This window comes from Lycium barbarum, chromosome 11 (assembly GCF_019175385.1).
Source record: "Lycium barbarum isolate Lr01 chromosome 11, ASM1917538v2, whole genome shotgun sequence".
NCBI classification, from domain to species: Eukaryota; Viridiplantae; Streptophyta; class Magnoliopsida; order Solanales; family Solanaceae; genus Lycium; species Lycium barbarum.
The window spans coordinates 7937213-8081391 of NC_083347.1; the positions used below are offsets into that span (position 1 = coordinate 7937213).

The 144179-nt window shown below is 33.9% G+C and overlaps 11 protein-coding genes and 1 long non-coding RNA gene across 18 annotated transcripts in view; 5 read left to right on the top strand and 7 right to left on the bottom strand.

Moving 5' to 3' along the window:
- The first annotated feature begins 284 nt into the window (after positions 1–284).
- Positions 285–3111, top strand: LOC132617822 (receptor-like serine/threonine-protein kinase At1g78530). The gene is made up of 7 exons (XM_060332896.1): positions 285–671; positions 1130–1162; positions 1247–1388; positions 1467–1805; positions 2290–2544; positions 2624–2757; positions 2918–3111. Exons 3-7 carry the CDS (start codon positions 1253–1255, stop codon positions 3107–3109), a joined length of 1056 nt encoding a protein of 351 aa, XP_060188879.1. The 5' UTR covers positions 285–671; positions 1130–1162; positions 1247–1252; the 3' UTR covers positions 3110–3111.
- Positions 3112–3616: 505 nt separating this feature from the next.
- Positions 3617–6628, bottom strand: LOC132617823 (fatty-acid-binding protein 3, chloroplastic). Of its 2 annotated transcripts, none has more exons than XM_060332897.1 (5): positions 6362–6628; positions 4650–4751; positions 4356–4511; positions 4067–4281; positions 3617–3929 (listed from the first exon to the last, which is right to left on the bottom strand). In XM_060332897.1, the coding sequence occupies exons 1-5, from the start codon at positions 6558–6560 to the stop codon at positions 3744–3746; spliced, it is 858 nt and encodes a 285-aa protein (XP_060188880.1). In that variant the 5' UTR covers positions 6561–6628; the 3' UTR covers positions 3617–3743. The 2 variants fall into 2 exon arrangements, with proteins under 2 accessions (XP_060188880.1, XP_060188881.1); XM_060332898.1 differs by having other exon boundaries at positions 6322–6455.
- A 2907-nt stretch (positions 6629–9535) lies between these two features.
- Positions 9536–11049, top strand: LOC132617295 (glucan endo-1,3-beta-D-glucosidase-like). The gene is made up of 4 exons (XM_060332270.1): positions 9536–9836; positions 9959–9987; positions 10075–10309; positions 10536–11049. The coding sequence occupies exons 1-4, from the start codon at positions 9785–9787 to the stop codon at positions 10559–10561; spliced, it is 342 nt and encodes a 113-aa protein (XP_060188253.1). The 5' UTR covers positions 9536–9784; the 3' UTR covers positions 10562–11049.
- Positions 11050–25378: 14329 nt separating this feature from the next.
- Positions 25379–30608, top strand: LOC132617245 (solanesyl diphosphate synthase 1, chloroplastic-like). The gene is made up of 6 exons (XM_060332216.1): positions 25379–26060; positions 26637–26746; positions 27948–28075; positions 28160–28263; positions 29522–29649; positions 29757–30608. Exons 1-6 carry the CDS (start codon positions 25868–25870, stop codon positions 30303–30305), a joined length of 1212 nt encoding a protein of 403 aa, XP_060188199.1. The 5' UTR covers positions 25379–25867; the 3' UTR covers positions 30306–30608.
- A 1379-nt stretch (positions 30609–31987) lies between these two features.
- LOC132618378 (mitochondrial ATP-independent inner membrane protease subunit 1a) lies at positions 31988–36201 on the top strand. The gene is made up of 4 exons (XM_060333436.1): positions 31988–32286; positions 32369–32593; positions 35081–35191; positions 35929–36201. The coding sequence occupies exons 1-4, from the start codon at positions 32158–32160 to the stop codon at positions 35959–35961; spliced, it is 498 nt and encodes a 165-aa protein (XP_060189419.1). The 5' UTR covers positions 31988–32157; the 3' UTR covers positions 35962–36201.
- Positions 36202–41034: 4833 nt separating this feature from the next.
- On the top strand, positions 41035–42871 carry LOC132619078 (small ribosomal subunit protein uS12m). Its single transcript, XM_060334048.1, is given in 1 exon segment — positions 41035–42871. A coding segment is annotated over 1 exon segment (381 nt). The 3' UTR covers positions 41416–42871.
- Positions 42872–58989: 16118 nt separating this feature from the next.
- Positions 58990–65198, bottom strand: LOC132618116 (cytochrome P450 72A397-like). The gene is made up of 5 exons (XM_060333177.1): positions 64875–65198; positions 62507–62724; positions 61532–61776; positions 60469–60856; positions 58990–59654 (listed from the first exon to the last, which is right to left on the bottom strand). The coding sequence occupies exons 1-5, from the start codon at positions 65140–65142 to the stop codon at positions 59229–59231; spliced, it is 1545 nt and encodes a 514-aa protein (XP_060189160.1). The 5' UTR covers positions 65143–65198; the 3' UTR covers positions 58990–59228.
- An 8127-nt stretch (positions 65199–73325) lies between these two features.
- LOC132616962 (large ribosomal subunit protein eL20z-like) lies at positions 73326–81246 on the bottom strand. Of its 4 annotated transcripts, none has more exons than XM_060331765.1 (6): positions 80851–81246; positions 77959–78054; positions 77506–77829; positions 76250–76322; positions 75494–75611; positions 73326–73658 (listed from the first exon to the last, which is right to left on the bottom strand). In XM_060331765.1, the coding sequence occupies exons 3-6, from the start codon at positions 77717–77719 to the stop codon at positions 73611–73613; spliced, it is 453 nt and encodes a 150-aa protein (XP_060187748.1). In that variant the 5' UTR covers positions 77720–77829; positions 77959–78054; positions 80851–81246; the 3' UTR covers positions 73326–73610. The 4 variants fall into 4 exon arrangements, with proteins under 4 accessions (XP_060187748.1, XP_060187750.1, XP_060187749.1 ...); XM_060331767.1 differs by having other exon boundaries at positions 77959–78165; XM_060331766.1 differs by having other exon boundaries at positions 77506–78165.
- Positions 81247–96015: 14769 nt separating this feature from the next.
- On the bottom strand, positions 96016–102165 carry LOC132618347 (uncharacterized). Of its 2 annotated transcripts, none has more exons than XR_009574066.1 (2): positions 102071–102165; positions 96016–98200 (listed from the first exon to the last, which is right to left on the bottom strand). It is a non-coding gene; the product is annotated as an uncharacterized LOC132618347 (long non-coding RNA). The 2 variants fall into 2 exon arrangements; XR_009574067.1 differs by lacking the exon at positions 102071–102165 and adding an exon at positions 99813–102064.
- A 9813-nt stretch (positions 102166–111978) lies between these two features.
- LOC132617432 (cytochrome P450 72A397-like) lies at positions 111979–124064 on the bottom strand. Of its 2 annotated transcripts, XM_060332433.1 has the most exons (6): positions 123967–124064; positions 120157–120393; positions 115635–115852; positions 114662–114906; positions 113607–113994; positions 111979–112693 (listed from the first exon to the last, which is right to left on the bottom strand). In XM_060332433.1, the coding sequence occupies exons 2-6, from the start codon at positions 120362–120364 to the stop codon at positions 112268–112270; spliced, it is 1485 nt and encodes a 494-aa protein (XP_060188416.1). In that variant the 5' UTR covers positions 120365–120393; positions 123967–124064; the 3' UTR covers positions 111979–112267. The 2 variants fall into 2 exon arrangements, with proteins under 2 accessions (XP_060188416.1, XP_060188414.1); XM_060332431.1 differs by lacking the exon at positions 123967–124064 and having other exon boundaries at positions 120157–120802.
- An 11114-nt stretch (positions 124065–135178) lies between these two features.
- LOC132616668 (large ribosomal subunit protein eL20z-like) lies at positions 135179–139615 on the bottom strand. The gene is made up of 4 exons (XM_060331237.1): positions 139296–139615; positions 138061–138133; positions 137296–137413; positions 135179–135476 (listed from the first exon to the last, which is right to left on the bottom strand). The coding sequence occupies exons 1-4, from the start codon at positions 139507–139509 to the stop codon at positions 135429–135431; spliced, it is 453 nt and encodes a 150-aa protein (XP_060187220.1). The 5' UTR covers positions 139510–139615; the 3' UTR covers positions 135179–135428.
- A 524-nt stretch (positions 139616–140139) lies between these two features.
- Positions 140140–144179, bottom strand: part of LOC132616667 (persulfide dioxygenase ETHE1 homolog, mitochondrial) — a 4735-nt gene continuing 695 nt past the window's right edge. Inside the window, exons 2-9 of the mRNA XM_060331236.1 lie at positions 143203–143331; positions 142970–143077; positions 141776–141910; positions 141392–141433; positions 141215–141274; positions 141079–141132; positions 140666–140690; positions 140140–140556 (exon numbers count right to left, since the gene is read on the bottom strand). Coding sequence (XP_060187219.1) covers positions 140465–140556; positions 140666–140690; positions 141079–141132; positions 141215–141274; positions 141392–141433; positions 141776–141910; positions 142970–143077; positions 143203–143331 — 645 coding nt within the window. The 3' untranslated portion in view covers positions 140140–140464. The remainder of the gene's footprint in view (positions 140557–140665; positions 140691–141078; positions 141133–141214; positions 141275–141391; positions 141434–141775; positions 141911–142969; positions 143078–143202; positions 143332–144179) is intronic.

Genomic DNA, 144179 nt, shown 5'->3' on the forward strand with positions numbered 1-144179 from the left:
AGAAATAAAAAGATAGACATTATTAAATAGTTCTTCCAAAAAGGGACAAGCAGTGAAAATTTCACGTGGAGGAGGTAGAGACTAGCACATTATCCCAAAGTTGAATAACTATAGAAGTCAATTATCCAAAATTGAGTGATCATATAAGCTTTTAACTCCCATTATCCTTTATTCCTCGTAATTTATCACTTTTCACCTTCTTCTTACAAGTGTAAACGGTAATATTTTCAGCATATTTTGGGTATGTATACGTTTGGAGATTACGTTTACGTATCCGTTTCAAGTGTGCTGGCATCCTAACGCATGGAGGGGACAAAAAGTAGATACATAACATGAAAGGTTGGCTGGTCTTTCCATGAATAGTACACTAGGACTAATGTTTTCGTCAACATATCAATGATTAAAATCAGCCTTATCAGCTAGGAAAAAAGCACAAATCATGTTCACATGAGACTTGTTCATATTGATAATGAGTTCTTCCTCTGGAAAGTGAGCTAACTAGGACCCCACTATTAGATGCTCCTAAAATTTATCAACCCTATATACTCATGCTGATAGTTCTAAAATTGAAGGAATTTTTTAGTAACTTCAATGGATGCTTTTGGTTTGAGAGCTCTGCATAATTTTGGTTTGCTTCAGGAAATGAGCACTTCCTGCCACAGGTTATCAAGGTGAAGTCCCATTCTAAGTTCTTAAAGCTTGTGTATTTGTACTCTTCTTCATTCTAATTTCTAAACTGACACCCAAACAGCTCCTAAGGCGTTTATATATAATTGCATATAGAATTAGTCAGATCAGTTGAAGCATGAACAATATTGCCTTTGTTCCGAAGGCCTAGCGAGTTCCTTCTTTTTTTTTTTTTTTTTTTCTCTACCAAATGCGGTTCTTTTCTTTTCTTGGACCAATGACTTCCCTGTTCAATACTGCTAACTATTATCGGAAGATACCGCCTCGTTTGGACTATCAGCTGTAGCTTCGATTGTTGAATCACGTGCAAGTTGGGTTGTGATTGTATTTTTCACAAGTGGAAAGTAGGCTCTTTAGGCTGTGTCTTAAACAGCTCCTATCCACTAACAATCCTTTGTTCTTCTGGTACACCTCATTAACAACCATTTATGTAATTCCACAGTTGAAGCTGGGAGGCCAAAAGTCGAGAATTCAGGTACCTGTTTTCTTACTCTATATTTTTTGCTCAGCTGAACACAATGATATGATTTGGTTTCTAACTTGGCCTCACTACTTGCAGCACTAAATGGGAAACTCTAAAGTTATTGCACTCTATATCACAATATGCGTGGTTTTGTTTATTGTCTCGAAAATTATTATGACAATCCTCTGTTACCGTAGATGGAAGAGAAAGCAAATGGTTGTTCAAGACAGTTTATCTGGTAGGATATGATCATGTTCTTTAAAATACTATATGATGGATGAGGAATATCTTATGTTTTCATTATGTTCATATTCAGGTGGAAAGCTAGTGATGTTTAAGTCACAAAAAATGAACACATTGGAGTCCAACATGTTGTTGAAGAGGACCATGAAGCTCACCAACAAAGATATTATAGGATCGGGAGGCTATGGAACAGTCTATAAACTGACAATTAACGAATCAACTTCGTTCGCTGTAAAGAGGTTAAACAGAATAAGCGCGGAGCAAGACGGAGGTTTTGAAAGAGAATTGGCGGCAATGGGGGACATAAAGCATCGAAATATTGTGACACTTCATGGATACTACAGTACATCTCAGTATAACCTTCTCATCTATGAGCTTATGCCTAATGGAAGTTTGGATGTAGTACTTCATGGTATATTTCTATGTCTGTTTCTTATTCTCTAAGGGGTTGTTTGGTAGGGCGTATTAGGTAGAATAATGCTGGTGCAAAATTTTTGTACAATATTTGGTTGCACATTTAAGTCTAGTACAACTAATACTATAATTACTTATACACCCTATTCAATACTGTTTTTATACATAGTAGACCATGGCATTAACATTACCGGTACTATTCTTATACTTATACACCCTATTCAGCCCTATTTACAAATTATGCAATGTATGTTATTTTTAATACAACAAAACAAGCCGTCGATAAGAAATAACGCTAGCATTACTAATCCCAATTCCCAGCACAACTTATTTTCGAACCTAACGACCCCTAAGTCTAATGATTGGTCAATCATTTTAGCTTATTTCAGCCTCTGCTAATGCTAGAATCATAGATGCATTATAAAGACCTTTCAAGTTTTTCATATGCGGATAAACTATAAGATGGAAACATTGTATTGCAGGAAAATTTGCTGCCCAGAAGGTTTTGGATTGGCCTTCAAGATACAAAATAGCAGTAGGAGCTGCAAGAGGATTATCATATCTGCATCACGATTGCATCCCTCACGTTATCCACCGAGATATTAAGTCGAGCAATATCTTGTTGGATCATAACATGGAGGCTCGAGTATCTGATTTTGGACTAGCCACTCTGATGGAACCAGATAAGACGCACGTTTCAACTTTGGTAGCCGGAACTTTCGGATATTTGGCTCCTGGTATGTTTTTATTAGAACCATTAGAAGACTCAAATCTTTGCGTTTGTAGAACTGTCAATTATATTATGGTTTTCTGCAGAATATTTTGATAGCGGAAAAGCAACAGTAAAAGGAGATGTTTACAGCTTCGGAGTCGTCTTACTGGAGCTTCTAACTGGGAAAAAACCAACAGATGAATCATTTTTGGAGGAAGGAACCAGACTTGTAACTTGGGTAAACTTTTAGTCCAACTTTTTCAGGAATATTTCAAGTCTCAACAATATTAGAATCACAATGCACAATGTGCGCATCAGTGAAAAAATTTAATCATCAAATTTTAGCTGTTTCCGAGCTGTCATTAATTTGGTCACGTAATCTCGTTTCTGTTTTACAGGTGAAAGCAGTTGTTCAAGAGAAAAGGGAAGAGTATGTACTTGACAGAAACTTAAAGGAGTTTCCTATAGATGAAATTAACCATGTATTTAACATTGCATTGATGTGCCTTGAGGCAGATCCATGTATAAGGCCAACCATGGCTGAAGTTGCAATAATGCTTGAGCAAATAAAGATAAATGCTTTGGCTTGAGATTCTTGGTTTTCTGTTTCAACGCTAATTTCTCTCAAATTTTTTATTTTATTTTTTTATAATTGTCTTGTGTAATGCTTGTTCTTGGTCCCCATACAAGGAAGCTAACAAAACTTTGAGCAATTTGTTCTAATGGAGCTATGCTACTGAATCACTGATTAATAGACTATGCTAAGCTTATAAGCTGGTCAAACTGGCTTGAAAGCACTTTTTAGCTTATTTACGCATTTGGTAAACACCAAAGTGTCAAAAGTCATAATCTGTCATTCCAACTTATAGATTTTTAGCTTATAAGCACTTTTGATTTGACCAAATATTTTACTATTTTATCCTTAATATTTTTTCTGATCTCGAAATATCTTCCCTAAAACAAAACTCTAAACTTCCTCTTCACTCTGTATGCATCATTCCTCTTTTTAATTACAGGAATACTTTTAAATTTATAACTTTTTTCTAAAAATTTGAGGGTATTTTAGTCATTCTAACAAAAGAGAAACTTATCAACACTTTTTTACTGACATCAACTGTTTATTAGTAGTGAGAAGACTTATCCAAACATGTTATAAAATCAGATTCAACAATTAAAAATGTTTTTTCAGCATTTCAAGTTTATAGCTATTTACAATCAGCTAATTCAGACTGGTTCACTCATTACGGACTTTACTTTGAGTGCATCTTCCAATCCTTTGGCAATTGATGCTTTCAGTGTAGGAGAAACTGGATCACCACCAAGAAATACGTCGAAGAGAGCTGATGCAACATTTGTAGACTTAATTGTCGCATCAACTGACGAAGGCATCCCATCAAAAGAGAGTGAAACCTTTAAAATTTCCATACAATAGAGCAACAAATTAGAATTTAAAAAGCTAAGAAGAAAACAAAGGCAACATTTGATGACTAGAATTGATATAATCTAGGCCTTAAGAGAATATTAATGTAAATAAACTGCATACTCACGAGCATTTTGGTTGGGTCAATCCAAGTCAAGAATATGGAAGTTTCTTTCTTAAGAGGTTTTCCTTGAAAGACACCACGGAACGTGGAAAGAGCAGATTTATCATCAGTAGTGGGTGATTTGATTCTCGGAGAAATGGCTTCATCTAAGGCATCCCAGAAAGTTTTACCGTCAATATCTCTGACCAGCACAATACGTAGTGATTTCTCCAGATTGGCTGCAATTCATAGAATCAATTTCAGCACCCCCTATATGATATCATCTCCAAAAAATTAAACATCGCGCATTTACCTTCAAAGATATTGTTGAACAAGGAAGTATCTGGCTGAATTTCTGCAGCAGAACATCCTCGCCAGACATCTAATCTACTAAAGACTGAGTCATTGACATAGAGTCCTGCAGCATAGACTTTGACACCAATAATTGCAAATACCTTTTCCCTGTATCCTAAATTTGTAGGAAAAGCAGCAAAGCATGAGCATAGAGCATAGCAATTATCATGATTTAGAAGAACTTGAGGCAGATAAATCAGTAATTGAAATTTGTTCTCAAATTATTTGGAAAATTGATTGTGTTGCAGCTGACCAGTTCCAAGCAATGACAATGAAGTGGAGCAACCAGGTAGGCTCAATGATCTTTGAAATTTCACCTTAGTTGCTGGTTCTTCTGTGTATTCTGTACTTCCAACTGAATCGACAACAAATGACAAGTCGTCAGCTCTTACAAACAAACATAAAGATATGATCGAGTGTCCTTTATATTTCGTGAACGCGTAAAATGGAAACATTAGTCCACTTGATTTGTCTCAAAACTAAGGATTAAAAATAGCAAGTGCGAGTCAAAGAGTATTTGCAGGTCGACTCCTGTCTTTTCTGAGCTGCAACAATGAAAAATATGATGGTGCAGTACTTACGTTTTAGCTATGACGAAAAATGTGCCTATGATCAGATTAAAATATTTTACACAAATAGCCGGTCGGTTCACTGTTTACTTTCCCTAGCTTGTATACATATACGATACATCCACCAACTATTTTTAATTTAAGCGGTTGGGTGAACGGCTTTTTAGGTTAATTCTTATTAAAAGATTCTATAAGCTACCTTTTGATGGTTATTGCCACTCAGCATTCTGGTGTCTAATCTTATTCCCATAGCCTGAGGGTCCTTCCTAGCCTCTAATCAGAACTAATCTACAGTCTCCAAATAATTCACGTAGGTGAAAAACTCTGATCAAACCAGCAATTCAACAACATTTTTGCCAACATCAGATCTTTTCTTCTGTACCATCTTTTTTTATCGGTAATTAGTAACTTTCATTAGTAAACCAGCAAAAAGAGAATGCTGGAAGCAGTCACAACCAAAAAAGCTTGCCATTACAACAAAAAAAAAAAAAAGAAAAAAAAAAGGGAAGAAGATATATGTAGGTAAAAAACTCTGAACAAACAGCAATTCAACTGCATATGTGCCAAGATCAAATCTTTTCTTTAATGCAACAACAACATACCCAGTGTAATCCCACAAGTGGGTCTGGGAGGGTAAAGTGTACGCAAACCTTACCTCTACCTCATGAAGGTAGAGAGGCTGTTTCCAAAAGATCTCAAGAAAACCATATCAAAACAGATTAATACCATCTTTTATTCAGTAAACATATTTTAGACTTGAATATAATAATATTACAAATTATGTCTCATGGATACCATTACAAAGCTAAGACTTTTATGGATAGTCAATTTCATATGTTAATCGGACTCTTCAAAAATGTTGTCGGGTGTGCCGGATCCTCCAAAAGTAGTGCATTGTTGGAGAATTTGACACAGGTGGGGCAGTATTTTTGGAGGACAGGTGACACAGGTAGGCCAATACAGTGCATAATGTTTATTTACTACCTGGAGAACATAATTGAGTTTAGATACATAAAATTAGCTTAAATTCAGTAATGCCACATAGTATTCTCTCCACCAACTTCAGGAATCATGCATTTTCTTGTTCCACTCCTCTTATTTTAGTTGTTCTTCAAGAAGCAAATTTGGCATTGATCAGGAAATTTGCATTTATAGCATTTAGGGTTTTCTCATCCAATTTTGGCTAATGTTGGAGTTGTATGAATATTTTAGTAAAAATTTAAGAAATCAAGATTACCCACAATCTGAAAATTAGGAAGAATTCAGTTTTGAGGGGTTTTCCCTCTTTTGCACAAAAGATGTAAATTCAGCTTAAAAATCTACTAATAGTAAGTTAAAAGACATAAAGATAATAACCTTTTCCAAGAATAACCAAATCACTTGTATGTATTATTACCCGAAGAGGAAGAAGCAGATTTAATTGTGAAATGTTGTTCATGTTTGCCATTTCTGTCAAATGTGGATAAGGGATAAAGACCATTTCTTGAAAGTTTAGGAGGATAAGAAATTCTGGGGTTGGAATTATAAACAGTGATCTTTGTGGATGTTGATGTTGAAATCCAAAGTGGTACTGAAATGGCTCCAGATGCAGCCATCTTCTTGAAAATGTTATATTAATTTTGTATAATTCTAGTTTATTCTAAGTGTTTATATTCTTGTAGTTATGCCATAGATATTGCTCCAAATAATGGATAAAAAAATGATGGCCCACGAACAACAACTTCTGATACATTTATGTTGCTGTTTGAATTATTGTTCGAACTTCAATCCGAACTGAGTCACTTCTGAACAGGATAGAGCCAACTGGTTTTGAACTTGTAAAATCACCTTAATCAATGTAATAATAAGTTCTCTTTGAAAATCCAATCAATTCATTCTACGGAATGTTTCTTTAGAACCTTTGCTCATAGGAACAATTAAGCATGTTATTGTGAATATAATGTTACATTTTTCTTTTTAGTGTGTTTGGTACGATATAAGTTACTTTTCCTGAAAAAAATTATGACTATTTTTTGGTATTTGATTGGTGTGAGAAATATCTATTTTTCTTTGAAAGATAAATGAAATTAATAATAATGTTAGTGAATCAGATACAAGTATTCTAATAATTTTTTATTAGTATTAAAGATTGATCATAATGCAAAGAGCAGGTAATATGAAATTAAAGTTACTAACAGAAAATGATACTTCATCCATAAGCAAAGTAAATTATTTTCTCTTTGATGAAAAATGTTTTTCTTTGCGAAATATTTTCTGATAAATTAACAACAGATATGACTTTCTAGAATTTTTTATTTTAAATAATGAATTCCGTCATAGTAAACAAATAACTTTCACACGAAAGGGAAAAGGTAACTTTATTTAGATTTGCCGGTGGAGAGTTTTATTTTCAAGCCTTTTGTAGTCTAGATCAAAGCACATGGGCTTTTTCACTTGCTTCGTTTTCCTTAAATCAACTTTTAAGCTCTATTAGTTTGGGTACAAAATTCACATGGTGCAAATGATCATCCACCATTACTACTTTTGGATTAAATAGAGTTTGTTGGATCTATATTTGTTAGGAAATACTCTTGCTTTACTTTGATCTAGAAGATGGAGTAGAGAATAAAGTTATTGACAAAACAAAAAAAAAGTGAAAGTAGATCTCATGACTTAGCTTTCTCATGTGATGTTACAAATATGCATTAGAACTACTTTTCGTTTAGCATAGTGCATAACTGCATATACAAACTGTCGGAGCTCTATATAACAGCATCCGCGTATAGCAACATATTTCTATAACAGCTAAGATTTTTCGGAATCGATTTTTTATGTTATATTTTATTTTTCTATAATAGCATTTTACCAATAGCAACAACAACCAACTCCATAACAGTACGCTCTTTGTAAAATCACCGCCCATATAACAACTATCTGCTTTTTTAGTCATATAATTATTAACCATCTTTATAAAAATAGAATATCTATGATTACCAATAATAAGCAGTATAGGTTCTGACCAAATATCTAATTTGATACCTTACTATACTATATTTATGACAGAATATTACATATGTGGAGTTTGATGCAACACTTCCTTTTATTGAAGCTTTCACTGATGAAGAGATTATTTCTCATGTCATTGGAGTGGAAGAACAAGAGAATATGGAAGCCGAAGACGACAATGAAAGTGCTGGCAAAGAACCTCAACCTATTGTTAGTTGATTAGATTAGAAGATCAACGGTTCAACTCTTAGATTTCCATCAAGGGAAAGCAATTGGATAACCGTTTGCTGAAAGTTTAGACGCAAATCTTCGTAAATTCGAGCATTATATCACCACTAACAAATTGGATTCTACGAAACAAGCTACAATAAAATTTCTCCCATCAATCTTGAAAGAATTTAATTTTTCAAGTACTGTAGATTTAAAATGTGTGCTTCAGAGCTTAAAACTTTATACATTCAGTTCTGAATTTATTGAAATTGTATTAAATTTCTTTAATGTTTAGTTAGTGAAGCATTCATATCTTTAAGATTTAAAATTTAAATAATTTGTTATTTTTTTACAACATTAAAAAATAAAAAAAATAGATTTTGTGCATTTTTTTTTTGCCTATAGCAGCCAACTATTATTTAAATGGAAAATGTTATTATAGGTGTATAACAACAATTCTTTATAACAGCCAAAATTTTTGTACAGTACTTTCAGAGAACCTTCTCTTACGTAAACAGGATTCAACTATACACGCACGCACACACATATTACTTTTGTCCCAATTTATGTGGCATGTCTGACGGACATGAAGTTTAAGAATGAAAGAGAGATTTTTGAAACTTATATGATCTATAACCGATTTTAAAAACGTTTATGTGATATTATCTTATTAACGGTAAAATGAAAATTTTAAGAAATTCAATATGATGAAATTAGTTGAAGCCCCTCCAAACCATGTAGCTTCGTCCCTAACACCCCCATGTGCTCCTATAAAAATGTTTCTTTTGCTTGTGGAAAGCAAAATTTACCAAAGTAGTTGAAGTACATATACAAAATCCCGTAAAAGTTGTTCTTTCTTTGTTTTTCCCCTTTGCTTGTCGACCTGGCTAAGTTAGTTAAATGGCATGAATTAGCACCACGCAAGCAAATGAGCAATGATAAGAAATAAGGATAACATAATGCGGTGACTCTTGATATCACTACTAGGTTGTAGTGGAGTACTAAGTATTCATTCTTAATCAAAGGGTTCGTGTTCAAGCGTTAGATATATAGTGGTCTTTGTTAGGGTGTGTTTTAACCCCAAAGGTAAAACTTCACAGCGCAAATCTGAATTTAATCAGACTCCAATACAGATACCGAAAAAACCAAAAAGAAATGCAGTGACTGTTGGTTACAGAACATGAAATGATGAAAAGGCAATTTATCTAAGAAAAATAGCACAAGAAGTCCAGTAAATAGAATAAAGTCGAGAATAATCAGAGCACGTATCGGTATGGGGTACTTTTTGTATGTCCTTTTTACTCCACAAGATTCAACGTAAGTTGTAACGGCTCACCATCTAGTGATTATTGCCCCCTTTTTTCTTTTTCTTTTTAATATTATTTTTATTACCTAAGGGGGTAGGGGAAGAGAAAAACAGATTATTGCCCCATTAAGCTACCACTTTTATCTGTTTTTCTCTTCTTAAATAAATTGCCAATTAAACAAAACAACATTTCCTCACTGAGACCATCAATAATCACTTCAAAAAACTGTTTCCTCTGCTATCTGAACATAGCCACACAATTCTGTTTTTCTCTCCTTAAAATAAATCTCTAGTGTTACTCTTCATATATTGTCACTTATGGCAAAAGCAATTCTCACCCTTTTCTTCCTGCTCTTGTCCTACTTCTCAGGTTAGTGACAATTTTTTGTGGCGTTACGATTAATTTGTTTTGTTAGGGCATGTTCAAATGTAGTCTAGTACCCTTGTTAGTTCGAATGACACTAACTAAATGTTTAAATCGTGTTGTTTCAGCGCCGTTTCTGACCTTAGCGGATGAGCCGGTAAGTTAAAGAGTTGAATTAGTTAATGGAGATTAAGTGAATATTAGATTTGTGATGTGTTTGTACTTAATTAATTTGGTTTTGCAGAAGACATGGTGTATGGCTAAACCTTCATCAGATAATACAATCCTTCAGCAAAACATAAATTTTGCATGTTCCAATGTGGATTGTAGTATCTTTCAAGAGGGCTGTCCTTGCTTTTCACCAAACAATTTGATGAACCATGCTTCTATTGCCATGAATCTTTACTACCAATCTAAAGGAAGGAACCATTGGAATTGCCACTTTGGTAATTCTGCCCTCGTTGTTTTGACTGATCCAAGTAAGTCCTTGTTCTGCTTGGAGACGAATTTATATTTTAATTAGGATGCGTTGTGTGAATTCAACTAGAAGAAAATCTGATACTATTACTTTCTGCTCGAACTATATGTAAATATATACGTATATGCCAAAAAAAACGCGTCCGGTTCTAGTTCTCATTTTCTTAATTTATCTTAATTACGCCCTCAATTATAAATCTATTAATAATTCAATCTTGACAATGGCAGGTTATGGCAGCTGCAACTACGAGTGAAGTCATGGTTAGGAAAAGCAACTCATGAGGAGACTTTTGTTGAATCATATCTATAGATATCTAAATCTTGTTTAATCATTAGATAGTTGCCGATTTCTCCTATTATGATTACCATTTTGTTGCAGTTTTAACTCCTTCCTTCATGTATGGCTTTTTAGTTCTTACTTTCTTCTTTGGGCCCTTGCAATTGAAATTGCAATAGGCTTTCTGTCCAGGCTGAATCATAGTGGCTGGTCCAATTGGTTAAGCAGACGTTTTAACTTTTTGCGCTGATTGTGCTTCAAACGCACTGGTCTTTAATTTTTGTCCTCCATATATGTGGTTTTGTTATAAATATTATTATAATATTGTGATGTCTATCTTTAGGAGGAATTTTAGGGTTTGTGACTTTGGCACCAAGTCAATTCTCTCCTATAAATAGAGAGATTCTCTTCATTGTATTTCATTCCTTATAAGAAATAAGAACCCTCTTCTCTCTTTCTCTACAATATTCTTATTCTTGTTTTATTATTTTATAACATGTTATCAGCACAAGTCTCTAATCTTCTTATTGGAGTTTAGTCTGCCTCAATACTGCCTTCTCTGGGAACTTAGAGAAATTAAACTAATGCTATGTTTGTCGTGGGTGGAGATTTGCCATATTAACATATTACTCCAGAAAGAAGAACGTATGTTTTCCAGTGTATGTGTTTAAGTGTGTTTACATGTCATGAGGTAAGTATCTTTAATAAATTATATTGTACAGTGACTCGAAGGAGTGGTACTCCATTCTAGCATAATGTTTCCTTTCCATGTTAATAAAGTATGATGATTCCATTATATAATTGACTGAAACTAAGCAGAGGATTAAAGGATCCTAATGTTTGCACTTTCATATATTTTCAACACTAATTATTTGGTTGAGTTGAGCAAATGAAAGTCTGTAGCTATAAACTAAATTGAATTGCCATCATTAAGAGTCTTACACGAAAGGTTAGTATTTCTTTTATATTGAATGTCTTTGTCTTTCGCTATTAATGATATCCACTTAGTTGGGATTCTTTGGATATGAGAAAACGTAATGGCTCTAGATCATTTATATCTCAAATTTGTTCCCGAAGAACAATATTATCAAGAGAGATTATGATGTTAATCTCATATTTCTTAATGGTTAAATGAGAATTTGGAAGAAATAAATAACCACCAGAAGTGGCAATATTTCTATAGGCTTATGATTATAATTGAAGATATGTTTGAGAAGGATTTTCTATATTATATGCTCCGATTTGTTCCAGAAGTAACAATATTTTAAAAGAGGTTATAAGAGATTATACTTTTATATGATTAAGACACGTTCACATAATTATATATGTTTCCTTCTCGAAGAATGAAAGCTTTTGATAAATGTACAAACACAGATCCATTCCCTGAAGTGAATGTGATGATATTTAGTAAAGATTGTAAATACATACGTGTTTTTGGCTGTGAAGATATCACGACTCACCTTTAGAAGAGGTAGAATAATTGAGGAGAAATATTCTGAATTTCCTTACTCGTAGTAAATCTGAAGTTTACTCCTGAAATAGTAAGACTCTAAAATTTACACCTGGAGTAGTAAATCTGAAGTCTACTCCCGAAATAGTAAGACTTTGAAATTTGTTCCTGAAGTAGCAACATCATATAACAAAAAAAAGGGCTATAAGTTGTTATAATTTGATGTCGTTACGACACGTTCAAATAATTATGTTGCATTCCTGAAGAATGAGAGCTTTCGAAAAATATCCGCGAAGTATTTAATTTGATTGCTTCGTATATAGCTTAATAATGATTACCTTCTCTTTCATGCAATAAATGAATGTCTTGATATTGTATTTGATATTTGATATATCATTCTTAGTTACCGTCTATCAATATACAGAATAATCCTATGGCAATTTTATAAATGTCTTATATTTGAACTGTAGTAGAGTTCATAAGAAATTGGCAACCACCAGAAGTGGTTATATATTTCACAATTTTATAAATGTCTTATTTTCGTATGTGAGATATGCTTTATGTGATGCTCATTATTTTCTCACGTTCAAATAAGGATGACAATTTTATGATTAATATATTATTGTACTAGTTACCGGATGACTTCTTTAAAATATTTTACCTGATGACTTTTACCAATCATAGATATATCACAAACTTTACATAGTTACTTGACTAATATGTTATTTACTTGTCATGTTCTTTTAATACTTGGCTCCCTGTCCAAGACAAAAAAAAAAAAAAAAAAAAAAAAAAAAAAAAAAAAAAGGTCAAAATCCAAGCATGCCAACTAGTTATAAGGCGTGATTGTTTGCCAATTCTCCTTCTGTATGGCCGGTTACTAAAATTATGTGTGCTGTAAAGTTTTTGCAAATATTCCAGTAACTTATTGATAGATAGTGATCAATCGATATTGTTATATCTATATTATGGGATTATGATCAATTAATAAAGTGTATATAGATCATTGTATTGAAACTATGTCAGTCTTGTTTCTTTACGCTATTATCCTAATATTTTCTAACTTGAATATTTTCTTTGGTAACTCTTCATTGTTCAAATTTATCAAAGTTTCAGTTTGTAGCTATTGAAAATTAGGTATAAGGTTCATCTAAATGATTAGATTTCATTTTCCAAAGTGAAAGAAGAAATATCACAACACACCTCCTGAAGAAATAAAATAATAAAGGATATAAATATTATTTTGTGGTATGAAAGTCATTACTGCACGTACCTATCATACATCAAGTCATCTTGGATGTTTTTATTATGTATCATTCTAAGGCAAAATGATACAAATTTTGTAAAATACTTTCTACTATGACCATATTAAGATATTATGTTTACTTACTGATTTTCCAGAAGGAAATAGCAATTCGCACAAAAACTTTCCTGAAGAAAGAAATAACTATGTGGTTGTCGCTTTGATATAAAATATTCGGATGTTAGTGGGTATCCTCCCCGAAGGAGATATTTACCATATAAGTTGTTGATAGAAGTATCAAAGACTGTATAACTTAACGTTTACTTTTTGTCATGTATGAATTTAAGAATGTCTTTAAATATTCATTTGGTTGCATTGTTTCTTTGTCATGACACTAGCGATGTCAATGTAATATTTGACAATACTAAATCAATTAAGGGCTCCAAAAGAGCTAATTATTCATCTAGAAGATCACGACACCTAGTAGTGTCCAAACAATATGTGATTATGGAGAATAAATTAAAGGCTTCTGAAGAGCTTATATACTGTTTTGTAATTCTTTTTAGATTGTACTACACAAAGTTGTTATGATCGAAACACAAGTTGTAGTAAACCCGAAGTTTACTAAAGTAAATCATGACTATCATATTGAAGCTATAAATGATGGGAGGATTAAATATCTTTAATATTATAATATGTGAAAGGTTACACGCCTTGTTCTCCAAAGTGTACTACAATATAAGCATGATGAAATCACATGTCACGGTAACCAGAAGTTTATCGATGCGAAAAATAATTCATGTCTTAGTAAATCAGAAGTTTACTAAAACAAATAGCACATGGCATGGTAAATCTGAAGTTTACTACTATAGATAATTTTATCAATTGGCATGAGCAATTTGGCCATCCCGATTCAAATATGATGTGCAGATTGAATATTCGACATATATTGAAGAACCAGAAGATTCTTCAATAATTTATTTTTGTTGCTTGTTCTCATGATAAGTGGATTATACTGGTTAATGTTGGGATTGAATTTCCTAACTCTGAAAAAAATATAAAAGGTGAATATGGGTCCGTTCACCTATTATGTGATGTCTCAAATAGATGCATCGATAAGACAGTCACATATGTGTTTATTGTCAACCTGCAGCTTGACATATGGAAAGTTACTTGCTCAAAATAATTGAGTTGAGAGCACAATTTTCAGAGTATGTAATCAAGATAATTCATCTTGTTAATGTTGGTTTATATTCAAGCTGGTTTGGCATTGAATGCCTCCGATAAATAGCTAAACCATTGCTTATGAGAACAATGCTTCATGTGCTGAATTATGATAAATTCTCACCTCATAATTGGTTCAGGGTTAGGAACCGTATATTTCCATTTAATAGTTTTTATGTGTGGTATATGATTAATTAATCTACCATGATGCACAAAGATGGATTCCCCCAAAGAAGATGGGTATATGTTAGTTTTTCTAACATAGGGGGGAGAGAATAAGCAGCTGAGGAATATGTTATGAATTATCATTAGTATGATCCTCACTCAAAAGATAATTCAACTCAAATGCTAGAAGCATTTGCTGACCCAAAATTAAATTTCTAATTTCAGCTGCAAAATGCTCCTATTAAATTCATGTCCCTGAAGGATAGAGTCTATAGCATGCATGAAGCATGGTAGAGTAATCGGTTCCAAACGCAATAACCATTGAAAAGAAAGAGGAGAAAATGATCAATGATTATTATAAGGAGGCAATGTGCTCTTGAAGAGCCTACGACATAACACTTTATGAAACCTTATGAGAGGTTAGGTACCTAAAAAATAATGAAAGTGATGAGATCTCAATAAGTTATGTCCTATTGCAAACCGATACAAGATAATATATCGTCGATGATATCTTTAGTACAATATAGCGCAATATTGTAAAAGATTGTGAGGATCTAAATTCTACGTCTATTAAAGCATGCTGACGTAGAAATTATTATCAAGTGAAATGACGCATCTTGGTAAGCGTAAAACTTATTTGACCTGCTGTCCAGACACCAGAAGATGTCATATCATTTAAATAGAAATAGATGTTGTCACATCCTATATGAATTACTTGACAAAATTATATGAAAATTTCTGAAGAATTTTAAATGCCTGAAGCATATACAAGTTGCAGAAATTTGTTCATATTCTTATATGAATTAAGTCAAGCAAGGTGAATGTGATTTAATCACCTTAATGAATGTTTAATGATTAAGGGTCTATTTATCCCTACGTTTTTGTGGAAATCAAAATCTGTCATATTGTTAGTGCAAGTTGATGACTTGCGAATTATTGAAACTCTTAAAGGATTTTGAAAAGAAATAGATTATCTGCTGAAAGAAGTTGAAATGAGAAACTTGCAGAATTTGTTGGTCCAGAAGTGTCATATCTTTGTGCAATTGATGCATTTATATATTTTGCTATGACTATGAGGGATTATGGTCATGCGATGTTGTTTTACATGACAATCAAATCATATAAAGATAATATCTGTTTATAAAGCAAGTTAGGAATGCACCTGGAGTGATTTCAACCATAGTATATGCTGATGCAACTCTATCCAAAGACTGAAGATGCAACAACATACATAGTCCGACTAAAGAGTGGATCCATAAAAGGACAGCTCATTTCACCAAAGTTGTTCTTCAAAAACGAGCTCCAAAAGAATGGTGATACCAAGGTGCAACAAATTGTTCGAGCGATAATATGACTGATTTATTTACCAAGTCTATACCAACTGCAACTCTTGAGTGAAGATGTGAAGATTCAAGTTTTTGGATTGAAGTTCTCATCAGGGGGAGTTAATACGCGTTGTACTCTTTTTTCCTTTCAAGGTTTTTGTCCCACTGGGTTTTTCCTTGTAAGGTTTTTAATGAGGTAACCAAATAGTGTATTATTAGAAATGTGTACTCCTTTTCCTTCACTAGATTTTTTTTCCCATTGGATTTTTTCTAGTAAGGTTTTAACGAGGCACATTATCTATCGAAATAGACATCAAGGGGGAGTGTTATAAATATTATTATAATATTGTGATGTCTATCTTTAGGAGGAATTTTAGGGTTTGTGACTTTGGCACCAAGTCAATTCTCTCCTATAAATAGAGAGATTCTCTTCATTGTATTTCATTCCTTATAAGAAATAAGAACCCTCTTCTCTCTTTCTCTACAATATTCTTATTCTTGTTTTATTATTTTATAACAGGTTTTAAATTTTTCCCCTGCTACTTATTTAATTAAAATACCCAGACCTACTTCCCAATGCATAATTTTTGTAACATTTTAATCTTCGGAAACCGAACTTTTGCCACGCTCGGCGTAAATTATGTTGGAATTAAGTTATGCGGTATAAGTTTTGTAATATATTTCAGATTATGTTGAGTGTTGAAAGTTTTGCCTCGTCCGACATAATTTATGTGGACGTTATGATACATATGCCGAAGTTAAATGTAAACTATGTTGAACAAAATCTAAAATTATGTCGTTTTTCAAATTATGTTGACTGTTGAAAGTTTTGCCTTGTCCGGTATAATTTGTGTGTATGTTATGATATATATGTCGAAGTTAAACATAAACTATGCCTTGCGAAGTCTAAATTATGCTGCACCAAAAAAATGTTGAAGGGAAAAAATTAAAGACCACAAATTTAAAGGGCAAAAACTAAAGACCAGCCTGAAATGGCTCATTTGCACGATTGTCCTTCAAAGGCACTGGTCTTTAATTTTTACCCTCAAATTTGTGGTCTTTAATTTTTTCCCTTCGCCTAATACCATGACTCCATGAGGTTTGGGTTCGAACTCTGGATCAATCAAAACAAAAAAAATCGCAAGGAAGAGTTCGTAACAAAGTTAGGCCTATTCGGCAAAAGTTAGGCCTTAAGGCAGAGTTTTGCAAAAATTCAAATGAATTAAAAAAAAAAAAAAAACATTGGCCTTAATGCAAACCTCTACCTTCCTTCAGGTTTAAGGCAAAGTTTTCCCATGCCTGAAGGCAAAACTCTACCTCACGGCAGAGTTTGCCTTCAAACTTTGCTTTAAAGCAGAGTTTCAAACTTTGCTTTAAAGTAGAGTTTGCCTTAAAATTTGTCTTGCGATTTTTTTCTTTAATTTTTGACTAAGCGAAAGTTCGAACCCAGAATCAAAAGGTTTTAGCGAATGACATAAATTAAAGACCAGTGCCTTTGAAGGAACGCACAAAAAACAATTTTTTGCGCGGAGTGCCCTTCTTTTGGGCTGGTCTTTATATTTTGCCCCTCATTTATGTCTTCTTTAAATTTTGCCCTTGCCGCCTGTTTAATGAAAGTTTTTTGATAAAATTACCCTTACCCCATTAAAATCCTTTTTATTTCGTCATTTGCCCTTTTTTTTTTTCTTTTTTTGCTTCTTCTTTCCTCCTCTGTTTTGTGTTTGTCTCATCTGTTCTAAAACTTAGGTACGAATTTGGATCTTTTGCTCATTTCAATATTTGCTTTTATGTTAAATTGTTATTTGTTGAATTGATATCCTTTTCTTCATCGTTTTTTATATTTAATTGATCCTTTTTTATTTAAAATTATAGTGTTTTGTTATAGTGTCTGTATGATTTTTTGAACTTTAGTTTCATTCCCCATGTATATATTTTGGTTTTTTGAATGTTGTATTATGAATGTCGTAATATGTTTTAGTTGATTTTGATATGCGTTTTGGTTTTCTCTTTGTTGAATCGTTGAAGTTTTGCCTGTGAACAGCTGTTTTATGTTGTTGCTGCTATTTTTATTTAATAATCTGATTTTTGTGAAGAATGTGTTTGTCTGAGGCAACATATGTCGGGTCCGGCAGAGTTCTTGGTTTTTGAAACTGAAGTTATGTCGGTTCCAGCATAAAGTTATGCTTGTTCCGGCATAACTTCATGAATTAAGTTAATTTATGTGTGCTTGGTTTTTTGGTGTTGTCTTGTTAATAATTTTGGTTTTTATGCAATCTTATGTGTTTTTGGTGTTTTGTTAATAATGTTTTGTTTTGGTTATGAAAAATGAAAGTTTGCCTCTCACGGCATACTTTGTAATTTTGTAAACTGAAGTTATGCCGATTCCGGCATAAAGTTATGCCGATTCCGGCATAAAGTTATGCTTGTTCCGGCATAACTTCATGAATTAAGTTAATTTATGTGTGCTTGGTTTTTTGGTGTTGTCTTGTTAATAATTTTGGTTTTTGTGCAATCTTATGTGTTTTTGGTGTTGTTTTGTTAATAATGTTTTTGTTTTGCTTATGAAAATGAAAGTTGCCTCTAACAACATACTTTATTCTTTTGTAAAGTGAACTTCTGCCTCCTCCGGCATACTTTTCTAGTTCTTAACACTTGCGTAAATTTTTGTTTTGCTCATGAAAATAAAAGCTTGCCACTAACAGCATACTTTGTTCTTTTGTAACGTGAACTTCTGCCCCCTCCGGCAGACTTATCTAATTCTTAACACTTGTGTACTTTTTTATTTTGCTTATGAAAATGAAAGTTGCCTCCAACAGCATACTTTGTCTTTTTGTAAAGTAAACTTCTGCCTCATCCGGCATACTTTTCTAGTTCTTAACACTTGTATACTTGATGTTTTGCTTATGAAAATGAAGGTTTGCCTCTAACAGCATAATTTGTTCTTTTGTAAAGTGAACTTCTGCCTCCTCCGGCAGACTTGTCTAATTCTTAACACTTGTGTACTTTTTTATTTTGCTTATGAAAATGAAAGTTGCCTCTAACAGCATACTTTGTTCTTTTGTAAAGTAAACTTCTGCCTCCTCCGGCATACTTTTCTAGTTCTTAACACTTTCGTAAATTTTTGTTTTGCTCATGAAAATAAAAGTTGCCTCTAACAGCATACTTTGTTCTTTTGTAAAGTAAACTTCTGCCTCCTCCGGCATACTTTTCTAGTTCTTAACACTTGTATACTTGATGTTTTGCTTATGAAAATGAAAGTTTGACTCTAGCGGCATACTTTGTTCTTTTGCAAGGTGAACTTCTGCCTCCTCCGGCATACTTGTTCAGAACTTTGCCTGATTATTTTTTGTCAACTGAAGTTACTATAATTTCAAGTCTAAGTCATTGAGCATTGTATACTAATCAAATGGAACGTATAAACTAATCAAAATCAGAACAAAGTAATGAATTTGATCAATTCTATGTTGTTGAGTAAAATTATGATTCGCAATGTTGAATCTCAACTGAATATCAGTTGTTTAGTTCATAGAAGATGATTTGTTGTTATTTTCAAATATTAACAAATCTAAACTTAATAAAGCATCAAATTGAGTTGAATTACGTTCAATTGAAACGCTATATATTATGTATTTATCTTTTCCAATGTTGTAGCAGCAAAATCAATGGATATTTCTCCGGTGAAATATTGGAACAATGGAACGATTGAAAGGTTTGTTGTTGGAATGATGGATAGGTTTAATTGGATGTTTGGGGTTCGTTACAAACTTTCAGGTTTTTATATGTGATGAGTAGGGGTAGTAACGTCTTTTCTTATTATTTTTCAGCTTAGAAGGACAAATAGTAAAGACCACGCATTACGGGGGCAAAAATTAAAGACCAACGCATTTAAAGGGCATTCGCGCGAATTGCCCCACAAAAAATGGCCCGAAATAGGTACATTTGTGCGAATGAAACTTAGTGGGCCGCGGCCCACGATGCTGAAGAGTGGAAGATAAATGGACCGACTGGTTAGGGAGGAGGTCCAATTACGTGCTAAATTGTTGAACCATTTGTTTAAAGATTGATTGTTGAATCTCCTTATTACAGAGAGATGTTTTAATGCATTAACAGAGGATAGTCGGAGCCAAGATTTTCATAAAGTCAAGGGGATTCAAGTATTCAACATCTATTATATATATATATATATATAGATAAAATAATTTTAACTTTTTATGTATAGTCTTCTATCCACTTGGCTCTGCCCCTGACAAAGGAAGTTCAAAAAATATTAGTAATAGGTCATGGATTTGTCTTCCTACTGTGACGGTTTTAACAATTTTTGAATCCCTTTATCTCCAGCTGTTCATAAGAGGCTACTAATTTAGAGTACTAAGTTCAATGACATTGAAAGAAAATACCTAGCACCCCGCTATGTCCCATCTGGGATCAGTCTAACACAAATAAGATGCCTCTCACATCCATCAAAACAAATATGAACTATTCACAATCACAAAAACATAAAAAATTGAACCTTCAAAATAAAATACAACGGAAGTTTCGTATCTAAGTTCGACAAGTGTCTAAGTTGCTAACGAATTATAAGTGAAAGAAAAAATACGACGAAGAGAGAAAGAACAAGTAAGCTGATTTCATCCGTTTTTGGACAATGCAAGATCCATAAAATGGGGAAATTCCCTTTGTACTCTCATCAACTGGAATAAAAGTATTGCAAATGTCAGTCTAAAGAAAATATCGAGTAAGAATCCCAACTCCAACCCAAAAAAAGTACTATAGTATATCAAAGTCTACTTTCCTCCAAAACTACACATATTGTGAAGTATTCAAACCTTAGCAACTTTCAAATATCATTTTTAATTTTAATTCAAATACGGGTTATTATTAAACTTTAATCATATATTTTGTTCAAATCACATATGTATCACCTGCTGAAAGCTATTATTGAAGATTGTAAGTATTTGTTGGAAGTCAACATCAAACATGTTGATATGTGTCGAGTGAAGGGCACAAATATATATATTTTTTAAAAAGGTTGATGATATGGAATAATGCGAGAATATAAAAGAATATAAAATTTCTTTCTTTTACACATTTAAGTCATATAGCTTACGAAAAGATAAGTCATATAGCTTACGAAAAGATATTAAGTCTTTTGTTAAATACTCTTCATTATACCAAAAGGAAAATTAAATGAGAGAAATATAGAGATGTTCCCTCCAATAATCAATAGGTCATAATCAAGATTGAAGAGTAAGCCAAAGTGATACTCCAGATAGACATGTGAAGAAACAGTTACGTGCTAATGAACGCAAAAGACAAAAAGAGAGGTGTACTTATTGACTAGTGGACTAATAAACACTATGAGACTTTGTTTTAAAATCTTAAAATCATCCAAACGTGTGGAGCTATTTTCTCCACACGAACTATCCTATAGTATGGACAACGCTCAACTGAATTGAAGAAAAGCATATTCTGCAATTTGCACCAAAGGGGAGACCTAAAGCATTCTTTTTCTCAATGTCATGTAATGATTTCTCGATTATTTGTTATGTCTGTTTTACTTCTGTATTTTATTTTATTTTAAAATTGTTTTGAGATGCGTTATTTGAACCGAGAATCTTTTGTAAACAGTATTTCTATCTCCACTGCGTAATACCCTTTCCCGGCCCTACCTACGAAATTATATTTGGTATGTTGTTGTTGGGGGAATTTTTTACCAAAGTAAGCCATTATTTCAGCCAATTCACCAAAATAATATATTCTTTTGAAAATTTACAGAATTAGAATAAACGTATTCCGCAGTAACGTATTATGCATTATTTTATTCAAAAAATTCAACGAGCAAAAAAGTTAAAGGTTAACGATGTTAAAGGATAATTCGTTACTGTGAGTAACGTTTTATGGTTAATTAATGGTTTCAATGTTCCACTGATTTTAGTTCTTTATTTTATCCTAGCTGATTTGAAGTGCTTTATTTTATGGAGTATATATGATTCACTAAGGTCTCTTAGTCTACAACTTGATGGAAACCATTCTTAGCTGCCGTTTGCTTTATACAAATTTAGTTCCAGCGAAGTGAATTGAGAGACCAAATTTAGCTGTTGTTTTGCTTTTAGAAGATGGAGTATTTTTCGTTAAACAATGGATATGAAAGATGGTTGTTTCTTAATTTTCATATATGAAAAGACTGTCATATATAAGCATTAATTACTAGTAGTTATTGTTGTAAAATTAAGACATTGTATCTTTAATTTCTTTTGGGTCTTAACCATCTTGCACTTTAAAATGTATAAGAAAATGTTGAAAGGGAGAATTAACGAACTTCTGCTCATATAATTTCCCATTGCTGGTGTTGTTTTGAAATTGAAAAACTGCTACTTTATTTAGCTAATCAATACTTTTTTTTATAAGGCTAATCAATATTTTTTTAATCCTAATCAATTTTTTTAAGGCTAATAGTATCTTTTTGTAAGGCTAATTGATACTTTTTTTTAAGGGTAATCAATATTGTCGGTAAAGTTTTATAATTACATAAATCAGAAGGGTTCATAATTTGAAGAATTCTTTGCAGGATTTAATTGCTCGTGCTTCGATTCTGTAGAAACGTTACTGTCAGTTACGACTTTAGGATCAATCAATGTCAGATTTTGTATTCTTTAGAATCGTTACTTACAGTAACGTATTAACCATAAAACGTTACTCACAGTAACGTATTAACCATAAAATGTTACTCACAGTAACAAATTACCCTTTAACACCGTTAACCTTTAACTTTTTTACTCGTTGAATTTTTTGAATAAAATAATGTCTAATACGTTACTGTGAAATGCGTTTATTCTAATTCTGTAATTTTTTTTTAAAATATATTATTTTGATGAATTGATTGAAATAATAGCTTATTTTGATCGAAGTGTCTTGTTTGGGAGAACCAAAGCAATACATAGTAAAAGCACATATCTCACTTTCAGTATTTTCTGTTACTCCTTCTCGAAGGGGTGGCGGCAGCTCATTCAATTCGTTAGGTCACCCAATTTTTTACTCTCAATTTTGGATATTGAATACCTATTTTTTTTAAATAGAATATAAATTCTTATAAATTATATAAAAAAATTATGAGTCATAATTTTAACAGTAAAAATTAGAATAGGTTAAATGTCTAAAGAGTCGGGTCGAAATAATCAGGCATCATGCGGAAGTTAATAATTGCAAATATCAGACAAAAATATACTAAAAATGCATTATATTTTAATATGATTTGGTCAATTGACCTATATATGAAAAACTAATATAGAATAAATCCATGTTCATTATCATTATTGTAGTCGTATAGCGTGTTATCTATCCACAAATCATGTGTTTATAAAAAAGGGAAATCTACATGACGTGGCAAGCTATTACTATTAATTATGTTTAGTAGCTATAATTTGAATTAATTACTTCCCATAGCTGATAGTTGTATGTTAATGATACTTACTAGCTATTAAGGTCAAATAACACATGTGTATACCCAACTCTTTAAGTGAGATACTCTCTCCTCCTCTCTCTCTAACGTCTACTTTCTCTCTCTAGTGTTTGGTTCTATTTTGTTCACATAAAAAAGTCACTGTAGCGTTTGGTTCTATTTTATTCACATAAAAAAGTCACTGTATTGGGTTTTAATTTCCTAATGACGTGACATTACAGGGTCGACATTTATAACCAAACATCATTGTTTACAGTGTCTTTGACCATATTTTTCATTTGTTTTGGGACAATCTAATTTGTTGCCAGATTAAGAGATTAATCAAAAACAAGAACAAAAGTGGTGGCTCAGATCTGCCCGACGAGATGGGTGGAAGTGGATGAAGGTTGTTGGCGGCAGTGGTTGGAGGGTTGTTGGTGGCGGTTAAATCGATACGAATGTAATCTTTATGTTATATGCATAATTCTATTTTAATGTGAAAAGAATATATTATTTAATGTGGGAAAAATATACTATTTAAAAAAACTTGAATTCGAAAAGAAAGATTAAATTACTTGAATTTTCATTTAAATTGAAAGATAATATATTTGAATCGAGATTACAAAAAAAATTAGATTTGAAAAGTGGCTTAATAGAAAGTATGGCTTGATTCCTCTGTCGGTTTTTAAGCAGGTCATATTTTATTGGGTATAAAATATGAATTTGATTAGATGAGTTAAATATGTCTATTACTAAAAAAGATGGGGCTTTAAGACATGTCAACTATGAGAGAAAGAGACTTTTGACGTGTTTAGGTACTTTTAGAGGAAAAGAGCGAACTTGAGTGACTTTATTGTCCTAAATAAAACAAAGACGATTTTTGTAGGAAATTTTCCTAAATTTGGGTGACTATCCATGAAATTAACTCCTTACTTATTCTTCCGTCACACGCTCCGTACAAAGATACCCCAACCGTTATTCAATAGTTCAAATATACCCTTCCTTCGTTAGAGATATTCACGGTGGACACCTAACCCCATGTGATCTTGAAATCATGGTGAGTTGGACACCACATGACATAGCATCATAGAAGAGCCCCTCCCCCCGGCCCACTCTTTTATTATAAAAAATTTGTATTCGAATCATGGCGAAATTACTGTAAAATTGCCACGGTTCCACCATATCTTTCGTAATAACCATATTAAAGATTCATAAGTGTTTTTTTCTTCTTAAAATAAGGATGGTGTTAGAGCTGAGCCGAAGGTCTTTCTGAAACAATTTCACTACCTCAACAAAGTAGGACTAAGATTTGCGTATATTCTGTTCTCTCAGTCCTTACTTATGAGATCACATTGGGTATGTTGTTGATGATGTTAGAGCTGTTGTTGGCACATATAATATTTTGGGATTCAATTTTCAAATGAACCCTAGGCTATGCCCAGATTTAGAAATTTTGTCACCCCATCGATATCAAAATAATTTGGTAACCATTGAATTTTGTCAAATTTTCATACTTGATTATTAAAAGATAAACTAAAAAGTAAAGTTACACTCAAACATTCTTATGAGTAATTAATATGATTCAAATTTAAATAAAAACACTTACACGCCATATAACTCGAAAATCATATACATTTTACAATGATAATATTCCTATTTTTCCTAAATACGTTTAACCCTTATATAAAGAACTAAAATGAAAAAATTATTAAGAGTTTCAGACTAATATTTATATAGAATATCACTTCTATAAGTATTTAATTTTATAATATATGGAGTATAAATTATATCTGAAATTGAGTCATATTATAAAGGTACTTAATATTAGCTAAGACAAAAAAAATATTTTATTGACCCATGAGATAAGATCGGCTCTCTACCCCTTCTGATAGTTCAAATATAATATGAAACATTATTTATTTAATTTTGTCCATCATACACTTATTATTATGATGACCCCTTTTCGTGGTAGATATGGGGACATCACATGGCAATTATACAACCTCAAAAATTTCAGAAAAAAGAGTTAGCATAACTTTTGCCTTAAAAGATATTTGAAAGTGCAGATAAGGTCCACTCCTTTTTTTTTTTTTTGGCTCGAAGCTCATCACTCCTGTATTGGTTGTAGTAATACTAATGGTATATTTGAGTGTTTGAGAATTTGAGAGTTAGAAAGTCCCTTTCTTGTATTTTCAGTCACTAATCAGATCAAAGACTTCGTTTTTATGTGGTTCTTTTTTATCCACTCAATTAATTGCTGCCTTATTCAACATACATAAACTCTTGCCACTAGATATAAAAAGCTCATCCAAGAGTTCAATTCTTGGTGTAAAGTTCAGTATTCTGTTCTTGGCTGTCAATTGGTTTATTGAAAGAAGCAAACTTGAGGTTCAGTTCTTGATTTAAAGGCAAAATCTTGTTAAGTGGGTATTAAAAGGATGATGTCTGTTACTTGCCATAATCTTGAAATTGGGAGAACTCCATTGGATTTTGTTGCTTGTGGGTGCTCTTCTAATGCTGCTTCAGTTAACAGGATTTCAAAGGGTATTTTAAGGAATGTAAATAGAGGAGGATTCAATGGTCGGAAAATGTTGTCTTGCAGACAGTTCTCAACTAAGGCTTCACTTACTGGTACTTGCTTCAATCACTATATGTTGGTTTTCCAAAATTTTTAGGCCTGTAGTTTCTAAGAGCATTCACTTTTATTTTATTTAGTATGATGAGGATATGGAGTGAGCTTAAATGAATGAGATTCATATAGCCTACCCGTGACTGTGTTTATCTTGCCACTTTGCTGCCGTTACTTTTTTGTTTATAGCCTGTTTTTGTAATGTGCACAATAGACCCTTGTGGTTTGGGCCTTCCCGGACCCCGCACATAGCGGGAGCTTAGTGCACCTGGCTGCCGGCTTTTCTTTTTAGCCCGGCTTTTCTTTTTAGCCTTTTTTGGTAATGCGTTGTTGTACCAAGGGTCTATTGGAAAAAGCCTGTCCACTTCACAAAGGTAGAGTTAAAGGTCTGCGTATGTCCTATCCTTTCCAGACCCCACTTGTGATATTATAATAGGTATGTTGTTGTTGTTGTTTGTCATATAGACTCACCCAACTTATTTGGGACTGAGTCGTAGCTGTTGTTGTTGAGTTTTTAAGAGCATCCTTGGCTTTAGTAATGTTGAAATAATTTCAATATTGTTGTGGCATTATTGCAGGGGTGGCGCCAGTATTGGATTTGAATAAGTCAGCAAAACCTATTTCACTGACTAATGTTTTTGAAGTGGTTGCTGATGACCTCCTAATACTAAACAAGAACTTGCAGAATGTGAGTAATCTGTTGACACTGTTTAATCAATCTTTCCTGGTTCAAAAGCTTTGCTTATGTGAATATTGTCAGCTAAATAGCTTAATGGAATATATGCAATAAAATCAGTTTCTTTGGTTATTTCTTGACCAAAGGCTGTCATGGTAGTTTCATACTGTCATTATCTGGTAATCTTGGGGACTTGAGAAAATCTATTGGAGGGATATTCACTTTCATTTCGGCTTATGCTCTTCTAGCATTGTCAAATGACTTATGATTGCACTTGTCATAATAACTTCACTGGCATTCAGTCAAGCATAGTTTTGTTCCCAAATGAACTGCTTTAGGTTAGGGGAGAGGTGAAATTTGTACTAGTGCATGGTCATGGTAGTGGTGATAAAGAACTGGAATTAATAAAGAGGTTTATTTGATGAAATTTGGCTTATTGGCCTTACATGAATTATATATAGAAGGAATAGGAGTTACAGCACCACTCTGCCAAATGATATCTTGATCTTGAGCTTCTGAATTCAATTCAAAAAGGTCACTCCTATTTTTAAGGACAGTTTTATCTGGTATCTGGTAGTGGTATTATTCAAATAGCAGCTTGCCAGTTGATGGTTGAACTGCTTTCGGTGTAGGATAAATGGAATTTGGAACTAATAAATGGTCAATCGTATTAAGGGTAGAGAACTGGACTAAATGAATATGTTTATTTGACAAAATCCAGGTTATTGGCCTTAAAGAAATTTAGCCATAGGGATAGGAGCTACACCATTACTCCCAAATGGTATCTTTTTTTTTTTTTTTTGGATAATAGTGGTGTCCGGGCCAGCTTGTACACTTCAACTTTTCTAGTGGGTGCCTGCTACCTCGCATCAGCACACATGCCTTGACCTTGAGCTTATGAAGTTCATTTTAAGAGGTCCTACTTTTCTTGACAATTTCATTTGGTATTGGTCACACTTAAGTTCAAAGACTTGATACAAGAAATAAGCGCAGCTGGGTGGGGAGTACCTCACATGTATATCCTGATGAATAAACACTGATATGTCTAATGGTGACAAATGTGATGTCAACTGTCAGGAGTAACTGAAATCATATCATATCAGTGACAAATCACTGCTATTATTAGGTTTATAAAACGATGTTGTTAATTCAGACGGCATATCAGCAACCTATCTTTCCTTCTATTCTGTATCTAAGAGAAATCATTTTGCAGATTGTTGGTGCAGACAATCCAGTTTTGATGTCTGCAGCTGAGCAGATTTTTAGTGCTGGTGGCAAAAGGGTGAGACCTGCTCTAGTGTTCCTAGTCTCAAGGGCCACAGCAGCAATTTCTGCCTTAAAGTGAGGAGCGCTATTTGATTTTCTCTCTTGTAGTACTCACAATAACATATCAGCTCAGTAATATTTCTAAAATGCTGTTGCCAGGGAACTCACCACAGAACACAGACGGTTAGCTGAAATCATTGAAATGATCCATACTGCAAGCTTAATACATGATGACGTGTTAGATGAAAGTGATATACGAAGAGGTAAAACACTCCGTCTTTTAATTATTTAAAAACTCAAAATGATAATTACTCTTGCCTCTAGTTTAAAACCTTATTCAGGTGGCTGAAAAGGTTATTGTACATACTCAATGGTTATTGCTTTGGATATTACTCCAGATCTTCAGCTCTACCGTATCCTGTAGGGATAGGGTTATTTTCCAGGCATCAACATGGATGCTATTGTTCTTAAAATTAAAATTTTAGTAATAATTTGTGAGGCATGTATCTGTAGAAGAAAACGTCTAAGAAGATGTTGTCATCTTTCTGATTCTGTGATGATGCTGTGATGCATGCTCTTATATTTTCAAAACAATATTCGATCCTTCAAAGAGTCTCACCTTTGACAATTTCAGTTGATGAAGAATTTCACTAAGGTATATCTAGAAACAAAGATTTCCTAGAGTCATTGTGGCCACTGGGCAATCTGGACAAATGACATTAATAGAATAACCAGACTTACGCTGATGGCAACACCTTTTTGTTGGTTAAAAGCCTCTCAGAAAACTTTATTTGACACTTACTGTCATCCCTATGAGCTTTGGGCTTATCATTGGAACTTCCTAGGACTGTCTACTTGTTTCTTGAGATTTTTTCTAATTACTATCGATGCTGTCCTGATTGATCTGCATAAGGTGCTTACTATCAAACATGATGTGGATGGCTTACTTCCACGAAAGACAACCTCTTAATAACTTCAAGGGTTAGTTCAGGCAGTATGCTCGAGTAGCAAGACCTCATGTGATGTTTAAATGTTCTTCCTATTGTTCATGTTCGGGTGTCTGAGACCTCAGCATTTGTCAGATTTGTATCTTTCTAAAAGAGTAATTGGACTCTGTACAACTATTTTGTTTTAATGGTATACTTGATACACACACACACACACACAAAAGAGGGAAAATTTGACAAGACTGGACTAGGTAAAATTAAGAAAAAGAACTGCAAGACTGGATTGGGTCTTTGCTTTCTCAAGCTGTAGAGGCAAAAATACTGATTGCTTTTTCTACCGCCAATTCTCCTTATGTTTGATGCTTCCTTTTCTTGTATAGTTGAGCTTAGATAACTGATGAATGATTCCATTATAGCACTTCCAAATATGAATTCTCTTTGAGTAAATCAGGTGGTCAAATTCCGTCATCTAATCATTTACCTTGTGCTTCTTCTAACATGGTTCTCTTCATCGCAATTTCTATTATACCTTCTCCTTTGCTTCCTTGTATTAACCACTTAGAAACTAATGCAGGAAAAGAGACTGTTCACCAATTATATGGTACTAGAGTAGCAGTACTGGCTGGTGATTTTATGTTTGCACAGTCGTCCTGGTACCTAGCTAACCTTGAAAACCTTGAAGTCATAAAGCTCATCAGTCAGGTATCTTAAAAATCTTCTTGGTTTGTACATATTGTATAATTGGCAACTTTTATATCATGTAAGTTCGTTGCACCTCACCCCATTGTGGTTATTGGTTTTTGTGTCAGGTTATTAAAGACTTTGCAAGCGGTGAAATAAAACAGGCCTCTAATTTGTTTGACTGTGATGTTGGACTGGAGGAATATTTGCTGAAGAGTTACTATAAAACGGCATCCTTGATTGCTGCAAGCACTAAAGGAGCTGCCATTTTCAGCAGTGTTGGCAGTGATACAAGTGAACAGATGTTCCAATATGGGAAGAATCTTGGTTTATCATTCCAGATTGTCGATGACATATTGGATTTCACTCAATCAGCAGAACAATTGGGAAAGCCAGCTGGAAGTGACTTGGTCAAGGGAAACCTTACTGCACCAGTACTCTTTGCATTAGAGGAAGAGCCAAAACTTAGGAATATAATCGAATCAGAATTTCACGATGCTGGTTCTCTTGAGGAGGCTATTAAACTGGTCAAGACCAGCGGGGGAATTCAGCGGGCACAAGATTTGGCAAAGGAGAAAGCTGATTTAGCACTGCAGAGCTTAAAATGCCTTCCATCTAGTCCTTTCCGAGCAGCACTTGAGGAAATTGTGAAGTATAATCTGGAGAGAATTGAATAGACGAAAACACAGTATACACCTTTGCATTGTTATTCTCTAGAAGCTCTTATATCTAACAATATCTGAGGCATAGAGTTGAAGCCAGTACTACAGTTTCAATAGGACAGCGATCAGGACTAAAGTGCTTCCCTATGCTCATATCATATACTCATACAGGTTGTAATTTTTAGCTCCGAATACAGCAATATGGAGTTCCAGCATTCTTTAGAATTTGGCTGATGAACTGTCAAATTCAAACTGTTGTTGTACACTAGATAAATTCCACATTACTAATAATGTCATGTACTACTATTTACTCTTGGCTTTCTTGGGTTGATATTTGTATCCTAATTCTGTGTTATCATTCCCCAATTATCCCCAACTACCTAAACAAGGATTGAACTTTGGTTTGTTTTTCAACTCAAATGACATATAAAAGACTTTGTCACATGCTCATCTATAGCAGAAGCCAGCTCTTCTGTGCTTTATAACTGTCATACTCTACAATCTGCATATCTGAAAGTGAGACAGTTTGTTAGGAAAAAGTTGAAGAGGCTCCGGGAAAAAGATACTTTAAGGTAAAACTTTGATTTTAACCTCGAATCCTAGATTTAATGTACATTTAACTCTTTATTCGATGTTGCGCCGACTCTCCAAAAATGTTGTTGCATTCATACCTTAAAAAATGTACTATTTTAGGAGATCCCGACTATTAACCGAAGAGTCTGAGCAACATAATTCTTTACTGAGATTGATGTTATGTGTTGCAACTTCAAAATCACAAAGGACCTAACATTCTGTTGTTCCTTTCTTTTATTGAGAGGTGGAGGGTTGTTTTATTGAGAATATATTCGTTCTAATTAAAATTATAATTGTATACAAAATTAGTACTTTTCTCTCGTGTTATGTGACGATATTTGACTGAACACATAATTTTATGTTAATTTGGTGCAAGCATCCCATCAAAATTTTATGTTAATTTAGTGCAAGTATCCCATCAAACTTATCAACGAGGAGGCTATTATTGGAGATGCAAATATACATGATATATGGAAGGAGACAAATTAATGTGCGGACATTTTGACAAACGAAGGGCACAAACGCGAAAACGATTTGCTGATCTGGGAAGTTTCACTCAAGGCATATATGGTTTTAAGCCATGTAGTTTACAAAAGATTTTAAGTATTTGTGTAATACTTTCTATTGTATCCAAAATAAACAACACAACATACCCACCCAGTGTAATTTCGCAAGTGGAGTCGGGGGTTAGTAGAGTGTACACAGACCACCTCTATCATTAGGAGACAGAGAATTTATTTCCGATAGATCCATGACTAAAAGAAAAGCAATTCAAAGCATTCCCAAATAGAGAGGTTGAATCTAAAATAAACAACACAACATACCCAACCAGTGTAATTCTGCAAGTGGAGTCGTGGGTTAGTAGAGCGTACACAGACCACCTCTACCTTTAGGAGATAGAGAAGTTGTTTCCGATAAACCCACGTCTAAAGAAAAATCAATTCAAAGCAGTCTTAAATAGAGAGGTTGTATCCAAAATAAAATTAAAATAATAATTAAAAAATTACTTTATAGAAAAAAATATTTAACTATATCAGCCTCATAATAAGTTGAAGTCGCTACATAAATACTTACTAGTACTAAATTCTTGAAGTTTTGAACTAAAATGAAAAAAAAGAAAAGAATAGTAGTAATAAAATGTTCGTGTGACATGGCTAGAGTTGGGAATTTCTAATGGAGTGGACGGTAACTTTTGACTGAAGAAAAGAAAAATTACAGATATTGGCAGTTAATTTGTGCAACTCTACAAAGTCCAAAAATCGTAATTTTCATACCTTGAAGGTCCAAAAGGATAATGAGACTGCTTCACTACTTGAGTCAATGGAAATCCAAAGCCAAAGACGGATTTCAGCAATCACTTCTTATTGCCAAATTCCTCTGCTTATTACACGTCACCAACAATTACATTTGCTCTCCTGTCATGGTACGTATGTCTCCTATTTTATCTGCAATATTTTGGGTAAAAAAAAAAAAACACTTAATTGTTGTACATTGTGCTGATTTAGGTGTACGGTCCGAGTATGTTACCGACCTTAAATCTTACCGGTGATGTTTTGTTGGCTGAACACGTGTCACCGTTGTTGGATAAGGTGGGACCTGGAGATGTAGTTCTTGTTCGGTCACCTGATAACCCTAAAAAGACTGTAACTAAACGTATTGTTGGTATGGAAGGTGATACTGTTACTTTTTTAGCTGACCCTTCAAGAAGTGACCGCTGTGTTACCTTAAAGGTGTGTTCTTTTGAAGTGTAGTTTTACCCCTTTTCAATTCTTGAATTGATTATTGATGGTTGTTGAGCTGAGGGTTTATCGGAAACAGCCTCTCTACCTCACTGGGTAGGGGTAAGGTCTGCGTACATTCTACCCTCCCCAGATTTGGGACAACATTGGGTATGTTGTTGTTTTTTGTTGTTGGATTGATTATTTATGTTACATTAAAAGTATGTTCTTTTTTTGTGTCATTTTGCCCCTTTTTTAGTTCTTGGATTGATTATTGATGGTTGTAAATTGAGGAGCCATAGCTTAAACATTGTGTTTCTTTTCTTGGCTAATGTTATGACCATATGCCTACTGTACAATATAGCTTGTTTAATTGGCTATTGCTGCAATGAACAAGTCATACGTATGCTTAAACAATACTCCCTCCGGATCAAAAAGAGTGTCCACTTAGCCATTTGCACATCCCTTAAGAAAATACTAACTCCTAGACAAAAATAGGTAATTTGACTAAACTGCCCCTAATTAAATAGGTATTGGGACTTGATCACGTAGCACTTAATAGGGACAAATATGGAAAAATAAGTGGACTCTCTTTTTGACCCAAGAAAAAAAGGCTAAGCAGACACTCTTTTTGATCCGGAGGAGTAATGTCCTAGGATTTGACCAAGACAATTTTATTTTTTGATAACCATGGTGTCTGGATCAGCTTGCGTGCATGTCTGACTGATTACACCGGCCTCCTACTACCTCCCACTAGCACACACGTTACCATGTAACTCTGTCTACCAAGGCTTGGACAAATGGCTAACTCGGTTTGCATACATCTTACCCTCCCCAGACCCCACTTGTGGGATTATATTGGGTATGTTGTTGTTGTTGTTGGGGTTTGAACGTGTGACCTCATGGTTCTCAACCCACTAAGCCAATTTGTGGCATAAGATATTAAAGACTTGTGCCTGCTTAATTTCTATCGTTGATGATTTTCAATCAACTATAGTCCAGTGTTGTCATTGACGAGATTCACTGTTTTAATCGCCCTAATGTTCTCTGTCTTTACTCCTTCCTTACGAATGCAAAAGTTTTTGTTCTTCCTTAGATTTCAACTATGTTAGAGATAGCACAGAGTTGCTGCACCGTGAATGCTCCTAATTCGTGGGGTCAACTTAGTTATTTAAGCAAATGAGAGGGAAGGTTGTACCTTAACTCTTTTGCTTCATAGTTTTCCACCCTTTCAGAGACACCACATATAGGATAAAACGAGAGAATGGCACCTTAGATGGTTTGTGCAATATAGACCTCCAAATGTGTTTGCTCGTGGTTGGGACTCTACGATGGTTGAAGGTGTTAAAAGGTAACATTGTAGATTTAAAATCATGTAGAGTGAAGTTGTTTTAAAAGACCTACAGTCCATCTGAACCTAGTTAAGAAGATAACATATTGGAAGCAGTGGGTCCATAGGCGATACTAATTTGTTGGGATTAGGGTTAAGCCGTTATTAGTATACTTATTAAATAGGTTCAGTGTTTGCGAAAAGTCTTTTTAGAGATTTGTCTGTGAAAGCGAGGAACTTCTAGTTTTAGGAATCCGCAGTTGTTAACTAAAGGATGAAACAGGCCGAAGTAGAGCATAATGGATATAGATGATTCATATAGTTGCCCCTAACTAGTTTAGCATTGAGGCATAGTTGTTGTATAGAGAACCGCATAAGACCTAAAACATCGACTAATCCCTTGGGAATTCTAGTTAACATATGGTGTGCAAAAAGGTGCCTTGTCATGTGCTGAGTATTGGATCTTAGTGTCTTCTTCAGTGATTGTAATTGCCAAGACCTATGATAATGTGGCTTCAATGCACTCAAGAAACCTGAAGTTTGGGCTCTGAACACAACGTTAGGCATGCTGCCTGAGCGTCCTTATGCTTAGCCGCTTAGGTTTTCTCACTTATTGCTGTTTCCAGGAGCACCTTCAGTTTCTGATATGCAAGGTCCTTCCATTTTTGCAGAGTATGCGAATCTGATTATTCTTCCGCATTTCACCTCAAAGTTAATTCTTAAACGAGAATTTGATGTTATTTTTTTGATAACCGAGAAATCCCCGAGGGCCAGTAGTAAGCAGTTCGAAACTCGGTAGATAATGGGCCTCCCCCTCTACAGATAAAGGAGAATATTATTTGAAGCACTTCTTGAAAATGCTCAAATTTTTATTTTATTGAGATGCTGTATGCTTTTTAACAATTTCATGTTGATTTTTTGGAATGCCACCTGTTATAACAATTTGAAACTGGCTTGGAATTCTTGCTTGTGTTAATAAATATATTTAGATGGAAGACAAAAAATTTCTTCAACTTGAGGTGACATTCCAATGCTTACTATATGAATGAGGTGATATCTTGTTTTCTCATTCCATAATATCCTGTAGTTTGTATTTGTAATGCCTTATAGTCCGATAGTTTCTTTGGTTTTTTCCCCTCCTTTCATTTCTCTTGGTGTGTGTTATCTAGGTTCCGAAGGGACATGTTTGGATTCAGGGAGATAACATTTATGCTTCTAAGGATTCACGGCAACTGGGGCCAATACCTTGTGGCCTTATCCTGGGAAAAGTTTTATGTAGAGTAAGTGTCATTACCTTTACTTCTAAGAGAGACAGAACTTATCTACATTTTTCTATTTATAAAGGTTCTAAAGCTTGCATTTTTCTTGGATAAAGTAATGGTTTATTGATGTTGTGGGAAAAAACCACTAAAGCGAGAAGTATGCCAAAAAGTAGAGAATCTTACACAAACTAAAGCATACAAATGTTATTCCTATGGAGAATCATCAGTACCAATTACTTACCCTAAAAATTGATGATTGGTACTTTCTTCAAAAGGTTTGCATGATAAGTTTTTCCATTTGGTCAATTTCTAGGTCACACTATTAATAAAGTCATTTGGATAAATCATTGTTAGCTCCCTTAGTTTCTCACCATATTAATGAACCCTCAACTTCTTGAATGCACTCTTTACCTTACCTGTGGATGGATTGGGATCGAGGAATAATGTTTTCCCTTAAAATTCACTTTACGATGAAAAAGTCTAGCCAACAGCAAGTTTATCCAGAGACCACTGCTAACCCCAAGTTTCATATGCAATAACAGCTTATCTGTCTTGACATCATGAGCAAGATAAGAGCTTCCCTATTCTTAACATTACCATCGTCTACTTTGAAGACTTTAGATTTGATTATATCCTTTACTTGGGAAATTTCTTAATGCAAATTCATCGACAATATTCATATCAGTACATGGTTATTGATGCGCAAATCTGGTAGGTAGAACTAATGAGCTACCTCTTGTTTCTTGCACATGCAGGTGTGGCCGCCAGAGGGCTTTGGTTCGTTATGACAATAAAAACAATGCATTGTATTGAAGATATACAATTGAAATGTGATTCTTTATCAGTCCTCCTTTCATTATTGCCTTCTTTCTGTGAAGAATAAATTTTGAATAATGATTGCTAATTCATTTTCCTAAGGATGCTTCATTTCCTGTGGCTAAGTAGTTTTGAAGTGCTGAAGAGTGAAGAGTTTGTACATATTCTAAGGAATATTTGGTTGAAGCGAATCTGAATTTGAGTTTTATGTACATTTGTAGTTCTATGGTCCGAAGTATTTTGATTTAAGGGTTGAAATCAGGCAAAAGTAGAGGGAGAGTATTTTCATGAAAGTAATCAAGTAATAAAGATTACATCGAGGTTTACTGTGCTGGATGACTTAACCTTTGAAAATGTGAAACAGTGACAAACTGTAATATCTAGTCCACAATGTGTTAACTATTTCCCCCAGACCCCACATGGTGGGATTATACTGGGCTTCACGATTCTGGTTCTCTTGAGGAGGCAGTTAATCTGGTTAAGACCTGCGGGGGAATTCAGCGGGCACAAGATTTGGCAAAGGAGAAAGCTGATTGAGCACAGCAGAACTTAAAATGCCTTCCGTCTAGTCCTTCCCGAGTAGCACTTGAGGATATTGGTAAGTATAATCTGGAGAGAATTGAACAGATGAAAACACAGTAAACACCTTTGCTTTATTATATCTCTAGAAGCTCTTATATCTAACCATATCTGAGGCATAGAGTTGAAGTTATTACTATAGTTCCAATGGGACGGCGACCAGGACTAAAGTGCTTCCCTATGCTCATATACTCATACACGTTGTAATTTTCAGCTCCTGATACAGCAATATGGAGTTCCGGCATCCTTTAGAATTTGGCTAATAAACTGTCAGATTCCATTGTTGTTGTACACTGAATAAATTCCGCACTACTAATAATATCGTATACCATTTACTCCTCGCTCTTTTGGTTGATATTCTTATCATAATTCTAATTGATATTCTTTTCATAATTCTATTTTATACTTCCCCAGTTATCCCCAAGTTGTTGGCCTCTGGACTTTGTTGGCTAAACAAGGATTACATTTTCCTATGTTGTTCAACTCAGATGACATATAGAAGAGTTTGTCGCATGCTCATCTATTGCTGAAGCCAGCTCTTTTGTGCTTTAACCATCATACTCTACAATCTGCGTATCAGAAAGTGAGATAATTTGTTAGGAGAAAGATGAAGTTACTCCTGGAATAAGATAGTTGTGGTGAAATCATAGTTTGATTGTACATACAACTCTTTACTTAGTTATATGTTGCGTCTTTAAAATCACAAAGTACCTAACATTATGTTGTTCCCTCTTTTATTAGGAGGGTTGTTTTACTGAGAATATATTCATTCTAATTAAAATCATAATTGCATATATAACTAGTACTTTCTCATCTGGTATGACAACACTTGACTAAACACATAATTTAAAATGTTAATTTGGTGTACGTATCTACTAGTAGTAGTATACGCAAGTTTAACTAGCAAAAGATTGGGATACGAAAATTGTTAAGTGGAAATGAAGTGTCTACCGTTCAGCTTAAAATTCGTTTATTAGGAAAACCAATTAGATTTATTTGTTTGAGGTCTTTAGCAACGAGATTAATTCTGAAAATCAATGATACGAGGTTTGGAACAAGAACGATAACATACCTAGTGAAATCCCACAAAGTGGGTCTGGGGAGGGTAGAGTGTACGCAGACCTTATCCCTACCTTGGAAGTAGAGAGGTTGTTTCAGGTAGACCCTCGCCACAAGGTCAAGCAGTTCAAAACAATCTAATAGACATGGCAAACTATTGGCAAAAGCATGATAAAGCTGTTAGAAAAAGAAGCTGTAACTATGAGAGAATAATACGATAATCGAATTACAAGAAACAACAGATAGTAGCATAAATCGAATGACAAGAACATACGAACAATATTAAACGAGACAATTATAATTACAGAAATAACTAAGTAAAAGAGATAAGAAAACTTATTAGACCTCCAAATGGTATTTGAATGCCTCCGGAAACCAAAACAACGAGTATGAAAATAATGAATTGATGGTAATGAGAGCAAGAAAATAGTGGAATTGTATTGCTCTGTATAAATCATGGATTGAATGGGTAAATATAAGGTTAACCTCGCTAACTAACTCCCGAACCCTAAGCATGATATAACCATTGTGGACGTGAGGGTCACCCACTTTTTTCAGTCCCAAAAATTATATTTGCAAAACTTTTAAAAAATTAGGTCAAAATCTTAATAGTGATCTAAAAGGGGATAATTGTGTAAATCAGCTGGCTATTTCTGAAGTCATTCGCACAGATGCCCCTATTTCAGGGTGGTCTTTAAGTTTTGGCCCTCAAATTTGTGGTATTAAATTTTTGTCCTTCAGCATTTTTGGCCCGACGTAACTTAAATTTCGCACATGCTTAGCGAGACATATGTATTATAACACCCACACAAGTTATGCTGGGAAGGTAAAACTTTCAACACTAAACATAATCTGAAAGATACTACACAACTTATGCCGCATAACTTAATTCCTGCAGAACTTGTACCAAACGAGGCACAATTTTAGTTTTTCAAACATAAAAATATTACAGAAATTATGCTAAGTGAATTAAGTCTGGATTTTTTAATTAAATAAGCATCACGGGAGCACAGATATGAGGGCCAATAATTAAATATCAGTGCTTTTGAAGGACCAGTACAAAAAACTTCTTATTTATGGGCTGAAGTAGAAGGCCCAATCTGTAATAGCCCAACTCATAATACTAGGTCAGCCCAATACGAGTCTATAAGTATCCCACCTAGTAGCTAGGGTTTACAACATTGCCTTTGAGAGAACAGAGCGAACTTATTCAACAATGGCGCATTAGTTCCGTTGCGGGCATATACTAATCTCAAGTCCTTTCTTCATCACTGCAATTTGTATTTACATCTATTGCTATCCCATAGAAAGGTCTCACATTTGCTTTAATCTTATTATTTCTCTCATTTTCAATCAATCTAGTAATTGTGAGTGTTTTATTATACGGCCGATCCAATGGGTTCTCTCTTAAAATATTATGTGTGAGAGCTCAATTTCACCCGGCCTATATTTATATTGGGGCACCCAAGGTTTTTACACGTTTCTTCATCGTGTTTTAAAACTTTTTACTTCATGGATTTTGCCCTACATTTTTGTTCAGATTTTTTAAAAATTTGTCCTTTTAAATTATTCGCAATTTTTGAAATTGGTAATTTTTTCCCTTCTCCAAGATAGCCTTTTAAGTAATTTGTAGCTGGATTGATCAGTATTTAGATAATCTGATAGGTAATTTTTGTTTTGGGTACAAAAATATGCTTTTAACTATAATCCCAATTTGAAGGTAATTACTGTTCACGATAATTATATTCGTTGTGGAGAGACTCTTTTAGTCGAGTAACTGACCAGCTAAAAAGTATACTTAGAATACTTTTCTATAGGGTAATTTGTTTGAATGTGAAGAAAGAAATTAGGGTCGATTTCATAGATGATTACTAATTTATGTTATGAAATACAGTTTATGTCAATGTCCGCAATAGTAGTTAACTCTTCTGTGATTCTTATTGACTTTCATGGTTAATGCTACAAATAACCTTTTGTATGCCTATAAATAGTCATAAGACAATTTTATTGTACACACTTTGAAGAAATGTATGCTTTCTACATTCCTTTCTAGTGTGTACAATATGAGTCTCGTGTCTTTATTTTTATAGTTTTACATGGAGGCATATAAAAGTTAGCCATATTTACCCATGAAGGATAGTAGTGAGAGTTATTTTTCTGTGTACATGTGCAATGTATTTCATTAAAATTTATAAATGACTCAATTGTTGTTGTTATAAGTTATTTAAATATTCTAAAAGTCAAATAAGATATATAGACAGAGCAAATATAGTTAAAGCTATAAGCGGAGAGCAAACCAGAAATGTAGACAAAGTAAATAAACAGATCATATTAAATTATTGACTGTGTTTAAACTATTGTTGAAGCTAAACCTTCTTCATTACTATCTAAGCCAGTCGCATCAGGATCCGGAATGGGTGGAATATGTACATCAAGTACTATGAACCACCCCCACTGTGTCCGCGACGTATGAAGTAATGGTGCGAGACTTGCTTAATACGAAAATTTGCTTTTCCACTCGAGAGCAGATTTGCTCCATCTTTCAACTAATTTTCTATGGTCGAGATGCTTCTCAATTCTTGATTGATCCACTGGACCTTGAGGCCATAGTCAAAGGCCACCTCGAACCAATTGAATTTTCTCCTTTCGCTCTTAGGGAGGTTTTAAAAAGTCTGTACCGAGAGGCATAATTCTCTGTTCTATGAAAATGTTAAAACCGCTCAAGCAAATTATTTTCAGGGCTTTTTAAAACAAAAGCAGTAAGCTCGAGTGGAAATGCAAGAAAGACTTAACTTTTATACTGAATAGGAATTTCTCTCGAGAAGGATGAGCTCTCCAAAAAAAATAAGCATTCTCGCCAGAGGAGTCCCATAATATACATTTTTTTTTTGTTTTGCTATCAAGTCAGTTCCGTTCTCCGTTTCGTCGTTCCTATTTCTTGTTTTTTTTTTCGATATGTTGCTCCGCTAGCAAGGAGCGAAAGAACCAAATTTTTTGTGGTGATATCAGAATTTGCACATATTTGTATCTATTTAGTGATTAGTCTGCTAGTTTCTTTGATCCCACTCGGTCTTCCTTTTCTAGTTTCTTCTAATAGTTTGACCTGTCTAGAAAAATTGTCGGCCTACGAATGTGGTTTCGATCTTTCTGGTAATGCCAGAAGTCGTTTTGATATAAAATCTTATCTTATTTTCATTTTATTTATTATTCCTGATCTGGAAGTAACCTTTTCCTTTGCTTGGGCAGTACCTCCTAACAAGATTGATCCATTTGGATCTTGGTCCATGATGACCTTTTTATTGATTTTGACGATTGGATCGCTCTATGAATGGAAAAAGGGTGCTTCAGATCAGGAGTAACCACTAGTGATAGGGCAAAAATAGGGGGGAAGGACAAAGGAAAGAGCGATGCCTACATTAAATCAATTGATTCGTCATGGTAGAGAAGAAAAACGGCGCACGGACCGTACTCGAGCTTTGGATCAATGTCCCTAGAAGTAAGGAGTATGCCTGCGTGTTTTAATGAGAACACCGAAAAAACCTAATTCAGCTCCATGTAAGATAGCTAAAGTACGGTTGAGCAATCGACATGATATATTTGCTCACATTCCAGGCGAAGGTCATAGTTTGCAGGAGGAACATTCTATGGTCTTAATAAGAGGAGGTAGAGTGAAAGATTCGCCAGGTGTGAAATTCCATTGTATTCGAGGAGTTAAGGATTTGCTGGGAATTTCGGATCGAAGAAGAGGCAGATCAAAATATGGTGTGGAAAAACCAAAATCAATATGAATGGAAGATGCCTCTGGAACTCCTTTTTCTCGGTAAGGATAGGTACGAAGTCCCTCGACTGAAAGGAGAGGGAACAACCACAACGTTACACCCCAAAACTATACGGAGCCCTTCCGAATGACCTAGAATATAGTCTACTAGACTAGCCAAAAAAGAGTGATGTAGACTATATTCGCCCGTGGAGGTGAGTGGAGGAAGCTGTGAAGCTTCTAACTCTAATTACCAACTCGGGACTATATTAGTATAAAGCGGCATTATCCCTTTACTAAATCCTCCCTCGCTTACCACCATGAACAAGACCTTTCCCGATCAATTGGTTTTTCATTATTGTTTAAGAAAGATGGCAAATCCTACCATTGTATTTCCTTTTTCACTTGGATCCTATCAATTTAGAGAGTGTCTAGATTAAGACACTTCTCGTATTTGGACTATCAAGATCGACTAAATGAGAGTGTGGCTGACATGGTAAAAGAACAAATCAGCCACACTTGTCTGGACCCCTTTTTTTACAAGCTTGAATTCTACTCCCAGCAGGACAAACTACACAACATGTAATAAAAAATTTTATAGGAGAAGAAAATGAAGCTAATTTATAGCTCTTGTCATATATCTATAATAGCTTCCAATAATGTTGAATATATAGTGAATTTTTTGCGCAAGCCGTACATATTGCGTTAACAATAATGGGGGGAGGTGGTTTTGGTTAGTTAAATAGTTGTTGTAGTTTGAGTCCTCTCGAGGACGGGCGGGCCCTTTTTTTTGGGGAAAGGATAGTGGGTAGGGCTTATCTTTCTCCCAGACTACTTTACTCACTGGAAATCATTCCACGTACAGGATCTGGGAAAAAAAAGGCTCGAACTATAGGGATCTGATACCTGGCTTTCTTGGTATGAGAAGTTGGTTATGAAGGCTGACAACCTTTCCTAGGTTGTTTCAATCAAGCCAAATAATCGATTTGGAGTATGCCTGAGATTGTCAGAAGAACTTCCCCCTCTTGAAAACTGACTAATCAAACAAAGGGGGTCCCTTTTTTTTATGAGGGTAGGGAGTTTGGGTTGGTGTGAAGTGTACCGCACTTTCGGTACAAGATCGCAAATTCCATTCTCTTTTTTACCATCTAAAATCGAAGAAAAGAAAGATGGGTGAGATAAACAAATAAAGAGTTAACTTTCTTTAAACTTTCTTTATTATTATGTAAGATTAGAAGGTGCAAAATGAATCGGCGCAGGAGCTGCTACAATTGCTTCAGCGAAAGCTGCTGTCGGTATTGGAAATGTTTTCAGTTTCAACATTCTGTTGCGAGAAATCATTCATTGGCAAAAGATTTTTTGGTTATGCTATTTTGGGACTTGCTTTAATCGAAGCTATTGCCTTGTTTTCCTTAATGATGGCCTTCTTAATCCTCCTTGTCTTTTAGAAAAAAAAAGAAAAGAGTGGAAGCGGGCTAGTCCCCGAAAATCCCCGGTACTTTAGCGTTGGGGACAAGTAAGATTATTATCTGGTTTATCCGCCATCGTTATCACAAATTGAATATTCTGTTAATGTGCCAGCCCTAGCCCGTCTTGCTATTCTAATTCCATTTCGAGAGTCATCATAGCTCTCTTGGACTTATACATGCAACACCGTTTTCTCTTACATAGAAAATGGTCACAAGAAAATTATGGAGGAAGTTAGAAGATGTGGAGTTGTAACTGTCACGCCCCGAACCATGGCCTGGGCGTAACACGACATTCGGTGCCTGACTGCATGTGACCGAGCAAACCATATGGTTTGCTGAATCATCATAAGGCATACATGAGCAGAAATATAACGTGAAGTGCATGATGAGCTTTTATAAAACATAGTAAGTCATAATATTAAACATAAGTACTTGATTAAGTCATGAATGCAGACAATATCATAAATGAGCTAAACCGGCTAGCCAACTCTGGAAGTCTAACATGACACTTATCTTGTTTATAAAACCTCTAACATGAGTCTGAAAAACACGTACCATATTTGCTAGGACAAGGCCCGCAGCATACATTTAGATGTAAAACTAATTAAAGAAAGACAATGTCTAAACCCCGAATGAGATGGGGCTCACCAATAAGCTGGTACGTGCAGATCCTAATAAGAAGAGGCATCATCCTGTAAATGCGTACCTGCATCCGGGCAATAAAAGGGGACGTCAGCACATTGAATGTACTGGTATGTAAAGCAACTGAAAGAAATAACACGGAACATGAAATAACATGATAAAAACTGAAACTGAAAACATGGACATGGACATGAGCATGAGCAGGAGCATGAGCATGAGCATGGATACACACACACACACACACACACACACACACACATATATATATATATATATATATATATATATATATAAGTAAAACATGATAAGATGGGAGAGCATTTCATAAACCGACCATGTGATATCACCACGTGGTTACGTGGAGTCTGGTACCTCGCCGGACCAGCAGAGCCCCCATAACTTGCCAGGGTATAAGGTGGTAACGTGCTTGATGGATCCATTCAGTGTAAAATTAAGGTATCATCCTAACTGAGCGGAGCGATCCTTGTACTACGGTGGCTACAGAGTTTCAGGCTATCTGAGCCTTCTCGGTAATTTGTGCAACTTCTAAAAACATGAACATAATATAGTTGGCTAAGAAGCCTATGATTTTCGTGAAATAACTTGTAAATAATTTGTAATCATGATTTCACGAAGTAACTTGTAACATAGCTTGTGTCATGGTTTCATGAGATAACTTGTAGCATGGTTTCATGAAATAACTTGTATTTAGCATGTATATTTCTTGTATCATGGCATGAAGTAATTATATGATTTAATTGCCTGAAAACTTGTAGACAAATAGGATATTCATGAAATAATCATTCTTAGTAAAAAACATGCATGCAAGAACCCATGGAATACAAAATATGGGTTTTCATGGATTACTGACAGATTCTCAATAATCATAATGAGTATCAAAAACACAATGATAGAATAATAACAATTCAAACATAATATAGTCATAGATATGGACCTAGGGTTATCATGAGTATAATATAGAATAGAAACTGTAGTTTTGTAAAGTTTCATACTTTATGGATTAGGAGGCGTGGGAAGAACAATGATGTTCCCACACGTAGATAGTAACACTACATACCTGGTAATGCTCCAACCTTGAATTAAAGATTTTAACTTTGAAGAAGATTTCTAAAATCTTGAATTCTTGAACCTTGAGATGTGTTTTCTTGAAAACCCTAGTTTATGAACAATGATTTCTTGCTTAGATTATTAGAATATATGTTAGAATTGAGTTGGAAGAGTTTGAATTGACTTACCTTGATGTTTTGGATTGTTGCTAGGGTTTGGAATTGTGAATAATGAAATAAAAGAACTTAAGGCTTAAATTTATACAAAAGTGAGGCGGAAGTTATATGGACATATTATACGGTCCGTATAATATGACCATATTTCATCATGGCACAAAATAGAACGTCGGGTTGAGGTTTCATGAAGTACGGACGACTTATACAGTCCGTATAAAATTAGTGAACGGACTGCTCTGTACTCTTTCAGTAAAATGACCATAACTTTTTTTACAACTGTCCCCTTGACCCCCATAATATATTGTTGGAAAGGTATTTCAAAGGGCTACAACTTTCATTCAAGAAGTTTTCCCAAATTCCAAATTAATAAAGGGATTATGGTCGTAGGAAGTAAGACCTTGTACAAACTCACTTGCAAACATGCCCCGTATAGTTGCTTCCAACTTTGCTTTGCCCAAAGACATTTCTTATGACTTGATCAGTTTTCAAAACACTTCCTACAACCCTCATATTGGTTCTATTATATTATCATTTTATGAGTCAAACCTTCGCCTCAAGCTACGAGGTGTTACAATATCTCCCCGTTGGGATCGTTCGTCCTCGAATGATGGGTCATGGTTAAGAATATGACTGGACATGGCTTGACTACATGAACGTGAAGGAAACATGACATGAAACATGGAGACTGAACTAACATGACATGGTTACATGGAAACGTGAATACTGAGACATGACACTGGATACATGACATGAGCGTGAAACATGAGACATAGCATGACATGGGATATGGAAAGTTACCTTGAGAGTTCTCTGCTTGCTCTTCAAACAAAAATGGGTACTTGGACTTCATATCCTCATCGGCTTCCCATGTAGCTTTCTCAACCTTCTGACTCCTCCACAGGACTTTCACTGAGGCTACTTCCTTAGTTCTCAACTTGCGAACCTGACGGTTAAGAATGGCTACGGGGATCTCCTCATAGGTCAAACCATCCTTAACTGTTATAGTATCAATAGGAATAACCAACGACGGGTCTCCTACACACTTCCTCAACATGGACACATGAAACACGGGATGTACAACAACCAAATCCTGTGGCAACTCAAGTTCATAGGCTACTAGACCGACCTTTCGCAGAATTTTAAAAGGTCCAATATATCTGGGACTGAGCTTCCCTTTCTTGCTAAATCTCATAACACCCTTCATGGGTGAGACTTTAAGGAACACCCAATCGTCAATTGAAAATTCTAAGTCCCTTCGCCTCACATCTGTGTAAGACTTCTGGCGACTCTGAGCCTTTTTCAAACGCTCTTGTATTAACATAACTTTCTCCATAGCCTGATAAACCAAATCTGGTCCTAACAACTCTGTTTCACCAACTTCGAACCAACCAATTGGTGATCTACACCTTCGCTCATACAGAGCTTCAAACGGTTACATCCTAATGCTAGCATGATAACTGTTATTATAGAGAAACCCGATGAGAGGTAAATGGTCATCCCAATTACCCTTGAAATCTAGGACACACGCTCTCAACATGTCCTCAAGGGTCTGAATAGTGCGCTTTGCTTGGCCATCTGTTTGTGGATAAAAAACTGTGCTGAGGTTCACCTTTGTACCCAATCCTTTCTGGAAGGATTTCCAGAAATTCGTTGTGAATTGAGCACCACGATCTGAAATAATGGACACTCGCGTCCCATGCAATCTGACAATCTCATTAACATACAGCTTGGCATAATCCTCAGTTGAATGTGTGGTCTTGACTGGCAAAAAGTGTGCCGACTTAGTAAGCCGGTCAACGAACACCCAAATAGAGTCATGTTTCCTAGCTGAACAAGGTAGACCTGATACAAAATCCATATTGATCATTTCTCATTTCTAGACAGGAATATCAATATTCTGAGCCAAGCCACTAGGCCTCTGGTGTTCGGCTTTCACTTGCTGACAATTTGGACACTTAGCTACAAAATCTGCCACATTCTTCTTCATATCGTTCCACCAATAAATCTCCTTAAGATCAGGATATGTCTTAGTGGAACCTGGGTGAATGGAATACCTGGAATTGTGAGCTTCTGACATGATTCGCTCTCTGAGCTCATCTACATCTGGAACACACAATCTACCTCGGTACCTCAAGGTACCATCATCTCCCCGTTGTTCGAAAGCCTTCGTCTTATGCTTGTGAATCCCCTCTTTCATCTGCAACAAGTAAGGATCATTAAACTGTTTCTCTTTGACTTCAACCACTAAAGAGGAAAGGGCTTTATTCTGAACAACTACACCACCATCCTCGGAGTCCAAAAGTCGAACTCCAAGACTAGCTAAACGGTGAACTTCCCTGGTCATAACTCTCTTATCTGCATCAATGTGGGCTAAACTCCCCATGGAACGCCGACTAAGAGCATCAGCTACAACATTCGCTTTCCCTGGATGATAAAGAATATCCAAGTCATAATCCTTAAGCAATTCGAGCCATCTCCTTTGCCTAAGATTCAGCTCCCTTTGCTTGAAGATATACTGCAGGCTTTTATGATCTGTGAAAATATCAACATGCACTCCATACAAATAATGACGCCGTATCTTAAGACACATCCGAGACCATTGCTGCATTAATACACATCCGAGACCAACTCCCGAAGCATCACAATAAACTACGAACCCTTCAGTTCCCTCTGGCAGCGTCAAAACTGGAGCAGAAGTCAATCTCTTCTTCAACTCTTCAAAGATTCGCTCACACGCATCTGACCATTGAAACTTAACTTTCTTCTGAGTCAACTTAGTCAATGGAGCAGAGATAGAAGAAAATCCTTCTACGAAGCGTCGATAATAGCCTGCCAGACCCAAGAAACTTCTTATATCAGAAACTGAGATGGGTCTGGGCCAACTCCTTACATCATCAATCTTCTGAGAATCAACTTTAACACCTTCACCTGAGATCACATGGCCTAAGAACGCCACTGACTTAAGCCAAAACTCACACTTTGAGAATTTTGCAAAAAGTTCACGATCTTTAAGAGTCTGCAACACTATTCTGAGATGTTCTGCATAATCATCCTCATTACGGAAATACACTAAAATATCATCAATGAAGACAATGACGAATAATTCGAGATAAGGCTTGAAGATCCTGTTCATAAGATCCATGTAAGTAGCTGGCGTATTTGTCAACCCAAACGACATAACAAGAAACTCAAAATGGCTATAACGATTCTGAAAGCGGTCTTCGGAATATCAACTTCTTTAACCTTTAACTGATGATAACCTGATCTGAGGTCAATCTTGGAATAATATTGGGCGTCCTGTAGTTGGTCAAATAAGTCATCTACTCTAGGAAGAGGGTATCTGTTCTTAATGTTGACCTTGTTCAACCGACGGTAGTCTATACACATACGTAAGGAACCATAATTCTTTCGGACAAATAAGACTGGCGCACCCTAAGGCGGAACACTGGGCCTAATAAACCCCTTATCAAGAAGATCTTTCAACTGGGCTTTTAACTGTTTTAACTCTGCTGGAGCCATTCTGTATGGCGGAATAGATATCGGCTGAGTATCGGGAAGTAGATCAATTCCAAATTAAATCTCCCTGTCAGGAAGGACTCCTAGAAAATCTTCGGGAAAGACGTTTGGAAATTTATTTACAACTGGGATGGACTAGAGAGTTGAAGTCTGGGCATTTGAATCCTTGATTCGAACTAGGTGGTAGATATAACCTTTGGAAATAATTTTTCTAGCTTTTAGGTAAGAAAGAAATCTACCCCTAGGTACTACTGAATTACCTTCCCATTCTATGATTGACTCATTAGGAAACTCGAATCTTACCACCTTAGTTCTACAATATACTGTGGCATAACATGAAGCTAACCAGTCCATACCCATGATCACATCAAAGTCTACCATTTCTAATTTTGCTAAATTAACTATAGTTCTGCGGTGATAGACTAAAACTGGGCAACCCCTATAAATACGTCTAGCTATGACTGATTCCCCAATTGGGGTGGACAACTCAAGGGGTTCATACAATTTTTCAGGTTCAATACCAAACTTTTTAGCAACAAAAGGGGTTACGTAAGATAAGATGGATCCTGGGTCAATAAGGGCATATACTTCAAAAGTGAAAACTGTGAGTGTACCTGTGACAACATCAGCTCTAGCCTCTGTATCCTGACGACCTGTAAATGCATACAAACGGTTCTGACCACTGCATGTATTGTCGGACCTTGCCGTGCCACGCTTCTGCTGGGCCTGATTGTGATGAGGAGCTGCTGAATTTATGGACTGCGTCACATTACCTCCAGCACCCTGTCTGGATGATGGACAGTCTTTCTGAAAATGGCCCTTCTGACCACATCTAAAGCAGGCATCAGTACCCACACGACACTTACTTGAGTGTCTCCTGTTACACTTGCCGCATATCGGATGAGTATAAGTCGACTGACCCACACTAGGCTGAGAGTAAGAACTTGATGGCCTGAAATTCTGCTTCTTATCATTACAGAACTTGGGGACTGAGGCATTTGCTGTGGACGGAGCAGGTTCTGCTGAACTATTCTTAAAGAATTTCCTGCTTCCGTTCCCGCTGAACTGTCCGGTAGACTTGACCCTCTTGTTGAATTCCTTGTCTTTCTCTTTCTGCAACGCTTCCTCCTCCTTTAGCCTTGTCTTATTACCCTGTACGAAAGCAACCATCTTGGAGATGGTCATTCCCCCATTCTGTGCAGCAATGTTGGCCCCATTATACAAATGGGAATCAAGTCCTCCAACAAACCTCCTCACTCTTGCCCTCACATCCGGTACCATATGTGGAGCATGCTTTGCCAGACTGACAAATTCTAAATAGTAGTCCTGAACTGACCTGCCATTCTTCTTAAGCTTCAGAAATTGCTCAACCTTAGCCTCTCTGACTTCTATTGGCATGAAGTGGTCCAGGAATGCGCTTGTAAATTCATCCCATGTAGCGTCAGGTGCATCCTTACATCGGGATAATTCCCAAGATTCATACCAAGTGTTAGCAATGCCCTGTAGCTGATGAGCTCCAAAAGTAGCTACTTCAGTTTCTGTAACTGTCATAATCCTGAAGATCTTTTGGAGAGCATCAATGTAGTCCTAAGGGTCCTCATCTTTCTTTGTCCCCGTAAAGACTAGGGGATTCATCCTGAGAAAGTCCTTAGTCTTAGAAGACTCTCCATTACCTCCTGAACTTGACCCAGATTCCTGACGTAGGGCCTTAGCTGCTACCAGTTGTGTGAACATATTGATAGCATTCCTAACATCCCCATTCGAATAACTAGGAGGTGTAACTGTAGGAGCGGTTGGGGCTGCTGTCTGAGTCGGAACGGTCTCTTCGCGAGTTGCTTCCGCAGTAGCCCCTTGGCTGGTGGTTGTAGCCTTTCTGGTGTATTTCTTTTTCGCAGGCATTTTCTGAAAATACGTACACGCATGAATTAGAAAGACATCCTAAAAGTACCACTCTAACTGCACGATCTAGAATACGAAAGAAGTGAGACAATCCTGAATGTCTTGGTGGTCAACTATTTATATGTATGGGGCCCTCACACATATAAATGTGACCTTACTGGACACGGTTTCATAGACTCCCTAAAGACACTTGAACTTAGGCTCTGATACCAAGCTTTGTCACACCCCGGACCATGGCCTGAGCGTAAAACGACACTCGGTGCCTGACTGCATATGACCGAGCGAACCACATAGCTTGCTGAATCATCATGACGCATACATGAGCGGAAATATAACGTGAAGTACATGATGAGCTTTTATAAAACATAGTAAGTCATAATATTAAACATAAGAACTTGATTAAGTCATGAATGCAGACAATATCATAAATGAGCCAAACCGGCTGACAACTCTGGAAGTCTAACATGACACTTGTCTTGTTTATGAAACTTCTAACATGAGTCTGAAAAACACGTAACATATTTGCTGGGAAAAGGCCCCCAACATACCTTTAGATGCAAAACTAATTAAAGAAAGAAAATGTTTAAACCCCGAATGAGATTGGGCTCACCAATAAACTAGTACGTGCAGATCCTAATGAGCAGAGGCATCATCCTGTAAATCCGTACCTGCATCGTGAAATGCAGGCCCCCCGGGCAATAAAAGGGGACGTCAGCAATTGAATGTACTGGTATGTAAAGCAACTGAAAGAAATAACATGGGACATGGAATAACATGATAAGAACTGAAACTGAAAACCTGGACATGAACATGAGCATGAGCATATATATATATATATAAGTAAAACATGATAAGTAGGGAGAGCATTTCATAAACCGACCATGTGATATCACCACGTGGTTACGTGGAGTCTAGTACCTCGCCGGACCAGCAGAGCCCCCATACCTTTCCAGGGTATAAGGTGGTAACGTGCCTGATGGATCCGTTCAGTGTAAAATTAAGGTATCGTCCTAACTGGGCGGAGCGATCCTTGTCCTACGGTGGCTACGTAGTTTCAGGATATCTGAGCCTTCTCGATAATTTGTGCAACTCCCAAAAACATGAACATAATATAGTTGGCTAAGAAGCCCATGATTTTCGTGAAATAACTTGTAAATAACGTGTAATCATGATTTCACGAAGTAACTTGTAACATAGCTTGTATCATGGTTTCATGAGATAACTTGTAGCATGGTTTCATGAAATAACTTGTATTTAGCATGCATATTTCTTGTATCATGGCATGAAGTAATTATATGATTTAATTGCATGAAAACTTGTAGACATATAGGATATTTATGAAATAATCATTCTTAGTAAAAAACATGCATGCAAGAACCCATGGAATACAAACTATGGGTTTTCATGGATTACGGACAAATTCTCAATAATCATAATGAGTATCAAAAACACAATGATAGAATAATAGCAATTCAAACATAATATAGTCATAGGCATGAACATAGGGTTATCATGAGCATAGTATAGAATAGAAACTCTAGTTTTGTAAAGTTTCATACTTTATGGATTAGGAGGCGTGGGAAGAACAATGATGTTCCCACACGTAGATAGTAACTCTACATACCTAGTAATGCTCCAAACTTGAATTAAAGATTTTAACTTCGAAGAACATTTCCAAAATCTTGAATTCTTGAACCTTGAGATGAGTTTTCTTGAAAACCCTAGTTTATGAACAATGATTTCTTGCTTAGATTGTTAGAGTATATGTTAGAATTGAGTTGGAAGGGTTTGAATTGACTTACCTTGATGTTTTGGATTGTTGCTAGGGCTTGAAATTGTGAATAATGAAATAAAAGAACTCAAGGCTTGAATTTATACAAAAGTGAGGGGGAAGTTATATGGACATATTATACGGTCCGTATAAAGTTATACGGTCCGTATAATATGACCATATTTCATCATGGCACAAAACAGAACGTTGGGTTGAGGTTTCGTGAAGTACGGACGACTTATACGGTCCGTATAAAATTATATGGGCCATATAAGTAGTTCGTATAACATGACCAGTGAACGGACTGCTCTGTACTCCTTCAGTAAAATGGCTATAACTTTTTGTACAACTGTCCCCTTGACCCCCATAATATATCGTTGGAAAGACGGTTTGGGATGCTCTCGAATCAACCCTTTCTTCCCCCTCTAATACAAGAATCCTTAACCTTCGTAGGAAGCTTCAAAATCTGAAACAAGATGATCTCACCGTCACCCAATACCTTCACAAAGCCAAACTTCTCCGTGATGTGTTAGCCTCCGTAGGTCGTCCTATTTGTCTACCTGACCAAAACATTTATATTTTTAAGGGTCTTCGTAGTGAGTTCAAAGACATAGTTACCACACTCTCTGCCCGCCAGGAACCCATTACCTTTAGCGAACTTCACAGTCTATTGTTGAATCATGAGTTCATACACAGTTCCTCCTCCCCCTCCTTGACCCTCCCTGCCGTGTCCAACCAAGATTCGCACCACATCCCTTCGGCCAATTTCAGTCAGCGTAGTAACCAAACTGACCGCAACCCCAACTCTTACTCCGATAGGGGTCGTGGTCGTAATGGACTAGGGCGAGGGGGCAACCGCGGTGGCCGTTATGGCTCTCCCAAAAATAATTCCAATATTGGAAATCAGTGGCTTACTCAGGATGCCCGTTCTTGATGTCAAATTTGTAATGGCTTCAATCATCTTGCTCCGAACTTTTTTCAAAGGTATAATCACACTATAAATCCTGCTGCATATTTTGCACATCAGTCGCAACCATCTCAGGACCAGTCATGGTTTTCGGACATTGGAGCTACTCATCATATCACGTCGGATCTTGCTAGCCTTCATCACGTGGAAGATTATAAGGGCATGGACCAAGTTTATGTAGGTAATGGTCATGATCTTCTGAGGCAACATACTGGTAATTCCCTCTTACACTATCCTTCCCGTAGTTTCACTCTTAAGGATATTCTTCACGTTCCCTCTATTACTAAGCACCTTCTTTCAGTTCAAAAATTTGCTCGAGATAATAACGTGTTTTGGGAATTTCATCCTTTTCATTTTCTTGTAAAGGATCGAGCATCCAGGACAACGCTTCTTTCAGGTCCGAGTAGCGACGGTCTCTACTCACTTCCTTTTCCGTCTTCGTCCAGCAAAGTTTCATCAACTCAGCCCTCAGCTTATCTCTCAGCCAAGACTTCTTCATCTAATTGGCATCTCAGGCTAGGTCATCCTCACAAACGTGTTCTCCACCAAGTTCTCCGAGCACATCAACTACCATGTTCTAGTTTTAATTTAATCATCTTTGTAGTGCTTGCCCACTCTGCAAGTCACAAAAATTACATCTTCTAGTTTCAAGTAATAAAAGTACTTCTTTATTGCAATTACTTTTCGTTGATGTTTGGGGTCCTGCTCCTCACCTTTTGTCTGAGGGTCATCGCTATTTTCTTGTATTTGTTGATGATTATTCAAACCATACTTGGGGATTTCCTATGAAACAAAAATCTGAGGTTGTTAATATTTTTCAAGAATTCAAAGTCTTAGTGGAAAAGCAGTTGAGTGCTCAAATTAAATCGATTCAATCGGATTGGGGTGGTGAATTTCGCCCTCTATCCCCCATTCTAGCAAAGTATGGTATCTCTCATCGAATTTCATGTCCTCATACTCATGAGCAACAAGGCAAAGTCGAACGAAACATCGTCACATTGTTGAAACCGGTCTTAGCCTCATGGCTCATAGTTCCACTCCGTCTTGCTACTGGCACTTTGTATTTAAAACTGTCGTCTATCTAATAAATCGTCTGCCTTCTACTTCAAATAATAGATCTTCCCCATTTGAACGTGCCTTCCATAAAGCCCCGGACTACTCTATCCTTCATCCTTCGTTGCTTACCTGATTGTCTATGTTGACGACATTATTCTCACCGGGAGTCATCCAAAATTTCTTGAATCTATTATCTCCAAACTTGGTGTTGAGTTTTCCATCCATGACTTGGGTCCTTTAGGTTTCTTCCTCGGAGTTGAGGTAAAATACTCCCTCGCCAGTATTTCTCTCTCGCAACAAACTTACATTGAAAACCTGTTGTCCAAGAGTGTATGAACAAATGCAAACAAGTTCGCACTCCGATGGCACCGAACTCTAAGCTTCATGTTAGTGACAATCCATTATTTGATGATCCCTCTTTGTATCGGACTATTTTTGGGGCATTGCAGTATGTCACTCTTACTAGGCCGGACCTTGCATTCACAATCAACAAAGTTTTCCAATTTATGCACTCTCCTAGTGTAAATCATTGGGCCGCCGTAAAGCGCATACTTCGCTATCTCAAGCACATGATTAACCATTGCTTCTTTCTTCCGCACTCATCCAGCTTTTCTCTTCAAGCATTCATGGACTATGATTAGGCTGGTTCAATTGATGATCGTAAGTCAATGGGTGGATATTCCATTTTTCTTGGAAATGCATTACTCTCATGGTCCTCTAAGAAGCAACGAAAAGTTGCGCGATCCTCAACTGAATCGGAATATAAAGCTCTCGCGGATGCTGCCGCTGAACTAACGTGGCTGCAGTCCCTGCTTTTTGAGTTTACGCCATTGGTTACTGGTTGAACCACTGGAATGGAATGAGATAAAAATCTCTGGAGATATTTCCTCTCCACTTACTCGTAACAGGCTTTTCTTCTGTAGAAGACTTGGCCTTTCCATCCGTGAACCTCGAGTTCTTTGGTGCGACAATATTGGTGCTACCTACTTGTCCATTAATCCGGCGTTCCATGCTCGTACAAAGCATGTGGAAATTGATTTTCATTTTGTGCGTGATAAAGTAGCTCATAAAGACCTCTCGATGCAATTCTTATCTACCAAAGACTAGCTTGAGGATGTGTTCACCAATCCACTTGCCTCAGCCAGATTTGAATTCCTCTGCTCCAAACTGAATGTCGTTTCGCCACCTTTAGCTTGCAAGGGAGATGTTAGATCGTGTCCTATCGACACTAGAAATCCTAGTGTCGTTAGTCTTCATAGTGATAAGGGTTAATCTAGATAGGCTTGAAAATCAATTTCACTGCAACTAGAATTCCTCAATGTATGTATAGCTTTGTGCATAGAACACTCATTGTATCACGCAATTGCAAAGTGAAGGAAAATCAATATAACCTGGCAGCATGCAGTTTAGTTCTAACAAGGACACACAACATGAATTAAAATTAATGGTTAAGATTTAATTGACTAATGCAAGACTCTACCTATGATTTAGATAATTAACAATATGTTCATAAATATTAAAAACAAATCTCTCTATTCCTACTTTTTTGTGTCCTACATCGTATTTATTTGCTTCCTTATCCGATTATTTCTCCCATTTATTTTTTTTCCTACGCAGACTCCCTCTAATTGTAATTTGTTTAATAAGAATACAAGTGAATAATATAACCATAGTTTTCTTATGATTAAGGCACGTGGTTATAAAAATACTGAACTGCTATAATCCATGCAATCGCTAATTTTAAAGAGAAAGTTCAAAAAAAAAAATGCAATTAAAAAATTAACTCAAAATAAATTGAAAGAGATAAGTCATCAATTCAAAAATATTGAAAGAGAGATTTTGAACCATGCTATGTGGACAACCAATGCTTATTCACAGTATTTCCGATGAGGACTTGTTGGGCTTGCGTATGGCGGATATTATTGACTGGGACACAAGAACTTGGAATACTCACAAGTTATAGACACTCTTCTCCGCTGATGAAATAGACTGCATTAAGCGAATTCCGCTGGGATTTATTCTATGAGATGATCAATGGATATGGAAACTTGATAGGCAAGGACGCTACATGCTACTGCACCAATCCCGAATGGCCAATTTTAGGGAAACTCTGAAAATAGAAGATGCCTCCTAAGGTGTTGAATTTTGTTTGGAGAGCTTTGAATGGTGTCCTTTCAACCAGCGATAATTTAATGAGTAAGAAGATTCTTCAATCCGGCTTATGTCCTGCATGCCTCCAAGGGACAGAAACAGTATTACACTACCAAGTTGAGTGCAACGCGGTAAAACAGTATGACTTAAATCTTCTTTGGGTAGGGGGCAATTTGTTCCATCACTTTTGGATTGACTTAATTCGCTGATGGAATTGTGACTCTTGATCAATTACATGAAGTCATTATGATTCTTTGGGAACTTTGGAATGCTAGAAATAGTCTTGCGTGACATGAAAAATCTTTGCGACCTGAGGTTGTTATCGAAAAGGCAGCCCTATTTTGGCAGGATTGGACTAAGGCAAGAACGGTAACTTCCAATCATATAGTAACGAGAGACTTTTCAATTAAATTTTTTCCTCCTGATTAAAATATCCTAAATGCAACATTGATGCTTCTTTTGATCTAGCTTCGGGAGTAGCATGAGTCGTTATGCTAGTCTAGGATTCTCATTGAAACTTCATAAGAGGCGATAGGCCACATGACTCACCCATGGCCGAGGCTTTGGGTGTTTGAGAAGCACTCAGCTAGCTAAAGGATCACTTTACATCAACACCTATTATTGTGGAGATTGACAGCCTTTTGGTTAAACAAGCATTGGAGAAATCTTGTGGCTTCCAACTCTTCTTTTGATATTATTCATAATTATAAAGCGCTCATGTGTGACTTTACTTCTATTTCTTTGTCTTTTGTCAAAAGATTAGTGAACCAGTGTGCCCATTTGTAAGCTCAGGCTTCGGGTTTTATGTATGATGTTATGTAGTGGATACTAGATCCTCATCTTTGATTCATAATGTACTCAACTTTGATTTGATTAATAATTGATCAGAATGTCTTTTTTTAAATTAAAAAAAAAAACGAAAGGGATCTGTATACCCTCTTTCAGAAATATAAACTTAACTCAAGAATTCTCTTCTATGGCTCTAGTTACCCCGTTGGTGTATAATGCTAGGTTGCTGCTAGAACACTTAAAAAATGATGTCTATTGCATTCTATAAGGCTCATTTGAATGCTTTATATAGCAGTAGATTCACCAATTGAACAATGGGGTCTAGATTATGTGAATTAGCAAGCATCATAATTGAAGAAAAAAAATATATTATCAATTGAATAATGGGGTCTATATTTTGCGAAGGAAAAAATAAATTGGAGAAATAGTCGGATAAGGAAGCAAATAAATACTCTTAGGAAACAAAAAAGTAGGAAGAGAGAGAAAAGTTTTTATAATATTTATGGACAAGTTATTAATTACCTAAACCATAGGTAGGGCCTTATTTTAGTCAAGAGAAAAGACACAATTTCCCCCCTAACCTTGGCGGCACAACTCACTTTAGCAATTTAACTTAATAGACGTTTATTGACCCCCTAAACAACTTTCAAGTTAATTAAATAGCACCTTATACGTGCAATACCAGTTTCATGGTTGGAAGGTGCTATACACGCGCACCACATAAGTGCCACCTCAACGATACGTCATTAACACGTCAGATAGTCTCTCTTTTCTCTTTGTCTTCCTGCTCCTCCTATTTTCTCTCTTTTCTTTTCTTTTTCTTTCTCCACCTTCTTCTTCAATCAACCACAATGGCTAGGTTTCTTCTTCCACAACAACCATGGAACTCCAAAAATCCTGAAAGCTCTCTTACGTGAAGGTACAAACCTAAATCGGATAAAATTATCAATAGGAAAAAATGGAGGTTTTGTCCCGATTTTTTTCCCGGCCAACATTTGTTGAAGCGTACAAATTTGAGAAAAAAAATCAAAGTGCATCGTTCTCTCCTTGGCCTTCATGAAAGGGTCGAGGATTTCAATTAAGAAACAGGAAAGGTCTGAGAAAACATATACGTGCTCATTTCATCGGGAAAAATGACGCCAGCGACCAACTTTTCCCGCCACCAAATCCACATCTAATCTGCCTATAAAATAAATCTTATCATTTTTTTTATTATGTCTAATATTCAACTCATCAAGCAAATTTATTTTCAAAAAAAAAAAAAAAAGAGGAAAAAAAAAAAAAGAACACGAGAATGGCATGGAGGAGCTGGATTGGAAATGGCGTCAAACCACTGGAAGGAAGAAAGAGAAAAGAGAAAAGGGGGAAAAAAAGGAAAAAGAAAAGGAAATCTAAAATGATATAAAAAATTAAGAAAAACATAATTAAGTATAGGTAATTGTATATCATCCAATTATAAGATGACACGTGTATAATTTGGACAATATTTCTTTTTTCATTTTCACGCGCTTCCCAAAAATTAATAATTTTTTTCCCACGTCACTTGTTAAAGGGGTATTAATTTCATTTCAGATTAGAATAAGGGGGTAAATAAACGTCAGTAAAGTTACAGTGCTAAAGTGAGTTTTGCGGACAAGTTTAGAGGAGAAATGATGTCTTTTCTCTTTAGTCAATTAAATCTTGATCATTAACTCTAAACTCATGCAATGTGTCCCTAATTCAAGCTAGAATTTGGGGGAAAATGGAAAGGAGAGAAATGAAAAGGAGCCGAATCCATAAACACAAATGTGTGTTAGGCAAAAGTCAAAACTCAAAACCCAACAATCACAATAACAACAACGACAATTAAACCATACTCTCAAACAAGATAGGATCAGTTATTGTATAAATCATCACTATTCATGTGGTCATATCGCTCTATTTTAAGTTCGTCCTATTCATGTTATCAGAAAAAGTTTGTTTCAGTATCTCTAAAATTTCTCTAATAAATTAAAAGACTCATATATATATCAAACACAAATAAGTATATAACACTAGCATGAAACCTAATTCCAATAAAAAAACTCGAGGAGGTCGCTTTTATTACTTTAACATCTGGTACACAAAACATCTTATGTTCACATATGATCCCCGAAGGGTCTTCAAAGGGATATAACATAAGCAGTTAATTTACCCTGATATAAGTATCAGCAGTTGATCAACGCCTCGAAAGGATAAATCAAGATAAATGCATGAAATATAACCTACGTCGCTCAGACTCTTTAAAAGTGTCAGTGGGTGTACCTTTGGAGGATCGGATAAAAATACAACAATATTCTTGAAGAATCCGAGCAACATAACCTATAACTTTTTCAAGATTAAGTGAGCACCCCATTGAGGTCGAAGAGTGACCACATAAGTAGGTGCATGAGTGTAAGATGGAGAAAGTTCAAAAGCAAAACGTTGAAGGATTATAGCTAAGGCGATCTTAGTTTCCATCAATGCAAAATTGTTGCCAATGCAAATACGAGGACCCCAACCGAAAGGCAAGAAACAAAGTCTGTTCTTCGTTGCATTTGCAATTCCTTCAGAAAATCTCTCTGGCTTGAATTCTTTAACATCATCACCCCATAGTTCTTTATTATGATGAACAAAAATTGTTGGTATCATCAAGTTTACTTCAGGAGGAATATTCATTTTTCCTAGCTTTGTCTCGTGGTTTGCTTTTCGTACGAAGTATGGGGCAGGTGGATATAACCTTAATACCTCATTCAGAATCATAGTAACCTGTATATCATAATGGAAATGAAGATTAGTTAGTGGTGTAGTTGGTTAAGTCCATAAATATATTTACAAGTATTTAAAATAAATATAGTATATGCTGAATTAAAATTATTTACGTTACCATTGTAGTTAACCTTTAGAGTTTAATATTTACCTAACAGATCACTGAAAAGGTAATTATATTGTACATAACTTTATTTAATAGCATCGATTAATACTTAGAAAGGATAAGTAGTTTGCTATAACAAGTTAAATTACACTGATAGTGTAAGAATATAATTTTACTATTAGTTTAGATGACTTAAATCTAACTTGTTATAACGTGTTATTTTTACTCTTTTTTGCTAGTTACCAAATTTAACTTGTTATATCAGTTACTATAAGCCAATTTACCTTTACAGTATATAAATTTATATGCTCTCAATGCACATAAATTATAGTATTAAAAAGGTCGCTATTTAACTTCATAAATTCTTGTTATATCCAACAATTTGACGGTTAAATTGAAGTGCATTATCTATAATATACTTCCCAAGTACAATTTTATTGTGTTTAGAAAAGAATAAATATATATATATATATATATATATTATTTTGCATTTTACACTTTTCATCTTACCGTTAATGACATTTGGCCGCAAAAATGTGATGTTATGTTTAAGAGTATAAATTCTAATCCAAATACTTTTGGCATGTGGAAATATCTTTCTTTAAATTTTAAAATCCTTAATCAAATGCCCTATACCCTCAACCCAAAAAGAGAGTAAAATTAAAGTATAATAGGAAATCAGCTCGCTAAGACTTAATTTTTACTCACAATTTTGAGACGATTTAACCCTTCAAAATCTGGTTCATTGTTCTGGAAGGCTTGTTGAATTTCTTCTCTAGCACGAGCTTGCCAATTTTGGTGCACACTTAATAAAACCATAGTCCAAACTAGCAGGTTTGAAGAGGTCTCTTGGCCGGCAAAATAGAAAACTTTGCATTCTTCTATCACCTCATCAGTTGTCATACCAAATTTGCTCCCATGTTCTTGGATTTCCTTCAAATTGGACTTTAGCAAAATTCCCAACAAGTCCTCCTGATGATCATTTGCTTCTCCCAAATTCATGGATCTTTCTCTCTTGTTGACAATCTTCCTTAGTGTATCTTTGAGTTCATTGTCAATTGCTTTCATTCTTCTATTTGTTCTTGTTGGTAAAAACCTGCGTAAATGATCACATTAACTTATGTATACTAACAGCCAAGTCATCTAATTGATAACCGCGTGTAGTTGACCATAACTAATGAGATTTAAGTTATATACACCAGCCCAACCCATGACTATTCACTGTTCTATAATAAATAATGTACAACTTGAAAGACACAACCTCTTTTGGATTTGTACATTCACTATTTTATGTTAGAGATATTGACAATGTAAATAGTTTCTACACCATCAGTATGATTTAACTTGTTAGAATAGGTTACCTGCCTTATTTTCCAAATAACTAGTTTTATTTATTATCCGACACTTACTTGAGTTATCTTTCAGGTTATTGAAGTTAATTAAGCTCTAATAGTAATTGAAAGAGTTTAAGTTATATACGTCGTCTATGCGTGTAAATTTTTTTACGCTATTAGGTTAACTTTACCTATAGTAGTTAATGTGTCTTACCTCAAGATTACAAATCCCGCATTTTAAGGAGACTTACATATAGATATTTTTTGAATGACCTGATAGTATAAAGGAACTTTAAGGGAACTTAATAACCTAAAAAATGGGACAGATAATTAACCTGCATGCTAGCATCAGCATGTGTTAAAATATACATTGTTAGTGTAAAAATTATTTAGACCGTTCACGGTTTATGAATAATTTGTGTCGATAGTATATATACCTCCACCCAGGAATGTAAACAGATTGGAAAGCTTGGCGGGTCAGTTCAGTAAGTTCTTTTTGAAGATGAAATATTCTTGTTCCTTCTGCATAGCTACTTCCAAATGCTGTTCTTGATATCACATCACTCGTTAAATCTTCAAAATATGGATGCACGTCTATTTCGCATGATTTGTTTTTGGAAAGTAGAATTTCCCATTTGTTGATCATATCCTCACAGCTTTTGTGCATTGCTGGCACCATACACTATATTGATCAAGTACCATTAATGGAAAGAAGAAAAAAGGTTAGAAGATTGATTCCATTAGAAATGACACCACATGCACGAGCCATTCTTCAATCACTCACAGACGGATTCAAAATTTTAAATCCGCAAATGTATTGTAATAGTGCGATTCAATTAAAAAAAAAAAGCATAGTACCGTTCCACTCACTATGAGTACAAACTCAAGGCATGTTTGGTTTGGACGTTTTGACTGGTCAAAATGTTATGAAATTTCATTTTTTGGGGCAAATAAGTTCTGCAACAATCAGAAAAGTGACTTGTCTGATGAAAGTAATGGAAATAAGTTCCAAAAGTGGCATTTCATGTTAGTTCTATCTCCCTCGCCCCTAATACTCCACCCCGCTTGTAGGGACACTCCATCCACCCACCCCTCGCTCTCCCCTCAACTCATCGCTTGCAACCCAACCCCTTACCCCACCTCCGACCCCTACTCCAACTCCCACCCCAAGCGCCTACTCCAACCCCCCCTCCTCCACCCCCCTCCGCCCATAATGTTGCACATAAAATATATATAAATATTTTTGGGATAACAACTTTTATTTACTCACCAAATATTAGAAAACAAATAAGAAGTCTACTTAATTTTTTAAAAACATTCTCCATCATATCAAACACAACCTAGTATAAATATATATAACTATTATGTAGTTTAATCGATTTAATGGAAATAGTAAACAGAAAATATTTCACCTTCAACTTCTCGGCATAAAATGCTGTATTAAGAATTTTTCTGTGCTTAGCCCATTTCTGATCCTCATAACTTGTGATGCCACTAACAAGTAGCTGGACAAGTGGCGCTGGTTTTGGTTTTTTAAAGATGTTATTGGTCGTTACTATTTCCTTTATTAATTCTGGTTCCATTACGAAAATTCTTGGTTCTGGACCGATCCATGCGAAACAGTTGTTACCTGCAAAGAACCAGTTTAATTAATATTAGTGGTGAGTAATTAATGAATAAACATAATTCTGGAAATTCAAAATTAGATTACAAATTGACTCTGATCAAATAATGTACAGCTTATTCACACGTGAGGAAGATTTGGACGCAAAATGTATAATTCAACTTGGTATTCATAACTAAATTAGTAGAAAAGAACCTTGTACTATTTCTCTTGGACACCCTAAAATTTTGCTGATAGTATTGTTACCATAAATCTAGATTTCATAGTATCAAGACCCTTTATATATACTCCTTCAACTACTTTCTCTTCTTCTACTAGTTCACAAATATAAGCTCCAATATTTCCTGTTACTTTAGTCCATTATTTTCCTCATTTTAATTTGTAGAAAATAAACATTCTTCAAATTAAAGTGGAATCGACCTGGTAAAAACTTATCTGCATCCACCAATAGATGCATGTCATTTATTTGCTAGTAGATTATTATAACTTAATCATGATTAATTAATACATATTTCTCATAGTATTAAATCACTTAGCCATGCTAAATTGGTACGGTTCGGTATAAACACTGAATAAGAATTTACTGACCTTGTGGGCGGTACTTCCAGGGGGTCTAATCATTTGAAAAACGAACAAAAAAAAAAAAAAAAAAAACCTAGCTCCTAGATTTTTGCTAAAGCACTAAGGTCAAGAACCATGAATTGAACCCTGACCATTTAAAAAAAAACACACACACAAATTAAATGGACCACAAACAAAGATGGTCTATGATTCGATGAAATTATATAGGACCACAGATCATAGTCACGACAAAACAGTAACAACAGATCTCATATCCTACCGGGAAACACGCATAAATTACAAATTATCTATTCGACGTATAATTTAGAAAGAAGCAAGTTCCATATTTTCATTACACGATAATGCAATTCTCCCTCTAACACATACATGTTTTTCCTCCAGCAAATAACGTTATTATCATGGATTTAATTTTAATATATACCTGACATAGTGTAAAGATTTTTTTACTCCATCAATGATTTTAATATGTAATAATGAGTTAGTTATCATTTTTTTGCGGTTACTAATTAATATTTATTAAGAGAATAAATGATAACATTTGTAGGTAACTAAAGAGAATTAAATAAAAAAGAATTTACTATCTTCCTTATACATTCTAAATTAAAAGAAAAATAAATATTTTATAATTAATGTAGATTGTAAACTTGAGTGAAAGCCATATTCTTCAATTATTATAGAATATTTCAAGCTGAAAGGAAAATAAATATTTTGCAATTAATGTAAGATAGAAGAAAAGTAATACAATGTAGTATATAATATCTCTAAATATACTTTAGAACAAGTTGGTCCTTTGTCTATTCTCTACGTATTTTTAGCAGAACAACCCGCTTCATATCCCATACTGTTTTGCAAATTGGTCATCTCCAGCTATCTTGAACTAAATGAATGCTCCTAAATTAATCAATTAGTAGAAGATTAGGACCTCGATGTACACAGATTAATCAGTCCCATGCTCAAGTTGGTACTTGTCAGAATCACCTCTTCGCATCACCCATGTTATTTCTCAAAATCATATATTGATTTTCCAAATGAAACCCTCTTATATTTTCCACCTTATTGCATACATCCCAGTTGAAGAGTTTTTTTTGTTTTTGTAACAAATCTGATTTTCACTTTTTTATTTTCTAAAATAAAGGATTTAAGTACTAAGATATACACTAATAAGAGTAAGAAAAATAACCTCAATGTATCTAACCTGCTAGTTGTTATTATAGTAGGTTAGTTTCCATTTTTATAAGATAATCAGGTAATGCCTATCATGGATTTACCAGGAATTAGTGGGACTTAATAGTTAATGAAGTGGATTGAGAACAATGAGGTCTCAAGTTCAAATATCAGAGGGGACAAAAACAGTAGGTGATTTATCCTCATATGTCCAAGCCTTGATGGACAGAGAAACTCGATACCTATGCTAGTGGGAGGTAGCAGGTATCCCTGTAACATGTGATTGTGTAAATATCTTTTTACACCACGTCGGTGCATATTACTTAAACTCTCCGAGCAATTGCACAAATAGGGAATATGTAAATTTGCGAAGAGGAAAAACTCAAGGAAAACAAAAACATGGATCTTACCATACTTATTGAGAATGTGATGGTGGAAAGGGAGGACTCGAGGAAGAATAACCTCAGTTAGCTTAATTGGTTTAAGCTTTGCTTGTTTGGTCAACTCAGCCATCTCCTTTGTATCTCCATATAGTATTCTGTAAGTATGTCCATTCAGCCCTTGCTTCCTAAAGAACTTCTCTAGTTTTCTTGGTCTAATCCATATCCAATTCACCATTCTCCACACCCATATCATTAACAAAGCTGAAAGCAAGATTGCAATAATAACCACTTTCATTTATAAAAAGAGAATGAGACAAGGGGCAGGCCTTGTTGAAGATAAGAAAAGGCAACTAACCGAGAAGGAGAAGATGAGTTTAGGTAATGTCAATCTATAAGCCATGTTATATAGGAGTTGTTGGTTGCGCCAATAAAATCTCACATTTATTAGTAGTTGAAAAGAAAAAGAAGTTACAGCTGTAAAGGTACTCTAATGATCGATTTGAGTCCTTTTGGGAAACCGTGCAGAATTTGGACCAAAGCAGACAGTATTACACCATGTTAATTAAGAGTATTTTCGTATTAAAATAGCCCATCAATTGGTATATTTAGAGCTAAAACAACCAATAGGAATAATAATGTGGAACTTTTTTTGTGCTCCAAAGAAGAATAACATGATTTATATTTTATAGGGAGGATGAAGAAGAAGAAGGGAAAGTTTAAATTAGTGTAGCTAGGGGCTAGCTAGTCACGTTTTATTGCTTGCACTGTAGTGATTCTGGGAATCTCTTTCAATCTATGGACCACTAATTAAGTGTTTAGACAAACTAATTGTCTATATGCTTGTAGCAACGCTAGTTAGCTAGCCCTTAATTTATCACAAAATTAATATGAGTACTACGTAGTAAGTGTGATTAATCCTAGCCTCCACTTTAGTAGTACTATTCTGAGGCTAGGGTTGAGCTTTGTCAAGGAGAGCGTATTTTATACGCTGCCAAAGTAATAATATTGCATTCATCTCATTTTATGTGATGGTTTAATTGGATTGTACACGACGTTTGAAAATTAATACAGTACTTCTTTCGTCTCAATGTATATGACACTCTTTCTTTTTTAATCAGTCTCAAAAAGAATACCAACACATTTCTATAATTTAGCAACAATTTAACTCTAAAATTCTCATTTTACCCTTAATAAAATGATTTCTAGTCACAAAAATTTCTTTGGTGTGTTTTAGACCACAAGATTCAAAAGTTTTCATTTCTTTCTTAAACTCCATGTCCAGTCAAACATCCTCATATAAATTAGGACGGAGGAAATAAAGAATGACTTCTAAAATAGATGCTAAATATATGTAAATTACCTGCTCGGTCTACCAACATTTAAATGAATTGTACTAAGAGGGTCGCATGATATTTACAAACAAATTTAAGAGGTTATCAGCATATTCCGCATTAGATTTATTTGTATGCTAGCGCCTGAAAAAACATGGTGCGGTAGTTAAAAACAAAGGCTACGAGTAGTTTTATATGGCGCTGTTTTTTGTAGCCTAGCTGGCTGTAAACTTGTGGTTTACTGTTTTTTAAATATTATTTTCGTATTTAAGTTTAAAAATTCTTTCATTTCCTGTTTTCAATCAACTATACTAATTTAATTTGCATGGCTGTCTATTTGCGAGTTCAAGTTGATGAGTGTTTTAGCATCGCATTACAAATTAAAGCAAATCACGTGCGTTTAATTTATTTTGAATTTTTCTCCATAGGGTTTTGCTTAGTTTAGATCTGCTGTTCGTTGAGAGACATGGTTTATAATTATTTTAATAAGTTGACTTTCTATGAAATTAAATACCAGCTGGTTGCATGCAGCGCATGTCATTCTAGCTACACTATCGGGTTATTTAAAAAATAATTACATATATGACTAGTAACCTAATGAATTAAGACAGATCATAACCTGCTTACAATAGATCAAAATACATGACTAATTATATTTAAAAATTACCCAATGAGCAGAAGGGACTATTGAGAGAACAGAAAGGTCGATTTTACAAGGGAAGAATGTGATTCTCTTCTTCCCCTTCTTAATTTGTCACTTCATGGTTTGATTTTTTTTTATCTCCTCTTCTATTTGGTCTCATAGTCTATTTAATTACTAATATCTTTAATTTATCTTGATCAGTAGGTGAACAAATTAAAATGAAGTAGGGCTGAGGTAGGATTCATCTTTTACATGGGTTCACCACAGAGGCGGACCCAGGATTTTGAGTTCGGGGGTGCTGGACTCAGGAATTTTGAGTTCGGGGGTGCTCTATTAACTATTTATATCTGTTTTCTTTATATTTTCTATACAATTATACACTCCGTGATTAAGTTTAATGGGTGCCGGAGCACCCAAACTTTACACATGGGTCCGCCCCTGGTTCACCATGTGCACTCTTGGGACATTTTTCTATATAATATTGGAGTAAATTTCACCTCTATATTATATTTTTTTTCTGGAAAAATTATCCGTATTATTTTTGCTGAAAAAAAAAAATCGGGTCGGATTGAGTTATTTTAGTGAGTAAAAAATTATTTGAGGGTAAAATAATTTTGAAGGGCTGGGATGATGCCACGTGGCAACAGTTAGACAGAAGGGTATAATTGACCCCATAGTATAACTGTAAGGGTATAATTGACCCTAAAGTATAACGAAGGGTATGAATAAACTATTTTTCAAAGTTCAGGGATAATTTTGGCCCTTTTCCGTATTGAATATGATCTCCCTTTCTTGTCCGTCCTTACACATGTAGATTATAATGTACATAACATTTATCCTCTATATATTTCTGTACACACTTGAAGTTTGGCACCTAATTAAACTGAATGGCATTATTATAAACTAGTATTCGATTAATTTCGAGCACAAAATGGGGGAGGGGGGGACAATGGAAATTAAAGAAGAATACAATTTCCATCGATCTGATAGTGTTCCTTTTTCATTTGTTGACTAAAACTTAAGAGTATAAATGTGTTCAAACATATTATTGTTTACCTAAATTTAACGTTTAGCATCCTATTCCTAAAAAATATATTATTACCATCACAATTATTGATTTATTTCACAGTTATATATACTTTTATTTGGAATATGCTTTTAGTTAATCAATGCAACAGCGTTAAAGCACCATGTTATGCCTAAGGACTATAGGATGGGGACCATTAATTCGTATAAAATTTTATTACACCTAATGAAATAAAATTATATATTCTACAGTCTAGGAAGTATAATCAATGTGGAATATATTCTCACTTATGCCACAAATTTCGGAGTTTATAAATTGTGGTTAATTTTTTGTTGTCGAAAGAAGGTTAATTTGAAATAACACAATTGCAATAGTGGGGGTTAGGCTGGACCGTGCATTAAAAAATGCTGAATAGTACAATTAAATTATAATGTAAGGTGTGGTGATCGAGCATATGTATATCTATCTTTATTTACTATGCTTTTAGAACGCCACTCGATGTTTTTGGGGTTCTAGATATGCTTTTAAGGATGCTTCTTCGTATTGAAAGTCTCAAAGGGGATGTCTAGGTATCTTCGAACACGCTCAATGGAGTTGTATTACATGCATGCAATTGTTACTGCCTAAGGCTAGTAATAAATGGACAGAAAAAATACAAAAAATTATGTATACAAAAAATTATGTTTATATATGTGTATATACCTTGAGAAATTAGTATATATTTAATTATGCACTCTAACAAATGAAAGTGTCTTTGGGGCACGTTGATTGCAACTGCTGCTTCCCTTACTTGTCACCCCGGATCGAACCCGAATGTCACTTTTAATTAGTTTTTGAGCCTATTTTTAGGAAAACAATAAGTGTTAAATGAGCTTCTATCATTTGCTTTACTGTGTTAAGTTTTATTTATTACACATATTTGACTTATATACTTGTATTTTCGTCATTGCTACGCTATTAATGACCGGTCCGACACAATCGTCATTAAAAAATTTATTGGCGTTTATGTTAAGATAATAGTGCGTCCGCCGTCTTAAAATCCTGGGTCCGCCTCTGACTGCAAATGACGATGTTATTTCCCGTCCACGGTATTTGTGTTGGTATTTCAAAAGTGGTTGGGCCTTAAATGGGGTCCATGATAGTACCCGAATACTCTCGGCACCCCCTAGATCCGCCCCTGCATGATAGCAAGACCGATCATCGGAAGTTTAGCCTTAGCAAGTTAAATTTTAAACATTGCCAAACTTCAAATGCGGTTTTTTGCAACTCCAACCTCGTATACCTGAAATTATATATTCCTGAACTGGTAAAACTTACAAAAAATTGTAAATTTTGGCCAGTGATTAATGGTGGTCCCTAAATGGGCTCTGTGCACTTTCCCCATACAAACAGGTGGTAATTGGCCCAATTATGCAGTGGCTTGATGAGTAATTGGATAACTAGCTATATGGTGATTTCTATGAGCTGATTAAACTGGCCAACATAGATAATAACACATTTTTCAATCTTCCTCACCGCGAGGGCAATCTTCTCATAATGATCATTACCTTGACCTCATCATCTTGCTATAACCTAATCTGTCTCTTTCATTTATGTAACGAAAAAGGGCTAAAATTATCCTTAACTTATGAAAAATGGCTCATAATAGTCTATATCCATCTATTGGTCTAAAAATACCTCTAACCTATTTTTTCAGCTCAAGAATACTCCTCAAACTAACACTCTTTAACTTGATGATTTTTTTCAATTTAAAAAAGCCACATGGCTTAATATGATTGGCCGCATATATTATTTAATTTAACGATAATTCCACCCACTTTTATATCCAAACCCGTTGAGCCGACCCGTTTCTTTAATTTCTGGGAAAACTTAACGGGTTACTCTTTTTTCTGCAGAAACTCCTCTTCTTCTTCGTCCCATCTTCATCTTCCTCTGCATTCTCACTGTCATTATCATTTTCACCTTCAGACTCCTCTTCAAACTCATTGTCACTGTTCAAATCACTTGCATTTGCCAAAGCAGAAACATCAAAACCAACGGGGTTTGAATGAAATTTTAGTTACTGGACCAATGGTCATGTCATGTGTGTAAACTAAGTGATCACCTAAGAAAGAAAACAGAGTACTATAAGAAAAAGGAAAAAAGGTCAATCTTTTTTGGACAAAAGAACAAGATTACAATGATACGCTCTCTCTCTCTCTCTCTGTTAATAGGCTGCTAATGGTAACAGGCAAAAAGGAGATACGCTCTCTCTCTCTCTCTGTTAATAGGCTGCTAATGGTAACAGGCAAAAAGGGGAGAACAAAAGAAGAGGGAGTTTTGGGTTAAACTTGTCCCTTATCTATGAGAGTAGGTTCATTTTAGTCTCTCAAATATTATCCTGAGCATATTTGATCCCTTATCTATGGGAGTAGGTTCATTTTGGTCCCTTAAATATAACGCTAAGTATATTTAATCCCTTAACTATGCTAAAGTGGGACACTTTTGGTTCCCCTAATAGAACCCGTTTAAAAAGTAACGGTACTAAATCCATGTGACTCGTAAAAGGCTAAACCCATCGGATAAAATGCAATGCAGAGTAATGGCATTTATCTAAAAAATGCAACTCATATAAGATATTAGCAAAGCAACCCATAATATTTGGATCATATGGTTGGTAATCAACTCTTAAACGGTAATCTAGCAGTACACATGGAACCGTTCCATTTATTTTGAAAGCATGTGAATATAAAGTTTTTTTTGTTAAATATTAAAAAATTAAAAAAAAAATTAACAACTGTTACAAATTATCTTAATTTGCATTTAGAAGCATGTGAATGCAAATTTCAATATATTAGATAAAGTTTCTGCCTGTTTTAAAGAATGTGTTTAGTATTTTTGTCCAATGGGTTTAGCCTGTTATAAGTCACGTGAGTGTCACATTGGTTTAGCATTGTTACTTTTTAAACGGATTCTATTAGGGGAACCAAAAGTGCCTCACTTTAGCATAGTTAAGGGATTAAATATGCTTAGCGTTATATTTGAGGGACCAAAATGAACCTACTTCCATAAATAAGGGATCAAATATGCTCAGGGTAATATTTGAGAGACCAAAATGAACCTACTCTCATAGATAAGGGATATTTTTAACCTTTGCTTATATTATTTAGAGAATATCTCACAATAAAAGTGGGTGGATTTATTTTAAATTAAATAATATATGCGGTCAATCATATTAAGTCACGTGACTTTTTTAAATTGAAAAAAGTCATCAAGTTAAAGGATGTTAGTTTGAGGGTATTTTTGAACCAAAAAAATAGGTTAGGAATATTTTTAGACCAATAGGTGGATATAAACTATTATGAGCCATTTCCCATACGTTAAGGATACTTTTGGCACTTTTCCATTTATTTAATTTATCCATCTCGGCTTTCACCACCCGTGATGGTGAAGGATTGGCCTAAACCCCTACCTTATATTTCTTCTATATATTATAAGTGTTGGTTTCAACATGTCAGTTTTTTTGACATTAAATGAAAATATTATGGGTATTTTAGTCTTTGAATCATTTTGCAATATTAGCTTGCTTTAGATGGTTGTCTTCGATGCCTTATTTTTGGACGACATCAATAACTTCAGAAAAAACCGATCCTTTTCCGTTAATTTACATATTATACCCTACGATGAAATGTCACGTCATAAATATGGTGGGGTCATTGAACTTCAAGCCGACACGTATGATTTAGTCTAATTTCCTCCATATATTTCCATTTGAATCTCATGAAGGATAAGTACATATCTACACTCAGGTTTACATAAAACATTGAATCTCATGAAGGCTAAATACATATCTATACTCAGGTTTATATCAAATTTGTAAATTTATTATAGTTAAATAATTTAATAAGGTGATAATTCATATTAATTAATTGAGATTAACTATTAAAAGTTTATGTATAAATAAATGTTATTTATGTATAAATACATGTTATATACACCCTGTTTTCCTTTTTTATTTGGCCTTATACTAAAAGTAGAATTTTCTTTTATCTGTTTATTTTAGCAAATCAAGAGAGATTTTTATATTTCTTTCAATAGTATTCTTATTATTAAGTAACTACATGAAGTATTAATAGTTAAACTTAAATTTTCAAAACATAATTAATAAGGTTAATTTAGTAAAATAAACCCCTAATAATACTTTTCGACAAATCAACCTGGGCCAGGTAAAAAGGAACTAAGGAAGTATTTATTCACTCGATATAAACGTTCAATACAGATAAAATTTTACCTTTATGTGGGTTAAATATAATTCATTATTAAATAATGTGTAATAATTAGCTATTCTTTCTATATATTCATGTCAAATATAATGTTTTTTTTGTCCCAATTTATGTGAAGTGATTTGACTTGTTACAGAATTTAAGAATAAAAAGAAGACTTCATCTTTTGATTACTTTACCAAAAAGAAAACGTAAAAAAAAAGAAGATTTCATCTCATTAAGGATAAAAGGAAAGTCTGAAGTCATATTGTTACTAAATATAGAATTATATCATTCTTTTTTAGACTGACTAAAAAGGAAAATGCGTCACATAAATTGAGACAGAAATATCAATAAATAGCCAGTTAAACTTACACAGTAGCACGGGCCATAGTATAGTATATAAACAAAGAGTACAACGGTGGTTGCTTAATACCTAACCACTTAATACAGACACCAATTACAAAAGGTGAAGAAAAGGGGGACTAAACCGGTTAATCTCACAAGAGAGAGTCCATTAACCATATAAGGATTCTAGCATTCACATAGAATCCTTCTATGTTCAAGTACCTTACTCTTCCTTCCCCTTGCTAATTTCGTTTTTTTTTTATTATTAAAAATTGAATTTACGCGATAGTCCTCATTTTGGAAACCGCCGGTGCCAAAGTTACTGAATGGTTAAGTCACTAATTCCTAGACCATGTAATGCACTTGAGGGATGCACTGATGCAGTAATACATGTAAGAAATTACTCCCCCGAACGTACTCTCCTTTGAATGCAGGAATGGCAACATGGACTAAATGCCCTATCCAGCCATGGAACTTACCCCATATTGGTCTGCCACGACTCTTGTTAGCCCCAGGAATCCCTTGTTATAATTTAAGGGCATGTCATGTTCATGATATATACATCCAACTGTACCATAAACACATCGAAGCACACTATGCCTTTAACCTTCTAAGGATATTCTAGAGTACTCTACAATGCTTCCATAAAACCTCCAGTGTTTGCTGTCACGATGGTTCCGCAAACCTCCGCATTAATCTGCTGCAAATTGATGTGATGGTTACTGCAGGGTTTACTCAACTGCCATGACAGCAAATAGCGGAAGTTTTTAACCTCTGCAAATTGCAATATTTATCATTTCTTTTTGTAATGAGTAGAATGGTAATTTAGAATCTTACAATTGGTACTCCTAGTTAGTTTTCCTTCCTAGAGTTACAGAAGACAGCGTAGATAAAAAGAAACTTTTGTGCCTTTTCGCGCAATATACAACAACTGTGTTACTTGATTTCTCCCAGGACAAATGCATACTATTCCCATGTTTAAAGCAGTCACTCTCATAAGCAAATCTTACACAAACGATATCATGAGTTTTGGATGGTTTCATCAAATATAGGAAGCATATATCTAAAATAGACAATTTTTGTACAGACATCTTCTGAATAAATGCGCATTAATCAAGCCACCTAGCGGGCACACATATGAGTATTCCACACAGATTGATCCCCACTTGCTGGTTAAATCTTTGTTAAACCAAATACGATAGCAATTGTAGCGAGAACAACCTGCAAACACGCAACAGTATTAGATACAAAAAATATATCTAAAAAAGTTTATCATATTAGTATATTAGATGATGACATTCTGATTAATCAGCATGATACCAGCCGCGTGCCATTTCATTGACAAAATTCTTAAATGAATCTTGAATTTATGCAAAATCACTCTTATTTTAACTCTAAGCAGTGATCATAATTCAGTAAGCTTGGACATGCCTAGAGTGTAATGGTCTTTCTTTTGTCTCAGCACATGGAATGTACTGATCTTGAAATTCTGTACCTATAACATGTCTACTGTAATTGAACCTGTTTATTTCCTGCTATGAACTCTAGAAGAAGAATGATGATTTTTTTCAATTCACATCTCCAATTACTAATCTATGAATCATTGTTGTCCCCTTAACAATCTAGTGATAGTTATAAATCAGGATAACCCATAACAGTAAAAAAATTTAGAGCACACAGAGTTTCAACAATAACCTGCAAACTTATGCAATTAACCATGACCTTATAGGCAGAGGCGAATCCAGGATTTCAAGAGGATGGGTTCACCTATTGAGATAAGCTACACGCGCAACACGCATATGTATAATAAAAAATTATGATTGAGATCATATAAAAATACACACGTGACACGCGTATTGCTAATAGCATATTTGACAAAGCTTTTGGGAAGTCAAATGATTTTTTTTTTTTTAATATTTAAAAAAAAAAGTGCTAATTTTAGATAATCAAGGTGTTTGGTCAAGCTTTAAGAAAAAATTTAAAAGCTTTTGAGTAGTAGCAGAAACTATTTTTGCAGAAGCTGAAAAAAGTAGTTTTAACCCATAAACACTTTTGGAACCGTGGACAAACTAAAAATGATTGCTCTAACATTAACAACTGTACTTTTCAAATTGTTTAGCCAAACACAAATTAAAAATATCATAAACTAATTTTTGACAAGAAATACTTTTCAAAATAAACCAGTTTAAAAATTTTGGCCAAACAAGCTATAAATTTGGTTTGGATAATATATTTAGATTATGAACGATAAAAGAAATAATATTATAATTTAGGTACCCTGGGAATAGAGCATTTTATATTAAAACCCTGCATTTTGATTTCGTATTAGATAAAATAGTAATACTATTCTAATTCAACTTCCATTTTTCGTGTGTGAATTTAAGCATAATTTTTTAAGTGTCCCTATAATAATATTAGTAGTTGTTTAAGTATAATGATCGTCAATGATTTAGTTTGAAAGATGATTTAACTAAATATTTTAATTGCAGTAAATTGACCTCCTCCAATATTGTTTACACTATTATGTATTTGTTTAATTTTAATATCATATATCTTCATTTAGATTCTTACTATGCAACCAACAGAAATACTGATATGTAAACCTACTGAAATCATATTTACATTTCTAAGTAAGAGTCAAATGCCTACCATTAAAGAGCGTTTTTAGACAGTAAAAGTTGCTTAATTACTTTGGTTATAATCTTTTTGGGATGTCGAGAATGCAGGATGCTTAGAAATAAATAGAAAAGACGAATTAGTGCAGCAGGTCGGGTTCAATCCCCCAACCTTGGGGAATTAAACTCGTCCTCTAACCAGTGCAAGCACTCAGTCTGATTTGACCATGTGTTCCTTTAGTTAATATTAGATATATTTTCAGAATTATTTACATAATATATCGAGTTTAGTCGAGTGATCATGGGTTCGCGTGACCCAATTTTACTACATAAATTCGCCTCTGCTTATAGGCCTGTTCATTCCGTGAGGAACAACTTGTTAGAAATGAAAGACAAGTCGAGAACACCACCAAAAGGAAAGAAAAGAAAGATATCACTTACAGCAATGGTGCATAAAACATATCCTGGTTTCTCTCGATTATCAACTGCTCTGGTGGCAAGCAGGATAAATGCAGCAACATACCAAGGGATGGCAGCAAGAAAGAAACCAGTAATGAACCTTCAAGAAAGAAAAAAAAATAGAATTCTCACTTCATTGTATTCCAGGCATCCTTTAAAAGCATAAGGTCAAACTGCAGCATGACAGGTATCATAAATATATAGTACTTCATAAGTTAATCAAGTAACACCTGAAAGACGAACCTTTTCCCTAACCTCTATCAAAGAAACTGTTTGCTAAACTTCAACATTTTTGACTAAGAAGTTTAACAGAAGCCTTTGAGTCAATCATCATTATGCCCGAGTAATTTTTGTTTTTGTCCTTCCTATAGATGAAACAGCTTTCAACAAAATCTTTGTTCAGAAGTATCTTTTTTCTTTTCTTCCTTTTTGTTCCTGGTGGGATGCAAAGGTGTAATTGAAGAATACCAAGTTCACTGGTGATTAGTGAGGCTTTAGAGAAAATAGAAGAAAAGAGGAAAATAAGCCCCGTTATAGCTTTTTCACCACTAGATAATTTCAAGCCACCTAAAACTTGTGATGATACTCAACGGGATTTAGTGCTCCCTCAATTATGTTATCTTTGAATAAACATTGGTATAAAGCTTCACAAGTTTAAAGGAAGTGTTAGCAAAAGTGAATTTTAGACTCAACATGTGGACATTTAGTCTTTGAGGGTAAAGAAAATAGGGAACTTACATGAACCAGCCAAGACCAATACCGCAGCAAGGAAGGGGAGGCTCTATCACAGCTCCACTCTCATCAATATTACCTAAAATACAAGACAATGACCCAACAAAATCTGAAGTGCCAACAGTTCTAACAAACGATTAACAGTTTATGACCCAAATGCCAGAACTTAGTAAACGACCAAACAGAACAATTATAATCCCGAAAATTTAAACTCTTTACATGTTGCACACAATTCTCATCACTATCATTTTCAGGACAAAAATGACAAAACGGTAACTTAGGGAGGCTAATGCATTTATTCAAAGGCGGATGTACTGTACAATTAACGGCTTCAATTCAACCAGCACTTCTTACACGAAGCATAAATATAGATGTGTAAAATCACTCAAATCTCAACAAATATTATAATGTCAATCCATAATTGAAAAGGATTTAATGGTGAGAACGTAAAGGTTGAACCTATCAAGTTTAAATCCTCGATCTAATATGGAAGAATGTGAAGCAGTGTGCAGAGAGTGCCGCTTATCGAGAATTCTGAAATTTGGAACACTACTAGAAACAAAGGTATTTCCCACAGACATTCAGTGGGAAATTTGTGCTATAAATTATGATTTTTCCACATCATTCCCACCAAACCAGCTCACTGGGAAAACGCATGGTGGGAAACAGGTTCCCATTGAAATGCTGGGAAACTTCCTAATTTATCCGTGTGAAAACACTACTATTTAGGTTTTTCTCACAGACATTTAGTGGGAATAGCCACCGAACATTTTCAGTGAAAAATTCAATGGGAAAATAGTGATTTTTTAGTAGTAGAAGTCATAGAACAAATCAATAATCCAACTTATCTAGCTAAATCTAAAAAAGACTTCCAACTACTAATTGATATATTTAACATAATTCAACTGAATGTTGCAAACAATACAAATTTTTCAATATAATTCAGCTGAATGTTGCAAAAGACACAAAACTTTTCAACATAATTCAACTGAATCTTGCAAAAAGACACAAACTTTTCAGCAAATCAACTTAATGTTGCGCAAGGTACAAACTTTTCGACATAATTCAACTGAATGTTGCAAAATTCTCGGCACAATTCAACAAAAAGTTGCAAAAAGACACAAACTTTTCAACACAACTCAACTAAATATTGCAAAAAGACACAAACTTTTCATCCAAAATCAAAACAAATGCATTTCAAGAAATTAATTAAGCCAACTATTCATTGTGAATTACTATGAGATGAGGACAAAAGGGGCTACCTGGAACAGCTTGATAACCACGAGCATAGTATTCAGCAGGTTCAAGTGCCCCTGGTGGAGGAACTGGTTGAGGGAAACCGGCTACCGGCAAAGGAGGTTGTCCAAAAGTACCATATTCAGTTGCTGGTGGTGGTGGTGATTGGTGTACCTCATGGTGATGATGGCCATGGTGACCATGATGGTGATGATGACTATCCTTGCCTTCTTCACTCATAATTGAAACTTGGAGTTTTCAACTTACTCACGTTGCATGCTCATGTTCAAGTTACATTCAGTTTCAGTTCATGTCCTATATCTATGTTGTGCCATGTTCTTCGTTTCAGCCTATGTTACTCGGACTCTTCAAAAATGGACACGGGTGCGTGTCGGATCCTCCAAAAGTAGTGCATTTTTGAAGGATCCGACACGGGTGCGATATCATTTTTGGAGAGTCCGAGCAACATAGGTTTCAACAGGTTTTACATACTAGTACTATTCACCATGTACTAACGTCCCTTTGCCCGGGGTCTGCACTTCACGGTGTAGATACCGATTTTCAGGAGCATACACCTACGCAGTAGGATCACTTCAGTTATCAGCTTATTGGTGAGCCCCACTCCTCTCGGGGTTCAACATGGAGTCTGCATTAGTATTCAGTTTATGGTAGTCCAGGGCCATGTCCTGACAGTTAGTATTCAGACATGTTTTAGAGGTTTCATAGACAGATGTTAGTTCACAGAGTCAGTTGTGCTTTCATGTTTGCAGACTATTATGTTTTCATGATATTTTATGCTATGAGAAAATTTCAAGACTTTATTCCGCAAATTAGATTTTCTTGATTCATTTAAATTGCATCATATAGATTATGTTGTTTTGATGCCCATGTTGACAAGCAAGCCATGAGGTACGCTCGGACACATGCAAGCAAGGCCCGAGTGCCGTGTTACGCCCAGGCCATGGTTCGGGGCGTGACAAAGCTTGGTATCAGAGCCATAGGTTCAAGTGTCTTAGGGAGTCTATGAAACCGTGTCCAGTGGGGTCACTTTTATATGTGTGTGGCGCCCACACATATAAACAGTTGACCACCAAGACATTTAAGATTGTCTCACTTCTTTCAACTCTAGATCGTGCAATAGAGCTGTGTTCTCAGAAATCACTCGAACTCATGTTTGTTTCCCATTCTACCGAATACGCCTAGTCTCAATGGATGAGGAAGATGTAAAGCTAGTCGTTATCGATGTGTTTCTCTCCGATAGACGCATCAGGAATTATTCTAACTCGTGTCATGAAGCTTAGAGCAGTAAGTAACATTCTCTTTCCATCGAATTCTAAACGTATCGAATGCATAAGCGGCGAGAAGGAACATTTGAGACCCAAGACTTACCAAATAGTGCATGGTGTGTTTATCAGGTGATAATACCCTTTTAAAAACAAGTTTCGGCATGGCAGTATACATAGGTTATATACCTTACAGAATAAGTTTATTTGGATTATCTAACCATGGAGCTACTGTATAAGGGTGATGGTTCATATTTAAGACCCCACGAGGTAGGATGTTATGAAGTTAACCGCAGCAGGCATAAATTGTCCACGGTAGTTTTAAGTAGGAAATAGACTAAGAGCCAATCACCTGTAATACTAGAAAGTCTCGACTTTTTTTAAGGATATATATATATATTTTTGTCATATGATCTATGCACATGACTAAGAAGGGACTGATGCGATAAGAAAACCACGAGCAGACGATATAAATTTTTGTAGGGTTAGTTTTAAATTATTTCAGCTTATTCAGATCAGACCTAGAGAGTATGACGTTAGTAAGCTACTAAAAGAAGCAGATATTACTACGAGATAAAAGATATGACAATTCTCTCTTAGGTTATGTGATTAAATATTTATCCCTGGTGTATAGTATGATATAAATTTTGAAAGTGTATAGAGAGTTTGGGATTAGTTGATCCAATTCCTTGTTTAAGACAGATGAAATTTCCCTAAGTGTGATCCATGTCTATAGTTCAGAAAGATAGTATACAACCCCAGAATAGAGTCACATAAGGAGGAAAAGTTAGAAATAACCTTATGCTTCACTTTAGTACTCAGAGAAGAATTAGAGAATATGATGCTACCAAGTGATTAACAGAAGCATAGCAAGTAAGTTTGAATAGATACAGTGAATTAGAAATTTTCAGCAGAGTTAGTAGAAGTACGATTTGAGTTACTTAGTCGAGTTAGCACTACTAAGTGGGTAACTGTCTGAATACACCGAAGGCGTGTTAGAACCCAAAGGGTTTAAGTTAAATTTAAGGTATAGAAATTAGTGAAAGGAGAAAATCATCTAAGCAATAAGAGAGCAAGCTACAGAAGAAGAGCCTTTAAGGGTTATCAGAAAAGAGTTTTCCTCAAGACTGACAAAGCTAGTATGTCAGTTATGTACTTAGAAACCCGTTCATTTAAGTAATCCAGTTTTCCCAGTAAGTAAGACTTGCTTAAAGTAAGCCGAAGAAATGAGTCGTCAGTATGTTAGAGGAAATTGACAGAACCACTAGATGACCACTTATCGCTAACTCAAGAGATCCACAGGCTTTAAACGTCAGCTTTTGAACTAAGGGGGAGATCATCTGATAAGGTGCGTAGAATGTGATTTTGTCATGATGTTGAGATCAAGTACTAGGTAATCATGTTATGAGATAAAGTTCTAGATCGAATAGCGAGTTTTAAGGGTATAACAATTCCAATTTCAGAGTAATTCATGTACTATATGGTACTAATGCCCAGATGTACTCTACTCGTGCCTTTCGTACCCATATCATGCCCATGTTAGAGCTTTACACTCCACGTTTAAGATACAAGAATTAAGACTTCATACGACAGTAAGCTATGCAAGGGAATGTCCCTTCATGTCTGGCACTTCTGGTGTGCTCATGTCTAAAGTTAAAAAAACGTATTCAGGTCTCACGTATCTATCATGCTTTTATACTCAGCTTTTCACCAAAGTTCAGATTTATTACAGAAAAGCAGCTTCAATATTAGTATCAGTAGCCGAGGATCTACCGAAAACAGCCTCTCTACCCCAACAAAGATAGGAGTAAGGTCTGCGTGCATCCTACCCTCCCCAGCCCCCACTTTTGGGATTACACCGGGTATGTTAGTTGTTGTTGTTAATATTAGTATCAGTAAACTAAACTAGCAAAGGCATGAATTATAGTAACATTTAAGCATGGCAGAAAATTTGTTAGCTAATTACATCCCTCATAACCCAATAACCCCAAATTGCACACACCAAAGATCAAATCAAAAAAAAAAAAAAAAAAAAATCAGATCATTACAAGATATTAACAGAAACATAAAACAAATAAATAAATTTACCAGAGCAGGCTTTTGGGGGTGTAAAGCATCAGCAAGAAGGTAAGTATATGTCGACGATTCCTTCTCAAATAGCTGACGAAAAACAAGTTTAGGACTATAATTAGAGAAGCTAATTGGGGTTTAAATCATTGAACATCTGCTTATGTTACTGTCGGTTATATCAATGTTTAAATTCAAGAACCGTAATAAAGAAGACACAACACTTGTTTAAGGTTGTTGATTTCGATGATGATTATTGTCTTTGGGATTTCAGTTACCAGAAGAGTGACGTCATTAATTGAGGGCTGGTCTCATTGGCCTCCATTTTTAGCATAGCTTAGAGCCTTAATCACACTGCTAATTAAGTCTGAAATCCTACTTAACTTGGGATTTAAGCCTAATGGCTAAAGTGTACTCGCAAATACTTGCCATAATTACTGATAAATATTTAATAAAAATAAAAATATTATTTCCTAAGTTCACTTTTAGTTGTGAGGTTTAGTTTTTCTGAGGAGTCAAACTAACGTGACTTTGACTAGCATTTTTAGATATATTTTTCATCGTGTTAATATGAGAAGAATTGCGATTTATAGTATTTTTCGTACATTTTTTTGACATCTAAATTTAATTTTAAAAAATTAAATTAATTTAATTCAATTTAGTTTCGAAGATTAATCAAATTGACTATCGAGAAGCGAAACGTGACCGGAGAGAGTATTTAATTGATAACTTAATTAAAAGAACCAGCTTTTTATAATAGTTGGTTAAATTTATAGGCGGATCTATAATTTTAAATTTATGAATTGGACGGTAATTCTTTTGTTCAATGAGTTATGAATAAATTATTTGAATTTCTTAACACAAACACGGTATGTGAGCCAAAATTATTGAGTTATGTTAAACCCGTAACCTTAACTGTAGCTACACTGATTAAAATATACTGAGTGAACAAAGATTTACGTCGTTAGTATGCACTCCATCCGTCCCATTTGTACATAGACTAACAATAAATTTCTCCTTTACTTGTTGACTTTGACAAATCGAGAAACTAAGGAAAAGGAATGGAAACAGTAACTTAAAATCTATCTTTAACTAATATTTTCTCATTTTCAATTTTTTTGAACTTATTTTCTTTTTCATCCGTATTAAAATGAATGATTTCTTTCTTAATTTGAAAATAAATTCACTTTATGAATAATTTACAGCCACACAAATTTTTAAGGCTTATTTTGAATCACAAATTTAAAAAAAAAATCTCTTTCTTAAATGTCATGTCAATCAAATGAGTTCATATAAATTGAAAACGGAGGGAGTACTTCTTTCGGAACATCAATTTATTTGACAAGTTTACTCTTGTGGTTCTTCTATTGGATAAGATTCCCCTTGGGAAACGTAATGTTATCAATTTATCTTTGATTTTTTAATATCCAACAAAACAAGACAAGAGACGATAATCGCTAGTACTCCCTCCGTTTATTTTTATTTGTCTATTTTAAATTTTTCACGCTATTTAAAAAATAATAAATGAAGTACATAATTTATTAATGCATCCATATTAATTGATGCATATTTTTATTAAATTTAAAAAATAATTTAAAGTTAGTAATTAATATTATGGATAAAACAGGAAAAAAGATATTGTCTTATCTTAATATGTGAAAAATGACAAGTAAAAATGAAAATCTATTTTAAAAATAATGGATAAGTAAAAGTGAACGGAGGGAGTAGTAAATTTCATTTGCTAATGTTTGTTGTCCAATGAATAGAATCCATTTGTTTTCCACTTTTCCTACTAAAGAATAAGAGTAAATTTCCAAAAAGGTAATCCAAAGAGTTGTCTATTAATATCAATTTTATTTCTTTTAGGATTAGAATATCACTCGACTATCACTATTTTCATCATAATATAGTAAACATAAAAAGCTCTTCTTCTCTACTAGTTGGCAACTTGGCATGCCACGTCACATACAATTTTATTTTGTTAATCATAAATTTATTTAACTCAATCAATCCATTTAACTCAACCCAACTTAAACTCATTTAACCAGCTAACCCATATTTTATACCCATTTAACCCTCTCAACATCTCGCAAAAGTCATCATTTTCATAAAGTAATGGGAGGCTTAGGGGTCGTTTGGTTTAAGGACTCATTAGTCCCGGGATTATAATCCCGGGACTAATTTATCCCATCTATTGGGATTATTTTATACCATCTAAAAGATGATATAAAATAATCCCAGTATAAGTGGGTTAAGAAGGTATACGCTGGGTTATCCCAGCACTAATTTTTATACCATGTTTGGTATAAGGTATAAATTTATCCCAGCACTAATTTATACCTTATACCAAACATGGTATAAAAATTAGTGCTGGGATAACCCAGCTTATACCTTAAACCAAACGACCCCTTAAAGTATCTACTAAGTCATGTACATTATCTAGCTAAGTGGGGTCCTCAGTATAGCTACCCCTAATGTAATCTCGCTTTATTAAATATAATAATACAGTAGTATTTTTTTAGTGCAAAAAAAAAAAATGGAAGGCTGAAAGACATCTCTCATTCTCCAAAATCTTTTTCAATTTTATTAATTTCAACAGAAACATCCGACACCTCCTCCTTAGAACTTGTCCACTCTAAATCAGAAAGTAAGATTTCAATTCATTAGTTTACGTGGCAAAAGAGACAAATTAGTTTTTGTTGTAAAATAATAATATCACACCGGAGTAATATCTGTAAGAGAATGTTTTCCTTGATTATTCTGTTCCCTTGAATGGGTTGATATACATGATTTACAACCTAATTGTAGGCTACAAATTAGGAACTAATTTGACTAAATAATTCTAACATATGCTATCCTAAAATAGAAGATTACAAAATATGTTTGACTAAATAATTACATAATCTAACAAACCCCCGCAGTCGAAGCGGGAGGTTTACGAACGGTTAGACTGTCCCGAAAATCATCAAATAGTATGCGCGGAAGACGTTTGGTGAAGATGTCAGCAATCTGATAACGGGATGGAACATGTAGGACGCGAACTTCGCCTCGTCTAACCTTTTCACGAACAAAATGAATGTCCATTTCAATATGCTTGGTACGTTGATGTTGTACCGGATTTCCAGACAAGTAAATGACACTCACATTATCACAATAGACCAAAGTTGCGAATAAGACAATTGAGTTCAAGCAATAGATTACGAATCCAACAAGACTCAGAGACAACATTAGCAACCCCTCGGTATTCTGCTTCAGCACTTGATTTAGATAGAGTAGGTTGGCGCTTGGAAGACCAAGAAATCAAGTTATCCCCAAGATAGACACAATAACCCGATGTGGAGCGTCGAGTGTCTAGACATCCTCCCCAATCAACATCTGTATATGATAGTAGTCACTGGAGAAAAGACTTGTATAAATGTGTGCCAAAGTAAATCGTACCTCGAATATAACGCAAAATGCGTTTTAATGCTTCCATATGCTGGACTTTAGGGTCATGCATAAACAAGCAAACCTGTTGGACGGCGTATGATATGTCAGGCCGAGTGAATGTCAAGTATTGCAAAGCACCTGTCAGACGACGATACTTCGTAGGATCCTCATTCGGGGCGCTTGAAGAAGCGCTGAGTTTGCCTTTTGTGTCAACAGGAGTGGGGCAAGGCTTACACTGTGACATGCCTGCTCGGTCAAGAATATCCTCTGCATAAGAACTCTGAGACATAAAGAGACTATTTTTGTCTCGGGAGACAGCAATTCCCAAAAAATAGCTCAACGGACCCAAGTCTTTCATTGCAAATTCCGTAGCTAACTTGGGCATAATACCGAGTCTGAGAGAGTCTGAAGATGCAGTTAGAATAATATCATCCACATATAATAAAATGTAAGCAATATCTTTTCCACGACAATAAGTGAAGAGAGAGTTGTCAGATGTACTATGCGAGAAACCAATGGTTGCCACATATTCAGCAAAACGCTGATACCAAGCCCGTGGTGCCTGTTTCAAACCATAAAGAGACTTACGTAAGAGACAGACATGATCAGGACGAGCTAGATCCCGGAATCCCAGAGGCTGATACATATAGACGGTCTCATTCAAATTGCCATGTAAGAAAGCATTATTTACATCAAGCTGGTGAATGAGCCAAGAGTGAGATAAAGCAATAGTAAGAACCACACGGATAGTTGCCAGCTTGACCACCGGACTTAAAGTCTCATCACAATCAACACCTTCCCGTTGAGACCTGCCATCACCTACAAGACGGGCTTTATGCCTCTCAAAAGAACCATCAGATTTCTTTTTATGCCGAAAAATCCATAAAGACCGAATAATATTAGCATTTGGAGGACGAGGGACCAACTCCCAAGTCTCACTATCAATAAGAGCATTATATTCATCTTGCATAGCATTTTTCCAATTCGGGTCATTAAGTGCACTAACGGGATTTCGAGGAATGGGTGAGATGGAATTGTTGGTGACACTTAAGGCTTGATTATGGTATTTCAAGTTCGGCTTAAAAATCCCATGTTGACTACGTGTAGTCATGTGATGGACGGGTGGGGGGCTGGCAGGGAGGGTGCTGCTGCCGTGGTGGGGCAGCGTGGGAGAGGGAGGGGTCGGCAGCGGGGGGACTGCCGTGGGGGCAGTGGCAGTAGGTTGAAGGGGCTGGCGGGCAGCTGGGGCAGTGGAGGTGGACTGTTGGGCAGTCGACGATGACGGAGAGGAGGTGGGGGGGTCGGGTGGTGGGTTGCACGAGAGGGAGGGGGCTGCATTGGCGGAGCAGTAGCCCGGTCATGCAACAATTGGATTCTTAATAGGGAATTATCATCATCCAAAAATTCATATGAGGTAGGAGATGGAGTATTTATTTGTGAAAATGGAAAGGAATTTTCATCAAACCACACATGCCGGGCTATGATTATTTTTCGGCTTGCTAAGTCATAGCATATGTACCCCCGATGATTGGAAGGATATCCTAGGAAGGCACACAGAGTGGACCTAGACTGCAACTTATGAATTTGTGTGGAGGGAAAGAGAGGAAAGCATAGACAGCCAAAGACTCGGAGATGAAAGTAGGATGGATTCTTTTGATAAAGAATGTGAGTGGGTGTCTTATATGCTAAAAGTTTAGAAGGGAGAATATTGTGGAGGTATGTTGCCATAGCCAAGGCGTGATGCCAATAGGAGGGGGGCATAGATGCATAGGCAAGGAGTGTACGAACAATATTATTGATGGATTTAATTTTTCGTTCCGCCTTACCATTTTGGAGGGAAGTGTGGGGACAAGAAAAGCGGAAAAGCATCTCGTTTTGTTCACAAAACTTATGAAAAGGACCATTGTCAAATTCACGCTCGTTGTCACATTGAAAGGTTTTGATTTCTTTCAAACTGAGTGCGAATGAAAGTCCGGAAAGACAAGAAGCAATTATAAACTTGGGACTTTGTTTTGATGGGAAAAGTCCAAAGAAAATTAGTGTAATTGTCAAGAAATAAAACATAATATCTGTGACATGAAGAGCTAAGAATAGGTGGAGTCCATAAATCACTGTGAACAATATCAAAGGGCATAGTAGTAGTTGAAAGAGAGTCATAAAAAGGCAATTTAATTAATTTCCCCAGAGGGCAAGAATGACAAACATTGTTTCGAGCCTTATTACATTCAATCAAATTACTACTACGTAAAAAAACTAAGAATAACATCCCCTGGATGACCTAAATGGGAGTGCCATATATGAGGAGAGATGACACTAAAAGCAGATGGTGCGGAAGACGAGATGGCTCGAAATTTTTTGAAGAATGGATAAAGATCACCCGAACTCTCACATCTCATGAGTTTTCTCCCCGTCCGTAAGTCCTTTACATAAAAACCAAAAGGATCAAATTCAACAGAAACCATATTATCGATAGTAAATTTACGAACGAAAATAAGGTTTTTGATGAGTTTAGGTGCATGTAAGACATTTTTCAGTTTTAAAGAGGGATTTTGTTGAAGGGATGTATGACCATAACCACGAATTGGAATCATGTTACCATTACCAACAACAATTACATTATTTTTGCTCAATTGATAATAAGACGAGAGAGTACCTTGGGAGTTGGTCATATGAGATGTGGCTCCGGTGTCCATGTACCAATTCTTGTTATCGGGCGGATTCAACGACATTGTGTGCATAGCTTGGTCAATATCTGTGGGCGCATACCCACCATGTGATGACGAGGCTGACGAGTAGAACGACTGTGGAGGACGAGGACCAAGAACTCCCTGCTGCGAAGGAGCTGGACGAGATTGCTGCCAGCCGCGGGGCTGCTGCCACCCAGCCGTGGGGTATGGGCATGGTGGAGTGGCCCACGGTTGTTGCCCCCACGCTGCCCAAGGTGGAAAATACCACGACAGGGCAGCGGGTCCCTGCTGCTGTGCCGCGACAGGCTGGTATGCCTGTGCATTGGTGCGACTGCCCCCGCCGCTGCTTTGTCCATTGCCGCTGCCACCGTGGTTGTTGCGGTTTCCGCCGCTGCGACCGCAGTTATTTTTCTTTTCACGATTCTGCGAATTTCCACGATTGTTGAAATTATTTGCAGAGTTAGTGGGTTGTCCATTTCCTGAGAAATTCGGAGGAGTAACATTGTGGGAAACAAGAGCAGCATTCGAGTCGGAGTCGTAAATGGCATCCTCGGCATGGCTATTCTCCTCAAGCTCAAGCATCGACCGGACAACGACAAAAGATGGGAGAGGAGTACGGTGCTGCACCGTTGTGCGAAAAGTTTTATATTCCTCCGACAATCCTCGCAGAAGACGAAGCACAAGTCGTTCGTCGGAAACTTTGTGACCGACGTTGGCGAGATTGTCTGCAAGAACTTTCAGCCTGGTACAGTATGCTTTCACATTCGGAAAATCCACCAATTTTGTGTTAGTGAATTTTGCATCAAGAGCAAGAGCCCTAGCCGATTTGTTGTCTTGAAAGAGATGAACAAGACGGTCCCAAGCTTCGGCTGCGGTGTCCTCTTGATGAATGATCGTGTTGAGAAGATCATTCGATATCGTACCATATATCCATTGCCGAACAATGTCATCCAGCCGTTCCCATAGGGGCTTAGCAGTAAGTTTTTCGGCTGCAGTTGTCGGTGGTGGCACGGTGGGGGAGGCAAGAGATAGGATGTGGTCAATGACCAAGTTTGCACGACAATGGAGCTTGAAGAGGGTAGCCCAGTTATTGTATTAGCTTCCTTCATAGTCAGGCACAATAGGGATGCATGATTTGATATTGGTAACGGTAGTCGCAGGATGCAACTTGGAGGTGTCAGCCATGGAAAAGAGGAGGGGGGAATAGCCGAAGAAGAGAAAAACGAAAAGAGAAAGGGGGGGGGGGGGGGGGGGATTCGGCGGCCAAGGGCTAGGGTTTTTAGGAGAACCTAGTCTAATACCGAATGTTTTCCTTGATTATTCTGTTCCCTTGAATGGGTTGATATACATGATTTACAACCTAATTGTAGGCTACAAATTAGGAACTAATTTGACTAAATAATTCTAACATATGCTATCCTAAAATAGAAGATTACAAAATATGTTTGACTAAATAATTACATAATCTAACAATATCCATGTTAAATAACAAGAATAAGAGAATAATCCACAATTTTCTCTTTGAAATGAGAATCCAAAAAAAAGTCGAACGTCTAAAAAATTATTTAATTTACACTATCACTGGATAAAAGTTACTCTAAAAGTATCGTGAAACTTTCAGAAAGTAATGCGAGATTTTCACCCAAAAACTCTTACCTTAAAGACATCTCCCACATAAACTCCTCACGGTGATGAAAGAAATGAGAGACTTTTTGTTTCAATTTTTATTGTCTGGTAGGTATTATTTACGTGTGAATAAAATCGGGTATAAAATTTACTCTTGTTAATCGGGTTAAATGAGTATAAGATATGGGTTGATTGGTTGAATGAGTTTGGATTGGGTTGAGTTAAATGGATTGAATGAGTTAAATAAATTTATTATTAAAAAAATAAAATTTTATGTGACGTGGCATGCCAACTAGGAGAGAAGGAGGATTTTGTGTGTTTAGTATATTCTGAGAAAAATAGTGATAGTTGGGTGATATTTTAATCCTAAAAGAAACAAAAGTAATATTAATAGGCAATTCTCAATACATAGACCTTTTAGGGAATTTACTCAAAGAATAAAGATATAGAAGTGGTGTTTTTATTTCTTTGGATCGACCTATTACTAACATGCTCTAATCTAATCTAATCTAAGAATAAGAAATTGCATAATCAAATAGGAAATCATAACGAATGGTATTAAACTTTTAACCTTACTTAACAAAGTATTTAAAACATGACCTCAGCTTAAAAAAATTGTTGGACAAACTTTTGACAAACTTTTATATTGTCCTTAGGCCACAAGTTCTAGTTGTAATGTGTATATAAGTTAGTTTTGCTTATAAGATAAAACTTATGGACATTTCAATATATTATAGACTGTGAAAATAGTATAACGTGTTGTCTATTGGCAGAAAATTCGATTGTATTAACTAACTTAATTTTTATAAAAGATATTAGTTAACAAATCATGATCATGATCAAATGTATTTTCCCACAATATTTAACATACTTTTTTAATTGAGAAACACATGAAGCTTTTAAATTTATGAACAGGTTTATCATCTCTAGCCTAATAGAATATTTCGAACTCCTGCCTCATACTTATGTCCACAACTTATAACGAAACATAAAGTTTTGGGTAGGGAATTTTCTTTAGATGAAGTTATTTTTTTACAGATTTTTAAAGTGAGGCTAAAAGTTCAATGATGTCCTAATTCTGTAATTCAGGCGCTCTAATCCGGTGCCCTCAACCTGGGCCCAACAAAATCCAAAAGGTCTTTTAATGGGCCTTGCAAAGTGCAAACAGTTTGTCGTCTTTTTTTTTTTTTCCTTCTGATTTCCTCCCTTCATTTCCCTTTTTTAAAATTATATATATTATTTGTTTTTTTTCTAATAGCATCATGATATTCACTTTCAGGTAACTTTTTCCTAATTCAAAATGAGTTTGAGGTTAAATCCACGATTTTGTAAGGAGACCGCTGAAAATTAGACACATTTTATCGTCTAATCGAAGTAGCGTTTATGAGAGAATCAAAGTGAAAGTGAAAAGTGGGAAGGAAGAATGTCATGTTAAACATAGGAGTTCATTAGATTTAGTTGATTAAAAGTAGCTGATAAGTGAGTAACAAATGTTGAACGTAATACACATGAGCGGTTTCTCATCTTCCTTATATTTAAAATACACAATTAAGTCTTGTATATGAAATTATCTTCTAGAAAGCATATGAGTTGTGTAAACAACTATGTAAAATCAACCCCAAATATTAGGCATACATAGGCACTACATTAGTAGAATATCGCAACCACAAATACATTGTAGTAACGCGTTTAAAATTCTCATAATATCGCCCTTGTCAATACATAGCATATATTCATGGACTAAATTGACAGCACCAATAAAGTATAACTCAGCTATTCAAACATAGTATATACACATACCTATCTAATATCTCTGTATATATATAGAATGACTATCTATGTATTTTTATTCTTTTCGTGACATTCTAGCTAATAGTCACTACTAAATTTCCGATACATAATATGTTACTCAACGTGCATAATGTGGCCAATTTGTTTTTTTTTTTTTAATTATATCTGTGTAACAAAAAAATTGACATTTACATATAAAAAATATGAAAATAACATTCAACAGATTTTTGCAATATTGTTTTTCCTATTCAAATTCTACTTACTAATAAAAGGGGATAAGCAGGCAGCAGATCGACATGCCTGCTTGGTGTTTTGGGCGCATTTCAGTCATTTCAGTCAAAATGGAGCAATATGATTGGGCCTAGAGGTATCTTACTGTAGCTTCTGTATACAAATTGACATTTTAATACAAGCAATACATAGTATTGACATATTTTTAACCCTAACATGTTAGCATGTTTTAGGCCTAAAATAATTGACATTATATAGCCAATCAACTAAAGATGTGGCTTAATAATAGGGATGTGGAGCAAAATTAGGAATCTCATTAATTATTTCTCTTAATTCACGTTGAATATCACTAAAACTAGGGATTCCATTTCTCATTTATTCACTTACTACATATCCATAAAATTATGGATACAAATATCACCATATCTTCTATCATTTTCGTATAAACTGTATTTGTTAAGTGGGTCTATAAAGGCAAAAGCATAATCTCCTTCAAACTATCATATCTCTTAGTAAACATATTTTCCATATGTATAACTATAATAATCCGAGTGAAATACAAGAAAAATTGAAAAATAATAAATTCAAACCACATATTTAGTATGTATACCAGTGCAAAATTATACAGATACTAAGGCAAACAAATGTATATCAATTTATGTATACATTAGGTGTATACGACACATTCAACAAACCAGCAAGTGTATACAATATATGTATACAAAAACCAAGTTAAAAAATATAAAAACATGTGTATACATCTCAATCAATATATGTATTCTTTAGGTGCAATTCGTTCAACAAACCAGCAAGTCTATACAATATATGTATACAAATAACAATAGATGTATACAAAAACCAAATTGAAAATAAAAAAAACATGTGTATACAATAAGTTGTTTACATCTTAATCAACAAACCAACAAGTGAATACAATAGATGTATCCAAAATAAAGTTGCAATTAAAACCCAACTGAGATTTTCAAATATCTACACATATATAGTTAAGGGAGAGAGATTTCCGAATAATAGTATAATTTATTATTTAAAAACCAAAATACATATACCCAATTAAAAATTTAATTATTTTCTTACAAAACAACAAACCCAACTACAAATAACCCTCTAATGAAGAATTTAAAGAATATTAATCATTCTAGAGTTCTAATGGATAGAATTTTGGGGAAGAAGTTAGAGAAATATAGGAAAGAGAACAAGTATATGTATACAAAAATTTAACCTTCTAGAAGAAAGAATGTACAAAATCTCTATTTTTTTACTCAGCACTTTATGGGTCATATATGCCAATTTTTTTTAACCAAAAACGTGAAAATGGGTCATCTTGTGCCACATTCGTAAAACTTGGTTAATATATGCCAATTTCATATACCAAAATGTACACAGTGCCAAATCTCCTTTTTGCTGCTTCGACTAAAACGCCTTAGCTTATGTCACCCCACGTCCCAGCCCAACATGCAATTCTTTTCATTTACTGTTGCACAATGACCAATCTTAGCTTTTATACATGAGATATTTACGGCCCAATACCATTCGGGCATCGAATTTATCAAATTTGGTCTAACTATCTTATTCTTACCGGTTTTAGCCTAATTTCTTGATTTGTGCATATCATTCTTGCGTAGGAGCCATGCTACACGCTCGCCCTCTCTTCAATCGTTAGCTCTTGTCTGGGTCATAAAATCTCACTCTTCCATTGATGTCTGAATGTTTACTAGAAAATAAACATTTATGAACTAAATCAGTGGCGCTTTAGTGTTTTTTTTTTTTTTTTTTTTTATTGTGTTCAATTCACAACATATCTCTCTATTTATGTTCCATCTTCTAATTTCGGGTTAGCAAACCGTTGTTGTATCCTTCGAAGAATCTGGGTCTGCCCACATATGATTTTTTTTTTTTTTAAAGCCTTGAATTAGTGTTGCCTTATTTTGTTGGAAATAGCTTAAGAAAGTCAATTCTAAAATGTGAGTTCGATTGAGTTGGGTTTACTGACTATTGAGGAAGAAAATTCATAAATCTAAAGTGCATGACTGTTCACGACAATAGATAATCTGATAGGTAATTTTTGTTTTGGGTACAAAAATATGCTTTTAACTATAATCCCAATTTGAAGGTCATTACTGTTCACGACAATTATATTCGTTGTGGAGAGACCCTTTTACCCCCTGTTTGGATGGTTGTTTCCCGTGGTTCATTAATGTGGTTTTTATGAAATCATGTTTGTATCCATTATTCTTAAAAATTATATGGTATGGTGTTGTAAACTCGTTATAATTTTGTGCTTATATAATCATGAAAAAGTTCAATTTTTGTAATCACGAATTTAGTGATTTTTGTGTTGTTACATATTTCATTTCTCCATTATACTCCACCCTCCACCACTCCTACCATTAACCCAACACCATGCCCACCCTACCACTCACCCCCACATCAACTATCCCACCCACTACTACTCACCCCCACCATACCACCCCCACCCCACCACCCACTTATTTTTAAAAGTTTCTATTTTATCCTTTACCTGAGTTTTATTGATATATATAAATTAATTTCTAATAAGAGCTAAGTTTATTTTAAAAATAAACTTACAAGTTATTATATAGTACTATACAATTAAATTAAACAATACAAATGTTATTTAACCACAATAAATTATATAGTCTATCAAAATATTGTGTTCATTAATAAAGTATAGTACAATACAATATCATACTGTAAATTAATGCACCACGAGAAACAATCATCTAGAGCTCGTTTGAATTGGCTTATAAGTTACTTATAAGTTGTTGTCAGCTTTTTTGAGTGTTTGACTGGTCAGCTTAAAGTCATTTTGTGCTTAAAATATGCTAAAAAAATTAATTGGATCCGTTTGACTTAGCTTATCTAAAACAGTAAGCTGAAAACAATTTATAAGTTAAAAAAAGTAAGTTGAATTATCTCAACTTATTTTTTTTTACTTATAAACTGTTTCCAACTTATAAGTTGTTTTTTTTAAGCCCATCCAAACGGGCTCCTAAACAGAGTGTAGTCTGAGTCGCTGGCCAGCTAAAAAATATTCCTCAGCTAAAAAGTACAGTTAGAATATACTTAGCATTAATAATAACTAGTGCGGATCTTAAAATAAATCAAATAAGGATAAATAATTATTGTTTTAATTTTTATAATTTTAAAACATATTTTTTCCTCTTCCATCAATTTTTCTTCTCTACTCTTGAGTCATAACAATGTCAATTGTTCAAATTATATTCTGAAAATTGACAATAAATGAAAACACTGAACAAATTAAAAGATAATGTAATTTTAAGCAATGAACAAAAAAAAAAGGTATATACTCCTCGTGACCGATTGTTTCCATTTCATCTGTCATTGTGTATTATAAAGAGCATCTTAATTTATAGATTAATTCAAATACTATTATTCTTTTTATGAGAAAGAAACATACATAGACAACATGCAATTGAAGTTGATACGTACGCTTATATGTACATTTGACTTATTTAGAACGTATATTTTTATGTAAAGTATAATTAATCATGTAAAGTTTTGACATAGTATTACCTATTATAAATGGTCAATTTATTTAATTAGGTAATTAACGGCGATTCGAGGAGTACTAAAGAAAAAAGTAAAAGTGAAATTAAATTTAAAAATTGTATAAATTTCATTTTGAAACTACTGATTGCCATATAAATAAAAAATATTAAATTATTATTAGTTGTACATTGAGAGGATAAATTTGATTAGCAACAAAGATCCTTTTAGCAACAAAATTGGTCAGTTATTTAGAAAATACTGCTATATGTTCTCGCTTTCTCAATTTTCTCACAAAGGGTAGATGCTTTTGAAATCATTATAAAGTTGTCCACATCTTAAAAGAAATCTAAGCATTTCAACATATATTTTGATTTCAAAGCTCCCATATACTTGGATAAAATCAAAATTATGTAGTGGTAATTCAACTCAGAATTTTTTGATCTGTCAAAATTATTTAAAGTATATTTATAGTCAAACCACATACCCATATAAAATACAAGTGAAACACACAATAAAATGAGTTTATTCGAACTAAAAGCCAGCTATTTGAACATAACTTACACTTTTTCAATGAAACTTATAATCTTAGTACTTGAATTATAATAAAATTAAATATTTGAATTTTTTTACTCAATCAATCAATTCTTCCTAGAAGAAAGTATACTTATATTCACATTATATTTCAAAAATTAAGATCAAATCTTTTGGTATTTAAATTCTCTAGAAATAATAGCAAAGAAAGCAATAATTAAATAATATCTGCACGATAAAAGAATATTCTATTTTGAAAATCATAATGAGAAGGAAAAGAAAATAATTAAAGGAGGGCAAATGAAAGCTTGCAAAATACCAACAAGGGTTATATGGTGTAGTGGCTGGTACTACTCCATCCTTAACCAAGAGGTCTTGAGTTTGAGCCCCCTTTGGGTACGGAATGTCTTGAGTTCGAGCCCCCTTTGGGTACGGAATCACCCTTGTTAGAGAGTGCTTTGCCCCCCAATGTGGGACTACCCGATACGAATCCGCATTAGTCGGGCCCCAATGCGAGTACCGGACACCGGATGGGAAACCAAAAAAAAAAAAAAGGCTTGCAAAATCAATTTAGCGTCTAAGCTTTCAAGATAATGCATCAGATATTCCCAAGTAGTCATTAGTAGAATTGTTGTTTATTGCAATATTCTAGAATGCTTATAGAAGTATTATGGACGACATGACATAAGTAACATTTTGTTCTCAGGAAATATCATATATCTTAAATGCAAATCTTACCCAACACTAAAAATTGTGGAAGAAGGTAAATGATGAAAAGATCTGCTGAACACTAAAATACGTGGATTCTTTCCTCCACTTATTAGTAGAATGACAACTCCAGTGCGAAGACTGTCATCTAGAGGTGGAACCACAAACACATATACTGATATCAGTTTATTATCTATCACAAAAAGCTTAATTTGAAGCACAAAATATTGATAGTAACAAAATGAACTCACGATCACAAGTGAGGTTATGGACTCATTCATCCATCTATTTTCCTCCGGTAGATTACCGATCACGTACGACATGCGCAGACGACTGCAATAAATAAGTTTATTGACACCACCAATCGACGATCAGAAGTTGATAACTTATTCAAATTTGTGAGCAGCGGCCCAAAGTCAAATGCCATTTTCAGGAACCTCAGTTCACCACAAACTTATGAAAAATCACAATAAAATTTCCTCCGAAAAAATAAAGACAGAGAAACAAAGAAAAAGCATTTCTAATATAACTAGATTGCCGGGCACGGGCATTTCGCAATACTATTGTGCAAAAGAGATCCGACTTTGAGGAAGGTAATTTCCGATTTGTTTTAATTTTTAAGAGTGAAAAATCAAGGAAGCAGTACCATTGAGTTAAATATCAACATAATATGCTTCATTCTCTGTACATTCTGTTGTGGAACAAAGTTTATCATTACATTGGTGAGCTTGCTAAAATGAAAGAAAGTGACTCTACAAGTGGATAAAATCTAGATTCTAGCAGTTACAGATGGCAGCACGTGTTCTGAAAAAAAGAAGACCAAGCATACGAAGTTAGAGTAGAATGTCCTAATCACAGTGGTTTGAGCAAACATTGAAGCTCAAATTACTAATCATTCACAAAATATTTAGATGGTCTAAATTTTTTAAGGTAGTAGTCATCCTGGAGAAGTACATGATGTCCATCTCTTTTGGAAGTTTTAAAGGGAGGAAATCGAAGAGACCTGCGACAATTCAGAAATAATTCCAGACAGAGCTTAACATAGGGATTTTCAACTCAGATAGGTATAAAACTTAGCCTCAATTCTAATATTCAACGTCACCTTTCAAAGTAGGATTATACCTAGTTGAGTGGTTCACCTCATTTGCAACTTCTCAGAAAGATCAACGAAGGAGGCTTCCTGGGAATCACATATCTTTGAAAAGGTTTACCAAACAAAGCTACAAGATTACACAGGAAAGGTTTATCTGATAAAGCTACATTTGTCAAACTTCAATTTCAGCAAACAATAACTTTCTACATGGAACAAACCATTTTAATCTCTGAAAGCTATTGCAATATTCAGGAAAGGGGAAGCCTCCATAAAAAAGGAAATATGGTAGAAACATTTGACGTAGAGTGGGAATGAGAAATGATAATGTAATTTACTACTTAACCAGAAATATGGAGTGAAAGGAGTAGAATCAGCATCAACTAATATTAATTATAAATTGAAAACAAAGATGCACCTTGACATGAAAAGCATATTAGAATACTGATAAATGTTCACTAAATATTTACACTTCATATAAACAAGCACCGAGAACAAAGTTCTACAAGATTTTAAAGATTATGAAATTTCCACTGTGGATGTTGAGTATTTTCCAAATGGTACAGTCATTTTGGGAAACCTATTTACATGCAGAGCAAAACATGATGCATCTCTTTTGAAAGTTGACTATTTCATAAAGCCTCATGCTCATAAGCCTAGAGCTCTTTGTGAATCCTTAGCTATTGGAAACAGGAATGCACAGTCAAGAATAGTTGGTTTTGTACCTGGTCGTGAATAGTTTATGGAATGGCATAGAAATCATAACATGGCCGATAATGGTAAGGACTTCATGAAAGGAGAGATATTGAAGTTTTGACCAAACAAAGGGTTCACTTCTTGATCGTACCATTCTTCCGATAAAATTATTACCACCAGCCAGTGACGGAGTCAGGATTTTCACCGAGGGGGTTCAAAATATAAAAAAGTAAACATACAAAGAAGCCTAAGGGGGTTCAACATCTACTATATATACATAAAAAATAATTTTAACCTTATAAAAATAGTGTTTTTTTCTGCCGAGGGGGTTCGGATGAACACCCTTGGCATAGTGTGGCTCTGCCACTGCCACCAGCCAATGCACACTTCTTGATCGTAGTATCGTACCATTCTTCGGGATAAAATTATCACCACCAGCCAATGCACACTTCTTTTCACATACTTAATGTGACTAAATTTATTTTCAAAAAGCTTGAATCATCACTTGATTCCAATGTGGAAATTGGTCTATTTGAATATCTAAACAGGGAAGTTTTTTCACATAAGCTATTATATATAAATAACAACACTAAGAAGGTGGTGGAGATATGTACAGAGGAATAAATGATTAGAAGACAAAATTATATCCCTTCCTAAACATGCAGGGACTCTAGCAACCGTAGTACTGATTCTGCCTCATTTACAAGTTCCATTTTAGGTTAAACCAGAAATAAAACAAAAGTATGTTGTTGGATTTAAAACTGTTCTGTGGAGCCTCATTTGAATTGCGTAATTTCTAATTACTGGCATGGGTGCAGTGAAAAGGAACTTAAAATAAAAAATCTATTTAGGTCAAACTTGCAATACTATAGTTATTTATTATTCTTGAGGGAGATGCAGGGGAAAGATAAAGGCAAGGTGTAATTTTCATTACCTTTGTTTCATGGTTACAGAGGTCGTTTGAATATCTATTTACATAACAAAAGCCAAAAGTAAGCTCCAGTAGGGACTTCATTTTCCTGCAAAACAACTGTTTGTATATAGAAATAAATGTTACTCCGCATTAATTCACATGTGATGGAACCAATTAGGATATTTGAGAATCAGTTCATTTACAGTTGTCGTTGATGTCAAAAACGCAGGAAAAGAAATCTCAATTAAATCTTTGAACACATAAATATTCCATCTAGTGGTAAATGCAAAGGCTAATATTTGTTTTTTATTCACAAAAATAAACCAGGCCTAGAAATTAAAACAGATTAGTATTGTTGGTTATTAGTAAATTCAAGTATGTGCACAAGTTATCGCCACAAATTGAATCAATGGATGGATAAATGGCTAAGGAGTAGAACCAGTAAGTATCAGTTCTCAAGCACTTTCTTTTTAGATCAGCTGCTGAACTTTCGACTTAGTTAAAATAAAGGGGAATTTCAGTAATGTACAATTGAGCACACAAAATTACATTGCGTAGCCATATTTTTAAATTACAAACCTATGACCCAACAAATTATGGTCGCAGCTTGTATATACAGCATTATATACCAATGTACAACTTTATATACCTACTATAGACAATGTATAAACCTTGTATAAAAATGTATAATAACATATAAGAGTTGTTTATACACACTTCTACAGTGTTATGCAGTGTTTATACAGTGTTAAAAGTGTAACATAATGTATGTGTTTTATACACACTTTACCCTTAAAAAAGCACCAACATTAGAAAGAGATTTGGAAGGAAAAATAGCATCTTGGAGTTTGATATGGGGGGGAAGGGGGGTGGCTATCTCGGGTAATTATTTTAAAAAACAAATGGGATGAAGGCTGCCAAATGTAAAAAAAAAAAAAAAAAACTATGGCCATTTCGGGTAAATACTTTACCCAAAATGCCATAGAGTGTTATTTTCCCTAAAGAAAATCGTATTAAAGAATTTTCAAGCTTATGCACCATTTGATAAGTTTTTGTTCCCGTCTTATTCTTTTGTTAAGTTTATTTTCATCTGAATTTTCTACCTTTGCTATTTAACGTCCAGTAATTACCTTATCCTATTTGATGCACCGAAACAAACCGGCATGCAGTTTAGCCAAAAAAAAAAAAAAAAGGAACGAGAGGCTATAACTAACCGCAAAGAACAGAGCATTTGTGACTGACTTTCACCTTCAGAAGAGAATGAATTCTCAAATATGCTACTTATCGAACTAAGGCTAACCAGAAATCTAAAGTAAAAGACGTAATCCCTCCATATTTTGTTTGTTAAATTCTCAAATATGCTACTTATCAAACTAAGACTAACCACAAATCTAATGTAAAAGAAGATGGAATCTCTCCATATTCTGTTTGTTAATCCGACTCCAAGGATAGATACCTGAATCATGGTGATGACGATTTAAATCATGAAGCAAAAAGTGGCGAAGATATTGGTTCAAAATTTCTAATGCTAAAAGAACAAATTTAAAAAAAAAAAAAAAAAAAAGGCAGCCCGATGCACTAAGCTCCCGCTATGCGCGAGTCCTAGAAAGGGCCGGACAACAAGGGTCAACTGTATGCAGTCTTACCCTGCATTTCTACAAATGAACAAATGCTATAAAAAAAGCAAGCCTACTATTTTCATAACCAGCAGGTGTAATCTATCATATACCTTATATTGTGAACTTCTCTACTCTTTCTTCTCACAATAAATCTGCTACTGGAATTGAACGAGAAGTGAAGGATTATGGGAGGTTCTTATTTTGACAGTTTTGTCATGATAAGAGTCTTAATTTTTAAATAGATATAGTATAAAAAATGAAGAATTATAAATGGACATCGTATATTTTATCTCAAGATAGAGCTAACACATGCAGCATAGAGAACATCAATATCAGAGAACATCAAACCTGTTAACTTTGAATACTGTAACATAGATATGGCTAAAAACAAGAGAAAAGAAAAATTCACCTATGAAATCCACCAAAAATAAAACGACAAAGAAAGAGGAAGAAGAAGAGTCGGATAACGGCAAATCCGAATATTTACTTTGAAAATTGAAAGATAGACATTTGCACACAATTAAGTCATGTTGCAATCTTAAGGAGGGAATATGATGCGATAAACATGCAATTGCAGAAAACTTCGTATATTCCCATAAGATCTATGTCCAAATGAATCTAGGATAGTCAAATTGAAGTGACCATGCCTTAATGGTGATATAAAATACGTGAATACCTCTAGCAAATATGGATCGGGACATGCCTCTACCAAGTTCCTTGTGAAACCCCGAAGAACTGACCCTCCTATATACCAATTCCCTCATCTTTCTTCATAAATATTGAACACTTAGGATGAGCTTTCTTCAATATAACCCTCCCAAAACATGCTTATCCTCAAGAAATTGCAAATTCTCTTTTCAGTTATTCAACTTAGTAGATTTGGAACAGAAAGAGGCACAATCTTTCCGACTAAAAACAAAGTTAGGGAAAATTTTGGATTTTGGAGTCCAATGAGTGAATACATTGCTTAAGAAGAACCCAAGATTAGACTCCATTGTCATTTAAAATCTATTAAAATATAAAATATTGGTAAAGCTAGGAATGAAGCCTTTTTTAATTGATGCAGTAATTTCATTCAAAGAGATTTGTCAAGCTCACCAGGATACACAGTGTTTTAAAAGGAAGTTCTGGGAATCGCCTTGGGGCTCGCCCAGGGCGGGGCACTGGCAAAACACCTCGGGGCTTTCATGTGGGGCTTAGTTCTATGAGGCTTACGCCCTAGGCGTCCAAGTGGACGCCCTAAACACATCTAACACCCAACGCTTAGGGCTCGCCTAAGAGTTCTTACACAAATTATGTGTCAAATTGCTCAATTAATATTATTGACCCTCATAATTCTTTATCAAATGAATGATGCTTAATAGTTTTCTTCATCTATATAAATAAGGTGATTGAGAGTAACTCAAATAACAAACTGTAGTATTGCATATTTACTATTTGTGAACACTGTGAGGGTGAATTTCACTTAACATTTCTTTTAAAAATACATAGCCGAATTTCACATCTTTACTTATCATTGGTCTTCACGTATTTGTCCTATATCTCAAAATTATCATAATTAATTATTTTTCTAATTGAAAGTAATTTTATTTTAATTCATGAAGGAGTGATGTCTTAATCATGATATGATAAAGTTTATTAATTATAGGGATGTAAATCATAGTATGATAGTAGCATGTTTTTAGAATTTGTGATTTTTTTTATTACTTGAAAGTTAAGATGTTAGAGTTGGTTGCATCTCATATAAGTTTTAAATCATTGCATTAATTATACTTGTAAAATCATGTTAGAAGTTTTATTTACTATGAGCTTCTTTAATCATGTTTTTAATTTTTTAAAAACTATTAATATATTTTTTATAATTTGTGTGTTATTATACTATTTTACTATAGTATAAATTAATAATTGAATGATTCATGGGGCTTACGCCTCACCCCATACTAAGTAAAACGCCTCGCCTCACGCTCACGCCTTTTAAAACACTTGTATTACACAACAAATTACTACTCTGCTCATTATTAGCAAAATCTGCAATACGAAATTCAATTTAAATTAGAACAGAAATCTTAACTTGTACAATTTATTTAAAGCCCTAGCTAACAAATGCAAGCACAGAGAACAACTTCATGAAAGTCTGAGAGAATAAGACCCTAAAATTTTGTTTTAAACAAGACCGAAACACATGCATGGTTGAGAAAGCAGAGGAAAAACACAAAGTAAACTAAAAAGTTCCAAGAGAAAACCAAAAAGAATGCCAATAGCACATAACAAATACTAAAAGATAAAAAGGAGGAGTTCTAAGGAGACATCACAAGTTAAACAACAAAAATTGAGCAGAAGGAAAATAGAAAGAAGAACGACAACTTACCTGAAAGAGAGAGAGAGTGCAAGCAGAACGAAGAGAGAGGGAGCAAGATATTAGAGAAAAGCAAATGATAGTTGAGAATGAATCGAGAATAAGACACTAAAGTGGGAAAGAAGAAGATAAAGGATCTGTCAGAATTAAACACGTGTATAGGAGGAGAGAACAGTTGCACAATGTAAAATTACCATACTACCCTTCGTCGTACCATGGGCTTTCACTTATTAATAGTTTAAATTAAATAAAATTAAATTAAAAATACTAATGAGCAAAGAAGAAATAAAAACCAAAAAGCAAAAGGAACATAACACATATACATGCATGGAATGGAATTAAGCCATAAATACCTAAATTATAAGAGAAATGGGGTGCCTTTTTCATGTGCTAAATTCCTTCAAGTCATATATTAAATAATTAGGCCTGCGTTCAATCTGTTCTCATTTTGTGAGATCTATAAGGATTTCTATATGAAACTGTTTCAGAGGAAAGGGAAAGATGTAATTAAGACAATGAAGAGGTGTGATTAAGAGAATCCAGAGGTATAGTTAAGAAATTTGTCAGGGTGCCGGTTGGATTTTCTTAATAGATAGCACATTAGTAATTTAAAAATAGAGAAAAAAATTCAAAAAAAGATAAATGATTTTCTAGGCCATAGAGAGGTGTCACATAACCTTGTCTATGTCTAGCTTTATATTATATATAGATATAGATTCGTGATACTTATTTCCATATAATTATTATGATGTTAGAGTATTAGGAAAATCGTCTGACTATATATAGAAGAGAAATATTCTCAGTGTCAATCAAAAAAGTATCTTTTCTATAGGGTAATTTGTTTGAATGTGTAGAAAGAAAATAAGGTCGATTTCGTAGATGATTACTAATTTATGTTATGAAATATAGTTTATATCAATGTCCGCAATAGTAGTTAACTCTTCTGTGACTCCTACTGACTTTCATGGTTAATACTGCAAACAACCTTTAGTATGCCTATAAATAGTCATAAGACTCTTTTATTGTACACACTTGAATAGACTTCAAAGAAATGTATGCTTTCTACATTTCTTTCTAGTGTGTACAATACGAGTCTTATGTCTTTTATTTTTATAGTGTTACATGAAGGTAAACCTATTAACCGGTTAGAATCAGACCGGACCGGTAACCGGTTAACAAATCGGCCGGTTTCCGGTTAAAAATTTGGAACCGGCCACCGGTTCCGGTTAAAAAATCGGAACCGGCCACCGGTTTCGGTTCCGATTTACCGGTTAAAAACTCGAAACCGGACCGGTCCGGTTCAAACATGTCTAAAACTTCTTTTTGTTTTTTGTTTTTGTAGTGTATATATATATATATATATATTATAGTATTTATTAGTATATTGTAGGTATATTTACATATGTTATATAAGTAAAGCTTATATATTTACTAACTAACAGGCTAACAGCAAGTCAGCAATACAACATATATATATATATATATTAAGTTATATGCTTAAGTTATACTACATGTACCTAAAATATACTAAGAATATACTTATATATATCAATATACTTAGGTTATATAACTTATATATATATATATATATATATATATATATATATATATATATATATATATGTTTAAGTTATATGTATACTATATATAGTTATAAGTTATATATATGTGTGTATGTTTAAGTTATATGTATACTATATATACGTATAACTTATATATTATAACTTAAGTTATTTATAGCTTAATTTTTTTTTTAGTTTATAAATTCGTATATACGTATATATATATATATATATACTAAGTTATATGCTTAAGTTATACTACATATACCTAAAATATACTAAGAATATACTTATATATATCAATATACTTAGGTTATATAACTTATATATATATGTTTAAGCATACTATATATACTTATAACTTATATATTATAACTTAATTTATTTATAGCTTAATTTTTTTCTAAGTTTATAAATTCGTATATACGTGTATATATATATATACTGAGTTATATATATACTTTTAGTTAGTTATTCTTAGTATATTTTAGTTATTTTAGTTATTTTTCAAGTATATAACTTTCTAGTTTTTAATTTAAGTAGATGTATATTATAAGTATATTCTTAGTATATTTTAGGTATATTCCTAACTTAATATAAGTAAAAATATTAACACAAATAAATAGAAGAAAGTTCAATGAGCCATATATTTTATTCATTCTTGGATAACATTTATTTGCAAGTTGTAGTTTTTTTTTAACTTGCAAATAATTTAAAAATAGAGAAAAAAATTCAAAAAAAGATAAATGATTTTCTAGGCCATAGAGAGGTGTCACATAACCTTGTCTATGTCTAGCTTTATATTATATATAGATATAGATTCGTGATACTTATTTCCATATAATTATTATGATGTTAGAGTATTAGGAAAATCGTCTGACTATATATAGAAGAGAAATATTCTCAGTGTCAATCAAAAAAGTATCTTTTCTATAGGGTAATTTGTTTGAATGTGTAGAAAGAAAATAAGGTCGATTTCGTAGATGATTACTAATTTATGTTATGAAATATAGTTTATATCAATGTCCGCAATAGTAGTTAACTCTTCTGTGACTCCTACTGACTTTCATGGTTAATACTGCAAACAACCTTTAGTATGCCTATAAATAGTCATAAGACTCTTTTATTGTACACACTTGAATAGACTTCAAAGAAATGTATGCTTTCTACATTTCTTTCTAGTGTGTACAATACGAGTCTTATGTCTTTATTTTTATAGTGTTACATGGAGGCATATAAAAGTCAAGCCATATATACCCATGAAGGATAGTAGTGAGAGTTAATTTTCTGCAATGTACATATACAATGTATTTCATTAAAATTTATAAATTACTCAATTGTTGTTGTAAATTATTTAAATATTCTAAATGTCAAATAAGAAATATAGACAAAGCAAATATAGTTAAAGCTATAAGCAGAGAGCAAACAAGAAATGTAGACAAAGTAAATAAACAGATATCATATTAAATTATTGACTGTGGTTATACTATTACATAAAAGGTGGTTACAAAAGGTTGTCATAAACATGACATTAATCGTTGAGATTATCGTTGAGGTTAATACTGCAAACAACCTTTAGTATGCCTATAAATAGTCATAAGACTCTTTTATTGTACACACTTGAATAGACTTCAAAGAAATATATGCTTTCTACATTTCTTTCTAGTGTGTACAATACGAGTCTTATGTCTTTATTTTTATAGTGTTACATGGAGGCATATAAAAGTCAAGCCATATATACCCATGAAGGATAGTAGTGAGAGTTAATTTTCTGCAATGTACATATACAATGTATTTCATTAAAATTTATAAATTACTCAATTGTTGTTGTAAATTATTTAAATATTCTAAATGTCAAATAAGAAATATAGACAAAGCAAATATAGTTAAAGCTATAAGCAGAGAGCAAACAAGAAATATAGACAAAGTAAATAAACAGATATCATATTAAATTATTGACTGTGGTTATACTATTACATAAAAGGTGGTTACAAAAGGTTGTCATAAACATGACATTAATCGTTGAGATTATCGAGAAAATTATGGAGGAAGTTAGAAGATGTGGAGTTATAACTATAATGATAACAGTAGGGGGTGTTATGTACCTACTTAATTTTCTCTATTATGTAGGTAACATCCCACTATTCCTAATCCTATGTAGTTGTAATCATCTCCATAATCTTTTTGATGATCTTTGTCATGATTTCAATGATTAATGTCATGTTTATGACAATTGTTTTTCATCACCCCTCAATATAATAGCATAAATAAGGCATGAAATATGGTGTAGGACACACTTGTAAGAGTATAAGAAAAAATCAGTATAAGAAAAAATCTATCCATTCTCATCTCTTACATATCTTTAGTTGTTTTATCTACATTTCTTGTTTGTCCTCATTTTATAGAATTATAGTAAGTTAAAATACTTGATGGATACAAAAATAATTAAGTGACTTTTGTAATATTTAAATACAGTTGCATAGTAGTTTAGACAAAGTCTAATGTTTTTATTGTTACAAGAGAATTATTTAGTGATTTTGTTGTGATTGTTGGGTGAAAGTTTAATAATTTTATGTTATAAAAATAATTTAACAAAGTGATAATTTGTCAAATCATATCAAAGGAAATATATTCACTTAATAACCAAACTAATTATATTCAAAGCTTTCTCATGGTTGACTAAGGCAGCCAAAATTGACCCATAATCTATTGAATAAGTGTTTCACGTGAGGCCGGAACTTTTTTAACCAAAAAAAAAAAACTTTTGGAATCAAACTAACCCTTTTAAAAAAAAAAATCAAACTAGACTTCACGCACAGAATCTGTGCGTGAAAGGACCAAACTGTAACTTTTTGAGTTTGGTCCTTTCACGCACAGATTCTGTGTGTGAAAGAGGGTACTTTTTTTTTTAAGCTATCACAATCACGTTTTTTTCATACTTTGGGCAAAGATTAGTCATGTTTCAAAACCCCGAAATATCAATATTTTATATAGAACTTAATATATTTTTTTGCGTACAATAACGTCGGCTCATTACATCAAGTATACCTAAACGTTTGGATCGTCGTTTTAGGGCTTGTAATGTGCCCCGAAGTAAGTTTTGTTTGCTTGGAAACTTGTCATCTTTTTTCTTTGGAAATCAAACTCAAAATTAAGCTTTCTTCCGTACTTTGACCGAAGATTAGTCACATTTCAAAACACCGGAATATAAATATTTCATATAGAACTTCATATTTTTTTTTTAGCGTAAAATAATGTCGGCTCATTACATCAAATATACATATATGTTTGGATCGTCTTTTTAAGGGTTGTAAAGTGCCTCGAAGTAAGTTTGGAAACTTGTTATCTTTAAGTTTTTTTCCGTATTTTGACCGGAGATTAGTCACGTTTCAAAACACCGGAATATAAATATTTTATATAGAACTTCATATATTTTTTTAGCGTAAAATAATGTCGGCTCATTACATCAAGTATACATATATGTTTGGATCATCGTTTTAGGGATTGTAAAGTGCCTCGAAGTAAATTTGGAAACTTGTTATCATTAAGTTTTTTTTCGTACTTTGACCAAAGATTAGTCACGTTTCAAAAGGTCAGAATATAAATATTTTATATAAAACTTAATATTTTTTTAGCGTACAATAATATCGGCTCATTACATCAAGTATACATATGCCTCTTCACTCACGTAAATAAAAAATAAGGACATGAGCATAGGTAGAAAACTAGTTGTAAATTGTTGAAACTTTAAATGGTCATAACTTTGCGCTCGGATGTCCGATTTACTCAATTTTTTTTTGACTCAGGGTATTTTTCGAGATCTATGCAGACAAACTGCCAAGGCGGTTTGGCCAAGCCGATTTTCCAAAAATCGCCCATTATCCCATTCAATTTGAATTTTGCCCCAAATTTATGTAAAAATTTCATTCATCTTTAGAAAAATCTAATGATAAAAAATCTACTTCGAGATGCTAATCCCGTGGTAGTGATGTTTTGAATGTCAATTTCGAGGTTCGAAATTCAATTTATGAAAACGAGTTAGATAGCATTAGTGAACATTATAAAAAATAAAAAGTGTCTACTTTATTGCATTCACTAATTTGGCTTGGTGGTTTAGCCTTTTTTTTTTTACTTACTTCTTTTTTATTCCAACAACATGGGATCAAACCTTGGTGGGAGCATTGAATGAGATATATTATACCTTGGTTGAACCTCTCGTATTGGATGAATTATTTTTGAATATAATATTTTTATTTCAAAACACTTAAATCAAAACCCTATAAAATATGACACTTAGATCTAAAGATGACAAGTTTCAAAGCAAACAAAATTTACTTTGGGGCACTTTACAACCCCTAAAACGACGATCCAGACGTTTAGGTATACTTGATGTAATGAGCCGGTTATTGTACGCAAAAAAATATATTAAGTTCTATATAAAATATTGATATTTCGGGGTTTTGAAACATGACTAACCTTTGCCCAAAGTATGAAAAAAATGTGATTTTGATAGCTTAAAAAAAGAAAAAAGTACCCTCTTCTGTGCGTGAAAGGACCAAACTCAAAAAGTTATAGTTTGGTCCTTTCACGCATAGATTCTGTGCGTAAAGGCTAGTTTGGTTCTTTTTTTTAAAGGGTTAGTTTAGTTCCAAAAGTTTTGTTCTTGGATTAAAAAAATTCCGGGTCCGTTTCACGTTTTAAATCGTCCACTTTTCTGACATGTCCAACGAGTTACTATATTTTTATGGTTGATTTGACACTCCAACTGGGTGTAGAAGCGAGATTTTTTATCCTCTTTGAATGGAAGAAAATTATTTTTTTAGATTTTTTGTGTATTTTTTTATATTTGAATTTGTTATGTGTAAAAAATAAGAATCTCTTATAATTTTTTTTTTTATTGTAAAGGAATATAAAATCATTTGTCACAAGCCTATCTCTTTTAGCTTCTCTTCATTTCGTTTTTCTTTTTGGGTAACAAACTAACAATGGCTCTTTAAAAATTGACGAAATCTTCCATGTCTTATTCTATGATCTTTACCCACAAGTCCTAGAGAACAGTAATTAGTTTTTCAGTTCTAATTTATATGATATATATTTTACACGACATATAATTTAAAATATTAATTTGACTTATTCAAAGACATGCATTAGTAATAGTAGAAGAAAATATTTAATATTTGTTAAAATTAGTTTGATAGAAAAAGTATCACATTAAAGTTTAAAATTTATAATTATTTGAAAAATGAATTGTTATTCATGTAAGTTCTATAAAATTGAAACAGTGTCAAACATTCCTAAAAGAAGAAAAGAAAAATTGGAATGAGGGAAGTTCTTACTTTGGATGTTGTTACCATCCATTAATTAAGGTGGTGAATCTATAGATTTCTTTATTCACTTGAAATGTTTAGATTGTCCATGCAAGTTCATAGTAATGGTTTATGCGAGCCAACCTTTTCACTTGACAAATGTCTTCCATCTTGTCTATACAATTGCTAGATCTCTTATTCAATTTTATGTGATAATACCATTTGATTTGATATCAATTTAATTTATTATGTTGGCTTTAATATCCCATCCCCCCCCCCCCCCCCCTTCCTCCCATCCCATTTGTTTGAAATCATTTGAATCTTGTAAAAATTATAGACTTTTAAGTGGAATTAATTAGTTAAGTGCTCGTAATATAGCATGATCAAAAGCAATGAACTCTTCAAAGGTGTTGAAGTTTTTTACATTTAAATGAAGGTATCGGCATTAACTTACCTAAACAAATAAGCCGTAAGCAGACAGATTTGGCAACTCTCCATTTTTCCAAGTTGTACTTTGGATTAAGGATGCACAACATGAATTAAAATTAATGGTTAAAATTTAATTGACTAATGCAAGGCTTTAACTATGATTTAGATAATTAATAACATGTCCATAAATATTAAAAACTTTTCTCTCTATTCCTACTTTTTTGTGTCCTACATAGTATTTATTTGCTTCCTTATCCAATTATTTCTCCCATTTATGTTTTTCCTATGCAGACTCCCTCTAATTGTAATTTGTTTAATATGAATACAAGTGAATAATATAATCATAGTTTTCTTATGATTAAGGCAGGTGGTTATAAAAATACTTAACTGCTTTAATCCCTGCAATAGCTAATTTTAAAGAGAAAGTTCCAAAGAAAAAGTGCAATTAAAAAATTAACCCAAAAAGAAATTGGAAGAGAGACAGTAAGTCATCAATTCAAAAATAGTGAAAGAGAGATTTTGAACCATGCTATGTGGACAATCGATGTTTATTCACAGTATTTCCTATGATGACTTGTTGAACTTGTGTGTGGCGGATATTATTGACTGGGACACAAGAACTTGGAATACTCACATGTTAGAGACACTCTTCTCCGCTGGGATTTACCCTACGGGATGATCAATGATGTGGAAACTTGATAGGCAAGGTCGCTACACCATCAAGAGTGATTATTCTGTATTGCATAATGCTACTGCACCAATCCCGAATAGCCAATTTTGGCGAAACTCTGGAAATTGAAGATGCCTCCTAAGATGTTGAATTTCGTTTGGAGAGCTTGGAATGGTGTCCTTCCAACCAGCGATAATTTAATGAGTAAGAAGATTCTTCAATCCAGCTTATGTCCTGCATGCCTCCAAGGGATAGAAACAATATTACACTGTCTAGTCGAGTGCAACGCGGCGAAACAGTTATGGCTTAAATCATCTTTGGGTAGGGGGCAATTTGGTCCATCACTTTTGGATTGACTTAATTCGCTGATGGAAATTGTGACTCGATCAATTACATGAAGTCATTATGATTCTTTGGGAACTTTGGAGTGCCAGAAATAGTCTTGTGTGATATGAAAAATCTTTGCGACCCGAGGTTGTTATCCAAAAGGCAGCCCGATTTTGGCAGGATTGGACTAAGGCAAGAACGGTAACTTCCAATCATATAGTGATAGGAGACTTTGCAATTAAATTGTTTCCTCCTGATTAAAATATCCTAAATGCAACATTGATGCTTCTTTTGATGTAGCTTTGGGAGTAGCAGGAGTCGTTATGCTAGTCCAGATTCTCATGAAAACTTCATAAGAGGCTGTTCTAGTCGGTTAGATAGGCCACATGACTCACCCATGGCCGAGGCTTTGGGTGTTTGAGAAGCACTAAGCTGGCTAAAGGATCACTTTACATCAACACCTATTATTGTGGAGATTGACAGCCTTTTGGTTAAACAAGCGTTGGAGAAATCTTGCGGCATCAACTCTTATTTTGATGTTATTATTCATAATTATAAAGCACTCATGTGTGACTTAACTTCTATTTCTTTGTCTTTTGTCAAAAGATCAGTGAACCAGTGTGCCCATTTGTAAGCTCGGGCTTCGGGTTTTATGTCTGATTCTATGGAGTGGATACTAAATCCCCATCTTTGATTCATAATGTACTCAACTTTGATTTGATAATAATTGATCAGAATACCTTTAAAAAAAAAAAAAAACGAAAGGGATCTTTATACCCGCTTTCAAAAATATAAAATTAACTCAAGAATTCTCTTGTGTGGCTCTAGTTACCCCGTTGGTGTATAATGCTAGGTTGCTGTTAGAGCACTTAAAAAGATAATGTCTATTGCATTCTATAAGGTTCATTTGAATGCTTTATATAGCAGTAGATTCACTAATTTAACAATGGAGTCTATATTCGGTGAATTAGTAAGCATCATAATTGGAGGAAAAAAAAAGGGGGAAATATTACCAATTGAATAACAGGGTCTATATTTTGCGTAGGAAAAAATAAATGGGAGAAATAGTCTAATAGGAAGCAAATAAATACTCGTAGGAAACAAAAAAAGTAGGAAGAGAGAGAAAAGTTTTTATAATATTTATGAACAAGTTATTAATTACCTAAACCATACGTAGGGCCTTATTTTATTTAATTAAATTTTGACCATTAATTCTAATTCATGCTATGTGTGTCTAATTCAAGCTAGAATTTGGGGGAAAATGAAGAGAAGAGAAATGAAAAGGAACCCAACAACAACGACAACGACAATTACACCATACTCCAAAACAAGATAGAATCAGTTAATGTATAAATCATCACTATTCAGTTGATCTTATCGCTCTATTTAAGTTCGTCCCTATTCATGTTATCAGGAAAAGTTTGTTTCACTATCACTAAAATTTCTCTAATAAAAATAAAAGACTCATATATATCGAACACAAATAAGTACATAACACTAGCATGAAACTTAATTCCGGTAAAAAAACTCGAGGAGATCGCTTTTATTACTTTAAAATGGATTGCGAAAGACATCCAATGAAAATCAAATAAAGGAAAAGAAGTTTACAGCATGAAAGATGGAGAATAATAGTGAAAGGGTTTAGTAGGCCCAAAAAAAGGCAGTCTGATACACAAAACATCTTATGTTCACATAGGATCCCCGAAGGGTCTTCAAAGGGATATAACATAGGTAGTTAATTTACCCTGATATAAGTATCAGTAGTTGATCCGCTGCCCGAAAGGATAAATCAAGATTAATGCATTTTCTATAACCTATGTCGCTCAGACTCTTTAAAAGTGTGGATGGGTAGGTGTATTTTTGGAGGATCCAATAAAAATACGACAACATTCTTGAAGAATCTGAGCAACATAACCTATGACTTTCTCAAGATTAAGTGAGCACCACATTGAGGTCGAAGAGTGACCACATAAGTAGGTGCATGAGTGTAAGATGGAGAAAGTTCAAAAGCAAAACGTTGAAGGATCATAGCTAAGGCAATCTTAGTTTCCATCAATGCAAAATTGTTGCCAATGCAAATACGAGGACCCCAACTGAAAGGCAAGAAACAAAGTCTGTTCTTTGTTGCTTTTGCAATTCCTTCAGAAAATCTCTCTGGCTTGAATTCTTTAACATCATCACCCCATAGTTCTTTATTATGATGAACAAAAATTGTTGGTATCACCAAGTTTACTTCAGGAGGAATATTCATTTTTCCTAGCTTTGTCTCGTGGTTTGCTTTTCGTACGAAGTATGGGGCAGGTGGATATAACCTTAGTACCTCATTCAGAATCATAGTAACCTGTATATCATAATGGAAATGAATATTAGTTAGTGGTAGTGTAGTTGGTTAAGTCCATAAATATATTTACTAGGATTTAAAATAAATATAGTATATGCTGAATTAAAAATATTTACGTTACAATTGTAGTAAACCTTTAGAGTTTAAGTTCAATAATTACATAATCAGATCACTTTAAAAGGTAATTCTATTGTACATAAATTTATTTAATAGCATCAATTAGTAATTAGAAAGGATAAGTAATTTGCTATAACAAGTTAAATTACACTGATAGTGTAATAATATAATTTTACTATTGGTTTAGATGACTTAAATCTACCTTGTTATAACGTGTTATTTACTCTTTTTTGCTAGTTACCAAATTTAATTTGTTATATCAGTTACTATAAGTCAATTTACCTTGATAGTATATAAATTTATATGCTCTCAATGCACAACTTAAATTATAGTATTAAAAAGGTCGCTATTTAACTTCATAAATTCTTGTTATATACAACTATTGACAGTTAAATTGAAGTGCATTATCTATAATATACTTCCCAAGTACAGTTTTAGTGTATTTAGAAAAGAATGAACATTGTTATATATTTTTTTTTTCCATTTTACACTTTTCATCTTACCCGTTAAATATTTGGCCGCAGAAATATGATGATATGTTTAAGAGTATAAATTCTAATCTAAGTATCCTTTTGGAATGTGGAAATATCTTTCTTTCTTTAAATTTTAAAATCCTTAATGAAATGCCCTATAGAATGAGAGGGGTTGGGAGTGACCATTTTGACCTAAACATCAGATTTTGATAACTTTAAACTCGATCTTTCTTATTCTTGAAGCACCCCCAACCCAAAAAGAGAGTAAAATTAAAGTATCGAAAGATAGCAAATCAGCTCGCTAAGACTTAATTTTTACTCACAATTTTGAGACGATTTAACCCTTCAAAATCTAGTTTATTGTTCTGGAAGACTTGTTGAATTTCTTCTCTAGCACGAGCTTGCCAATTTTGGTGCACACTTAATAAAACCATAGTCCAAACTAGCAGGTTTGAAGAGGTCTCTTGGCCAGCAAAATAGAAAACTTTGCATTCTTCTAACACCTCATCTCTTGTCATACCAAATTTGCTCCCATGTTCTTGGATTTCCTTCAAATTGGACCTTAGCAAAATTCCCAACAAGTCCTCCTGATGATCATTTGATTCTCCCAAATTCATGGATCTTTCTCTCTTGTTGACAATCTTCCTTAGTGTATCTTTGAGTTCATTGTCAATTGCTTTCATTCTTCTATTTGTTCTTGTTGGTAAAAACCTGCGTAAATGATCACATTAACTTATGTATACTAACAGTCAAGTCGTTTAATTGATAACCGCATGTAGTTGACCATAACTAATGAGATTTAAGTTATATTCACCAGCCCAACATGACTATTCACTGTTCTATAATAAATAATGTACAACTTGAAAGACACAACCTCTTTTGGATTTGTACATTCACCATTTTATTTTAGAGATATTGACAATGTAAATAGTTTCTACACCATCAGTATGATTTAACTTGTTAGAATAGGTTACCTGCCTTATTTTCCAAATAACTAGTTTTATTTATTATCCAACACTTACTTGAGTTATCTTTCAGGTTATTGAAGTTAATTAAACTCTAATAGTAATTGAAAGAGTTTAAGTTATATACGTCGTCTATGCATGTAATTGTTTTTACGCTATTAGGTTAACTTTACCTGTACTAGTTAATGTGTCTTACCTCAAGATTACAAATCTCGCATTTTAAGGAAACTTACATATATATATTTTTTGAATGACCTGATAGTATAAAAGAACTTTAAGGGAACTTAATAACCTAAAAAATGGGACACATAATTAACCTGCATGCTAGCATGTGTTAAAATATACATTGTTAGTGTAAAAATTATTTAGACCGTTCACGGTTTATGAATAATTTGTGTCCATAGTATATATACCTCCCCCCAGGAATGTAAACAGATTGGAAAACTTGGCGGGTCAGTTCAGCAAGTTCATTTTGAAGATGAAATATTCTTGTTCCTTCTGCATAGCTACTTCCAAATGCTGTTCTTGATATCACATCACTCGTTAAATCTTCAAAATATGGATGCACGTCTATTTCGCATGATTTGTTTTTGGAAAGTAGAATTTCCCATTTGTTGATCATATCCTCACAGCTTTTGTGCATTGCTGGCACCATACACTATATTGATCAAGTACCATTAATGGAAAGAAGAAAAAAGGTTAGAAGATTGATTCCATTAGAAATGACACCACATGCACGAGCCATTCTTCAGTCACTCACAGACGGATTCAAAATTTTAAATCAGCAAATGTATTGTAATAGTGCGATTCAATTAAAAAAAAAGCATAGTACCGTTCCACTCACTATGAGTACAAACTCAAGGCATGTTTGGTTTGGACGTTTTGACTGGTCAAAATGTTATGAAATTTCACTTTTTGGGGCAAATAAGTTCTGCAACAATCAGGAAAGTGACTTGTCTGATGAAAGCAATGGAAATAAGTTCCAAAAGTGGCATTTCATGTTAGTTCTATCTCCCTCGCCCCTAATACTCCACCCCGCTTGTAGGGACACTCCATCCACCCACCCCTTGCTCTCCCCTCAACTCATCGCTTGCAACCCAACCCCTTACCCCACCTCCGACCCCTACTCCAACTCCCACCCCAAGCCCCTATTCCAACCCCCCCTCCTCCACCCCCCTCCGCCCATAATGTTGCACATAAAATATATATAAATATTTTTGGGATAACAACTTTTATTTACTCACCAAATATTAGAAAACAAATAAGAAGTCTACTTAATTTTTTAAAAACATTCTCCATCATATCAAACACAACCTAGTATAAATATATATAACTATTATGTAGTTTAATCGATTTAATGGAAATAGTAAACAGAAAATATTTCACCTTCAACTTCTCGGCATAAAATGCTGTATTAAGAATTTTTCTGTGCTTAGCCCATTTCTGATCCTCATAACTTGTGATGCCACTAACAAGTAGCTGGACAAGTGGCGCTGGTTTTGGTTTTTTAAAGATGTTATTGGTCGTTACTATTTCCTTTATTAATTCTGGTTCCATTACGAAAATTCTTGGTTCTGGACCGATCCATGCGAAACAGTTGTTACCTGCAAAGAACCAGTTTAATTAATATTAGTGGTGAGTAATTAATGATTAAACATAATTCTGGAAATTCAAAATTAGATTACAAATTGACTCTGATCAAATAATGTACAGCTTATCCACACGTGAGGAAGATTTGGACGCAAAATGTATAATTCAACTTGGTATTCATAACTAAATTAGTAGAAAAGAACCTTGTACTATTTCTTTTGGACACCCTAAAATTTTGCTGATAGTATAGTTACCATAAATCTAGATTTCATAGTATCAAGACCCTTTATATATACTCCTTCAACTACTTTCTCTTCTTCTACTAGTTCACAAATATAAGCTCCAATATTTCCAATTACTTTAGTCCATTATTTTCCCTCATTTCAATTTGTAGAAAATAAACATTTTTCAAAGTGGGATCGACCTGGTAAAAACTTATCTGCACCCACCAATAGATGCATATCATGTATTTGCTAGTAGATTATTATAACTTAATCATGGTTAATTAATACATATTTCTCATACTATTAGATCACTTAGCCATGCTAAATTGGTACGGTTCGGTATAAATACTGAATAAGTATTTATAACCGACCTTGTGCGCGGTACTTCCAGGGGGTTCAACCATTTGAAAAACGAAAAGAAAAAACCTAGATCCTAGATTTTTGCTAAAGCACTAAGGTCAAGAACCATGAATTGAACCCTAACCATTTAAAAAAACACCAATTAAATGGACCACAAACAAAGATAGTCGATGATTCGATGAAATTATATAGGACCACAGATCATAGTCACGACAAAACAGTAACACAGATCTCATTTCCTACCGGGAAACACGCACAAATTACAAATTATCTATTCGACGTATAAATTAGAAAGAAGCGAGTTCCCTATTTTCATTACACGATAATGCAACTCTCCCTCTAATACATACATGTTTTTCCTCGAGCAAATAACGTTATTATCATGGATTTAATTTAAATATATACATGACATAGTGTGTAAAGATTTTTTTACACCGTCAATGAATTTAATATGTAACAATGAGTTAGTTATCATTTTTACCCGGTTACTAATTAATATTTATTAAGAGAATTTGTAGGTAACTAAAGAGAATAAAATAAAAAAGAATTTACTATCTTCCTTATACATTCTAAACTAAAAGAAAAATAAATATTTTATAATTAATGTAGATTGTAAACTTGAGTGAAACCATAATCTTCAATTATTATAGTATATTTCAAGCTGAAAGGAAAATAAATATTTTGCAATTAATGTAGATTCTCAACTAGAAGAAAAGTAATACTATGTAGTATATAATATCTCTAAAGAGTCTGGAGCCAAAATGGCTTATTTTTGCAGCCATTAGCCCAAAATAGGCTGCTTTTTTTTTTTATACCACAATGGGTATTTCGTTGATTATCCAACGAAATACCCACAATTAGCACTGTTCATAGCAGAATATTGCATTTCGCTACACTTGTAGCGAAATGCAACAAATTGTTTTTTTTTTTTTTTGCATTTCTTGATTTAATTCACGAAATAGGTTTTTTTTTTTGTTTTTGTATTTCGTGAATTAATATGAACGAAACTGATTTTTTTTTTTTTTTTGCATTTCGTTCATTAATTCACGAAATAGGTTTTTTTCTTTTTCTTTTTTGCATTTCGTGATTTAATTCACGAAATAGGTTTTTTTTTTTTTTTTTTTGCATTTCGTGATTTAATTCACGAAATAGGTTTATTTATTTTTTTGCATTTCGTGAATAAAAAAATGAAATAGGAATTTATATATATATATATTTTTTTGCATTTAGTGTATTAAAAAACGAAATAGGATAATTTTTTTTTAATTTCGTTCATATAAAAACGAAATTCGAAAATATATGTTTTTTTTTTTGCATTTCGTTGGTATATCTACGAAATAGTAATTTTTTTTTTTGTATTTCGTTTATTAAAAAATGAAATATGAAAATAATTATTTTTGTATTTTTGTATTTCATTTATATAAAAAAATAGGAAAATAATTTTATTTTCATTTCGTTTATATAAAAATGAAATACATACATATATATTTCATTCATATACCAATGAAATAGGATTAATATATATATATATTTTGTATTTCATTTATATAAAAACGAAATAGGAAAATAATTTTTTTTTTTCGTTTATATACCAACGAAATGTTTTGTTCCATTTCGCAGGTATATAACGAACCCCCCCCCCCCTTTTACTGTTTTTCTGCTGTCCATGTCGCTATGATTTTAATTTTATTTTTTTGTTCATTTCTGTTGGTTCAATCATTTTCAGACGAGCATTGAATAGTTGTCAAAATAATATCTTTTACATTTCGTGACTTAATTTGCGAATTTTTTTTACTTTTCTTCATTTATAAATATTGTCCTATCTTTACTTATGGTATATCCTTAGTCACGAAAGAAAATGAGATGGATAAAAGAAAATTGAAAGACTAAGGATATACCATAAGTAAAGATAGGACATTATTTATAAATGAAGAAAAGTAAAAAAAAATCGCAAATTAAGTCACGAAATGTAAAAGATATTATTTTGACAACTATCAATGCTCGTCTGAAACTGATTGAACCAATAGAAATGAACAAAAAAATAAAATTAAAACCATAGCGATATGGAGAGCAGAAAAACGGTAAAAAAAAGGGGCGGGGGGTTTCATTATATACCTGCGAAATGGAACAAAACATTTCGTTGGTATATAAACGAAAAAAATAAATTATTTTCCTATTTCGTTTTTATATAAATGAAATACAAAAAAAATATATATATTCATCCTATTTCATTTGTATATGAATGAAATAAAAAAAACAATATATATATATATATATATATATATATATATATATATATATGTATGTATTCCTATTTTTTTTATATAAACGAAATACAAAAATACAAAAATGATTATTTTCATATTTCATTTTTTAATAAACGAAATACAAAAAAAAAATTACTATTTCGTAGATATACCAACGAAATGCAAAAAAAAAAAAACATATATTTTCCAATTTCGTTTTTATATGAACGAAATTAAAAAAAAAAAAATCCTATTTCGTTTTTTAATACACTAAATGCAAAAAAAAATAAAAAATTATAGTTTCCTATTTCATTTTTTTATTCATGAAATGCAAAAAAAAAAAAAAAAAAAAACCTATTTCGTGAATTAAATCACGAAATTGAAAAAAAAAAAAATCAGTTTCGTTCATATTAATTCATGAAATACAAAAAAAAAAAAAAAAACCTATTTCGTGAATTAATGAATGAAATGCAAAAAAAAAAATATATATTTGTTGCATTTCGCTACAAGTGTAGCGAAATGCAACTGAATATTCTGCTATGAACAGTGCTAATTGTGGGTATTTCGTTGGATAACCAACGAAATACCCATTGTGGTATAAAAAAAAAGACAGCCTATTTTGGACTAATGACTGCAAAAATAAGTCATTTTGACTCCGAACTTTATCTCTAAAATTATATTTAAATATACTTTAGAACAAGTTGGTCCTTTGTCTATTCTCCAGATATTTTTAGCAGAACAACCAGCTTCATATCTCATGCTCTTTTGCAAATTGGTCATCTCCAGCTATCTTGAACTAAATGAATGCTCCTAAAGTAATTAATTAGTAGAAGATAAGGACCTCGATGTACACAGATTAATCAGTCCCATGCTCAAGTTGGTACTTGTAAGAATCACCTCTTCGCATCACCATGTTATTTCTCAAAATCATATATTGATTTTCCAAATGAAACCCTCTTATATTTTCCACCTTATTGCATACATCCCAGTTGAAGAGTTTTTTTTGTTTTTGTAACAAATCTGATTTTTCACTTTTTTATTTTCTAAAATAAAGGATTTAAGTACTAAGATATACACTAATAAGAGTAAGAAAAACCCTCAATGTATCTAACCTGCTAGTTGTTATTATAGTAGGTTAGTTTCCATTTTTATAAGATAATCAGGTAATGCCTATCATAGATTTATCAGTAATTAGTGTGACTTAATAGTTAATGAAGTGGGTTGAGAACACTGAGGTCTCAAGCTCAAATATTAGAGGGGACAAAAACAATATAGAGGTGATTTATCCTCATACGTCCAAGCCTTGATGGACAGAGAAACTCGATACCTATGCTAGTGGGAGGTACCCCAGTAACAGTGATTGTGTAAATATTTTTTTACACCACGTCATTGCATACAACTTAAACTTTCCGAACAATTGCACAAATAGGGAATACGTAAATTTGCGAAGAGGAAAAACTCAAGTTTAAAAAAAAACATGGATCTTACCATACTTATTGAGAGTTTGATGGTGGAAAGGGAAGACTCGAGGAAGAATATCATCAGTTAGCTTAATCGGTTTAAGCTCTGCTTGTTTGGTCAACTCAGCCATCTCCTTGGTATCTCCATATAGTATTCTGTAAGTATGTCCATTCAGCCCTTGCTTCCTAAAGAACCTCTCTAGTTTTCTTGGTCTAATCAATATCCAATTCACCATTCTCCACACCCATATGGTCACTAACAAAGCTGAAAACAAGATTGCAATAACCAATTTCATTTATGAAGAGAAATGGAGACAAGGGGCAAGCCTTGTTGAAGATAACAAAAAACAACTAATTGAGAAGGAGAGGATGAGTTTATGTAATGTCAATCTATAAGTCATGTTATATAGGAGTTGTTGGTTGCGCGAATAAAATCTCACATTTATAATTGATAGTTGAAAAGAAAAAAGAAGTTACATATAAGTTGTACATAAAGATATTCTAACGATCGATGTGAGCCTTTTGAGAAAACCGTACAGAATTTAGACCAAAACAGACAATATTACATCATGCTAATTAAGAGTAATTTCATATTAAAATAAGCCCATAAATTGGTATATATTAGAGCTAAAACAACCAATAGGAATAATATTGTGGAACTTTTTTTGTACTCCCAAGAGGAATTAATAACATGATTTATAGGGAAGACGTAGAAGAAGAAGAAGGGCAGGTTTAAATTAGTGTAGCTAGCTAGCCACGTTTTATTGCTTGCACTGTAGTGATTCTGGGAATCTCTTTCAATCTGTGGACCACTAATTAAGTGTTTAGACAAACTAATGGTTTATATGCTTCCAGCAAGGGCTAGTTAGCTAGCCCTTACAAGTTAATATGAGTACTAGGTAGTAAGAGTGATTAATCCTAACCACTACTTTAGTACTATTCTGAGGCTTGGGTTGAGCTTTGTCAAGGAGAGCGTATTTTGTACGCTGCCAAAGTAATAATATTGCATTCGTCTCAATTTATATGATGGTTTAATTGGATTGTACACAATATTTGAAAATTAATACTTCTTTCGTCCCAATATATGTAACATTCTTTCTTTTTTAGTCAGTCCCAACAATTTAACTCTAAAATTCTCATTTTACCCTTAATGAAATGATTTCTAGCCATAAAAATTTCTTTGGTTTGTTTTAGATCATAAGATTCAAAAGTTTTCATTTCTTTCTTAAACTCTATGTTCAGTCAAACACCCTCATATAAATTAGGACCGAAGAAATAAAGAATGACTTCTAAAATAGATGCTAAATATATGTAAATTACCTGCTCGGTCTACCAACATTTAAATGAATTGTACTAAGAGCGTCCCATGATATTTACAAACAGATTTAAGAGGTTATCAACATATTCCGCATTAGATTTATTTGTATGCTAGCGCCTGAAAAAACATGGTGCGATAGTTAAAAACAAAGGCTACGAGTAATTTATATGGCGCTGTTTTATGTAGCCTAGCTGGCTGTCAATTTGTGGCTTACTGTTTTTTAAATATAATTTTCGTACATGAGTTTAAAAATTCTTTCATTTCCTGCTTTCAATCAACAATACTAATTTAATTTGCATGGCTGTCTATTTGCGAGTTCAAGTTAATGAGTGTTTTAGCATCACATTACAAATTAAAGCAAATCACATGCGTTTAATTTATTTTTGAATTTTCATCCATAGGGTTTGGCTTAGTTTAGATCTGCTGGTTGTTGAGAGGCATCACAAATAAAATGGTTTATAATTATTTTAATAAGTTGACTTGCTATGAAATTAAATACCAGCTGGTTGCATGCAGCGCATGTCATTCTAGCTACACTATCGGGTTATTTAAAAAATAATTACATATATGACCAGTAACCTAATTAATTAAGACAGATAACCTGCTTACAATAGATCAAAATACATGACTAATTATATTTAACGGAAAAGGGCCTAAAATACCCTCGAACTATTAGAATTGGTGCAAAAATACCCTTCATCCACCTTTGAGCCCCCAAATACCCCTGTCATTCATCTTTGATCCCCCAAATACCCTTGACATCCACCTATGGGGTCTAATATACCCTTATTTCTAACAGTCTCATGTTGACACCTAATTTTATCCATCCTTTCGTCCAATTTACATCGTTCAGCTTCTATTTTATTAGAATATTAATTATATTTTTTTATCACGACCTATAGTTAAATTTCTTGATGATCTCTATTACTATTATTATTATTATTATTATTATTATTATTATTATTATTATTACTACTACCTTTTCGTTTTACTAGAAAATAAAAATCACTCATGCATTTATTCTCCTTCTGGCTTAATTGCAGTGTTAATCCTATTCGTCTTCTTATAAATATTTATTTAAACATATTTTGTGTATTAGCGTCACACTTATAGTTGTTGTTATGTTTCTATGGTTACTTTACTATTACAAGTGATAAAACTATTTACCAAAATATTTTGTCCCTCTACTTTTATTATCATTATGAAAATCGAGAAAGTCTATTTGAAATTACTATATTCCCCAAATAAACCAAATAAAAATTTTCACCTATTTTCTAAAGTTTCTACCCAGCCCATAATCCCTTTCCAACTAAAAATCCCCAAAGGCATCAGGTTACCCCCAAAACAAAATATTCATAACTCATTGTTATTTACTCAAAATTCCTAAGACCCCGTCATCTCTAAATTTCCTTAAAATCAAACATTCCCCGATTCTCGTCGAAATTCCACGGCTACAAAATCCCTTTCTTTGTGCCGTTTATATTCCTTCATTTATTCTAGTTTGATTTTCTCTTCTCTTCTCTTTTCAATTCCACTTTCTTTCCTTAATTCATTCACCTTAATTTCTCACTAGTAATCATAAAAATCATAGCTCAATATCTGCCTTAATTGCGAAATCGAAACTTTCCTCTTTTCATCTAATATGCCAAGAATAAAATGACAGATTTGGACCAGAATCTATTTGAAAAATACGTCCAAGTTCAAGATTAATAATAATAATAATAGTAGTAGTAGTAATAGTAATAATAAAAGTAATAATAGTAATAGAGATCATCAAGATATTTGACTACAAGTTGTGATAAAAGAAATATAATTAATAATCTAATAAAATAGAAGCTTAACGATGTAAATTGGACGAAAGAATGGACAAAATTGGGTGTCAACATGAGACTGTTAGAAATAAGGGTATATTAGACCCCATAGGTGGATAGCAGGGGTATGTGGGAGCTCAAAGGTGGATGACGGGGGTATTTGGGGCTCAAAGGTGGATAGAGGATATTTTTGCACGAATTCTAATAGTTCGAGGGTATTTTAGGCCCTTCTCCGTATATTTAAAATTTACCCAGTGAGCAGAAGGGACTATTGAGAGAACAGAATGGTCGATTTTACAAGGGAAGAATGTGATTCTCTTCTTCCCCTTCTTAATTTGTCACTTTATGGGTTGACTTTTTTGATCTCCTCTTCTATTTGGTCTCATAGTATATTTAATTACTAATATCTTTAATTATCTTGATCAGTAGGTGAACAAATTAAAATGAAGTAGGGCTGAGGTAGGATCCATCTTTTACATGGGTTCACCATGTGCACTCTTGTGACATTTTTCTACATAATATTGGAGTAAATTTCACCTAACCCCCTTTGATCTCAAAAGAATACTAAACTTCAAAATGTCTACATATATCCATGATTTTCACTTTTTCAAAGAAAATAAAATTGCTTCATAGTCTTAGTTTCGTATTCTTTTTAATTTCTTATTTCCCTTTCTCAATTAAAATGAATAAGAGAAGCAATTTTACATACCTCTTTGTTATTTTGAATATGATCTGCCTTTCTTGTCCGTCCTTACACATGTAGATTATAACGCACATAACATTTATCCTCTATATATTTCTGTACACACTTAAAGTTTGGCACCTAATTAAACTGAATGGCATTATTATAAACTAGTATTCGATTAATTTCGACCACAAATTTGGGAGGGGGGGACAATGGAAATTAAAGAAGAATACAATTCCATCGATCTAATAGTGTTCCTTTTTCATTTGTTGACTAAAACTTAAGAGTATAAATGTGTTCAAAGATATTATTGTTTACCTAAATTTAACGTTTAGCATCCTATTCCTAAAAAATATATTATTACCATCACAATTATTGATTTATTTCACAGCTATATATACTTTTATTTGGAATATGCTTTCAGTTAATCAATGCAACAACGTTAAAGCATCATGTTATGCCTAAGGACTATAGGATGGGGACCATTAATTCGTATAAAATTTTAATCATGTTATGCCTAAGGACTATAGGATGGGGACCATTAATTCGTATAAAATTTTATTACACCTAATGAAATAAAATTATATATTCTACAGTCTAGGAAGTATAATCAATGTGGAATATATTCTCACTTATACCACAAATTTCGGAGTTTATAAATTGTGGTTAATTTTTTGTTGTCGAAAGAAGGTTAATTTGAAATAACACAATTGCAATAGTTGGGGTTAGGCTGGACCATGCATTAAAAAATGCTGAATAGTACAATTAAATTATAATGTAAGGTGTGGTGATCGATCATATGTATATCTATCTTTATTTACTATGCTTTTAGAACGCCACTCGATGTTTTTGGGGTTCTAGATATGCTTTTAAGGATGCTTCCTCGTATTGAAAGTTTCAAAGGGGATGTCTAGGTATCTTCGAACACGTTCAATGGAGTTGTATTACATGCATGCAATTGTTACTGCCTAAGGCTAGTAATAAATGGACAGAAAAAATACAAAAAATTATGTTTATATATGTGTATATGCCTTGAGAAATTAATATATATTTAATTGTGCACTCTAACAAATGAAAGTGTCTTTGGGGCACGTTGATTGCAACTGCTGCTTCCCTTACTTGTCACCCCGGATCGAACCTGAAAGTCACTTTTAATTAGTTTTTGAGCCTATTTTTAGGAAAACAATAAGTGTTAAATGAGCTTCCATCATTTGCTTCACTGTGTTAAGTTTTATTTATTACACATATTTGACCTATATACTTGTATTTTCGCCACTGCTACGCTATTAATGACCGGTCCGACACAATCGTCATTAAAATTTTTATTGGCGTTTATGTTAAGATAATAGTGCGCCTGCCGTCTTAAAATCCTGGGTCCGCCTCTGACTGCAAATGACGATGTTATTTCCCGTCCACGATATTTGTGTTGGTATTTCAAAAGTGGTTGGGCCTTAAATGGGGTCCATGATAGTACCCGAATACCCTCAGCACCCCCTAGATCCGCCCCTGCATGATAGCAAGACCGATCATCGGAAGTTTAGCCTTAGCAAGTTAAATTTTAAACATTGCCAAACTTCAAATGCGGTTTTTTGCAACTCCAACCTCGTATATACCTGAAATTATATATTCCTGAACTGGTTAAACTTACAAAAAATTGTAAATTTTGGCCAGTGATTAATGGTGGTCCCTAAATGGGCTCTGTGCACTTTCCCCATACAAACAGGTGGTAATTGGCCCAATTCTGCAGTGGCTTGATGAGTAATTGGATAACTAGCTATATGGTGATTTCTATGAGCTGATCTGGATTTCAACTACCAAAGGAAACTGGCCAACATAGATAATAACACATTTTTCAATCTTCCTCACCGCGAGGGCAATCTTCTCATAATGATCATTACCTTGACCTCATCATCTTGCTATAACCTAATTTGTCTCTTTCATTTATGTAATGAAAAGGGGCCAAAATTACCCTTAACTTATGAAAAATGGCTCGTAACACTCTCTATCCACCTATTGGTCTAAAAATACCTCTAACCTATTTTTTCAGCTCAAGAATACTCCTCAAACTAACATCCTTTAACTCAGGGGCGGAGCCAGGATTTTCAGCAAGGGTGTTCATATTTTAGGAGAGGGGATGTGTGAGGGGGAAAAAAAAAACAACGCATGAAAAACACAATGCCTCTAATGCAAAAATAAAAAAATTGTGCCACAGCTGGGATTCAAACTCGCGTCCTGAGTAAGAATTTGCACACCCTTAGCCGCTGGACTATCCTTTGTTTTTATATCAAGGTTGTTCATTACTAGTATATATCCACAAAGTTCTATATTTGACATAGGCATCCGACAATTTTTTCCGACGAAGGGTGTTCATATGAACACCCTTAGTAGGTGTGGCTCCGCCACTGCTTTAACTTGATATTTTTTCAATTTAAAAAAGTCACGTGACTTATTATGATTGGTCGCATATATTATTTAATTTAAGGATAAATCCACCCACTTTTATATCCAAACCCGTTGAGCCGGCCCGTTTCTTTAATTTCTGGGAAAACTTAACGGGTTACTCTTTTTTCCACAGAAACTCCTCTTCTTCCTCGTCCCATCTTCATCATCCTCTGCATTCTCACTGTCATTATCATTTTCACCTTCAAACTCCTCTTCAAACTCATTGTCACTGTTCAAATCACTTGCATTTGCCAAAGCAGAAACATCAAAACCAACGGGGTTTGAATGAATTTTTAGTTACTGGACCAATGGTCATGTCATGTGTGTAAACTAAGTGATAGACACCTAAGAAAGAAAACAGAGTACTATAAGAAAAAGGAAAAAAGATCAATCTTTTTTGGACAGAAGAACAGGGAAGATTACAATGATATGCTCTCTCTCTCTCTCTGTTAATAGGCTACTAATGGTAACAGGCAAAAAGGGGAGAACAAAAGAAGAGGTCGCTCGTATTATTTCTTTTGCTTATATTATTTAGAGAATATCTCACAATAAAAGTGGGTGAATTTATTTTTAAATTAAATAATATATGCGGTCAATCATATTAAGCCACGTGATTTTTTTAAATTGAAAAAAGTCATCAAGTTAAAGGGTGTTAGTTTGAGAGTATTCTTGAACCAAAAAAGTAGGTTACGGATATTTTTAGACCAATAGGTGGATGGAGGGTATTTCTAGGCTATTTTCCATACGTTAAGAATACTTTTGGCCCTTTTCCGTTTATTTAATTTATCCATCCCGGCTTTCACCTCCCGCAGTGCCGAAGGATTGGCCTAAATCCCTACCTTATATTTCTTCTATATACTAGATGGCTTATGCCCGTGCTGCACACGGGCCCAACACTTCGGATTATAGTGTATTTATGTATATGTAGTTGTGTTTAGATAGTGATAATATATATATATATATATATATATATATATATATATATATATATATATATATATATATATATATATATATATATACTATGTTCAAAATACGATTAATATAACATTGTAGTTTGTGCTCCGTATCTAAAACTTTATTTTATTCGTGTTTGCTACGAAAATTTATTAATATTTTTTAAAAGAGAAGACTTGTTTAAAAGAAAACTATTTTCCTCTCTTTGAGATAAAATAATAGCAATATTTAAGCATCAGTTGATACTTTCAATTTTAATTCGATTAATTTAAAATTGTAAAATACTTATTATTTTTTATCAAATTTTGATTTGGATAATTCGAATTCAAATTATTAAATTAATTTTACATGTTTGAAACGAAACAAAGTAGAAATTAATTTTCTATTTAAACGAATAAATGCTATTTTTTAATTTTTGGTAAATAATCTCGGTTTAACTCATTTTACTTGTCATGTTGTCTTTTGCATGGTTTTTTAAGGAAACATGAATTAGAATTAGAATTTGATTAATTTACCTTATTCATTATTTGATCTTCATTTGATATTAATTTCTTTCACATTTATGAGAGTAAGAATAAAAATAAAAAAGTAATTAAATTGTATCTTATTTTTTAAATATATTTATTTTAGTAAACATAACAAATAAATGATATGGCGGAATAGCAAATACAGCAATTAAGTATTTTGAATAAAAGTAATAATATGAGGTCCATGTTTTTTGGTGTGTAATAATTTCATTTGCTCTCATAATGGGTTGATATGCATGTGGCAATGAATTCACTATTATTGACTTGATGGGGATACTTTGGGAATTACATGAATATTGTTTGATTTTTTTAGTATATGGGGTGCACGTGTTTTTTTTTTTTTTTTTGACGTTGCCTTTTTTCTTTTCTTTTTTAATATTGGGTCCATCTTTTTTTTTACATGAGTTTGGAGAGGGTGGAGTCCACTTTTTTTTTCATGAGTTTGGGGAGGGTGGGGTCCAACTTTTTTTTTTTTTTTAAGAGTGACTGTCGACGAAGCATGAGTAAACCGATGCTTCCATATAGTAGAAAAATAGAAATATAATAAAGTATTTCTATCCACTTTTTAGAAGAGTTGGTAATATAAAGTATAAAACGTCATTTTTTTGCCCTTAAATAAAAAAGTGGGTGGGACCACAAAAGATTTTTTTACTCTTAAATAAAAAAGTAGGACCGAACACAGACGACGATCTTGCCTCTATAAACCGGCACTTCTATATAGTAGTAATACTAAAGTAATACATATAATTTTTTTTATCAAATTTTGATTTGGATAATTCTAATTCAAATTATTATATTAATTTTACATGTTTAAGATGAAACATAGTAGAAATTTGATTTTTTTTATCTAAATGAAGAACTTCTATTTTTTAATTTTTAGTAAATATTTTTTGTTTTAACTCATTTTACTTGTCATGTTATTTTTTACACGGTTTTTTAAGGAAACGTCAATTAGAATTATAATTTCACTAATTTACCTTATTAATTATTTGATCTCCATTTAATATTATTTTTTATTTTATGACATTAATCTCTTTTCACATTTATTAGAGTAAGAAAAAAATGAAAAAGTAATTAAATTATATCTTATTTTAATATATAAGTATTTTAAGTATGTTGCTTTACAATAATTTCATTTGCTCCCACTAATGGGATGATACGCATGTGGCAATGAATCCATCATTATTGATTTAATTGTTTGATTTTTTAAGCACTTTTTTTTAACATTATTTGTTTTTTTAATATGGGATTCATTTTTTTTTATTATTATTAATATTGCTTGATTTTGTTAACATGGGGTCCACGCTTTTTTTCCCGTGAGTTTGGATGTGGAGCCATGGGGATACTTTGGGAATTACATGCATATTGTTTGATTTTTTAGTATATGGGGTGCACGTTTTTTTTTTTTTTTTTACGTTGCCTTTTTTCTTTTTCTTTTTCTTTTTTTAATATTGGGTCCATCTTTTTTTTTTCATGAGTTTGGAGAGGGTGGGGTCCACTTTTTTTTCATGAGTTTGGGGAGGGTGGGGTCCAGGTTTTTTTTTTTTTTTTTTTTAAGATTGACTGTCGACGAAGCATGGATAAACCGATGCTTCTATATAGTAGAAAAATAGAAATATAATAAAATATTTCTATCTACTTTTTAGAAGAGTTGGTAATATAAAGTTTAAAACGTCATTTTTTTGCCCTTAAATAAAAAAGTGGGTGGTACCACAAAGGATTTTTAGTAAATATTTTTTGTTTAACTCATTTTACATGCCATGTTGTTTTTTACACGGTTTTTTAAGGAAACGTCAATTAGAATTAGAATTTCACTAATTTACCTTATTAATTATTTGATCTCATTCAATATTATTTTTTATTTTATGACATTAATCTCTTTTCACATTTATAACAGTAAGGAAAAAATGAAAAAGTAATTAAATTCTATCTTATTTTAATATATAAGTATTTTAAGTATGTTGTTGTACAATAATTTCATTTGCTCCCACTAATGGGTTGATACGCATGTAGCAATGAATCCATCATTATTGATTTAATTGTTTGATTTTCTAAGCACTTTTTTTTAACATTGTTTGTTTTTTTAATATGGGATTCATTTTTTTTTATTAATATTGCTTGATTTTGTTAATATGGGGTCCACTTTTTTTCCGTGAGTTTGGATGTGGTGGGTTCCACTTTTTTTTTTTTTTTTTTTTTTTAATACTGGTTGGTGTTTAATATGGGGTCATGAAGAACTTTTATTTTTTAATTTAGTAAATATTTTTGGTTTAACTCATTTTACTTGTCATGTTATTTTTTACACGATTTTTTAAGGAAACGTCAATTAGAATTATAATTTCACTAATTTAGCTTATTAATTATTTGATCTCCATTTAATATATTTTTTTTATTTTATGACATTAATCTCTTTTCACATTTATTAGAGTAAGGAAAAAATGAAAAAGTAATTAAATTCTATCTTATTTTAATATATAAATATTTTAAGTATGTTGTTGTACAATAATTTCATTTGCTCCCACTAATGGGTTGATACGCATATGGCAATGAATCCATCATTATTGATTTAATTGTTTGATTTTCTAAGCATTTGTTTTTTAACATTGTTTGTTTTATTAATATGGGGTCCACTTTTTTCCGTGAGTTTGGATGTGGTGGGTTCCATTTTTTTTATTTTTTTATTTTTTAATACTGGTTGGTGTTTAATATGGGGCCCGCATTTTTTTTTAACATTGTTTGTTTTTAATATGGGATTCACTTTTTTTTTTTTAATATTGCTTGATTTTGTTAATATGGGGTTCACTTTTTTTTTTCCCGTGAGTTTGGATGTGGTGGATTCCACTTTTTTTCTTTTTTTTTAATACTGGTTGGTGTTTAATATGGGGCCCACAATTTTTTCTTTAATATTAGTTGTTGTTTAATATATATGGGGCCCACAATTTTTTTTTTTGCTTGATTTTGTTAATATGGGGTTCACTTTTTTTTTTCCCGGGAGTTTGGATGTGGTGGGTTCCACTTTTTTTTTTTCTCCGTTTTTTAATACTGGTTGGTGTTTAATATGGGGCCCACAATTTTTTTTTTTTAACATTGTTTGTTTTTTAAATATGGGATTCACTTTTTTTAAAATATTGCTTGATTTTGTTAATATGGGGTCCACTTTTTTTTTTCCCCGTGAGTTTGGATGTGGTGGTTTCTACTTTTGTTTTAATACTGATTGGTGTTTAATATGGGACCCATAATTTTTTTTTAATATTAATTGTTGTTTAATATATATGGGCCCACAATTTTTTTTTATGGGCCTGTTTAATATGAGGCCCAAAATTTATTTATTTTATAATTTTTTTTAGGGGCCCGCAATGGACGACCAAAAAGGACCACAACTGGTGCTTCTATATAGTACTAATGCAGGAATGGCAATGTTAGACCCCGTATTTTTATACGTCGAGTTATTCGCGAAGGAATCGACGTGAGATAGAAACCTTTAATTTTTAATTTCTAAATTAGAACAAATTGTTTATAAATTTTACTTAGTATAAAATATTATTGGAGATTAGGAACTAATTAATTGTGGTGTTAATTAAAAATTAGTGGGCTAATATTAACATTAACGTGCCAATGCCTAGTGATGACTCAAAGTCATCTAAAATAAGGCTATTACTCATTTTAATATTGACAATTCATTATTTTATGAAAGCATGCTAGTGGAAGACTCATTACACAATTTAAATATTGACAATTCATTCTTGTATGAATGCAATTGACAAAGGTTCACGTGGAAACCTTATGGGAGACATATAAACATGCATTTAAATATTGATTCATCCACTACACATTCATTGTATTGTAAGCAATCAAGTTGAAAGGAGAGAAAGTGTGAGGCATGCATTTAAATATTGATTCATCCACTACACATGCAATAGTATTGTAAACAATTAAATGGAAAGGAGAGAAAGGTGAGGCTCGGCCAAAATAGCCGAGAATAGTGGGAGAAAAAAAATGAAATTAAGTTCAAGGTTATTTGAGTGGCTCAATGTCATGAGTGGGACATGTGTCCAACTTGTAGGCATCATATTTTAATCAAATGGATGACTAAGAAACTCATATTTCATCTTCACAAACTCAAGAAAACCTAGAGAGGGAGAGAGAAGCTCTCGGCCAAGAATGGCTGAACTTGAGCTCTTGAAATGTTGATCCAAAAAAATATTTTCCAAGGTGTTTCAACCTTTAGGAAGGTACATAGCAACGTGGAGTAACCATTGGAGCAACAAGAACATTCATTCTTGCAATTCACAAATTCTAGTCAAGTTGAGAAGTCAAGTGTTTAAGGTAAGATTTAACTTTCTTTTGCATGTATTAAGGGTGGTTTGAACGTATTGAAGATGTACAAATGTAAATTGAATCCATGCAATTAGGTGTGTTGATGTTGGAGCATGATAATAGCCATGGAATTATATGTGTTGATGTTGAAGTATGGTTGTAACTTGGTAAACATGAATTGCATGTATAAAATTATGAATGTTGGTGTTTGAAGGTTAATGTGGCCGTAGGGACTGTTTTAGTTGAAATGGGTGGACTGATTTTATTTAGTAATTATGGTTGTTGCTATCATAAATTACATATTAAAAGAATGAAAAGAATTAGAAAGTTAAAGGTGAAGTTGTGTTGATATGAATATAAATTGAATCCATGAAATTATGTGTGTTGATGTTGAAGCATGGTTGAAGCCGTGTAGGGACTGTTTTGTGTAGAAGGTAGTGAACTAATTTTACTTGGTATTTTGATTGTTGTTGTCATAAATCTTATGATGAGAATGAAGGTATTAAATGGTTAGAGTTGGAGTTGAATTTGTTTGTGGGCTGTTGTAAGGATTATAGTGATAATAATGTAGCTTATTTGCGTATGAATTGATGATGTAGTTGTCGTGTGACTGCTGGTCATATCTCACTGAAATTATATGAAAAGAAGATATGAAATAATGTGTAAGAATCGTATGCGGGTTGCTTGGTATGTTTGTAAGTGTTTGTAAGAATTCCGAGCATCTTTTGTGTGATAGTTAGGGGCTATTTTGGCACGTTGTTGTTGATCTTGTTGAGCTTGGAAAGTTTATAATAGTTAAGATTATACATTGTGTTTATGTTGGTTGGGCTGTTGTAAGTTGTTTCGAAGAAAACGTTAATACTATGGACCATTAAAGATAACTTGAATAAGTAGTAGTCGTATGTGAATTGTATTCGAACATTTTGAATGTGGACTATTTGGAATATTGTGTGGGCTGTCCGGAACGCTTTTGAATATTGTCTTGAGTAGTCTCGGATTATCACTTGAACGTGTGATTATTAGTTTTGGTTTGGTTGTTATGTGGTTGGTTTGAAAACAAGGGAAACGTCGTCTAATTATCTAGAAAGGAACTACTAACGTTAGAGTGCGTTTTGAATCTCCCCGTAGTTAACCGTAGTTCTTGACGTCTTAATATAGGTTGAGATATTATTGGGCAGCGTATACGTATTGTGTGGCGAGTAAGCGCTAAAGGTATGTAAAGTTAACACTTCTTTCTCTTTGGCATGATCCTTATGAAACGAATACACGATATGTATATGATTCCAAAAAGTTTCTATTCTTAGAGCCACTAGGATGGCTAGTGTCCTTGGTCCCCAGAACTTAATTTATTATGTTTCGATACGTACATATGATTCCAAAGTTCTACTTGATATAATCTACGGTGACATTCAAAGGTATTTGATATGACTATTGTCTTGATTTTCAAATGATAAGTTCGTTTTGATTATTCCATTGAGTCTTTGATAATGTTTTAAATTGCATATGGTTTCTCACTACTCTGCTCGTGCATGCCTCAATATGTCTTTCACCGAGCCCCGGGTCGGGTATGTTATCGTGCACAGTTTCACTGCATTGTTCACCGAGTCCCTCACTAGAGGGCCAGGTACGGTATATATATATGATATGATGACATGACGATATAATGATATGATGATATGATGACATGTTATGGCGGCTAAGAGGGCATATGATGACTTTCTTCACCGAGTCCCTCACTAGAGGGCTGGGTACGGTATATATGTATATGATATATGATATTGACATGCATGATTTATGACTTAAAGGCAAGTGTTTGGTATTCTAAACATTGTACTTGTTTCCTGTACTCATTATTTCAGTTATGATCCTTTTACTGTGTTTCATGCTTTACATGCTCAGTACATATTCCGTACTGACCCCCTTTCTTCGGGGGGCTGCGTTTCATGCCCGCAGGTGCAGATACTCGCTTGGGTGATCCGCCAGCTTAGGATTCCCTTTCTGCGGTCTTGGAGAGCTCCGTCGTTCCGGAGCCCCGATTTTGGTACAGCCTTCCTGATATGTATATATATGTATATGTTTCTGTCCAGGGGTACGACGGGGCCCTGTCCCGTCATATGTTACTGTTGATACTCTTAGAGGTCTGTAGACATGTATGTGGGTTGTATTTAGATGGGATCAGTTGTGTGTATGATTAGTACGCGTGTTCTATCGTTGTAGCAGCCTTGCCGGCTTGCATATATTGTCATGTTGTGATAGCAGCCTTGTCGGCTTGCGTATATATATATATATAGTTGGGACGTTCCCACATGTTATGACAGCCTTGTCGGCGTACGTACTGCGTTATCTGTTGATAGTTATGACTCCTCAGGAGACAGGTTGCGGCACATATTTATACTTTTATGTGACAGCTCCGAGACTATGCTTTGGCCTTCATAAGTTCCATGTTATGTTTGTGTTGATTGATCATATAGCTAACAGGTGTGTATACGGGTGTCCAGCTCGGGCACCAGTCACGGCCTACGGGGTTGGGTCGTGACAGGCAACATGGACTAAATGCCCTATCCAGCCATGGAACTTACCCCATATTGGTTTGCCACGACTCTTGTTAGCCCCTGGAATCCCTTGTTATAACTTAAGGGCATGTCATGTATCGAAGCACACTATGCCTTTAACCTTCTAAGGATATTCTAGAGTACTCTACAATGCTTCCATAAAACCTCCGGTGTTTGCTGTCACGATGGTTCCGCAAACCTCTGCATTAATCTGCTGCAAATTGATTGCGGTGATGGTTACTGCAGGGTTTACTCAACTGTCATGACAGCAAATAGCGGAAGTTTTTAACCTCTGCAAATTGCAATATTTATCATTTTTTTTTTGTAATGAGTAGAATGGTATTTAGAATCTTACAATTGGTACTTCTAGTTAGTTTTCCTTCCTAGAGTTACAGAAGACAGCGTAGATAAAAAGAAACTTTTGTGCCTTTTCGCGCAATATACAACAACTGTGTTACTTGATTTCTCCCAGGACAAATGCATACTATTCCCATGTTTAAAGCAGTCACTCTCATAAGCAAATCTTACACAAACAATATCATGAGTTTTGGATGGTTTCATCAAATATAGGAAGCATATATCTAAAACAGACAATTTTTGTACAGACATTTTCTGAATAAATGCGCATTAATCAAGCCACCTAGCGGGCACACATATGAGTATTCCACACAGATTGATCCCCACTTGCTGGTTAAATCTTTGTTAAACCAAATACGATAGCAATTGTAGCGAGAACAGCCTGCAAACACGCAACAGTATTAGATACAAAAAATATATCTAAAAAAGTTTATCATATTAGTGTATTAGATGATGACATTCTGATTAATCAGCATGATACCAGCCGCGTGCCATTTCATTGACAAAATTCTTAAATGAATCTTGAATTTATGCGAAAACACTCTTATTTTAACTCTAAGCAGTGATCATAATTCAGTAAGCTTGGACATGCCTAGAGTGTAATGGTCTTTCTTTTGTCTCAGCACATGGAATGTACTGATCTTGAAATTCTGTACCTATAACATGTCTACTGTAATTGAACCTGTTTATTTCCTGCTATGAACTCTAGAAGAAGAATGATGATTCTTTTCAATTCACATCTCCAATTACTAAGCTATGAATCATTGTTGTCCCCTTAACAATCTAGTGATAGTTATAAATCAGGATAACCCATAACAGTAAAAAAATTAGAGCACAGAGTTTCAACAATTACCTGCAAAGTTATGCAATTAACCATGACCTTATAGGCAGAGGCGAATCCAGGATTTCAAGAGGATGAGTTCACATATTGAGATAAGCTACACGCGCAACACGCATATGTATAATAAAAAATTATGATTGAGATCATATAAAAATACACACGTGACACGCGTATTACTAATAGCATATTTGACAAAGCTTTTGGGAAGTCAAATGATTTTTTTTTTAATATTTTAAAAAAAAAGTGCTAATTTTAGATAATCAAGGTGTTTGGTCAAAGCTTTAAGAAAAAATTTAAGAGCTTTTGAGTAGTAGCAGAAACTATTTTTTCAGAAGCTGAAAAAAGTAGTTTTACCCCATAAACACTTTTGGAACCGTGGACAAACTAAAAATGATTGCTCTAATATTAACAACTGTACTTTTCAAATTGTTTAGCCAAACACAAATTAAAAATGTCAAAAACTAATTTTTGACAACAAATACTTTTCAAAATAAACCAATTTAAAAAATTTGGCCAAACAAGCTACAAATTTGGTTTGGATAATATATTTAGATTATGAACGATAAAAGAAAGAATATTATAATTTAGGTACCCTGGGAATAGAGCATTTTATATTAAAACCCTGCATTTTGATTTCGTATTAGATAAAATAGTAATATTACTTTAATTCAACTTCCATTTTTCGTGTGTGAATTTAAGCATAATTTTTTAAGTGTCCCTATAATAATATTAGTAGTTGTTTAAGTATAATGATCGTCAATGATTTAGTTTGAAAGATGATTTATCTAAATATTTTAATTGCAGTAAATTGACCTCCTCCAATATCGTTTACACTATTATGTATTTGTTTAATTTTAATATCATATATCTTCATTTAGATTTTTACTATGCAACCGACAGAAATACTGATATGTAAACCTACTGAAATCATATTTACATTTCTAAGTAAGAGTCAAATGCCTACCATGAAAGAGCGTTTTTAGACAGTAAAAGTTGCTTAATTACTTTGGTTATAATCTTTTTGGGATGTCGGGAATGCAGGATGCTTAGAAATAAAACGAAAAAACGAATTAGTGCAGCAGGTCGGGTTCAATCCCCCAACCTTGGGGAATTAAACTCGTGTGCTCCACTCAGTCTGATTTGACCATGTGTTCCTTTAGTTAATATTAGATATATTTTCAGAATTATATACATAATATATAGAGTTTAGTCGAGTGATCATGGGTTCACGTGACCCAATTTTACTACATAAATTCGCCTCTGCTTATAGGCCTGTTCATTCCGTGAGGAACAACTTGTTAGAAATGAAAGACAAGTCGAGAACACCACCAAAAAGAAAGAAAAGAAAAAGATCACTTACAGCAATGGTGCATAAAACATATCCTGGTTTCTCTCGATTATCAACTGCTCTGGTGGCAAGCAGGATAAATGCAGCAACATACCAAGGGATGGCAGCAAGAAAGAAACCAGTAATGAACCTTCAAGTAAAAAAAAAAAAAAAAAAAAATAGAATTCTCACTTCATTGTATTCCAGGCATCCTTTAAAAGCATAAGGTCAAACTGCAGCATGACAGGTATCATAAATATATAGTACTTCATAAGTTAATCAAGTAACACCTGAAAGACGAACCTTTTCCCTAACCTCTATCTAAGAAACTGTTTGCTAAACTTCAACATTTTTGACTAAGAAGTTTAACAGAAGCCTTTGAGTCAATCATCATTATGCCCGAGTAATTTTTGTTTTTGTCCTTCCTATAGATGAAACAGCTTTCAACAAAATCTTTGTTCAGAAGTATCTTTTTTCTTTTCTTCCTTTTTTTTTTCCTGGTGGGATGCAAAGGTGTAATTGAAGAATACCAAGTTCACTGGTGATTAGTGAGGCTTTAGAGAAAATAGAAGAAAAGAGGAAAATTAAGCCCCGTTATAGCTTTTTCACCACTAGATAATTTCAAGCCACCTACAACTTGTGATATTCAACGGGATTTAGTGCTCCCTCAATTATGTTATCTTTGAATAAACATTGGTATAAAGCTTCACAAGTTTAAAGGAAGTGTTAGCAAAAGTGAATTTTAGACTCAACATGTGGACATTTAGTCTTTGAGGGTAAAGAAAATAGGGAACTTACATGAACCAGCCAAGACCAATACCGCAGCAAGGAAGGGGAGGCTCTATCACAGCTCCACTCTCATCAATATTACCTAAAATACAAGACAATGACCCAACAAAATCTGAAGTGCCAACAGTTCTAACAAACGATTAACAGTTTATGACCCAAATGCCAGAACTTAGTAAACGACCAAACAGAACAATTATAATCCCGAAAATTTAAACTCTTTACATGTTGCACACAATTCTCATCACTATCATTTTCAGGACAAAAATGACAAAACGGTAACTTAGGGAGGCTAATGCATTTATTCAAAGGCGGATGTATTGTACAATTAACGGCTTCAACTCAACCAGCACTTCTTACACGAAGCATAAATATAGATGTGTAAAATCACTCAAATCTCAACAAATATTATAATGTCAATCCATAATTGAAAAAGGTGCATTGGATTTAATGGTGAGAACGTAAAGGTTGAACCTATCAAGTTTAAATCTTCGATCTAATATGGAAGAATGTGAAGCAGTGTGCAGAGAGTGCCGCTTATTGAGAATTCTAAAATTTGGAACACTACTAGAAACAAAGGTATTTCCCACAGACATTCAGTGGGAAATTTGTGCTATAAATTATGATTTTCCCACATCATTCCCACCAAACCAGCTCACTGGGAAAACGCATGGTGGGAAACAGGTTCCAATTGAAATGCTGGGAAACTTCCTAATTTATCCGTGTGAAAACACTACTATTTAGGTTTTTCTCACAGACATTTAGTGGGAATAGCCACCAAACATTTTCAGTGGAAAATTCAATGGGAAAATAGTGATTTTTTAGTAGTAGAAGTCATAGAACAAATCAATAATCCAACTTATCCAGCTAAATCTAAAAAAGACTTCCAATTACTAATTGATATATTTAACATAATTCAACTGAACGTTGCAAACAATACAAATTTTTCAATATAATTCAGCTGAATGTTGCAAAAGACACAAAACTTTTCAACATAATTCAACTGAATCTTGCAAAAAGACACAAACTTTTCGACATAATTCAACTGAATGTTGCAAAAGACACAAACTTCTCGGCACAATTCAACAGAATGTTGGAAAAAGACACAAACTTTTCAACACAACTCAACTAAATATTGCAAAAAGACACAAACTTTTCATCCAAAATCAAATCAAATGCATTTCAAGAAATTAATTAAGCCAACTATTCATTGTGAATTACTATGAGATGAGGACAAAAGGGGCTACCTGGAACAGCTTGATAACCACGAGCATAGTATTCAGCAGGTTCAAGTGCCCCCGGTGGAGGAACTGGTTGAGGGAAACCGGCTACCGGCAAAGGAGGTTGTCCAAAAGTACCATATTCAGTTGCTGGTGGTGGTGGTGATTGGTGTACCTCCTGGTGATGATGGCCATGGTGACCATGATGGTGATGATGACTATCCTTGCCTTCTTTACTCATAATTGAAACTTGGAGTTTTCAACTAAAAAGTAGTTGAACTTTTGTTAGAGAAGAAGCAAAACCAAATGACTTTTTGTCTATGACATGTGTTGTTATCTATGTTTATGATTTGCTTACTTGGTAGTACTATAGTCATTGGCTCCTCACTTTCTTGTTTGACTAATTACTTGCACCCACGTGATGTCTTGGCCCCTATGATATTTCATGTGCACTAACGGTTAAACTAATATTTACCCGATCAAGATACTTAATAAAAATAATAATTAGTGGTGCAGATTCACTGATAATGTAAAAAATCTTTACACTATCGCATGTAACTTGAGTCCATCTTTATATTTTGGTGCCAAGCTATGGTTGATTTCAATTTAAAAATTGTCCTTATTTATTTCCCACCTAATTATTGCAATACTTAGTTGTCAATTCTTCTATTCTCTTTCTACAATTATTTTATTTTGGCATAGAACATGGCCATGGGAATTGGGACCTCCTATGTTTTGTCTTCCAAATACTCCTTGCATTGAAGTGCATTCAATGATCGCTCAAAGAAGCAAAAAGGAGTATGTGGCACCAATTTCTCAATTCCAAAACAATAAAAGAAACATTGGAAGAGAAATTGTTAATAAAAGGGACTTCAGGCTGTAATTTTCCTTCGCATTAACAAATTCTCCTTCCATTGTTCAAATAATATAGCAGCTGATAAATTTCACTTTCAATATTCCCATCTGCAATCTCACAAATCAAGTTCCATACATATATGCAAGATTCATTGACTTGTCTTTGTCACATATATTCAAAGATCAATTAAAACTACATAGCTTCTCGAAACTTTATTCGTATATCTTATTCAACCTTTCCAGCTAAATATTCTTCACTTATCTTTCACTTCAAACGTGTATACCCTGCTTCCCATTTACATTCGCAGCGACCATGAACTGATTAGAAAACCAAAGAAAATTTAGCATGCTTCAGATTTTGTCTCTTGTAATCCGCAAACCATGTTAGCTGGAACTGCAACGTCCATCATTTTCGGATATGACAAACTCAAATCTGTTAAAAAAGATGGTATCATCAGCAAGTAAAGACAAAAGGTAAAAAGGAAATAAGGAGAAAGAATACATAAGAAAGGAAAAGGAAGAGGTAGAATGGCTTTACTCACTTTGCATAATGCTTTTGAATGTTTCCTGTAAAGAACATTTCATAAAAACATGAGTACTTAAAACTACTTTCAAAAGAAAAAGATAAAGAAGCAACAGATTCTCTTATAGCTTATATGCGAAAGTTTGTGGAACTCAGTTTTGGCAATGATGCATACAGAGTAAACTCGATGCCTCTTCATATGACAGCAAGATAGTTCCAAAATTGAACAATAAATAAGCGAAAACAAAATTACACTATCGTTAAGTGTGCTTTCGTTGATTACTATTAGGCAAACACGTGGAACTTTTTTCTTTTCAGAGTTTTCAACTGCAGATTGTTGTAGATTCAGCAAGTATTTCCACTTCTTAACCACAAAGAGCTAAACTTAGCCCTATCTCCAAACTAGGTAGAAACTTCTTGCTGGAAAAGTACCTTATCTTTTGATAGGCGTGGATTGTATAGCATCTCCTCTCCCACTGTGCTGACCTGAAGATGAAATATACACACTGGTAAACAAGCAACTGAAATATGCAAATTCATAGTAAAAAAGTAACAGATTTATCCTTACAGTGAATCCTTTGTAGTCATGAGCAGGATAAACCAATGTGTCCATGGGCAATGTGAAAATCTGCTCTCACAAAACAATGATGAATCAGAAAGATAAGAAGGAACATTCAGCATCATAGTACTCGGGTATTTTTCCTTGTCGAGTTAAAAATTCATAGAACAGTTTTTATGTCCTTACCTGTGAATGAACTGAATCATACAATTTCTCTGAACTTCCACCCTGTCATAAAGTAAGAAGAATAAGTATTGATATTAAAAGGAAGAACATTTCAAATCCCAATATCCACCTCTAACCCTAACAAATAAAGCCTTCTAAGTTCGCAACACAATATTATTCCTTGATCAACAAGATGAGAAGAAAATAAGAAAAGTTGATGAATTAAGACTTAATAATGTTTACAACACATGCTTCAGTCCCTGGCTTAATTGAGCTACAAAATCAAAATCTAAGAGTTCACCAGACAAATAAAATGAGTGGTACACATTATCGAACTTTTTCCTTAAGTGAAAGGTCCACTAAAAGTCAACAAAAAGCATGGCATATTGCATAGAAAGGATGCACCTGAAAGTCTGTCCTTCCACACCCACGTATCAAAAGGGCATCACCAGTAAAAGCCATCCTTGGCTGAGGTTGATTGGGTCCATCTCCTGTGACATAGGTAACACAACCTAGTGTGTGACCAGGAGTTGCACGAACCTGCAATGAAAGCACTGTCGCATTAGAAAACGGCTCAAAGATGTAGGTAACTGCCAGCCGCTATTCCTGCACCAAAGCCTAGTTTAGTTGATTTTTCAGCTTGTATTCACTTCATACAATTCTATTTGATTCAATATGACTAGCACGGAAACGGGGAAAAAGAAATGTTGATAGTTTTAGAGAAGTCGAAAATGACAGTTATGGAATGGTTCAAAGCTGAGATGAACAAGAAAAAGTGCAGTTCAACGAAAGTTCTAAGGAGAATGTATTAATCACGTCAGCAATGTCTTACTGAGATGACATGTCACTAAGCCATGCATATCAGTGACTAAAGACTAAACAGGATTCAACTAATAAGATCATAAACATTTCTCTCAAAGAGATTTGTACCACGAGTTTGAAATTGAGTATCTTAATTATTTCTACTATGAAATGGAAATGAAAGTTAAACAAATTAAATTTGCCATAATGCTTGAATTCCATGTAGCACTAATGATGTTAAACATAGATCAAAAGAATGCAACGATACAGTTGGAGCATACATCGGTTCTTGTTTATTCACAGAATCGAGAATTTAAAGTGCTAGTGCTTATCAAAGAAAACTGACTAACCCACTTAAGTGCCTATCAAGTAATTACAAAATAAATCAAGCTCATTCTATATCTAAATGTGATAGCAACTAGGCCCACAATAACGAAGAGCTCTCAGAACAAAATCACATGTTCTCCATGATTACTGATGACTAGAGCATAATAAGCAAAGGTACAATGATCCTGAATTTGCAAGTTGTTCAAGAACCATTAGGGACAGCCCCATAATGTTCTTGTAGTACAGTATAAATGTTCAAACATTTTGAACATGGTGATTTTCCTAGCATTGAACTAACTTTTCTTCTTCTTTTTTTTTGGATGAAGTAAATAAATTGCATTAGAAAGGAACATTGAACTAACTTTTCTTTGCAAAGGAAACGTTTTAGAGCCATAATCATTGTCATAACTTTTCTACCTCTAAATCCATTTGGAAAATTTTAAAGTTAAATCACTTCTGATGTATGCATACCTCCAGAAAAATATCACCAAAGTAGATCTTATCACCAGGTTCAACAAAAAGATCAGCTTTTGCATTGCTTGCTTTGGAAATGATTGATTTCACACCAGGGAGCTTTGTCTGCGAGATTGAGAATTATAATGAACCTTCATAAAATCAGCAGGGAAATATAAAAGCTGTATCAAGCAAATAATCATTTATAAAAAGACTAATCAGTTACCAAATTCAAGAAGATTAAACCCAACCTTGATCAAGCCAGAGCCAGTGACATGATCAGCATGTACATGTGTGTTTATAGCATATATAAGTTTCAAACCCAGTTCTTTAACAAGTGCAAGATCACGATCTGCTGTTTTATCCACTGGGTCAATCAGCTGCAGTTGGATTACTTTCAGCGGTTAATTTGAAATCACAATGTTTAACATAAAGCAATTAGCACAGAATGAGAGGTGTTTACAGTTAATTTGAACCAAATCAATATTCGTTCCTTCCATTTACAAGACATATGCAGTGCTAATTGAAAGTTCAACTTAAATATATTGATGAATAACATAATTATGGACACGATGCAGCATAATGAACTCTGTGCTACAGTTTACGCAAAACATTGAAAAACCTATAAATAAGCTGCACTACAATCACCATCTTTTTGTTTGACTTTTCTATCGATCATTGTCTGGGATTTAAATTCCATTCTATATTTTTAGCTTAACATCCACTTTATTCTACTAAAACACCAGTAAATGATTAACTCGTGAGATTTCAAATGTTGATCTAGTTATCAATAGGAAACAATAGGAAACATGATATCAACTAAAGGCTAATAGGATTAAAACAGTGCACCTTAGTTTAAGTTCTTCAAATAAGTTCTCTCCTTCCTATTTCCACCTTTATGTATTTATATAAGAACATTATCACCTATTCTCATTTACATGACCCCAGTGACCTTGTCAGAGGAGGACAAAAAAACTACAAGCTTTTCATCAAAGTTCGGATTTATTACAGAAAAGCAGCTTCAATATTAGTATCAGTAGCCGAGGATCTACCGAAAATAGCCTCTCTACCCCAACAAAGATAGGAGTAAGGTCTGCGTGCATCCTACCCTCCCCAGACCCCACTTTTGGGATTACACCGGGTATGTTAGTAGTTGTTGTTGTTGTTAATATTAGCATCAGTAAACTAAACTAGCAAAGGCATGAATTATAGTAACATTTAAGCATGG

Bases quoted from the DNA above. Each gene is read 5' to 3' on its own strand.
- LOC132617823 (XM_060332897.1), bottom strand. From the start codon at position 6,560: ATGGCTGCATCTGGAGCCATTTCAGTACCACTTTGGATTTCAACATCA. The intron at 4,752-6,361 runs GTAATAATACAT...TTGTCGATTCAG, and splicing joins ATCTGCTTCTTCCTCTTCGG to TTGGAAGTACAGAATACACA. The intron at 4,282-4,355 runs GTAAATGCGCGA...TATGAATTGCAG, and splicing joins GTTCAACAATATCTTTGAAG to CCAATCTGGAGAAATCACTA.
- LOC132616962 (XM_060331765.1), bottom strand. From the start codon at position 77,719: ATGAGTGAAGAAGGCAAGGATAGTCATCATCACCATCATGGTCACCAT. The intron at 76,323-77,505 runs GTAGCCCCTTTT...CTTGTATTTTAG, and splicing joins TGGTTATCAAGCTGTTCCAG to GTAATATTGATGAGAGTGGA. The intron at 75,612-76,249 runs GTAAGTTCCCTA...TCTTTCTTGAAG, and splicing joins ATTGGTCTTGGCTGGTTCAT to GTTCATTACTGGTTTCTTTC.
- LOC132617432 (XM_060332431.1), bottom strand. From the start codon at position 120,424: ATGAAATTGGTTATTGCAATCTTGTTTTCAGCTTTGTTAGTGACCATA. The intron at 114,907-115,634 runs GTGAAATATTTT...TGATCAATATAG, and splicing joins TTTATGCCGAGAAGTTGAAG to TGTATGGTGCCAGCAATGCA. The intron at 112,694-113,606 runs GTGAGTAAAAAT...TATGATATACAG, and splicing joins GGTTAAATCGTCTCAAAATT to GTTACTATGATTCTGAATGA.
- LOC132616668 (XM_060331237.1), bottom strand. From the start codon at position 139,509: ATGAGTAAAGAAGGCAAGGATAGTCATCATCACCATCATGGTCACCAT. The intron at 138,134-139,295 runs GTAGCCCCTTTT...CTTGTATTTTAG, and splicing joins TGGTTATCAAGCTGTTCCAG to GTAATATTGATGAGAGTGGA. The intron at 135,477-137,295 runs GTAAGTGATCTT...GCGTGTTTGCAG, and splicing joins ATGTTTTATGCACCATTGCT to GCTGTTCTCGCTACAATTGC.
- LOC132618378 (XM_060333436.1), top strand. From the start codon at position 32,158: ATGAGACTGCTTCACTACTTGAGTCAATGGAAATCCAAAGCCAAAGAC. The intron at 32,287-32,368 runs GTACGTATGTCT...GTGCTGATTTAG, and splicing joins ACATTTGCTCTCCTGTCATG to GTGTACGGTCCGAGTATGTT. The intron at 32,594-35,080 runs GTGTGTTCTTTT...TGTGTTATCTAG, and splicing joins ACCGCTGTGTTACCTTAAAG to GTTCCGAAGGGACATGTTTG.
- LOC132617822 (XM_060332896.1), top strand. From the start codon at position 1,253: ATGGGAAACTCTAAAGTTATTGCACTCTATATCACAATATGCGTGGTT. The intron at 1,806-2,289 runs GTATATTTCTAT...ATTGTATTGCAG, and splicing joins TTTGGATGTAGTACTTCATG to GAAAATTTGCTGCCCAGAAG. The intron at 2,545-2,623 runs GTATGTTTTTAT...GGTTTTCTGCAG, and splicing joins TTTCGGATATTTGGCTCCTG to AATATTTTGATAGCGGAAAA.
- LOC132618116 (XM_060333177.1), bottom strand. From the start codon at position 65,142: ATGAAAGTGGTTATTATTGCAATCTTGCTTTCAGCTTTGTTAATGATA. The intron at 61,777-62,506 runs GTGAAATATTTT...TGATCAATATAG, and splicing joins TTTATGCCGAGAAGTTGAAG to TGTATGGTGCCAGCAATGCA. The intron at 59,655-60,468 runs GTGAGTAAAAAT...TATGATATACAG, and splicing joins GGTTAAATCGTCTCAAAATT to GTTACTATGATTCTGAATGA.
- LOC132617295 (XM_060332270.1), top strand. From the start codon at position 9,785: ATGGCAAAAGCAATTCTCACCCTTTTCTTCCTGCTCTTGTCCTACTTC. The intron at 9,837-9,958 runs GTTAGTGACAAT...GTGTTGTTTCAG, and splicing joins GCTCTTGTCCTACTTCTCAG to CGCCGTTTCTGACCTTAGCG. The intron at 10,310-10,535 runs GTAAGTCCTTGT...TGACAATGGCAG, and splicing joins CGTTGTTTTGACTGATCCAA to GTTATGGCAGCTGCAACTAC.
- LOC132617245 (XM_060332216.1), top strand. From the start codon at position 25,868: ATGATGTCTGTTACTTGCCATAATCTTGAAATTGGGAGAACTCCATTG. The intron at 28,076-28,159 runs GTGAGGAGCGCT...TGCTGTTGCCAG, and splicing joins GCAGCAATTTCTGCCTTAAA to GGAACTCACCACAGAACACA. The intron at 29,650-29,756 runs GTATCTTAAAAA...TTTTTGTGTCAG, and splicing joins TCATAAAGCTCATCAGTCAG to GTTATTAAAGACTTTGCAAG.